Source organism: Sus scrofa, chromosome 13, assembly GCF_054392235.1.
Source record: "Sus scrofa isolate SSC_HxYL_T2T_F1_AM1 chromosome 13, Sscrofa_HxYL_maternal_Yorkshire_Landrace_v2.0, whole genome shotgun sequence".
NCBI classification, from domain to species: domain Eukaryota; kingdom Metazoa; phylum Chordata; class Mammalia; order Artiodactyla; family Suidae; genus Sus; species Sus scrofa.
The window spans coordinates 48,868,337-49,003,468 of record NC_139395.1 but is presented as its reverse complement, the minus strand read 5'-3'; the positions used below and the strand labels follow the sequence as shown (position 1 = coordinate 49,003,468).

General features: G+C 50.2%; 13 protein-coding genes, 2 long non-coding RNA genes, 1 other non-coding gene and 1 pseudogene across 80 annotated transcripts; 7 read left to right on the top strand and 10 right to left on the bottom strand.

Moving 5' to 3' along the window:
- Window positions 1-9,190: 9,190 nt before the first annotated feature.
- Window positions 9,191-34,660, bottom strand: LOC146397330 (uncharacterized). 5 transcript variants are annotated; one of them, XR_014823206.1, is made up of 5 exons: window positions 34,603-34,660; window positions 30,670-30,781; window positions 17,609-17,732; window positions 15,122-15,203; window positions 9,191-9,349 (listed from the first exon to the last, which is right to left on the bottom strand). It is a non-coding gene; the product is annotated as an uncharacterized LOC146397330 (long non-coding RNA). The 5 variants fall into 5 exon arrangements; XR_014823205.1 differs by lacking the exon at window positions 30,670-30,781 and having other exon boundaries at window positions 15,122-15,206; window positions 34,584-34,660; XR_014823204.1 differs by lacking the exon at window positions 30,670-30,781 and having other exon boundaries at window positions 34,584-34,660.
- Window positions 29,259-29,365, top strand: LOC146397331 (U6 spliceosomal RNA). Its single transcript, XR_014825379.1, has one exon. It is a non-coding gene; the product is annotated as a U6 spliceosomal RNA (small nuclear RNA).
- Window positions 34,661-34,740: 80 nt separating the features above from the next.
- RPL29 (ribosomal protein L29) lies at window positions 34,741-37,028 on the top strand. Of its 2 annotated transcripts, none has more exons than XM_005669562.4 (4): window positions 34,741-34,798; window positions 35,209-35,253; window positions 35,530-35,594; window positions 36,535-37,028. In XM_005669562.4, the coding sequence occupies exons 2-4, from the start codon at window positions 35,217-35,219 to the stop codon at window positions 36,913-36,915; spliced, it is 483 nt and encodes a 160-aa protein (XP_005669619.1). In that variant the 5' UTR covers window positions 34,741-34,798; window positions 35,209-35,216; the 3' UTR covers window positions 36,916-37,028. The 2 variants fall into 2 exon arrangements, with proteins under 2 accessions (XP_005669619.1, NP_999115.1); NM_213950.1 differs by having other exon boundaries at window positions 34,744-34,780; window positions 36,535-37,019.
- Window positions 37,029-37,679: 651 nt separating this feature from the next.
- ACY1 (aminoacylase 1) lies at window positions 37,680-42,385 on the bottom strand. The gene is given in 15 exon segments (NM_213896.1): window positions 37,680-37,914; window positions 37,997-38,057; window positions 38,149-38,228; window positions 38,857-38,925; window positions 39,028-39,169; window positions 39,278-39,327; window positions 39,404-39,477; window positions 39,786-39,842; window positions 39,931-40,020; window positions 40,111-40,187; window positions 40,457-40,551; window positions 40,882-40,986; window positions 41,077-41,141; window positions 41,816-41,918; window positions 42,338-42,385. Coding segments are annotated over 14 exon segments (1,224 nt in total). The 5' UTR covers window positions 41,910-41,918; window positions 42,338-42,385; the 3' UTR covers window positions 37,680-37,749.
- A 2,236-nt stretch (window positions 42,386-44,621) lies between these two features.
- ABHD14A (abhydrolase domain containing 14A) lies at window positions 44,622-52,204 on the bottom strand. Of its 35 annotated transcripts, none has more exons than XM_021068481.2 (7): window positions 52,053-52,204; window positions 51,272-51,415; window positions 49,718-49,971; window positions 48,115-48,326; window positions 47,823-47,938; window positions 46,037-46,272; window positions 44,622-45,826 (listed from the first exon to the last, which is right to left on the bottom strand). In XM_021068481.2, exons 4-7 carry the CDS (start codon window positions 48,306-48,308, stop codon window positions 45,644-45,646), a joined length of 729 nt encoding a protein of 242 aa, XP_020924140.1. In that variant the 5' UTR covers window positions 48,309-48,326; window positions 49,718-49,971; window positions 51,272-51,415; window positions 52,053-52,204; the 3' UTR covers window positions 44,622-45,643.
- On the top strand, window positions 51,871-55,583 carry ABHD14B (abhydrolase domain containing 14B). 4 transcript variants are annotated; one of them, XM_084988473.1, is made up of 4 exons: window positions 51,871-51,938; window positions 52,662-52,880; window positions 53,950-54,188; window positions 54,542-55,583. In XM_084988473.1, exons 2-4 carry the CDS (start codon window positions 52,670-52,672, stop codon window positions 54,719-54,721), a joined length of 630 nt encoding a protein of 209 aa, XP_084844599.1. In that variant the 5' UTR covers window positions 51,871-51,938; window positions 52,662-52,669; the 3' UTR covers window positions 54,722-55,583. The 4 variants fall into 4 exon arrangements, with proteins under 4 accessions (XP_084844599.1, XP_005669680.1, XP_003358507.1 ...); XM_005669623.4 differs by having other exon boundaries at window positions 52,650-52,880; XM_003358459.5 differs by having other exon boundaries at window positions 52,587-52,880.
- On the bottom strand, window positions 52,205-56,534 carry LOC146397329 (uncharacterized). The gene is made up of 4 exons (XR_014823201.1): window positions 55,778-56,534; window positions 54,756-54,894; window positions 52,601-52,873; window positions 52,205-52,336 (listed from the first exon to the last, which is right to left on the bottom strand). It is a non-coding gene; the product is annotated as an uncharacterized LOC146397329 (long non-coding RNA).
- On the top strand, window positions 54,642-66,564 carry PCBP4 (poly(rC) binding protein 4). Of its 5 annotated transcripts, XM_003358457.5 has the most exons (14): window positions 54,642-54,827; window positions 56,703-56,805; window positions 62,723-62,864; window positions 63,048-63,071; window positions 63,180-63,212; window positions 63,439-63,555; window positions 63,782-63,913; window positions 64,073-64,201; window positions 64,404-64,478; window positions 64,645-64,689; window positions 64,765-64,828; window positions 64,953-65,005; window positions 65,094-65,263; window positions 65,678-66,564. In XM_003358457.5, the coding sequence occupies exons 3-14, from the start codon at window positions 62,784-62,786 to the stop codon at window positions 65,964-65,966; spliced, it is 1,212 nt and encodes a 403-aa protein (XP_003358505.1). In that variant the 5' UTR covers window positions 54,642-54,827; window positions 56,703-56,805; window positions 62,723-62,783; the 3' UTR covers window positions 65,967-66,564. The 5 variants fall into 5 exon arrangements, with proteins under 5 accessions (XP_003358505.1, XP_020924533.1, XP_005669675.1 ...); XM_021068874.2 differs by lacking the exon at window positions 54,642-54,827 and having other exon boundaries at window positions 56,683-56,805; window positions 63,444-63,555; XM_005669618.4 differs by lacking the exon at window positions 54,642-54,827 and having other exon boundaries at window positions 56,683-56,805; window positions 64,950-65,005.
- On the bottom strand, window positions 63,433-68,619 carry GPR62 (G protein-coupled receptor 62). 3 transcript variants are annotated; one of them, XM_084988472.1, is made up of 3 exons: window positions 68,482-68,619; window positions 67,275-68,406; window positions 63,433-63,627 (listed from the first exon to the last, which is right to left on the bottom strand). In XM_084988472.1, the coding sequence occupies exon 2, from the start codon at window positions 68,379-68,381 to the stop codon at window positions 67,290-67,292; it is 1,092 nt and encodes a 363-aa protein (XP_084844598.1). In that variant the 5' UTR covers window positions 68,382-68,406; window positions 68,482-68,619; the 3' UTR covers window positions 63,433-63,627; window positions 67,275-67,289. The 3 variants fall into 3 exon arrangements, with proteins under 3 accessions (XP_084844598.1, XP_005669676.2, XP_005669677.2); XM_005669619.4 differs by lacking the exon at window positions 63,433-63,627 and having other exon boundaries at window positions 67,145-68,406; XM_005669620.4 differs by lacking the exon at window positions 63,433-63,627 and having other exon boundaries at window positions 67,145-68,401.
- A 3,575-nt stretch (window positions 68,620-72,194) lies between these two features.
- Window positions 72,195-80,562, bottom strand: PARP3 (poly(ADP-ribose) polymerase family member 3). 14 transcript variants are annotated; one of them, XR_014823189.1, is made up of 12 exons: window positions 80,428-80,562; window positions 79,587-79,771; window positions 79,116-79,241; window positions 78,709-78,897; window positions 78,357-78,489; window positions 78,051-78,277; window positions 77,650-77,799; window positions 77,430-77,516; window positions 77,011-77,188; window positions 75,379-75,534; window positions 72,713-74,678; window positions 72,195-72,666 (listed from the first exon to the last, which is right to left on the bottom strand). XR_014823189.1 is itself a non-coding variant. In XM_013981754.3 (11 exons), the coding sequence occupies exons 2-11, from the start codon at window positions 79,767-79,769 to the stop codon at window positions 74,509-74,511; spliced, it is 1,599 nt and encodes a 532-aa protein (XP_013837208.1). In that variant the 5' UTR covers window positions 79,770-79,771; window positions 80,428-80,562; the 3' UTR covers window positions 72,195-74,508. The 14 variants fall into 14 exon arrangements, 4 of the variants coding, with proteins under 4 accessions (XP_013837208.1, XP_013837210.1, XP_013837209.1 ...); XR_014823190.1 differs by having other exon boundaries at window positions 72,195-72,723; window positions 73,382-74,678; XR_014823191.1 differs by having other exon boundaries at window positions 72,195-72,712; window positions 73,675-74,678.
- A 612-nt stretch (window positions 80,563-81,174) lies between these two features.
- RRP9 (ribosomal RNA processing 9, U3 small nucleolar RNA binding protein) lies at window positions 81,175-89,065 on the top strand. 3 transcript variants are annotated; one of them, XM_084988471.1, is made up of 16 exons: window positions 81,175-81,324; window positions 81,551-81,633; window positions 82,277-82,363; window positions 84,751-84,860; window positions 85,250-85,317; window positions 85,400-85,441; window positions 85,698-85,824; window positions 86,432-86,556; window positions 86,639-86,731; window positions 87,127-87,227; window positions 87,309-87,443; window positions 87,527-87,589; window positions 87,740-87,885; window positions 87,971-88,050; window positions 88,715-88,788; window positions 88,897-89,065. In XM_084988471.1, exons 8-16 carry the CDS (start codon window positions 86,527-86,529, stop codon window positions 88,988-88,990), a joined length of 816 nt encoding a protein of 271 aa, XP_084844597.1. In that variant the 5' UTR covers window positions 81,175-81,324; window positions 81,551-81,633; window positions 82,277-82,363; window positions 84,751-84,860; window positions 85,250-85,317; window positions 85,400-85,441; window positions 85,698-85,824; window positions 86,432-86,526; the 3' UTR covers window positions 88,991-89,065. The 3 variants fall into 3 exon arrangements, 2 of the variants coding, with proteins under 2 accessions (XP_084844597.1, XP_003358503.1); XR_014823199.1 differs by lacking the exon at window positions 82,277-82,363 and having other exon boundaries at window positions 87,684-87,885; XM_003358455.5 differs by lacking the exon at window positions 82,277-82,363.
- Window positions 89,066-97,132: 8,067 nt separating this feature from the next.
- On the top strand, window positions 97,133-98,895 carry IQCF1 (IQ motif containing F1). Its single transcript, XM_003358454.4, has 4 exons — window positions 97,133-97,236; window positions 97,424-97,534; window positions 97,670-97,732; window positions 98,434-98,895. The coding sequence occupies exons 1-4, from the start codon at window positions 97,234-97,236 to the stop codon at window positions 98,878-98,880; spliced, it is 624 nt and encodes a 207-aa protein (XP_003358502.1). The 5' UTR covers window positions 97,133-97,233; the 3' UTR covers window positions 98,881-98,895.
- Window positions 98,896-108,786: 9,891 nt separating this feature from the next.
- On the top strand, window positions 108,787-109,605 carry LOC100620512 (IQ domain-containing protein F5). Its single transcript, XM_084989960.1, is given in 2 exon segments — window positions 108,787-108,823; window positions 109,148-109,605. Coding segments are annotated over 2 exon segments (483 nt in total). The 3' UTR covers window positions 109,594-109,605.
- Window positions 109,606-117,537: 7,932 nt separating this feature from the next.
- On the bottom strand, window positions 117,538-121,117 carry IQCF2 (IQ motif containing F2). Of its 2 annotated transcripts, none has more exons than XM_084988467.1 (3): window positions 120,714-120,769; window positions 120,439-120,534; window positions 117,538-119,391 (listed from the first exon to the last, which is right to left on the bottom strand). In XM_084988467.1, the coding sequence occupies exons 1-3, from the start codon at window positions 120,729-120,731 to the stop codon at window positions 119,008-119,010; spliced, it is 498 nt and encodes a 165-aa protein (XP_084844593.1). In that variant the 5' UTR covers window positions 120,732-120,769; the 3' UTR covers window positions 117,538-119,007. The 2 variants fall into 2 exon arrangements, 1 of the variants encoding a protein (XP_084844593.1); XR_014823188.1 differs by lacking the exon at window positions 120,714-120,769 and adding an exon at window positions 120,981-121,117 and having other exon boundaries at window positions 119,362-119,391.
- A 937-nt stretch (window positions 121,118-122,054) lies between these two features.
- On the bottom strand, window positions 122,055-122,872 carry LOC110255261 (small ribosomal subunit protein eS7 pseudogene; annotated as a pseudogene).
- Window positions 122,873-125,334: 2,462 nt separating this feature from the next.
- LOC100738971 (IQ domain-containing protein F5-like) lies at window positions 125,335-129,819 on the bottom strand. Its single transcript, XM_021071134.2, has 3 exons — window positions 129,682-129,819; window positions 127,064-127,122; window positions 125,335-125,950 (listed from the first exon to the last, which is right to left on the bottom strand). The coding sequence occupies exons 2-3, from the start codon at window positions 127,082-127,084 to the stop codon at window positions 125,480-125,482; spliced, it is 492 nt and encodes a 163-aa protein (XP_020926793.1). The 5' UTR covers window positions 127,085-127,122; window positions 129,682-129,819; the 3' UTR covers window positions 125,335-125,479.
- Window positions 129,820-132,364: 2,545 nt separating this feature from the next.
- IQCF3 (IQ motif containing F3) lies at window positions 132,365-134,000 on the bottom strand. Its single transcript, XM_021068869.2, has 3 exons — window positions 133,739-134,000; window positions 133,534-133,578; window positions 132,365-132,817 (listed from the first exon to the last, which is right to left on the bottom strand). Exons 1-3 carry the CDS (start codon window positions 133,853-133,855, stop codon window positions 132,419-132,421), a joined length of 561 nt encoding a protein of 186 aa, XP_020924528.2. The 5' UTR covers window positions 133,856-134,000; the 3' UTR covers window positions 132,365-132,418.
- Between the last annotated feature and the right edge of the window lie 1,132 nt (window positions 134,001-135,132).

The window sequence follows — 135,132 nt, the reverse complement described above, 5'->3', positions numbered from 1 at the left end:
GGATCCCAGGGCTGTCCTCTGCCCAGAGGGTTTGTTCTGGCCTCTGCCGGGTACCCAAGACCCCTCTGGGCAGAAAATGCTCTGGACACGTTTCTGAGAGCCCTGCCTTCAAACCCTACTTGAGCCATTTCCTGGCGGTTCGGCCTTGGGCTGGTGCCCTCACCTCTCTAGGCATTGCCTTTCTCTGGAAAAAGAGGACAAGGCAATGCCTGGTCCCCATGGGACAGGGGACAGGACAGAGGCCATGCAGGCAGCACCTGGGACATAGCAAGTGCTGCGTGACACAGCACCAGGTGGATTTCCCCTCCTACCCTGTATAGGAAGGAGGCTGAGGGCACGGTCAGGACCTGGGCTGGCTCCCTCTGACAAGGGAAGCCCAAAGCCCACTCCCCCGGGACTCTGTTTTCCCATCTGTGAATAGGCAAGGCAGAATCACAGGGGGCTGTCCATGACACAGAAATGTACTCCACGCCCCACTAAAGCTCAGCTCCTTGTCCCCAGAGGACATCTGGTTTTTCCATGAGGTAAGACAGCTAGATGTCCTGGCCAGCAGGCATGGGGTGGCTGGGGTTGGGGGAGGCATGGGCCCTTCCATGTCCTCTGATTGACCCTAGGTTATCTCCTCCAGACAGCTACTTCCGCCAACTCTGCCCTCTGGCTACTGCTTATCTCCCTGATAAATGGCCCCACTGTCCTGACAGCGGAAGACCTGTCTTTGTCCTTCAGAGCCCTCCCTGCTCTGGCCAGGGCACCGCTGAATGAGGACTTGGGCCTCAGCACGTCAGCATGGCAGCCAATGATCCCAGGCCACTGACCCAGGAGTCTTAGGTGGGACTCAGGTGGGATGGGGATTCTGGTCCCAGGGAGGCTGGCTGTCTCACTGCCAGTTGTCTTTCTAGTTAAGGCTCTTGGGACTCTTGTCTAAAATGGGAGAAAGGCTGTGCCTTGGGGAGTTTGAGAGGATGACAAGGCCCTGTTCTCATAGGATGCTCACCATTTTCTCCCAGAGCCCCCCAGCTCCTGCATATTCCCCACCTGACTTGAACAAACACAGCAAAACATCCTAACCACCACCTGGTAGCAGAGAGGGGCTGCTTTGAGCCATGACCTGAACTTGACCATAAAGTGATCCTTGGCGGAAGCTGGGTGGGGGCTGGATCCCATGTACAGGCCATGGAGTGGGTCCAGTGGAAGGGATGGGAGAGAGCAGGGAAGGCAGTAAGCCTATCTCTGTGGGGTCCTTTGGTCCATTCCAGCTCTAACAGCTGATTGAACACTGGCCCCAGGGAGCAGGGGTGATTGGCCCAGGCCACCAGCAGAATGACTAGAGTCTAAAGGGCTCTACGGATTTGGTCGGTCTGTGGCTCCATGCAGACAGAGCTGGGCTCAGAGATCTCACATCTCTTAGAAGGAAAAAAAAAAAATCTTCCCTTCCCTTTGGTCCAGGGCTGAGGGTCAGGTCCATTGATCCTGCTTTTCCTCCTGGCTTCAGCCTGATGCCAGTATGGGCAAAGGCAGACCGTCTGTCCACTGCCAGATCCTCAGTGCTCAGCCAAGCCCTGGCATGTAGTTGCCGCTGAAGAAATGTCTGTTGATGAATGAATCTTGGCTCCACATGAATCTTTGATATCCTAGGTTCTTGCATCCAAATATAATGTTTCATTGAAAAAAAAATTCTGTACTCATTTGGTGCTGAGGTGGCTCCTAACACATGGCCAGTGATATTGCTGTTACTGTTAACTTCAGGGCTGCCCCAAACCAGCCACTGCCTGGAGACTTTTGGGTGGGCTCAGGTGGTTGCATTTTAGGGGCCAATGTAACCATTTTTGCAACATCCTCAGCATGTGAGTATGAGCATGCATTTAAATCTTACTAGCTAATGTTTGTGCCTGAACTTAAATGTCTATTAATGGAAACACTGTGGTTTTTACATTATTGGTACAATCACTATGGTAAATAGTATGGAGGTAACTCAGAAAACTAAACATATAACTACCATATGACCCAGCAATCCTACTCTTGGGATCCAGACAAAACTTTCCTTGAAGAACACACATGCACCTTTATGTTCATTGCAGCACTATTCACAACAGCAAAGGCATGGAAACAACTGGAAACCACGTAAATGTCCATTGACAGATGAATGGATTAAGAAGATGTGGTATAGATACACAACGGAAGGCTACTCAGCCATAAAAAAAAAGAACAAAATGGTGCCATTTGCAGCAACACGGATGGAACTAGAGACTCTCATACTAAGTAAAGTAAGTCAGAAAGACAAATACCATATGATATCACTTATATCTGGAATCTAATATACAGCACACACACACACACACACACACACACACACACACACACAAAACCTTTTCACAGAAAAGAAACGCATGGACTTGGAAAACAGACTTGTGGTTGCCAAGGCGGAGGGAGTGGGGTGGACTGCGAATCTGAAGTTAATAGATGCAAACTATTGCCTTTGGAACGGATGAGCAATGAGATGCTGGTATACAGCATTGGGAACTATATCTAGTCACTTATAATGGAGCATGATGGAGGATAATGTGAGAAAAAGAATGTATGTATGTATGTGTGACTGGGTCACTTTGCTGTAGAGTAGAAAATTGACAGAACACTGTAAACCAGCTATAATGGAAAAAATAAAAATAATTTTAAAAAAGAAACACTGTATTTTTTACATTAATTCACTCATCATTCAACATATATTGACTAAGCACATGCTCTCGGCTCATCTGAGATAAGATGATGGGATCCAGTAGTGGCCAAGACAAACTTGGCCTGCTGTGTGTATTGGGGACAGACATCAGTGGAATAGCACACGATGAAAGACTAGATTAAGGTTCTGTGAGTGCTGAGGAGCAGTGTAGGGGTCTATGGGAACAGGTACCAGGGGCCTGTCATGATCTAGAGGCTGGGAAAGCTGCCCAGGGAGCAGGCCAGGAAGCCGACTCTCAAGAGTAAGTAGGCGTTAGCAAGTAAAAAGGAAGAGGACATTTTCCAGACAGGGAGAACAACCTGGGCAAAAGCCAGTTGGCCAAAAAGACCATTAAACCCTGATTATCTATTGCGGTTGAGTGGAGAAGGGAGCTGAGTTCCAGGGAGGAGCTGGACCAGAGTATACATGGCCTCTAGGGGACCAGGAATGTGGAGCCATGGCAGGTTAAGCAGAAGGAGCAGGGAGCCAGAGGTGACTTTGAGATGTCCCTCTCTAGCTGCTGAGTAGAAATAGGTTACATAGGATTTCACTCCCCAAAGTCTGGAGTTGATCTTGATGAGATGGCCAGGGATGCAGATTTTTTATTGTTCTCTGTCATCTCCTCCATGCCTGTCCAGATCATAGGCTCTCAGAGGCAGGGCCAGGTCTGTGTCTAACTCATTTCTGAGGGCCCAGCAGCCATCACAGGGCCAGACATACAGCAAGGGTTCAACAGAAGCCTGCCAAGCAAGGGCACACACTGACCTGGGCTCCACCCATCGCTGCCCAGGGAACTGTCCACCAGGCCCTACTTCTACCCACTGACTCGTGTCCTCAGCGGAGCAGGGCTGGGCCCTGCAGGACGTGCTGGACAACAGGCCGGGCATCCAGGAAGCAGACTCTGTGCCTTTCCACATGCTCCCACGCTGGCTGCCAGCCGGGGAAGCTACAGCCCGGAAGCCCTCCCAGCCATCAGGCTCAGAATTGCAGGCACCACCTAGAGGGGCCAGATCAGATCCAGTGCCAAGCAGCCTGCAGAAGCCAGGGTTCCTCCCTCGGAGTCCACCCTGGCCCCAGACTCACCTCAGGCAGCTAAGGTAAAGGCAAGAGGTCCAGGGTGGGCTAGAGATTAGGATGCAGAGAACCTTGGGCATAGGGGGAGGAGCACCTCCTACTCAGGGAGAACTGCCCACCAGCTACAACTGGGCCAATTCACCACAGGCAGCCAGCCAGGAAGCAGTGAGCTGTCTGTCTCAGGAGGTGTGCAAGCAAGACAGAAGCTGGAGAATTAAAAAACAAAACAAAACAAAAAAAAAAAAACAGAAGCCAGAGAACTCCAAGGCTCTCTCCACCACCCTGCTGTAAGAATCCCCCACCAAGAATTCTCTCCGCACCAAGCCCCCAAAGCCACCACTTTCTGCTTGTGGGGGACAATCACTGCGGCTGTGTGGCCTCATTGTCCCTCCCTCCCCACCTTACTTGCCTCTTCTGTGACACAAGAGTGGGCGAACTTGGGAGGTGCTTTTCTTTCATTCTCTGCTGTCGGCACCACAAAATAATTGCATTTATTCTCAACATCCATAATAATTTTCTCTTAAAACAAAAACATGAGAAGTCCCAAACCCATTGGCAAAAACATGGGAAGGCACCTTAATTTCAGCACAGAGGACTACCATCAGGCTGTCACATTTTCCTGAGGTAAACTGGATGTTTCTCCAAAGGTCTAAGGCTGTCTGGAAGGGCTCTGAGGGAGGCCAATGAGGGAGGCCCCTGCCTCTGCCTCCACACCCTTTTATACCTACCAGGAACCCTCAGAGTGGGGCCATGGGTCCTGCTCTGCTTCTGTTTCTGTGCACGTGCACTCACACACATACACAAACACACACAATCCTCCTCCACTCCCCAGATCACAGGCCTCCTCTTCACTTGTATACACTCCTGATGAAATCCAGTCCCCCAGCATGGCTGACAAGGTCCCTGGATCTGAACAACCAGGGCCTCCACCCACTTCTTGATGCCCCTCTCTCACTCCGAGTTCCCAGCCTTTGCACTTGATGTTCTTTCCTCCCTGAACTCTTTGCCCCTCTCTTCCCCTGGCTAAGGGAAAAGGCATCCTCTGGGACTCAGCTTATACACCCCTTCCTCCAGGAAGCTCTCCCTGAGCTCATCAGGGGTTCCCATGGCCACTTGTACACCCCCTGCCACATGCTTGCTTATTCTGACATGCACCTTCCTGGTTACATGTCTTTCACTTCCATCACTACCCAGTATCTCAGGGCCCAGTACAATGCCTGGCACAGAAAACATGCCCAGCAAGAGTGTGATGGAAGAATGAAGGACCCCCAAAATGCCCTCAGAACTCTTAGCTGGCCTTGACTAGATGTTCTGGTTCCAAGCTCATCATCAAACCCCAGGAGGGCACAGCCTTGCCCTGAGCCTGGTCACAGTTCCAGGATCTGGTGATCCCTGCACCCTAGGGTGGGAGGGTGTGTGTGCCCAGAATTCTTCCCTAACATGGTCCTGTTATTTAGGGGTGGACTCGCCGAGAACTCTCCACGAGCAGGAAGCAGGAAGGAGAGCTGGGTCTCTGTTCTCCCACCCAGTCCCCAAATTGGAGGCCATGCAGCCTGTAATTTGGAAGGCTAATTTGGTCTGGGGTTGGAAGGGAGCTCTGTGTGTGCTGAATGATGCCATACTCTTCCAGGGGAGGAAGTGCCCTCTCCCTTTGCTCTCAGGCACAGGCCCTGCTGCTCCAGTGCACCCCCTGAGACCTGGGCTGAGACCCCTAGAGCATTCGGTGGCCAGCCCTCACCCAGAGGAGAGGGAGAGAGGGGGAAAACCCTGGGGTCTGGTCTCCTTGGCCCCTGACCTCCCAGACAGTGGTTACCTTGGGCCAGACATGACAAAGACCCAGTGAAGGGTCCCCAAGGACCAGGGTCCCAAGAGCCCCAGCTAAGTGTTCAGGAGAAACACTGTAGAAATGAGCACTGTGAGGGCCTGGCCCAGAAACCCAGCAACTCCCCAGCAACCCCTCACTCCTGCTTCTCCCTGAACCCAGCCACGGAGTTACTTACCGTCCCTCCAATGTGATGGTCCATCATGCTATTTCCAGCCTTTGAACCCCTTTCACCTCCTCCCTCATGAAGCTCTCTGTGACTACCAGGGTGGATCAAGAGCCACTTCCAGGTTCCCGCAGCACTGTACTTCCCACTTCATGGCACTGGGTGGTCTGCCCCATAGGTGCCTAGTTGCCTCCCCACCAGAATATGAGCCTGAAGCTCACGCCATGGTGCAGTGGGTTAAGGATCTGACTGCAGTGTCTTGGGTTGTTGGCGGAAGTGTGGGTTTAATCCCCTCCGGCCTGGTGCAGAGAGTTAAAGGATCTGGATTTGCTGCAGCTGAAGTATAGGTTACAGCTGTGGCTCGGATTCATTCTCTGGCCCAGGAATTTCTATGTGCTGCAGGTGTGGCCATAAAATTAAAAAAAAAAAAAAAAAAGAATATGGGTTCAGTTAAGAGTGGGGCCTGGTGATGGTGACCTTGGTGGCCCGGAGCTCTGCCCAGGATCGGCTCAGCAGAGTTGGTACAACAGGACAGGCTGAGACGCTGTTCCACTCACAGCTGTGTGGCCTTAGGCCGGGAGTGCCACCTCTCTAGGCATCTGTTTGCTTGTCTATGGACTGGGCACACAGCAAAATTTCAGTATTTGATGAACACATGAATGAATAAGAAGCTGGTCTAGAGGGTGTGCAATCCCTGTGACTCAAACCCTCTAAAGTTTCTCTCCTCATTCAAGCCACAAGGCTCTCTGCCCAGGTATGTGCCAGCAGAGATGGCCACTGGCCTTGGGATGAGGTGGACAGAAGCTCTGGGAATGGTCAGGGCAGGCAGGAGCTACAGCGGAGCTGAGAAGCTGGGACCTTGATGGGGTGATGGGTGACAGAGCCTTGGAGGGAAGGCATAAAGACTTCAGGATGACAGGTGGAGTGTCCATCCCTGAACATTCCTGGTGTGCGAGAACCCCAGCCTGCCTGGGGGCAGCACGCCGTCCCCAACTTCCCCACACCCCAGCAGCTTCTCCTGAAACCTGCTCGGCTCTAACCGTCTGTCACCGGGGCTGGTGATTCACACGCTCCGTTCCTCTTTCCTCTTCCTGACTAATTATAGCTCCTGCGTGTTTTTCCCCCTGGAAAAAATGTCTTCTTAAAAAAATATATCCCCAAGCCAGCAGTGGTTAACTTGGTGAGCAGTGTGCAATTCAGATGTACTCTGAGGACGGGAGGGTTCCTGGTGTGGGGAGATGTCTTCTGTCCAAAAGAGGAAGGGACAGGCGTGGGACTCGGGGTGGCTATGGGACACTTCAAGTAGCAGAAGCTCTGCCCACCCCCCACTCCACCTGTTATGACTCTGGGGACCCTGAGGAATTGCAGTCACAGTAACAGTAATGGGGACTCTATGGAGCACTGTGTGCTGGGCACAGTGCCAACTGTTCACTACGTGCATTGACATCTCTCCTCTGACACCTGCTGAAGTAGGCCCTGCTGGCCCCACTCTGGACAAGAGGATATGAGCTCAGAACCCTCCTGGGGTCACACAACCATCTGTGGTGGGGTCAAATGTGAAGCCTGGGGCACCAGGAGTTGTGGCAGGTAGGGACCAGGGCCAGTGGCCTGAGAAGAGGGAGGCCCAGGGCCATTAGCCCCTCCAGGCACATGGCCCTCTGGCCTGTTTCTCCCTCCCCCGGCTTCTGGGAATCCAGCAGTTCCTCTGGAACTGGGCCAGAGTTGAGACCACAAGTGTTGTCTGAGCTCTTCGTGGGGCCCAGTGAATACACGTTAGAGCAGATGTCTGAGCAGGCGCCCTGGCCAGGTGGGGAGGGGAGACACTGCTGGGACCTGGTTCTAGAGCAACAGAGACAGAGAGGCCGAGATATGGGAGACCAGGTCAGGGAGCCAGACAGAGATAGAGAGAGGGGCAGAGATGGAAACAAACAGAGAGACAGGGTCAGGTCTGAGTCAGAACCCAAAGGACCAAGATAACCCCAGAGAGAAGAGACAGAGACACAGGGCAGGGGACTGAGGCCCAGACTGAGCAGCAGGGACAGCTGCAAAGGGAGAGGACCCCAGACCTGGCATGGCCAAGGGGCTAGATCAGCCAGAGAACCAGAGGCCTGGGGACTAGGAAAGAGTTGGGAGGGAGGGATTGTTGAAAAAATGGTGAGGAAAGAGATGGAGGCCCAAGACCGCATGAGGTCAGGCTCTGCTGGCAGGGAAGGGTGGCTGTGGACACTCCAGGCCTGGTGTAGGAGTTGGGAGCATGAGGCCTCCTCATTTCTATCAATCCAGGAAGACTGCCTGGGGAGGTGGCTCCAGAGGGGGTGAGCACATGGGCATTAGGAGAGCTGAGGTGCATGGATCAAATGAGCAGGGTGGAGGCAGGAGGGGGGCATCCCAAGAGGGCTCCCCTGGAACCACCTCTCTGAAGCTAGCCTGTGCCCCCCTCTCCACCAATGCCAAGGCCAAGACCCACTCCAAGGGCTGAGGAAAATCCAGGCAGAGCTAGGCCTCTACTTTTCTCCTGGGGAGGAGTTTGTGCGGTCAGCCTGAGGCCAGAGGCCTCCTGCCTTGTCCAGCAGAGCCACCAGCCTCCCAGCAGGGAACAGGAGGGAGGCAGGTTCAGTGGGCAGCCTTCCCTGGTGTCAGGCTGGGACAACCCCCCACACCCCATTCCCCACCAGCCATTAGGAAAGACACCCCCTCTACAGCCCCCAAGGCTAGGGGTCTGTCCCACTCAGACTTCTCAGGCAGAGCCAGGAATCTCTCAACTTAGGACAGGACTGTGCTTCCTTCCCCTGACCTTCAAGGCAGGGCCTGTGCTCCCCTCAGACCCTCCAGGCTAAGGGAGGACCCCTTCCCCAGGCCCCTCATCCCACTTTGCCTTGGCAGCCCAAGAGGTGTCGACAGCCCTGCTAACCACAGGCAGGCTGGCCCTGGCTCCAGCCATCACCTCCCCCCAAGTCCTCTGGACACCTGACACGGCTGCTGCCTGCCCTGGATCAGGGCCCAGTACCCAGGGCCTGTAAGCCAGGCAGCTGTCGCGATTTCCGGCTCAGGGGGCCTCCAGGGCTAACACCTCTTAGCCACTTTCTCATTTTGACTCTCCCGGCCAAGTCTGGGCTTTTCTGGGGTCGGTGTCTGGATCCTGGAGCATCTGTCATGGGAGGGGAGGGAGTCACAGCAGGGAGCAGGTGGCCTTGAGTGGCCTTGAGCCCAGAAGACCAGCACAGGCTCCCAGGATATGCCCTTGAGCCTTAGGGATGAGGGAGGAAGTGGCTGCCGACCCCTGGGAGGGGGGGTTCACCAAGGCAGGAGGAAGGTGTCCCTGTAGGCCCCTCATTATTGGTCCAGCCACCCAAGAGGGCTGGGGACACTATGGCGATCAGGGCATTTTGATGGAGACACCTGGTTTACGGATCCCTGAGATAAACCAAGAAACCTCCTTTTATAATGACATAACAGGGTAGGGTTTGGAGTCTGACAAACCAGGTCTCTTCAGCTCAGGCTCTGGAGACATGACCAAGCCTCAGTTTCTTCGTCCATAAAATGGTGCTTCCAGTAACTCCTTTCTCAAAGAATGCTGTGAACAATTGAGATTTCACACATGAAACTGAAACATGAACGGCTCTGCTTTAGCAGCTCAGGTCCCACCAGAGGCTCCAAATTCCTCCCCAGAATCCCCTCAGGGCCCCTCCCCATAGGAGAAGATAGGCAGCCCTCAGACCCTTGGTGCAGCCTGGGGCAGACTAAGCTGAGGTCTGAGGGGAAAGACAAGGCCTGGGTGGGGATAAGGAGCTAGGAGAGCCGGGTGGTGGTCCCCTCCTGGGTGGGACTGCTGGCCAGCCCACAGTCCCTTACCTCGGGCCTCTGAGCCACAGGGATTGGACTGGCTGAGCACCTCAGTCACCCTCTGCACCCCCACCCTGGCTCCAGCCTCCTTCCAGGCCAGCTTGGCCTTTGGCCCCAGCTCCTCTGACAAGAAGAGAGGGAGGACACTGGGCCACCCTCATCTCAGACCATTTTTAGCCCCCAAGGAACTCGGCGTCCTCCCAGCAAGGGTGCGTGGGTCGTAGCTGGGTATTAATAGCTCAGTTGACTGGGACTTTCGCAGCCAAACCCTGGAGGCCTTGCATCCTGGGCGGGCTGGGCAGCCCTCTCCTCGTCCACACATCCTCCACTGGCTCTCGTGCATTCCTGTCCCCCAGGTCTTCTCTCACCTCCCTGCAGCCCTCACCCTCTTACACATGCTGGTTCCCCTCTTGGCTGAATCTCCCTGTGCTCCCCTTGGGGAGGAGGAGACCTCCTGGGTCAGGGCCCCAGCAGTGGGTGAATGGCTGAGACTGGTCCATGACCAGGCCCCGTGGGAGATGAGAACAGAGAGGCCTGTGATAAGGCTTCCTCCTTGGCACCCTTCTCTGCCTGCTGGCCTCTCATTCCTGCTTGCCTCCTCCACCCCAACTCCCCCACCAGCTGCTGTGTGGGCTCATCCCCAAATCTCTGGTCATGCTGGGCCCAGAACAGAGAAGAGGCAGGAAAACTCAGCTGGCAGAATGGAGGCCTGGAAAATGTGCCCAGGACGATGCTGCCTGCACATGGCTCAGGTGGGACAGCAGATGCCTGAAGAGCCTGAAGGACCGCCTCTCGGGGCAGTCTGGGAAGTGAGAGGACCCTGGGCAGTGACTGGGGACCTAGGGCCTCGCCACAGTTCTTCTTCTGAGACCCCCTCCAGAAAGATCAGCACACAGCTGATGTTAACCTCTGACCTCTGACCCTACCTCAGCCTGAGTCCTGACCTTGACCCCAGAGAGCCTGGCTCATCAGGTTCTGAGTCATGGCCCCTGCCCTCTGAACCCTGACTCTAAGCCAAGACTGGACTTCTGACCATTGGACAAGACTGAAGCTCAACCCTCTGATCTCTGACCTCAGCTCCAGTTTAAGTCTAAGCCCTTAAGCTCAAGTTGAATGTGGGCCACCATCCTCTGGTTCCCACTCCAGACTGAGTATTCAAGCCAGTTCCAGGTTTAGCAAGGACTGGTCCCTTCTTGCCTTTCTGAGCCTCAGTCCTGAGCTTATCCAGTCTCCTAGCTCTCTACTCAGCCTGGAGGAGGCCCTGAGTGCTCCTCACAATCCCTCAGCCACCCCCACCCCAAGTTTTGAAGCAAGCTGACACAAGGAGCACATCACACTAGGCGATTTATGACTTGGACGAGCAGAGGCCTGAAACATATGCTATTTCTGGGCTGGATCTTGTTGTTTGGACCAGGGGGAAACACAGCCCACAGCAGAGGGAAGGGAAACACAGATGGGCAGATGGGCCCTCGTGTTCCCAGACACCACATGGTGGGGCACAGGGGCCCCAGGTGACCTGGGGCTGGGGCCATGCTCTTCTGGGGCAGATAAGCAGATGTGCCCATTCTGACCTGGAGGAAACAAATCATGAAAAATGGGACACTCTCCCCAACTCCTGCACATCGTTTTCTTTCTAGCTGCAGATCCCATACTCCCAGCAGCTCAGAGTGGAAACTGGGTCCAAGTCCCATCTCTCCTCTCCACAGACTGTGAGCCCTGGGGCAGGTCGCTTAGCCCTGGCCTCCAACAACGTCAGCAGCCTCATCTGTAAAATGGGGATGTGACGCTACTTCCTCGTGGGGTTCTATGAGGACAACCAGAATCTCGGCGGCAAAGGCCCTGTGCATGCCTGGCACATGTCAAGAGCTCACTATAGAGGCGCTCCTAAGATTTTATCAAAGATCAAAGCCCAGCTGTTCCATTTGGAGGGTCAGTAGCCTCCCCCTTCCATTCCCACTGCAGGATTCCTGGGGGACACAGTTTGGAAACCCTTGACCTAGATTCTGGGCTGGCAGTAGGACCAAAAGTAGCATTAGCTGATGATTACAGGAGCCGGAACAGCATGGAATTTGTCAGCGTGGAATTAGGTCACAGAATTCTTAAAACAGAGGAGCCACAGAAGCCAAAAAAACTCAACATCTGAAGGCATAGTGATCTCCTGGGCCAAGAGTGGTGCGGGCCAACCAAGAAAGGATGGATTCCTGGCCTTGGATAGCAGACTAGGGCACCATCACATGCCCATGGGCGTTTCCTACATGTCCTGGAGCATCCAGAGAGGTGGAGAGCCTCCAGTTGCACCACCATCTCCAAAGCCCCACATTTCCTGGAGATTTCCTGCTTTCCCACTGTCACTCTGCTCAGGTGACTGGAAGGCCAGCTGCTCCTGGGCCTCCCTTCCCAGCCAGATTACCTCTCTGACCCCTCCCAGGGGCCCTTGGGGGCAAATCCCAGGGGCCATCCCTGCTGCCACCAGAGGCCCTGCAGAGGCTTCGGACACACTGGTGACCTTAGGCCTAACCTTTTCTCAAGAGCAAAGCGAAGGAGCTGGCCCTGTGGGAAGAAGGTGAGCACCGCACACTGGGGACCCACTGCACCAGGCGTTTCATGTCCATCACCTCTGATTCAGGAAACAGAGCTGGACGGGGGAGTGACATGCCCAAGGCCATGCAGCTGGGAAATGGCAGGGGGAGGATTTGCCCTAAAGCTGCTGCCCTGAGAGGAGAGGCAAGAAGTGAAGTCCCAGGAGTGGACAGGCTATCCTCTGTGCACAGCAGCAGAGACCTACAGCCAGTACAGTCTGCTCCCTGATCTCTGGGGGCTCCCAGCCTCCACCATGACCAGCTGAGCCCCCACCCCTGGTGCCATTCCCACTCGACCTTTCCAGGTGGCTAATGAGGGCCCCAGCACCACTCAGTAATTGGCTTCATTAGGCGGCTGGGGCTGCCCAGGGGATGGGGTGGCGGATGCTGGGCCCCATGGGGACAGGCCAGACAGCCTCCCGTTAATTACCTGAAAAATCAGACAATTAGGCCTCCTGCCACCCGCCTGCCCACGTCCTGCTGGCCCCTAATTACTGACGGCTGCTAAGCAGACCGGGAGTGACCTGGATTTGGACTGAGGACCAGCCACTGCCATCTCTCCCATCCCCCACTCTGCATCTATCACAGGCTACAGACACAGAGAGCTGGGAGGAGAGTTCTCTCAGGGATCTTCCTCTGGTCCCCCTTCCCCACCCATTATGTCTCCTGCTGAGGGCAGCTCTGGAAGAGAAGAGATGGATGCCGGGAGCCCCAGTGGTACTCAGGGAAAACGGGTGGGCTGCTAGGGAAAGAGTTGACCCAGAAAGGGGGGTCCAAGAGGTGTGGGGGCTGATGAAGTGGCTGACCTCCCCCTGGGCCTGGCTCCTCCAGGGGAAAAAAATGCTGAATTGTGTTCAGGAGTAGGTTGGAGCAGAGACGATGAAGCTGAGAGCTTTCCTGTGAGCCTGGCCCTGTGAGGCTGCAGGGAGACCTGGGCCTGCCCTTGGGGAGACCCCCTCACTCAGAAAGAGATGGACCTAGATGAAGTATGACCAGGGTACAGCTTGTGTTGTTGGGAGAGGTGTGAGGGAGGGGCTTGGCCTGGCTGAGGTGGTCCTGGAAGACCTCCCAGAGGTGATGACTTTTAGGCTGAGCTGCATGAGGGGTGCACTACTCCTGGCAGAGAGAACAGCACATTTGAGGGCTTAGAGGTGTGTCCTTTTCTATTGGAAGCAGTGATAGACAAAGAGGCAGGGTACCTCCTCAGCAAGTATCTACCATGCACCAGGCCACTGGTGAAGGCGGCTAGACTGGCCCTGCCCCAGGAGGGCTGAGCAAGGGAGCTGGGACGGAGAGGTGGGGATGCAGGCACAAGGAAGACAGATATGACCCCAGGACTCACACAACTTACAGTCTTGCAAGGCATGTTTTGTTCCTGTTCTTTTTGCTATTGTTTTGCTTTTTAGGGCCACACCCAAGGCATATAGAAGTTCCCAGGCTAGGAGTTCAATCGGAGCTACAGCTGCCAGCCTACACCACAGCCACAGCAATGCCAGATCCGAGCCGCATCTGTGACCTATATACCACAGCTCATGACAATGCTGGGTCCTTAACCCACTGAGTGAGGCCAAGGATCAAACTCATGTCCTTGTGATCCTAGTCGAGTTCATTACTGCTGAGCCATGATGGGAGATCCTTGCTCCTGTTCTTATGTCATGTGGTAGGTTACCAGTGTCCATTACATGATATGTGGCTGGCTGGCTGGATGGAGGGAAGGATGGACAGACAGAGGGACGGATGGCAGACTGAGTCCCTCAGGTGAAGATGAAGAGCCTGAGACAAAGCAGACCTGTTACTTCCCATCTTCTGCACCTTCCTCTTCTATTAATGTAGCAAAAGAGCCCTGGGCCAGAAAGAGGAGGGATCTTTCCAAGCACTCTGCACTTCTCTCCATTGCATTTTATCTCCCCAGCTGGCTCTGGCTCTCCTAGACGTAGGGTACCCTGTCCCATCTACCAACCTGCCACTCCAAGCTAATTTGACCTTTGCCTGCTGATAAATGAGAGAATAACCTTGTGACATTCAGCTTGGGGAGACTGAGGGAGGACAGTGGGACATTCAGCTGGAGAGATTGAGGGAGGACAGTGGCCCAGGGGTTGGGATTCCTTCTGGATGAATGTGATGGAGTATCAATGAGAGGAGGCAGGGAGGGGAGCTCAGCCTCCAGAGCTCACCCACTTGGGTGGTCAAGTAATGGTGTTTATTCCTCATTTATCTCTTTAAATATAATGTAAAGGAATATCTGTGACAGTGCAGAGTAATATAATGGACACTGGTAACCTACTGTACAACACAAGAAAGGACGGAAGTGTGCCTCACGAGACTGTAAGTACCATGAGGCCTGGGGTTCACACCTGTCTAGTGCCTGCATCCCTGCCCCCCAGCGCTACGAATAGCGCCTGGCACCCCACGGCAATAGTCATTCATCCATAGAATCTCCTTGTGCGTGCCATTCCTATCCGACTCCTGCCTCCCCCAGTGTCAAGAATCTCATTGTGGAGCAGCAGAAATGAATCCAACTAGGAACCATGAGGTGTTGGGTTTGATCCCTGGCCTTGCTCAGTGGGTTAAGGATCCGACCTTGCCATGAGCTGTGATATAGGTCACGACGTAGCTAGGATCTAGCATGACTGTGGCTGTGGTAGGCCAGCTGCTACAGCTCCGATTCGACCCCTAGCCTGGAAACCTCCGTAACTTGTGGGTGCAGCCCTTAAAAAGACCAAAAAATAAATTAATTAATTAATTAAAAGAATCTCGGTTTATCACTTTTGGCTTTTTGCAAATAATTCTATCATCTACATGCAAACACCTAAAACAATACTGCTTAGTTTTACTTTCAGGGGGGCTTTAGAAAAATGGCTTTGAACTGAATGTAGTTCCCCGCAATCTGTGTTCTTCACTCATCGTTATGGTTTAGGACTCACCCATGTTGCCGTGGGAGTTGATTTCTTGATTCTCCTGTTACTGGATATATGTGTTGCTCTTAGCTTCTCCTTAGGAAGAGTGCTGCTAAAAACAACCCCAGGGTGGGGGAGATTCTGTTATCTTTATTGTTATCACCTGTCTGGTTCCCATGCCAACAGAGTTCACGCTCCTTCTTCTCCCCTACCTGCCTGCATACACAGGCACTTCCCTGGCACACTGGTGCCTCAGAACAAGGCTCCCTGTGACCTGAGCCAACCCTGGAAGGGCAGGGATGGGTAGGTCTGGGTGGGGGCTGCTGCAGCAACTCCATAAGTCTTATATCTGGATCTATACCCATGCATCCCACCTTGAGGCAACCTCATAAGTGCATGTGACTCTATGTTTAGAACAGGATGAAAAAGAAAAACAGACTCTGTAGTCAGACAGTCCTGGGTTCAAAGGTCCAGTTCATTACGCACAAGCTCAATGGCTTCTTCCTTCTGAGCCTCCATGTTTCCTCATGTGTAAAGTGGGAGTAACCTTAAGACTGCCCTCACAAAACATTATAGAGAGCCTGTGAGTGCTCAGCAGCAGGCAGGGGTAGCTGACATTGTCGCCACTGCTGTTTTCCCTACTCCTGTTTCAGCTTCTTTTACTTTTAATCTAAGGGCCTTTCAAGGGCATCTAACCACAACCCCTAAGGATGAGGAAGCTGAGGCACAGAGAAGGAAGGGCTCCTACCCAGGGCCCTGTTGTTCCCAGCCCATTCCCTGCTGCAGAGCTGATTGTTCCCCCACCAATCAGTGTGTGCAAGGGGCAGCTTTGCCGTCCCCTCTCACCAGGGTACCCTGGACCTCCCCTTGAGCCTCTTGTGTTCCCTCTCCCACTCTGTCCTGGCTCTGGGGTATGAAGGTGGGGATGGCAGAGAGAGCAGCACCAGGAGGCCACCAGGGCCAGCAGCTTACTTGCCTGGGTCCCACAGTTATCTCCCTTGTCCCATGGACACCCAGAGCCCCCACCCTCCCTTCCTTTGTGCAGAGAAACAGAGATCCTGCCTGGCTTAAGTCCTCCTAGGCCCTGACACAGCCTCCATCCTGCTCTCAGGGGTAATCACCACGTGGTCTCTCAGCCCTGTAAAAAGGGGGTGACAGGGACCCTTATCCTGCCTCTCCAGATAGAGAGAGCAGGTGGGGTTGGGAGAGGAGCCCTTGGTGTGCCCAGGAGTCAAATGCTTAATTTTGCCATTGCACCCAGTTTTCTGATGAGGAGCTGGGGCCGCTGTGTCACACTGCAGGGAAGGAGAGCCGGGACAAGGAGCCCAGATCTGCGCCCCCTGCTGTCACTGCTTGCACTTAACACCACTGAGCTGTGCGTGGGGGTCTCCTTCAAACACAAACACAGACTTCCTGCTGGAAGGAGCCCATGATTACCACCCAGCCAGGCTGGTCTCTGCCACCGTGAAAGGCCAGGGATCAGGACGAGCCGTCACCCCCAGCTCTGCTCCAGAAGCACTGACCTCTGGGAGAAGGCCTGGAGAGAAATGGGTGAGAAAGGGCCGGTTCCCTTTAACATCCCACACCCCCTCCCACCTTGCCAACACCCGCTTTCCTCCATCTCCTCTCAGGGAACCCCCTGTGGCTGCCGCTGCAACATTCCCTACAGGCTCCGCCCCCGCAGCCCCCAGGCCCCGCCTCCGCGCCAGTAATTCGAGCTATTTTTAGCCAAGCCGCATCCTCCAAGAGATTCAAGTCAAGGGGAAGCCACCCCCGCGCCTCCAGGAGCTGCTTGCAGAAAAAAGATCGATTAAAACCAGTGCTTCCAGGGTTCTTGCCAGAAAGGCAGCCAGCGCTGAAACAGGCGGAGCCAGGACCCTGGGCCTCTCACTCCCGGTGTCAGGGACGGGATGTTAGGAGTGGCCAGGGTCCCCCACATGCCCCTCACTGCCCCCACTTAGCAGCTGTTCTGAGTGCGCCTTCTCAGGGCACAGTCCCCGTCATCGCTGCCGGCAGTGAGGAGGCCTTCCCTGGAGCCATCTGCACTCTCCCATCCCCCACTCTGGGCACCGGGCCTTACCGGTGGACAGCTCTGGTGTTTCCAGAGGAGATACGGTGGCAGGGACGGAGGGACCCAGGTTTCACGTGCCTGGCCTTCCGGCTGGTTCAGTCCTTGTCCAGGGGGCTATCAGATGGGACAGAGACTGTGGGCCAGGTCCAGTAAGCACTTGGCATGGAAGGGTCCCTGGAGCCACACCACAACCTCTAGCGTAGTAGATGGTACCCTCATCCCCATCTCACAGGCCAGGTCACAGAGCCACAGGAGGACAGTCTGCTCAAGGTCACACAGCTGCTGAGTGTTAAGGTAGCATCTGGGTCACACCCTACAGCCTTCACCAGTGGACAATGACTGCCTGAGAATGTGACGACCAACTACTGAACAAGTGTTGGGGGGGACACAGGAAAGAAAGACTGACAGTGTTGTATTGGGGGGGTTGCTGTATTTGGACCCACCTGCTGTGGGTGCCACAGCACTCTCTCCCAGAGGCTTGCTCCTCAGGTGGCCCTCTTTTTCCCAAGGTGTCATCAGTGTGAGTCTCAGGCAGCATCCAAGTCCAGAAGAACTTCCAGGAGTGGCCTGGAAAGAGTGGGTGGAGAAAGACCTGGGTGATCCTGGCCTAGTCACTTTACCTTCCTGAGCCTCAATTTCCTCATCTGCAACATGGGATTAACAAAAGAAGCCACTCTACAATGGTAGTGAGGACCAGTGACAGCTGACTCAGAGCTCCTAGCTCTGGGCTCTAGCAGGATGCTCCCTCCCCCCCACACACACCCCCACCCCCTTGCCCTGGATTTAGGACCGCCCTCACTGCTGGGAGGTGAGGATGCTCACTGTGAGCCAGGCATCTGAGGCTTTGGGGCACAGTGACAGCCTGGGGAGGCCCTGATCAGCCTCCAGAACCTGAGAGCCATAGGGAGCAAATGCCAGCTTGTGCCCATTCGGCCCACTGTATCCTCCCACCTCTGCCTGACTTCCCATGGCCTGCCGTCAATCCCCAGCAGCATCCCTCCTCTCCCAGGAAGGCTTCATAGTTCCTCCTCCAAACTCCAGAGGCTCCTGCCTAGATGGACACCTCTCTCTTCTGCCTCTTGGGATGCTGTACCTGCAGCTTCCTCCTGCCCCAGGCCCTCAGGCTCTGCACATAGTAGATGCTCAGTAGCCCTCACCCAGCAGACAGAAGGGATCCAAGCTTAGGGCCTCATAGGGCCCATCCTCCAATGTCCAGTGTGTGCCAGGGGTCACTCTGTTTGTTCCATCACAGAGACTCTCCCCCAGCCTATGTGGCTGATCCCATTTTATATGGGACAAGGGTGACAGGAGGGCAAAGGGCAGCCCATGAGGAGTTGAGTGATTTGCCCAGGGACCCATGTGGAAAGTGTGACACTTGGGCCAAAGCCTGTTGTCTAGGGCCACAAGCCCATCATGCTCACTCAGTAAGACCTTTAGGTCCCTAGCTCTCCTGACTGTGCCCTTCTTCAGATCCCCAGCTCCTTTCTGCTCTTTCTGGTGTCCCTTGTTCTATGAGGGCAAGGGCAGGCCCAGAGCCTTACCCAAACCCCACCTGCATGGGGTGCAGCTCTGCTGTGCCTCATTGCCCAGTTGTTAGGATGCCCCCAACTCCCTGGCTCTGACCACTCTGGCTCCCTGCCCGACTTTGCCACATACTCTTTGTGTGTCCTTGACAAGTCCCTTTTCCTCTCCAGACCTCAGTTTCCCCACCCACAGGCTTGGAGAGGGGAACCAGGTGATCTTCAAGACCCCTGCCCCAGTGCTGTTTTTCTCAGTTCTGCCAGGGGCTCTTGGGTCGCTGCCTGTGTCTTCTGGGAGAGGGTAGGGACTCAGAGTTGGGAGCTTGAAATCTTAGGGAGGTGACAGTCCCCTTGTTCATTCAGAAGAATTCTTACAAAGGCGACTTCACCCTGCTTTCTCCTCGCTTCAAGAATCCTGAGGCGAGGGTAGTCCTGGGATCCAGCCCCTGGGGCCATAATCGGGCCAAGAAAGGAGACCTCCCCTACCCCAGCATCTCTTTAGCCCAGGCTAGGAAGGCAGATAGGTGAGAGGGGAACCCAGGCAAGATGGGGCTAAAGGAGAAAGGGGAGCTGAAGGGGCCACAGCTGCCATGGCAATGACATTGCTGGCTCTACTGGAGGCTGCTTAAGGGGAGGAAAGGGGTCCCTCCCATTCCTCTGCTTCATTCTTCCTTTTCAGATGCTCTTTTTTTTTTCACCTCAGAGACAGAGGTGAGAGTTGGAGGAGCCCTTTAGAGGTGTGGTCCTGCCCTGTCTAGCCCCCTCGCACACCCACCTACACCATCCCTCCCTTCCTGGTGGGTCAGTCATCGGTGCTGCCCAGCGTCTCCTCCTTCACACCCCGCCAGTCCTTGCTGCCTGAGGCCCAGGCCCGCAGACCCCTGCTCCACCCCCAGCTGGCAGAAGTCTGCCCTCCCCCCAGGGACACTGCCACCACCACCACACCCATTTCTAGGAGGGGCCAGTGGGTCTGAATGGAGGCAGGGCTAGCACAGAGGATGCCCCCACTCTGGGCATCTGTTAGCCATAGAAGCCAGGAGCTTCTCCCAGGTCACAGGACTCCTTCCATGACCTCCTTGGGCACACACCATCACATGCTCCTCTGGTCCTGGGGGGGCATCTGGACCACAGTAGCTCTTCATTTGGCTGTGGGACTTTGAGCAGGTCATGCCCAGGGACTCCCTCTCCCCAACTGCAAAACAGGGTGATGAGAACCCCAGCACCTCCCAAAGCTGCTGTGCAGTCTCAGGATGCCCAGCAAGGCCCAGGAGGCTTCCTGCCTGCTCAGCACTCCCTCCACTGCCTGTCCCTCCACTGTCCCAAGTGAGGAGACCGAGGCTCAGGAGGCGAAGTCACTCTACTGGGTGAGCAGCAGTTAGAACTTAAATCGAAGCCTGTCTAATGTCAAAACCTGTTCCTTTAACCTCAACAGACATAGTCTCCAGTAACTCTGACGCGAACCAGCAGGGGCTGTGCCCAGGGACACCTGCAGGTTCCACTTTCTCTGCCCTGATCCTCCTCTAGGGGAAGATACCCTACAGCACCATTACAAGGAGCCTGAAGCCAGGGGAGACTCAGCCCACCCAGAGAACCTGCCAAGGATGGGCAGACAGGGGCTTGGTCCATAGGTAGGGGGAGGGGTGGAGTGGGGGCCAGAAGCAGGGCTGTGAGAGGTCTGGGAGTCTCAAAAGGCTTCTTCCCAAAGGAGAGGAGCTCCAGCCAGACTGCGGCAGCACCACCCCATCCATAGTCCCATGCTGCCCCCATGTGGATGATGGGCTCATATTCCTGGTGGGGACACTGCATCACTTCTGGGCCAGAAGCCCCCAGAGGGAAAATCAGTGGCCTGGGCCTGTGAAAGCGTCCCTAAGGGTGAGAGCAATGCACTGCACCTCCAAGCCTCTGTAGGACCTGTCCTCCCTTCCCGAGAGATCCTGGGCCCCAACCTGGCATTGCACACTGGCTATCGCCTTTCTTTCTCCCAGGAGTTTCTAATCCTAGACTCTCAGAGAGAAGAGAACTTTGGAGTTGTATTTTCCAGCTCTCCATCCCATATTTCAACTTCTACCTCCAGTAATTCCTCACATCTGAGAGCTTGCTACCTCTGGGTGCAGTCCATAGTTTGGAGGATATTTTGATTGCACAAATGACCCTCATCCGTGGAGCTGGTTTTTGCCTCCCTCAGTCATAGCTCTGTCTTCTGGGGCCACAAGACCCAGATGGCTTCTCACTTGCGGATTTCTAAGCAGAGCCTGCTCAGGTGCCTCTTCTTTGTCCCTCCCCCTCCCCATCTTCTCTCCCACAGATAAAATAACCTATTATTGTGTTTTGTTTTGTTTTTGTTTTTGCTTTATGGGCTGCACATGTGGCATATGGAAGTTCCCAGGCTAGGGGTCAAATCAGAGCTATAGCTGCCGGCCTACACCATAGCCACAGCAATGAAGGATCCGAGCTTCATCTGCAACCTACACCACAGCTCACAGCAACACCGGATCCTTAACCCAGTGAGGCCAGGGCTCAAACCTGCAACCTCATGGATACTAGCTGGGTTTGTTACTGCTAAGCCAAGTCAGGAATTCTTCACAGCCCCTTTTATCTGGGCACACTGGTAGTCCCTGTCCCTCTGAAATTTCAGGACAGAGGGGACCCAGCACCCCTGAGACTGTCACTTCCCTCCATCCTGGACCTTCCTTGGAGCCTATCCTCATTTTCAGCATTCACTTGACACTAACCTTCTTTCTCTAAGCCATGTCTGCCTCCCCAGAGGTCTTGTGGGGAGAAAAGAATGACTGGGATGAACAATGAATTTGCACCTAATGTATACTCAGCACAGTGTAATTATCCAGTTTAACTGATGAAGGAAATTAAAGGTGATTCAAAGAAATGGAAAACTAGCCCATGCTCTTAGGAAGAATTAATGTGGTTAAAATGGCCATATCACCCAAAGCAACCTGCAGATTTAATGTGATCCCTATCAAATTAGCCATGACATTTTTCACAGAACCAGAAAAAATAATTCTAAAATTTATATGAAACCATAAAAGATCCAGAATTGCCAAAGCAATTCTGAAGAAAAAGAATAATGCGTGAGCATAACCCTCCCAGGTTTCAGATAATACCACAAAACTACAGTAATCAACACAGCATGGTGTTGGCACAAAAACAGACATATGAATCAATGGAACAGAATAGGAAGCCCAGAAATAAACCCACACACCTGTGGCCAATTAATCTTCAACAAAGGAGGTAAGAATATACAATGGAGAAAACAGTCTCTTCAGCAAGTGGTCTGGGAAAGCTGGACAGCCTCATGTAAATCAATGAAGTTAGAACACTCCTTCACAGCATACACAAAAACAAACTCAAAATGGCTTAAAGACTTAAATATAAGACAAGATACCATAAAATCCCTAGGAGAGATCATAGGCAGAACATTTTTTGACATAAATCGTAGCAATGTTTTCTTAGGTCAGTTTCCCAAGACAATAGAAATAAAATTAAAAATAAACAAATGGGACCTAATCAAACTTCTGAGCTTTTGCACAGCAAAAAAAAACCTGAGAGAAAGTAAGAGACAAGCTATGGGTTGGGAGAAAATGTGTGCAAATGATGCAACTGACAAGGGCACGGTTTCCAAAATACACAAACAGCTCATACAACTCAGTAACAACACCAAAAACAAAACAACCCAATCAAAAAATGGACAGAAAGGGAGTTCCTTTTGTGGCTCAGAGGGTTATGAACCAGACTAGTATCCATGAGGATGCGGGTTTGATCCCTGGCCTTGCTCTGTGGGTTAAAGTATCCAGTGTTGCCAAAAGCTGTGGTATAGATTGCAGATGCAGCTGAGATCTGGTGTTGCTGTGGCTGTAGCTGAGGCCAGTAGCTGCAGCTCTGAATTAACCCCTGGGCTGGGAACTTCCATATGCCACAGGTGTGGCCCTAAAAAGAAAAGAAAAATTATCAAAAAGTTCTCACTGAAGCTCAGCGGGTTAAGAATCTGACCAGTATCCATGAGGATGAGAGTTTGATCCCTGGCCCCACTCAGTGAGTTAAGGATCCAGCATTGCTGTAAGCTGTGGTGTAGGTCACAGACATGGCTCGGATCCAGTGTTGCTGTGGCTGTGGTGTAGGCCAGAAGCTGCAGCTCCAACTCAACCCCTAGCCTGGGAACTTCCATATGCTGTGGGTGGGGCCCCAAAAACAAAAACAAAAAATCCAGTTTAAGCCCATTAGAAAATTACTGTTTTTATCTTCAGATTATACTTAGCACTGAGGCTTAGACAGCAGAGGTCTGGACCAAGCAGAAGAGTTGACTTTTATCTCTGTGACAACACCTGATCCTTAACCCACTGCACCACAAGGGAATTCCCTTTATTTTTTTAATGTTAGAAACTTCTTTGACATCTGGTGGTATTTACTGACCTCTTCTCAGAATAAGAATTTTAAATGAATAAAATAAAATAGAATTACAAAGAATTTTTTTCCTTTTTATGGCCACATCTGCAGCATATATAAGTTCCTTGGCCAGGGATTGAACACACGCCTCCACAGCAACCCAAGCTGCTACAGTTGGATCCTTAACGCACTGCACCACAGTGGAAACTCCTTTATGAAAGGGAAAGATATCTACGAATTATGACTGAATGAATAAAATCAGGTTACAGAAGACCCTGTAAAAGCTCTTTATACGTTTTTGAAAAAAAAGAGAGAGAGAGGTGGGAGAAGAAAGGAAGGAAGGGAGGAGGGAAGAAGAGGGACAGAGAGAAAGACAGAGGGAAGGAGGAGGGAAGGAAAGAGAAGAAAGAGAAAGAAAGGTGGTGGGAAAACTATCTCTCTTTATGCAGAGGCCTGGCCCTACCATATTTCTCACTTTGAAAAGCATGGCAGGCCAAGGGCTGCAGACCATGGTCCCCTTTAGCCCCCCGAATGGTCCCCTCAAATAATGACCAAAGTTCCTCATTCTTGTTAGTGCCTCCTCCCTTGCTTGACAGCCAGGATTGCACCCTGGGCCTGTCCCCACAGCAGCTGCAATGGTACCGCACGGCCACATCCATCTCTGAATCTGCCTCCCTGTCAGACTATGGCTGTCTGCTCACTGCTTACTCTGTCACTGTTAAATCAACCTGACAACATCAAGTCCTCAGCAGGTGTCACTGCTCACTTTTTAGGAGCTGTGAGAGCTACTGCCTAGTTGGAAGGCCATACAATGGGGCAGCCTAGTTCTTGAAAGCTGGGGCAGCTGTTATGTTTTGCTGGGGTCCCCTACTCTGCTTGCTTCCCTTTCTCTAGGTGCATCAGTCAAACCTTCTCCTCCTTGTCCCAACTTCTGACTCCACTCCCTGGAGCCTCATGCCACTCCCACCTCCTACAGTCCTCCCCCTGTTCCCAGCACCCCTCAGACACTTTGCTCCTGCAGAGACAAGTTTCTTTTTGCCCTCAATTACTTCTTTGTTGACACTAGGTCACCCTGGGAGCATCTGAGCCTGCTTTTCATTCTCAGCACTCACACCTGCCTAATTTCTCTCCTTCATCTCAGCCATGTTTAATTAAGGAGCCACCTGTGTGTCCTGCCTCCGCATCCTCCTTTTCCCTTCACTCCCCAACTCTGCAAAATGCTTCTGGCCCTCCAAGAACTTGCTGCCAAGGAATGTCCATTCAGTAAATATTTATTAAGCTACTGTTTTACATCAAATGCAGCGTCCAGGCAATGGGAAAATGAAGGTAACCAAACCAGTCCTGAACTCATGGTGCTTGAGCCAATGAACACATACACAAGTAAATTTAAAAAACCCAAAAAACAGGAGTTCCCATTGTGGCTCAGGGGAAACGAATCTGACTAGCATCCATGAGGATGCAGGTTCGGTCTCTGGCCTTGCTCAGTGGGTTAAGGATCCAGCGTTGCTATAGGCTGCAGTACAGGTCACAGACACAGCTCGAATATGGCGTTGCTATGGCTGTGGTATAGGCAGGCAGCTACAGCTCCGATTCAACCCCTAGCCTGGGAACCACCATATTCCGAAGGTGTGCCCCTAAAAAAGAGGAAAAACAAACAAACAAAAACCCATGAGTAGGATCAAAATGGCAGAGTAAGATGGAGCATTCACCCCCTCCTACAAACACATTGAAAAAAAATCTACATGTAGAATGATTGACACAGAATATCTACTGAATGCTGGCAGAAGACCTTAAACCTCCAAAAATGGCAAGAAACCCTCTACATAACTGGGTAGAACAAAGAAACAGAGAGAGAGAGAGAGAGAGAAGGAATCAGACAGGACTAGCACTCCTGAGAGGGAGCTATCAAAGAGGAAAGGAACCCACACCCCTGGGAAGCCACCTAACTGACAGGGAGATCAGATAAGACAGAGGGACCTGAAGGCCTCAGAGAAAAGTGCAGCAGTTGGACTGAGGAGGGCAAAGCAGAGAAAGGGCCACACAGACCTTCAGTACCAGCTCCTAAGACACCACAGCCTGAGATGTTCAGAAGGGGGCTGGGCACTGAGACTCAGGCTCTGGAGGTCAGCTCCGGGAAGAGAACTAGGGTTGGCTGTGTGGAGTCAGCTTGAGGGGTTAGGAAGCGGTGCACCAAGGGCTGAGGGTAGAGCGCCACAGCCAAAGAAACCCATGAGGAGGTCTGGGCCCGCAGGAGAAGCAAGCTGCCATTGTTTGGGAGGATAAGAGGAAGAGGGGTGGACTGTCATAGGAATATCTTTTTCTGTGAATGCATGGACTCTCGGAGGGCAGAGCTATAGGCAGCAAGGTGCCTCTTGCACCAGCTGCAGGGGCAGTACCTCCTGCATTGTCTAAGCATGGCAGGGTGCCTCTTGTGTGGTTTACAGGCGGTCAGAGCAAACTCAGACTCCAGAGGTGGACATGGCCTGTCACCACTAGGGTTCCATGAACAACCACCACCTATGGCCCCAATCACCTCAGAGGTTGGCACAGAGGAGGGCACTGCAACCAAGCACCACCTGTTGATGCTCTCACTTCTATGGGAACACACATTCCCTGCCACTGCCACTACCAAATGCTCTGGGTGCTGCCAACACCTGCCTGAGGATCACTGCAACTTCCCAGGGCCCTGCAACTAGAAGCAGCCTGTGCCATCTTTCCATGGGTCCTTGCCACTGTCAAGGGTCCAGCAACCAGGTACTGGCTACTATCCCTGCCCACTGCCCCCATCTCCCTAGAAGCATGTGCATCACCCTATCAAGGGGATGACAGCCTGCACACAAGAGGAATGAGACAGCAAGCATTCAAAAAAGGAGCCCTGGAGTTGCTGTCATGGTTCAGTGGTAATGAACCCAACTAGTATTCATGAGGAGGCAGGTTCTCTCCCTGGCCTCGCTCAGTGGGTTAAGGATTTGGCATTGCCGTGAGCTGTGGTGTAAGTCACAGATGAGGCTTGGATCTGCACTGCTGTGGCTGTGGCTGGCAGCTGTAACTCTGATTTGATCTCTAGCCTTGGAACTTCCATATGCCATGGGTGTAGCCCTAAAAAGATAAAAAATAAATAAATAAAAATAAGCACAGCCCTCATGCCCAAAATAAATAGTAAGCCCTCACAAAATACCCAGGGGCGTGCTTGCATATAAACAGCCCCCCAAGACTACAGTAGTAGTTTTCCCTAAACTTACAAAATAAGAAAAATATAAGCAAAATGAAGAAGCTCAGGAACCATTCCCAGTTAAAAAATAGGAGAATTCACCTGAAGGAACAAACAATGAAACAGGCATCTTCAGTCTAACAGACACTGCTTTCAAAATGGAGATAGTGAAATATTAAAGGAATTGAGTGAATATGAAAGAATTAAGAGCGGATATGAACAGTAATGAAGATTCCTTTAGAAAGGAACCAAAAAATATGAGGAGTCAAGAAAAATTAGAAAATTCATTTGCAGAGATGCAAGCTGAGTTAAAGGCACTGAAGAGCAGAATGAATAATGCAGAGGAATGAATTAGTGACTTAGAAGACAGAATAATGGAAATCACTCAATCAGGACAGCAGACAGAAAACCAAATGAAAAATCATGAAAGCAATATAAGACATTTATGGGATAATATGAAGTGGGCCTAGCTATACACAATAGGGATTCATGAAGGAGAAGAAAAAGAAAAGGAGATTGAAAGTATATTTGAAGAAATTATAGCTGAAAACGTTCCAAATCTAAAGGAAACAGGTATCAAGACCCAGGAGGCACAGAGGGCCCCAAACAAGTTGAACCCAAAAAGGCCCACACCAAGACACATTATAATAAAAATGGCAAAACGTAAGATAAAGAGAGGATTCTAAAGGCAGCAAGAGAAAAACAAAATGTTAATTATAAAGGAACTCCCATAAGGCTATCAGCTGATTTCTCTACAGAAACTATAGGCCAGAAGAGAGTGGCAAGATATATTCAAAGCTCTAAAAGGGAAAAATGTGCAGCCTAGAATACTCTACCCAGCAAGAATATCATTTAAAATACAAGGAGAAATAAAGATTTCCTCCAACAAACAAATACTGAAAGAGTACAGCAATACTAAACCCATTCTAAAAGAAATACTGAAAGGGCTCCTCTATTTTTTTCTTTTTCTTTTTTTGCTTTTTAGGGCTGCACTCTAGGCATGTGGAAGTTCCCAGGCTAGGGGTTGAATCAGAGCTACAGATGCGGGCCTACGCCACAGCCACAGCAAGGCAGGATCCAAGCCACACCTGTGACCTACACCATAGCTCACGGCAATGCTGGATCCCCAACCCACTAAGCAAGGCCAAGGATCAAACCTGCATCCTCATGGATACTAGTTGGATTAATTTCCACTGAATCACAATGGGGACTCCCAGAAAGGGCTCCTCTAAGTAAAAAAGAAGTAAGAAGAAATAGGATGGCAGAAATCACAATTGGAAAGTAATCACTTAAATAAGCCAGAATATAGATCTAAAAGAGAAAAAAAAGAGCTACTGTAAAAGCAACAATAAACAGAAGTAACAGCAAAAGGATAAACATGAAGATGTTTAAAAAAGGACATTAAAATCATGAAATGTGGGGACAGAAAATAAGAAAATCTAGACTTTTTTTTTTTTTTTAGAATGGGTTTGAGCCTATACGACTATCAGGATAAAGCAAGCAGATATAGGAAGGGGTTAACATACTTGAAAAACAGGGCAACCACAAATCAAAACCAGATAATACATTCTCAAAAACTAAAAAGAAGAGGACACAAGCATAAAATAAAAGGAAAACATCCGACAACAAAAAAAGAAAGGAATAAAGGAAAAACACAGAATCAACTGGAAAACAAAGTTTAAAATGGCATAAATACATATTTATCAATAATTACTTTAAACGTCAATGGATTGAATGCTCCAATCAAAAGACAGAGGAGAGAGTTCCCATTGTGGCGCAGCAGAAACCAATCCCACTAGGAACCATGAGGTTGCGGGTTCAATCCCTGGCCTTGCTCAGTGGGTTAAGGATCCGGTGTTGCCATGAGCTGTGGTGTAGGTCACAGATGCGGCTCAGATCTGGCACTGCTGTGGCTCCGATTAGACTTCGCCTGGGAACCTCCATGTGCCACAGGTGTGTCTCTAAAAAGCAAAAAAAAAAAAAAAAGAAAAGAAAAAAGAAAGACAGAGTAGCAGACTGGATAAAAAAAACAAGAGCCTACAATATGCTGCCTGTAAGAGACGCACCTTAGGGCAAAAGACACATACAAATTGAAAGTGAGTGGGTGGAAAAAGATATTTCATGCGAATGGAAAAGACAGGAAAGCAGGAGTTGCAATACTCACATTAGAAAAAATAGACTTTAAAATGAAGGCCATAAAAAAAGACAAAGAAGGACACTATTTAGTGATAAAAGGATCAATTCAAAGAACAGATGTTACACTCATCAATATAGGAGCACCCTATACATACAACAAATACCAACAAACATAAAAGGAGAAATTGATGGGAATACAATAATAGTAAGAGACTTCAACACCCACTCACATTAGTAGACAGATCCTGTGGACAGAAAGGCGGAGTTCCTGTCATGGCTCAGTGATAATGAGCACCTAGTATCCATGAGGATGAAGGTTCAATCCCTGACCTCTCTCAGGGGTTAAGGATCTGGCATTGCCATAAGCTGTGGTATAGGTCACAGATGTGGCTCAGATCCCGTGTTGCTGTGGCTGTGGCTGTGGCTGGCAGCTGCAGCTCCAATTCAACCCCTAGCCTAGGAACTTCCATATGCTGTGGGTGCGGCTCTAAAAAGACAAACAAACAAACAAAGAAAAGAAAATCAATAGGCAACATAGATCCCAAATGACACAATAGAAAAGTTAGACCTAAATAATATTTTCAAGACATTATATCCAAAAAGATCAGAATACACATTCTTTTCAAGTGCAAATGGAACATTCCCAAGGATTAACACACATAATGGGGCACAAAACTAACCTGAAGAAATTTAAGAGCATAGAATTTATTTCAAGTATCTTCTCTGTCCACAACAGCATGAAACGAGAAATCAACCACAGGAAAAGATATGATTAAAAAAAAGTCTATCTGGAGACTAAACAACATGCTAATAAAAAACCAAAATGGGGTGCTCACTTTGGCAGCATATATACTAAAACTGGAATGATACAGAGAAGATTAGCATGGCCCCTGCACAAGGATGACATGCAAATTTGTGAAATGTTCCATATTTTTAAACAGTATGGACATACCTCAGAAAACTAAATATAGAACTACCTTATGACCCAGCAATCCCACTCCCGAGCATATATCCAGACAAAACTTTCAGCCAAAAAGATACATATACCTGTATGTTCATCACAGCACTATTCACAATAGCCAATACATAGAAACAAACTAAATGCCCACTGAGAGATGAATGGATTAGGAAGATGTGGTACATATACAATGGAATACTACTCAGCCATTAAAAAGGACAAAATAATGCCATTTGCAGCAACATGGATGGAACTAGTGACTCTCATACTGAGTGAAGTAAGTCAGAAAGAGAAAGACAGACCCCATATGATATCACTTATATGTGGAGCTTAAAATATGGCACAAATGATCTATCTACAAAACAAAAATGATCATGGACATGTAGGACAGGCTCATGCTTGCCAGGGAGGAGGGGGAGAGAGTGGGATGGATTGGGAGTCTGGTGTTAGTAGATGAAAACTGTTGCATTTGGAGTGGACTGGCAATGAGATCCTATTGCAAAGCAAAGGGAACTATATATCTAATCACATGATGGAACATGATGGCAGATAATGTGAGAAAAAGAATGTATATATATTTATATTTGGGTCACTTTGCTGTACAGTGACAGAAGACTAAATCAATCATAATAAAAAAATTTTTTTATTTATTATTTTGTCTTTTGAGGGCTGCACCCGTGGCATATGGAGGTCCCCAGACTAGGGATCTAATCAGAGCTGTAGCCGCTGGCCTATGCCAGAGCCACAGCAACACCACATCCGAGCTGCGTCTAAGACCTACACCACAGCTCACAGCAATGACGGACCCTTTAACCCACTGGGTGAGGCCAGGGATTGAACCTGCAACCTCATGGTTCCTAGTTGGATTCGTTAACCACTGAGCCACGACAGGAATTCCCCCTAAAAAATTTTTTAAATAAAAAAAAAAAAACAATGGGTCAACGAGGAAATCAAAAGGGAAATTCAAAAATACCTTGAGACAAATGATAATGAAAACACAACCATTCAAAATCTATGGGATGCTAGCCAAGACATGGAAACAACCTAAATGTCCATCAACATGGAGGAGTGGATAGAGAAGATGTGGTACACACACACAACGGAATGTTACTCAGCCATTAAAAGGGAAGAAATAACAGCATTTGCAGCAACATGGATGGACCTAGAAATTATCATGCTAAGTGAAGTCAGTCAGACAATGAGACACCAATGTCAAATGCTATCACTTACATGTGGAATTTAGGAAAAGGACACAATGAACTTTGCATAACAGATACTTACTCACAGACTGAAAAACGTATGGTTTCCAAATGACACGTTGTGGGGTAGGGGGATGCACTGAGGGTTTGCTATGGAAATGCTGTAAAATTTGGTTGTGATCATTGTTGTATACCTATAAATGTAATAAAATTCATTAAGTAATTTAAAAAAAACCGAAATCTATGGCATGCTGCAAAAGCAGTTCTTAGAGGGAAGTTCACAGAGATACAGGCCTTCCTCAAAAAAGAAGAAAAATCTCAAATCAACAATTTAAACTACCACCTAAAGGAGTTCCCGTAGTGGCTCAGTGGGTAATGAATCCGACTAGGAACCATGAAGTTCGATCCTCAAGCTCAGTGGGTTAAGGATCCAGCATTGCCGTGAGCTGTAGTGTAAGTCACAGACGCAGCTCAGATCCTGCCTTGCTGTGGCTGTGGCGTAGGCCAGTGGCTACAGCTCCAATTAGACCCCTAGCCTGGGAACCTCCATATGCCGCAGGTGCGGCCCTAGAAAAGACAAAAAGACTAAATAAATAAATAAATAAACTACCACCTAAAAAAATTAGAAAAAGAACAAACAAACCTAAAGTCAGCAGAAGGAAGGAAATCATAAAGATCAGAGAGGAAATCAATAAAATAGAGATTCAAAAAATAATAGAAAAAAATCAGGAGTTCCCATCAGTAGCGCAGCAGAAACATATCCAACTGGGAACCATGAGGTTGCAGGTTCGATCCCTGGCCTCACTCAGTCTGGCATTGCTGTGACCTGTGGTGTAGGTCGCAGAGGCAGCTTGGATCTGGTGTTGCTGTGGCTGTGGAGTAGGCTGGCAGGTGTAGCTCCAATTTGACCCCTAGCCTGGGAACTTCCATATGTCACAGGTGTAGCTCTAAAAAGAAAAAAATAATTACCCAGAAGTTCCCATTGAGGTTCAGCAGGTTAAGAATCTGACCAGTATCCATGAGGATGAGGGTTTGATCCCTGGCCTCACTCAGTGGGTTAAAGATCCAGCGTTGCTGTGAGTTGTGGCATAGGTCACAAATGTGCCTCAGATCTGATGTTGCTGTGGCTGTGGTATAGGCCAGCAGCTGTACCCCTGATTTGACCCCTAGCCTGGGAACCTGCACATGCCACTGGTGTGGCCCTAAAAAGACAAAATAAAAAATAAAAAACAAAAACAAAAGACAACCTACAAATGGGAGAAAATAGTTTCCAAAGATGCAACCAACAAGGACCTAATCTCCAAAATATACAAACAACTCATACAACTCAGCAGCAGAAAAACAACCCAACTGAATAACGGGCAGCAGACCTAAACAGACATTTCTCCAAAGAAGACATACAGATAGCCAACAGGCACATGCAAATATATGCAACATTGCTAATTATTAGAGAAATGCAAATCAAAACTACAATGAGGTACCACTTCACACAGGTTAGAATGGCCATCATTAGTAAGTCTACAAATAACAAATGCTGGAAAGGGTGTGGAGAAAAGGGAATCCTCCTACACAGTGTGGGAATATAAATTGGTACAACCACTATGCAAAACAGTATGGAGGTATCTCAATAAACTAAACAGAAAACTACCACATGACCCAGCAATCCCATTCCTGGGCATATATCCGGCCAAAGCCTTCATTAAAAGAGATACATGCACCATTATGTTCATTGCAGCACTATTCACAATAGCCAAGACATGGCAACAACCTAAATGTCCATCGAGGAATCCCCTTCCTGGCTCAGCGAACCCGACTAGGATCCATGAGAATGTGGGTTTGATCCCTGGCCTCACTCAGTGGGTTAAGGATCCAGTGTTGCTGTGGTGTAGGTCGCAGACTCAGCTCGGATCCAGTGTTCCTGCGGCTGTGGTACAGGCCAGTAACTGCAGCTCCAATTCGACCCCTAGCCTGGGAACTTCCATGTGCCCTGGGTGCAGCTCTAAAACGCAAAAATAAATAAATACATAAATGTCCATTAACAGATGAATGGATTAAGAAGATATGGTACATACACACAATGGAATACTACTAAGCCACAAAAAAGAATAAAATAATGCCACTTGTAGCAACATGGATGGAACTAGAGACTCACACTAAATGAAGTAAGTCAGAAAGAGAAAGACAAATTCCATATGATATCATTTATATCTGGAATCTAATAAATCACACAAATGAACTGTCTACAGAAAAGAAACAAACTTATGGACATGGAGAACAGACTTGTGGTTGTCAAGTGTGGGGGGAGTGGGATGGACTGGGAGTTTGGGGTTAGTAGATGCAAACCATTGCCTTTGGAATGGATAAGCAATGAGATCCTCCTGTATAGCACAAGAAACTATATCTAATCACTTGTGATGGAATGTGATGCTGAAAAAGAATGTATATATATACATATATATATGTATAACTTTGCTGTACAGTAGAAATTGACAGAACATTGTAAATCAACTCTAATTTAAAAAATTCAAATAAAACCACAAACATAACTAGAGTCTAGGAAAGTTCTATGAAGGAAGCAAACAGAATGAGAGGACAAAGAGTAACTGGAGAGATGCAGCAGAGGGTCTCTATTTTTTAATTTTTATTTTTGTCTTTTTTGCCATTTCTTGGGCTTCTCCCGTGGCATATGGAGGTTCCCAGGTTAGAGGTCTAATCGGAGCTGTAGCCACCGGCCTACGCCAGAGCCACAGCGGAATCCGAACTGCATCTGTGACCTACACCACAGTTCACTGCAACGCCAGATCCTTAACCCACTGAGTAAGGCAAGGGATCGAACCCGAAACCTCATGGTTCCCAGTTGGATTTGTTAACCACTGAGCCATGATGGGAACTCTGAGGGTCTCTACTTTAGATAGGGCAGCCTAGAGAGGCCTCTCCAAGCAAGCACACCATCCAAAGAGCAAGGAGAAGGTGGTTCTGGAGGAACAGAAAGCAAGTACAAAGGCCCTGAAGTAGGAACAGGTATTTGTGCTAGGCAGCAAAGAAAGAGGTCCATGGGTTTGTAGAGAAGTGAATGATAAGGAGAACACTGCCAAGGTTAGAGGCGGTAAAGAATTTATTTCCAGTGCAAAGGGAAGCCTTTGCAGACTTTAAGTGACCAGATCTGATTTGTATCTTAAAAAGTACCCTCAGGGCCCCACTGCTCTGTGGAAAATGTATGGGTAAGAGGTGAAGAGGGCAATAGAGTTATTAGGAGGCAACGTTTACTCATCTTGGATGTCAACAGGCATATCACATTTAATGCATCTTAAAAGAAACATCTAGGAGGGGGTGGGAATGAAAAAATTAAAAAGAAAATAAACAGAAATATCTCCATCATTGGCGCCCTCAAAACAAAGCAACAAGACACCTGTCCCTCCCCCAGTCTCCCCTATTTCTGTAAACAGCACTATCATTCATCTACTTATTCCAGCCCAAAACTTAAGAGCTACACTGGCCTTCTTCCTCTTCCTCATCTTTTGCATCCCAAGCCCAGTCTAATCTCTTTCCTTATCCACTGCTAAATCCCCACTGCCTCCGCACCCGCGACTCCAGGGGCCATTACTGCCCTGTGATGTGTTGCACCAGACTCCCCACAACTCTCCCTCCTCTCCTCTGCTCCCTATAGTCCATTCTCCACGCAGTACCCTGAGTTGCTTCTTTTTTTTTTTTTTTTTTTTTTTTTTGGCTGCACCCACGGCATGCGGAAGTTCCCAGGCCAGGGCTCGAACCCACGCCACAGCAGGGACCTGGACCACAGCAGTGACAACGCCGGACCTTTACACCCTGAGCCACCAGAGAACTCCGCCAGAGGTGCTTTCTAAGAATACAAATCTCCTAGCACTCCCCTCCTAACATGTATTCCTCAGCGACTTTCTTTGCGTTCAGGACATTTAATGAGACCTGGGACCCAAGTCCAGAAAGAAAAGAAGGAAAAAGGAGAGGGGCGGGTAAAACCTGAAGGAGCGAGGCCAACCTCGAAGCACCGCCTTCGCATCAGACTTGTACCCTGCCGAGTTTAGGAACCTATTTTCACGGCGCCGGAGGAAGCTTTTTCAGTAGTACCTTCCTGCCGCGACGACCCTATTTCCCGTGCTGCACCGCGGCCTTCCTTTCTCTTCCGGCCCCAGGCGCTTCGGGATCGGCCGAACCGGGTGAGCGCTAGGCGCACGGTATCCAAAGCCATCCTTGATTCCCGGTTGGCGGCGGGGCGCGAGGCCTAGGGGAGGGCAGGGAGACTCTGCATGGCTGTGGGGAGCGGAGGCCGCGGGGCAGGGGTGGTGCTCGTGGATTCTTAAGGGGAGAATGAGAGGGAGAGAACTCGGATTTGGGAAAGCGCCACCTTTGGCGGCGCGGGAAGCGGGGGGCAGCGTTGGTTTCAGACACCATTACCTGAGTTGGGGGTCGGGGTGGCTCCTGGCGTTGCGTCGTGGAGAATGGATCGAGGCGGGTGGAGGCCGCAAATGCAAGCCATCTGTGCTGCAGCCGGATTCTAGCTTCTGGCCCCACGTTCTAGATCAGGGCGGCAGAGGTAGGCCCGGCCTAGCGACCCCCTGCTCTGATCTCGGCTCTCGTCCTTTAGGTGCAGACATGGCGAAGTCCAAGAACCACACCACGCATAATCAGTGTAAGTTCTCCTGGCCCAGCCTTCATCCAATGCTCCATATCCTGGCAAGGATTAGGGAGATCGGGCAGAGAAAGTGGGTACATTTCTACTGTGCGCTTGGGGTTGTAGGTTTGAAAGCTACTTGAGATGACTACAGTGCTTTGCATTCATTCATAAGGGTTTTTTTAAATAGATCTAAAGTAATAGGGAGTGAGAGTCTCCCAGGCTTGCCAGCTGGGGTAGTGGTCTTATTGGGGGAAATCTATTTTGTTGACCTAATGCTTTACTTCTCCACAGCCCGAAAATGGCACAGAAACGGCATCAAGAAACCCCGATCACAACGATATGAATCTCTTAAGGGGGTGAGTTTGTGCTCGGAATCACACAGAAGTGTGTCTCTTTGGCTCCATTTGCACAGTCAGGATCTTTCATGTAGCCTTTGCTGGCTTCAGCCCCTGCCTGAGTGCTATTATTATTAAGTGTCCTTCATCTTACTTGGCCTACCAAAGCCCACAATTTTTCTCTGCCTAGCCAGCTTTTGCCTGGACTTCATGCTCTGCCAGGCCCATAGTAAAGCTTTGCCTGACCTTTACTGGGCCAGGGTATAACCCCCTAGGCAAGTGTAACCTGCCTTCTGAGGGCAGGTTGTCTTATCTCCCTGGCTTAAGAGCTTTTCAAGGGAAGGGATGCCCTTGGCTGTGTGTACCCAGTACCTTGTAAGTTTTACGTTGCTCATTGACCAGCCATATGACCTTGATCTGATCCAGTGCTAGGTCAGTACAGTGCTTTGCAGTGTCCCTTCCCATGCTAGGGATTTCTCAGGATTAGCATAGAAGACTGAGGCTGTAGGGTGGGAGCAGAAAGATTGAGCCCTGGTCCTGGTTTGTTGTCTCCCCTGTACCCCTGGTCTCTGGTTCTGCCTTGTTTGCTGTGAATCTCTTCTATTAACTTTGGTGCTTAATACTTTTTGGGGGGGTGGGGGTTGGTCCTGAGGGGGTTTCCAAAAAAACTCAGCAAAAATCCTGCTGTAGAAATTTGTTTTTTGCTTCTGTATGTGCATTTGAGCTCTGCTGGGCTCTGGGCATGTAGCTCTGAAAAATGTGCTCTTTGTATGGCTTTTGGGTTGGTGGTACATGTTTCTCTGCAGGTAGTTTCTAAGGCACAGTATTGCTGCATTTAAGGTTAACTTGATGCTGTCTAAGCTCCCAGTAGACTTTGGCAGTAGGCCTCAGTTGGAGCCTGAATGATTTGGAGGCCCCTACATGCTGCACTTAACCCACCTGTACCTTTCCCATCTTCCAGGTGGACCCCAAGTTCCTGCGGAATATGCGCTTTGCCAAGAAGCACAACAAGAAGGGCCTAAAGAAGATGCAGGCCAACAACGCCAAGGCCATGAGTGCACGTGCTGAAGCTATCAAGGCTCTTGTAAAACCCAAGGAGGTCAAGCCTAACATCCCAAAGGGTGGCAGCCGCAAGCTCAGTCGACTTGCGTACATTGCTCACCCCAAACTTGGGAAACGTGCTCGTGCTCGCATCGCCAAGGGCCTCAGGTTCTGCCGGCCAAAGTCCCAGGCCAAGGCTCAGTCCAAGGCCAAGGCCACAGCTGGAGGTACAGCTGCAGCTCCAGTTCCTCCAGCCTCGGCTCCCAAAGGTGCCCAGGCCCCCACAAAAGCTCCACAATAGAGGTGTTTATCTGCCAATGTGAGGACAGAAGGACTGGTGTGATCCCTGGGCTGCTGTCTATACGGGGCTGGTGTCCTGTGTTTGTACAAATAAACCTGCCTCAGGATCTGTCAGTCAGCCTCTGCCTGTGATCTCAGGGCTGGAACTTGGGTTCAGGTGGGGTTGGTCCCTTCGTTTCGTGTGGGAATAGATTTTAGCCTTCCCTGGATGATGGTGTGTGGGAAATAGGGCCCTGGAGTGCAAGGGGACCTAGTAGATGAGGAGTGCACGGAGGCAAAGCTTGCCAGACAGGGCAGGCTGATGAGTACAGGGAGGAATCCCAGACATCCTTGTCAGGACCCAGAAGTCTGCATTCTGGCCTGAGTTCAGGTTCCAGGTGTGCCTGGCCAGCATCACTGCTCTAGATTGTATAGTCCCCCAATTATAGAGGGCCTGGGGAGATGCAGTGGTGGCACTGCTTTACTTGCATGACTGCTTGATTCTTCTGTGCTCCACAGATGAGCTGCTTCACCTTCACTGTCTTAATCTTCAGAGCAGCAAGTGAAGTACTGTTGCTCATCACACTAAATCCTCAGAACCAGTCTTGAGCATGGTATAATCCACCCTTGGGTCCTGGGGAGGCTCAAAAAGTTGCTCTTAACTATGCTGGGGCAGCAGGTACAACCATGGTGTATGTATGGTCCTCATCTCTGAAGTATGACTCTGAAGTCTACCTTTGAACTCCTATTCCATAAACATCTTGCTGTTAGTACTTCAGAAGTGGGCCCTGTCCACACAGACTTTATTGTTGGGCAGGAGGGAAGAGGGGTCCTTAGCACTGGAAAGCGCTGGAGCTCAGCTTTCACTGGGCAGTGCGGGCACGCTGGCCAAGGCAGACAGCAGCTGAGTGTATATGTCAACCCCACGGAGAAACACGGCCTCATGCAGCCGCTCATCATGGTCATGGAGCAGCACCGGTGTGTGGTTCATGGGTGAGAAGCCCAGAGCCGGAACCCCCGCCTGCAGGGGGCAAGGGGGAGCTGTTGGGGGAAGGCCAGCACCCAGGACCACCCCAGCGCCCACCCTAGTGCAAATAGCTCACCGCACGAATATAGCGGGCGTCAGTGGAAGCAGGGCAGATCTCTAGCTCTAGGGCAAGCTTCCTGCAGAGGGAAAACAGACCTTGGTGCATGTGGAGGGGAGAGGCAAAGGAAAGGTGGAAGGGGGGAGAGGAGGGCTGGCCAGTATGCTCACATATCCTTGAAGACCCCACTAAATGCTGCCCACCAGGGGTCTGAGTCATCAGTAGATGTCACTTGCGTCTCCATCCACTTCTGCAGGGAGAAGGATGACAGGGTCAGGACAGGGCCTGGGTGTCTTGCCCTAGTCTTCATAGGTGGTCTCTTACTAACACCATGCACAAGTGCATGTGTGCACAAACACACACGCACACACATACCTACCCAGACCTCCAGCTGCCCAGCCCAGTGACAGACCCTCAAAAGCCACACATCTGGGACCTTCTGCCCTCCATTAACTTCCCATCCCTTCCTTAGAGCCTAGCCCAAGTGGCCCTTCCTCAGGATGGTGCTCCCAGATCTCTCAAAAGTGGTCAAATACCCAAATTACAAGCTCTCACAGTAGAAGGTCAACCCTTTCCTGGACCACATGCATTCATATTACATAAAAGTAATATATACCCTTGATTCATGTCTATTCTTTCCTTCATGCTATAAGGACTATGAGGGCAAGAACTCATCTAATTTCACTCCCAATATCCCCCAGCACCAACAGTAGCCTCTACAACTAATGCTTGTCGGTGAATAAAACATGTCTCCCACAGCCAAAGAAATGCCTGGATGCACGTAGGCACAGCAAGCGTACACTCCTACAGTGCCACACTCAGCAAGCCCAGGCTCCCCAGCTTTCACAGCCTTCCCAACATAAATCCCCAGTCCATACCTGAACAAACTCAAAGGTGACCCCCTCGCCAGCTGCCTGGCACCAACTCTGCAGCTGCTCCTCGAAAGCCTGCAAGAAGGGAGATGAGCTCACCCTTCAGGCTCTCCCTGAGCCTCTAGGACAGAGCTGGGGACCCAGGCCCCCTCCTCCAAACCCAGGTGGAGTTGGCACCTTCAGGTCCACATCCGGTGCTACGCGGAAGTCAAAGCAGGCACTCATGGTGGCAGGAACGACGTTATAGGCCACGCCACCCTCTAGCATAGTCAGGTTCACGGAGGTCACAGCCCCCGGCTTCAGCTGGTTTGACTGCAGCCTGGGGGCAGCAGCATCAAGGGGAAAGAGCAAAAAGGAAGGTGGCTGAGCCTCCCTCCTCTTTTACATTGCCTCCCAGAGCCCCACACCCTTTCCCAGGCTGCCTCACCTCTGCTTCTCCTTCTCCCGAAAAGCCAGGATAGAGTTGATGACCTTGTGCTAGGAGTGTGACACTGCATGTGAGAATGGCCCCAGGACAGAGAACTCCCCAACTTCCTCCCCATGAACCACATACCAGCTTCTCTGCTGCTGTGTCCTCAATGAAGCGCGAGCCATGCCCTGGCTTCCCAGTGCTCGTGACCCTTAGCCCTGGGAAATGCAGAGGGAAGGGGGAGTCTTCAGCATTTGGAGGATTGGAAAAGCGACCAGTCCTTGGGTGAACCTAGGTCTTCCTCTGGCAAGCTCTGCCCACCACCCCCAGAACACATGATGTACAGCTGGTTTCTGCCCATGGTTAGGGCCTCCCTTAGAAGCTCAGGAAAGAGCTTCTGGGAGGCAGAGGCCCTGGGTTCAAGGCCTACTCAGCCCCTATCTGCTGGAACCCTTGGCAGGCCCTCTCTCCCTTCTGGCCTAGTTTCTCATCTGCACAATGACCACTCCACCAAGGGCATACTCACACCAGGGGCTCCGCTCACTGTAAAAGACAGTGAAGGCGTCAGTGGGGCTGGCTAGGCCTGAGGAGGGAAAACGGGTTCAGAGGGTGAAGCGGCCCAGCCACTACTAGCCACCTGCTGCCACTCAGTGGCCTGCCAATCTGCTCACCTTCATCCAGGGCAAAGCCAGCCCTCAGGGCCTGGAACTCGGGCCGCTTCACAAAGAGCTCCATGCCTTGGTGACCTCCAACCTCCTCATCTATAAAAGCAGCAGGGATGTGAGATGAGGCGGGTACCCCTAACACACTCTCCCCATCTGTGAAGGTGCCCCTCCTCAAGCTACTCCTACCTGGCACAAAGGTCATGTGGATGGTTCTGGGGAAATGGTGGCCCTCAACCTTCAGCCTCCTCACAGCCTCCAGGTACCTGAGGGGCAGTGAGAGGGTATAGGCTAGGTGCTGGGGGAGCCATCAGTGCTTGAGCAAGCAGGCTGGAGCCTTGGGCCCTGCTCTGCCACAGCCTAGCAGGTGACTCCAGAAAGTCTCTGTCCTTGTGTCCTGGCAATGGTCATACTAAGAATTCCCACTCAAGGTAAGAGGTCAAGATGTTCCTCGGCCTTGAGGTTCTCCAATCGTACCTGGGTCCTGGGTCAATCCAACAGGCCAGTGGGGAAACTGGGAATGAAGGAAACTCACTGGATGCTGACGCACTTCATGTCCTGGGCGCCCCTGCCATAGATGTAGCCATCTGCATCCTTGAAGCCCTCAAAGGGGTCATGACTCCAATGCTCCTGGGGGCAGGAAGAGGGACCCAAGCCCCAAATGTAGTCATTAATCCACTCTGCTCAACTGTGGCCCTGCTTGGGAGCAGGTGCCTTAGGAGCCCACCACAGGCTGAAGAGGACAATCGATAGCCACCCCTCTCTCTGCCTTCCAACCTCCACCACCCCCTCTCCCCCATGCCACCCCTGGCATGGAATGGCTAATGGACAGAGACTACTTGAGTGGAGTAAAATCCTATGAGGTTGAAAGTCCAGCACCATGGGCTCCCTGGAGTCAAATGAGAGGGGTCTGCATCACCTTTGTCCCCAAGGGCTGTTCCATCCCCGCCACACACACACCTTGAAGACAGGCACCACATCTGTGTGGGAGTTGAGCAAGATGGAGGAGAGTGTGGGGTTGGTGCCCGGCCAGGTCAGCACGGTCACCACATGGCCAGGTACCACCTGGAGAGGGCCAGGAGGAGAGGTGGTCAGTGCAGGGTGAGGAGCTGCCCAGGGCCCGACTCCGCTCTCCACGCAGGGCCGCAGGCTCACCTCCACTTTCTGACAGCCCAGGCCCAGCTGGCGGGCTCTCTCCTCAAGGAAGGCCACAGCAGCCCCTGGGGACACAGAGAGCCTCACTGCTTCTTCTGTCTCCCCACACCTCCCAGGCATAACTGGTGGCACATCCAGAGAGAGGAGCAGACCCCTGGCTTAACACAATTCCACATCCCTCAGAGACATTTGCATTCTGTCCCCAAGGAAGAAGACCCTTTGTGGAAGGCCAGATGGGAAGTCCAGGGTGAAAAGCAGGTGTCATCGTCACCTTCCTTAAAGATGGGGAAATTAGCTCAGAGACATGAGGCTCACACTGCCTCCCAGCTGGTAAATCACAGACCAGGGGATATGGATTGGGCCCAGGTACACAGTTCCCAGCCATCAAGCTTGATTCCTTAAGGGCCATGGCCTCTGTTCAGCCCCAGTAGGCTTCATGGAGCCTCTTCTTCCCTTGCTGCCCCAGCCTCCCCTCCTCCACTCCAAGTCCTGGGGATTGAGGTGAAGCTGTTCCTTATTTAACCATCAGGAGTAACTTTTGGAGCAGCTCAGCCTCCAGGGAAACTCCCTCCACAGCCAGGAGGGGCTGCTGAGCAGTCTGTTGACCTAGGGAATAGCTAGAGAGGTGGGGAGACGCCATTCGAGGCTGCAGATCTAGCTCAGGTGGGTGATAGAGGTTGACTCCCGGTTTAGAGCACAGCCCCCGCCCCTGAGGCCCCACCACAGGCCGCGTTCTCACCGTAGTCGGGCTCAGGCTGGACGGTGCGGATGCGCAGGTACTGACGGAAGAGCGTCACGGATGGGTGCTCGCCCTCGCGACCCTTGCTGGCCATGGCGCTGCCCTGCCGTGGTGAGGTGGGGGCAAAGCAAGCGGCTATCTACCCTGCTCCGCCGCTGAGGCCAATGGACTCCATCTGCACGCAGCCCCTCCTCAGAGCGGTACCCCGATCGTCCCACAGGGAGAGGACACCCTGTCTCGAAGCCCCACCCGCCGTCATAGCGCTCCCATTCTTTTTCTGGAGCTGTGCTGGCCACTTTCAAAACACATTTCCTTATTTAATCCCCTAAAGAGCTCCATGAAGTTCGTGTCTCTGCCCACGATACAGGGGTAAAAGCTAAGAGGTTCAGAGACAGCTAGAGAGTAGCTGAGCCAGGTTTGGACCCAGATATTGACTCCCACCCGCCCCCCTCAAAAAAAATTATCCGGGTAGCCTGGATTTCAATCTAGGGAACCCCTCTACCGCTGTCCAGGGCGCCGCACCTCGCTCTCTTCCGATCTCGAACTCGCGCTTGCCTCTCAGCACCCGCCTGGGGACTCTCGGTGGAATTCGGGGTCTTTTGAGGTCTTAGGCTCAGAATTGCCCAGGTCCGCCCACCACGTGGCCGGACTCTAATAGCGGGGCGGGACCGAAGACTGCGAATCAGGGCCGCTCTAGTCGCTAAGGCCCATTCAGCGCGGGCGTCTCTGCCCGCCCCAGTTTCCAGCCTGGGCCAGTTACCCGAGGATCAGACTCAGGAGCCCGCCCCTGTGGCAGTTGCCACCCCCGCCAGCTCCGCCTCGCCCTCCCCCCGCAGGCTCACTCCTGCCCAACAGGCCCCGCCTTTGGCCCTAGGCAGCTGGTTTCGTCCCCTGCTACTTCCCGATAGTGCCCGAAGGGAGGAGGGCCGGCACTGACCCGAAACCTTGCAGCTGCCCTCTTGCTCTCGGGGTGCAGCCCTGCAAAGTCGTGCTGGGGCTGGCCAAAAACTCCTTTCCGCGAGTTTCTACCTCGCCCCTCTTCACGCCTCAGCAACTCAGGGGCCGCCTCCCTGACTGCCTCTGCCTCCTGTGTGGAGAGGCGGTGGATTATTGGTTAATATCTGTGAGCTTTAGGGGGCTGGCCCGTGTACCCGCAGGACTCTGTCCCTGGCAGGGCACAGAGCAGGCAGCAAGCCAGGAATGAAGGATAAATGGGCATGTATATGATTGTGCTACTGTGTGGGCAAATCTAAGTGTGTATCAGTGGGGGACTGTGTATGACAATGTGAGATGGTGGTTGGGTGTGACAGAGGATGGCACTGTGAGAGGATGTAATCGTGACACTGTGTGACAGAATGGGAGGTGGGAAACTGCACAAAAGCAAACATGTGGCACATTCTTGGTTGACCCTGGGCCAGGCTCTCTGGCACTTCTGCAGCCACCAGAGAGGGAAGATAAGAGGCACAGGCGTCCCACTGGCCACCCACATGTTGCACACAGTTATAATGTGTCCAGCTGCCCTTTGTACATTTCCAGAGGCTGAATCAGCTTGGGGAGGGGTGCGTTGAAGACTTCAACCTCTGGGCACAGAGGAGGCAGGCTGGGAGGGGAGGGTAAGGGCTCATCCAGCCCTCCTGGGGTTTAAGTCTAGGCTGCTGACCTATACATTTCTAGGCGCAAGCAAGCTTGGTGGTTCCAAAACAATCTATTTTGGGGGCCCAGGGCAGGCTACCCCAAAATGTGTCTCAATGGCATTTTTTAATGGCTGCACCCACAGCATATGGAAGTTAGTTCCTGGGCCAGGGACTGAACCTGTGCCGCCACAGAAACAACAGCAGATCCTTAACCCACTGTGCCACAGTGTGAACTCCCTCAAGAGCACGTTATTTTGAATTAAAGTTACTTAGGAAATGTCCAATGCAAGAGGCACATTCTGACCCTCCTTTCTGTCTTCCTGAAAGCAGGGAATAAATCCCTCATGCAAAAGTTATACTTCTTTCATGTGGAGTGTACCTTATTAATCCAGAAATAGGGAATTCAGGCTAAGCCTGTTTGCACAAATCTTTTTTATTCATCCCTTTTTCGGCTGCACCTGTGGTAGGCCAAGGATCTAAGCCTAGGCCAGGGATTGAATCTGAGCTGGAGCTGTGACCTACGCCACAGCTGCAGCAACGGTGGTTCTTTAACCCACTGCACAGGGCAGGGGATAAAACCAGCGCCTCCCCGGAGGCAAGGTGGATCATTAACCCACTGCACCACACTGCAAACTCCAAACCCCTTGTTGCTTTACCACCTTCAAGCCCAAACTGTTTATATTCTTTACTAATCAAGCATCCAAAATACAAGTTTTCAGGAGTTCCTGCTGTGGCACAGTGGGTTAAGAATATGCAGTGGCTTGGGTTGCTGTGGAGGTGTGGGTTCGATCCCAGGCTCAGGGCAGTGGGTCAAAGGATCCAGAGTTGTTGCAGCTGGGGGTAGGTCACAGCTTTGGCTTGGAGTCAATGGCTAGTCCTAGGAACTTCCACTTGCTACAAGTGCAACCAAACCAAACCAAACCAGGAGTTCCTGTTGTGGCACAGTGGAAACAAATCTGACTAGGAACCATGAGGTTGTGGGTTTGATCCCTGGCCTCGTTGAGGGGGTTAAAAATGTGGTGTTGCTGTGAGCTGTGGTGTAGGTTGCCAATACAGCTCGGATCCTGCGTTGCTGTGGCTGTGGTGTAGGCCGGCAGCTGTAGCTCTGATTGAACCCCCAGCCTGGGATCCTCCATATGCTGCGGGTGCGGCCCTAAAAAGCAAAACAAAAGTTTCTTTGTTCTGTCAAGCCCTCACAAATTTATTGTTTCTTTGTCTAACAAGTATAAAAGCTGGCTGCTCTGTCCACTTCGTAGGTCTCATCTCTATAAGACCTTGCACTAAGTTAAAATTTGCTTCTCTTCCTCCTGTTAATCTGTTTTGTGTAATTTTTTCTTCTTTTTTGGCCACCATATGGAGTTCCTGGGCCAGGGGCCAGGGATCAGATCCAAGCCACAGTTGTGACCTATACCACAGGTGTAGCACTGCTTGATCCCTTAACCCATTGTGCCGGGCTGGGGATTGAACCCGCCTTCTGGTGCTGCAGAGGTGCCACTGATCCCCTTGTACCATGGCAGGAACTCCTGTTTTGTGTTAATTTTATTGCTAGTCTAGCTGAAAGAATTCAGGAGGGGTACAGAAAGAAACACCCCCCCACCCCCACACTATGCTACTTTTTAAACCACATTCCCTGTCCCCACCTTTACACATCATGCTCACTGGCCATAGGTTCTGCATTCCTGGCTCACTCAGCTCAGCTGCCAAACCCTGGATTTCCCACCAGTCCCAGTGGTCAGTCACCACTCCTGTGTGATCAAGTGCTCTGCTTACCCAGACATTTCATTCAATCCTAAAACCACTTTCCTGAGCTAGGTGTTACCATCATGCCCATTTTACAGATGAGGAAACTCAGTTACAGAGTGGTAACGCTGGCCGTCTATGAGCAGCCCATGTCCTTAGCCTTCCCAAGCTACTGAAAAGCACTCCCTCCAGCTCTCAGCCCCAAAGCAGTCCCAGACCTGCCCTTAGCTCCCACCCCACCTGCAGCAACATCAGGAAATAGGACCTATCATTCCCAAGGCATAACAAAAATTTTTGTTTTCTTTTTTATTGTGCCTCTGAGATGAAATGAGAGGTCCTAACTGGGCCTGGTCCTCTGGTTGCTGCCCTCCAATTCTAGGGACTGCTTCCCTGGTGAGGACTGGTTCAGACCCTCCAAGCTTAGGCCAAGCCTGGGCCTGGGCAGTGGGTAAGCTCAAGGCAGATGGTCAAGAAAGGCAAGGAGGACGAGGTGGAAGTCTTGTGGCTTGTGGAGGTAGCAGGCATGGCCTGCGTCGCGCAGCTTCACCACAGAGTGGTTAGGCAGGTGGCGGAGCTGCTGCAGTGACTCCTGAGCCAGGATGCGGTCCAGCTCCCCATACAAGATGAGAGTCGGGGTCTGCAGGGCAAGGCAAGAGGCTGTGATCCTGGGGCCTGATGCAGACTGACCCTCAAGCCCCTCCTTAGGACATCTTCCCTAAGCTCCCCATCTCTTCCATCTACATCAAGGATGGGACCATGCATCCTCCAGGTAAAACCCGAGTCCCTTTCCCTCTATGCCTCAACCAGGGACAGGAAGCCAGGATGTTGGAGACCCTCCTCCCAGTACCTTCACAGCCCAGAACTGTTCCTGGGTGTAATTCTGGGTGGAAGCAGGTGCAATGGGCACGAATCCATGCAGCTGGTGGTGGCCTCGCATCAGGAAGGGCAGAGCATAGCGGCCACTCAGGGAAGGGCTCACCAGCACGGCATTCTGCACCTCCAGGTTCCGTAACACTCGCTCCAGCAGCTCTGCCCGCCCCGCCTCTGTGCTTGCCTCCTTTGAAGGTGCCGAATTCCCAAAACCTGGGAACAGCAGAAAGCACCCACTGAAGGAGGCTGGGAAAGAGGTCATTATTTCCTGCCCACCACAGTGGGGGAAAAGAGATGGGGAACAGTGGCATATAGCATCTGCTACCCCAAACTTCCCAGTTATTTTTTTTTGTAATGTTTTGTGATAGAGCTGCTAGAAGAACATCTTTCATTCATTATGTTGTCAAAACTAAAAAGACTGATAATACAAAGAAAGAAAAAAGAAAAGAAAAAATAAAAAGACTGATAATGCACAATGTTAGGGAATATGTGGAGAAACAGACACTTTCATACAGGACTGATTGGAGGATAAGTCCATACAACATTTTTGAAGGGTAACATAATATTTGTTGCAAAATTTGAGGCGTTCCCACTGTGATGCAACAGGATCAATGGTGTCTCTGCAGTGCCAGGACGCAGGTTTGATCCCCGGTCCAGCAAAGTGGGCTAAAGGATACAGCACTGCTACAGTTGTGGCACAGGTCGCAACCACAGCTTGGCTGGGGAATTCCATATGCTGAGGGGCAGCCAAAAAAGACAAAAAAATTTTTTTCTGATAAGTGTCCAATTGTCCTTGATGTCTACCCTACAGAAATTATTGCCTACAAGGTCAAAGATGCTTCAATTTCCTAACTTGAGGATTTCAGCTGATACCGAAAACTCTAAATCAGCCTACACAGCCCCAGTAAAGGAATGACCAGATAAAACCTGTCCATCCTTCTGATGGCACACACTATGGCGAGGGAGGGTCCTAGTGCCTGTCGTGATCCATGAGATATGGTAGAGGAGAAGAAAACTGGGTTGTAAATAGATGTGCTGAGAAGGCAGGACACCAGTTATGTTTATAACCTCCACCACACCAACCCCGTATATAATGTTTGTCTAGGTGTGTAAACACCCAAGGAGGGACTGGCACCCCAAAACAGCTTAGACTCATGAGAAAAAGAGAAACACAGCTTGGGTCTCTGAGGGCTGCGCTCTTGGGTTTTTGTTTATTTTTCTTTTTGAGCTCCCCCAAGGCATATGGAGTTCCCGGGCCAGGGATCAGAACCAAGCCACGGTTGTGACTTACACTACAACCACAGCAACGCCAGATCCACTGTGCCAGGCTGGGGATAGACCTTGAGTCCTGGTGCTACAGAGACACCGCTGATCTGCTGCACCACAGTGGGAACTCCTGTTTGATTTTTTTCTTAATGACAAGAATAATAGCATAAATCATTTCTAAGGTTGAAAAAAACAAAAACTACTTAGTTTGACATCAAAGGTACAGTGAGACCTCCTCATGCAATTGCTTGTAAAGCAGGTCACACTTCTAACTGCTCTGGGACATGCAACAATCCACACTGTAGTTTTTGAGGTAGAAAATAAAAACAGACCTTTTTTGTGTTGTGACTTTCCACTGCCTGTCCACACATTGGGGTCTGGATATTCCCCAGCCACACCTTAGGGCCTTCCGACCCCTCCAGCTCCCCTCTTTGGGATGCTGCCCCCTTGTCCCTGCTACATATTACCTTCCTAGACCCAGAGGTGGTGGCTCTCACCTGGGAGGTCAAGGGCCACGGCCCGGTAGCCCCTCTGCGCCAGCAGTTGCAGCGTGCCCAGCTGCTCCCACGTGTGGGAGTTAAAGGCCTTTCCATGGAGCAGCACCACATCCACCCTGTAGGCACACAGGGGAGTGTGTGTCCTGAGGGTCTGGGAGTGGCCCACCATTCTTTCTTCCTAGGCTTCTCTCACTGCCCTCCCAGAGAGCACCCTGAGATAAGCTGGCGGGGTCCCACACAGGGGCTCTCCTTGGGCCTAGTCTTTTTACTACACCCTGGGGTCAGCACCCACCTGCGGGCCTGGTGGAGGGGGAGCACCTCGCGGTAAAAAAGGGGGGAGTCGCCAGGGGTGAGACCAGCCAGGATCGTGATATTGGGATCTCCCCAGAGCCAGGAGGTCTGCTCAGATGGTCCTGGAAGCCCCACATACAGTAGCAGCATAAGCAGCAGGCCCAGGCCCAGCAGGGCTACCTGGGACCGGCTCATTGAGGACTGTACCACAGTCTGGAGGAGGAGAGGAAAAGGAGAAGAGGGTAGGACTGAGTCCCCAGAAGGCCACCTGGATCTCTTCCTCAAATCCCACCCCGGAGCTCCCAGCAGAGGAAAAACTCAGCCCTTGTCCTTTCCCCCGCTCTGGGCAAGGGTCTGAGGGTTCACACTCAACCATTCCAGGGCAAGGGCTCAGATACTCCACAGTGTGAGGAGCATCTGAGATGTCCTCCCAGCATCACTGACCACCATCATCCTCGTGCCAGCTAAAACCACTTCCATCCACCAGGTGCTTCTGACAGCCAGGCTCTGTGCTTGGCCTGTCACATGTAATGACTCTTGAATCCATAAAGGAATGCTAGAGAGCAGATATGATTATAGGTCTCTTAGAGATAAGGAAACTGAAGCTCAGAGAGGTAAATTCTCTTGCCCAAAGTGTAGAGTAGCAGGTAGGGGAATTGGGACTTGAGCCCAGAGCAGGGATCCTAACCACCAGGCCACACTCAGTTTGCTAAGGAGGAAACCAGGGCTGAGAGGTGACAAATGAACTGGTGGACAGAGTGGTGAGGGTCCTCAAAGGTGAAAGATGTCAAAGGGTAAAGTGATGTCTCACTGACAGCCTGTTTGGAAAAATGGTTCTTTTCATCACATTGTACATACTAATGCTAAAATCAGAACCTGTTTTACCATTGATAGCAATATTTAATGCTCTACCCCAGCTGATATCAAGTGGGAGGAGAACTCATGGAGAATATCCTTGAGGAAATGCCTAGGCATGAGGGAGGATGGGGCTAGGGAAGGGCATGGCACACCTAGAAATGAAAAGGGCGGCATGGAGGCTGGAGAGACAACTGCCCCCTACTCCCAGCTTCACACCAAATGGCCTCTTTCATGGACTCTTCAAGTCTAGTTCCTTTGCCAGCCCAGGAGACAGCCCTCAGGAACCAGAACCCAGACAGAGCAGTTAGCCCTGCCTTTGAGACTCTCCTCTGCCAACTCCTCTATTTTTTTTGGGGTGGGGGGGTAAACCTGTGGCACATGGAAGTTCCCAGGCTAGGGGTTGAATCGGAGATGCAAGCCTATGCCACACCACAGCAACACGGGATTCGAGCCATATCTGTGGCCTATACAGCAACTTGCAGCAACGCCAGATCCTTAACCCACTGAGCAAGGCCAGGGATCGAACCCCCATCCTCATGGATACTAGTTGGGTTCTTAACCGGCTGGGCCACAATGGGAACTCTCTGCTCTGCCAATCCCTGGCTGTATGCCTGCCTTGTCTATAAAATGGGAGAGATAACTTCAAGGGTACCCTCACAAACTTCCTGTAAGATTTCAAAAATAGAGTGGACTTCACCAGGAGCTGTCCTGTCATCATTTCTTGAATCTAGAATGAATAGGCTTGCCTTGTTTCCAGAAGCTTTGGGGATGTCTCCCACGCCGATCCCCCTTCCAGGGTCAGGTGGTGACTGGGCAGTGGCAGCCCCTCTGGGGCTGATGGAGAACCAGAGCTGAATGGAGGAAGAGCTGGGTCCTCTTTTCCTTCTGACCCACAACCAGCCTCCGTTGCACACCTCCAACGCAGCACCCTAGGTTCCTATCAGGCAAAGTATTCTTGTTGCACCTCTCCTTTGATGGGCCTGGGACACAGGGCACCTTGCTGGGTAAGAACAAATGGGTAGGACTTTGGCCATTGTTATGGCAAACCAGGCAGCTGTGCTTCAAACAACTGTACATTACAGAAATGAGGGAGAGGAGAGAGGAGCTGTACTCGAGCTAGGTCCTTGGCATACAGGTCAACGACACACAGGTGTACACAGGTGCACACAGAGTCTCGCCCCCAAAGTCTTTTCCTGTGTACAAGCTATTCTCTGCACACACACACAGCCTCCTTGCATACGCATGGGCCTGTGCACAACTGATACCTTGAAATACACACCTTTAAAACCATGCACACAGGCAGATATCAGAAACGCTGACAGACACACTGATGTTTTCAAAATCACATGCAGACTCTCATATTTCAAGCACACAGCCACACACACAACCCTAAAACTACACACACACGCACACACGAAGCACACATGCACAAGCAGACGGACACCTAAACACAGCCCTCAGAAATACACAGAAATATATACACCCTTAAAATCACACACACACATAAATACACACAGTAGACATACACAGACAGAAGCAGGCAAACAGACCGACACTCCCTTCCGCCTCTCAACCAACACAGGCACACAGGAACAATGACACACACCACACCGACACACAGGTACACTCAGACCCTCAAGTACCGATGATGACAAACAAGCATACTCTTCGCCTCAGCACGGCCCCTCCCGCAGGACTCTGCCCCGGCGCCCTGGGGCGGAGCAAGGATGGCCGGCTCTCGGACAACCTGCTGACCTCACGCACAACCCCTCCTTCGGCGGGAGGACACTCACCGGGCCGACCGGGTTGACCCGGCCAGCCACCGCGGGGCGGGCTCCGCCCAGGAGCAACCAGCAGCCAAAGAGAGCCGCGACCAACGCGCTGCCTCCGCCGCTCTGCGGGCTGCTTCGGGCTCTAGGAGGCGGAGAGCCTCGGCGCGCTTGCGCAGTCCGCAGTCTCAGGTCCCGCGCCTGCTAACTGCGCTGGAGAGGACGCCGGGAGCGGCGTTCCAAAGCACGCAGGCCCGCTCTCCCTCCCCCGCCCAGATTTCCCGTATTGTTTCAGGCCTGAGAGAGAGCCTGGGGAGAACCCCCCGCCCCCGACTTCTTCCCACCAGCGTATCTCTACCCTTGCTCAGTTTTTGGTTTGGGTTGTCTTAAGGACTTTAACGGCAGGTCAAGCCTTAGAACAGTGTGTCTGGGGCGAAGGCCTCACTGTTTAACTGCAAGATATTAGTATTGTAATGCAGCAGCCCCAGGTCTCGGCCCAACCTCACTTCCCTGACCCCTACAAATACTCACCCTTGGTCGGTGGCCTCTTGGCTCCTTCACGAATCTATATGTCACCTCTCTTGGTTGGTGACGTGTGACCAACATTTGACCTGTCCCTTGCCTGTGCGGGAACAGGGAAGCTGCAACAAGCAGGATTCACTTCTTATTAGCACTCTGTGAGGTAGGAAACATTACAGCCATTCTACAGGCAAGGAAACAGGCTTGAAGGCGTTGGGCAAACAATCAGGGCTGGACATTGGCAAAGGTTTGCATTCAAACCTGCTGGGCCTCAACTGTGTGCCAGACAGATAACTCGGCCTGGGCGGCCAAGGCTGGGGATGAGGGGTCGGGGAAGAAGGGGTGTGGGAGCAGCAGGCATGAGACCTCAGAGTAATCCTCCTTCCCAAGTCACATCGTATGAATGTGGGGCAGGTCGCTGCTTGGGGTACATGGGGCCCAGGGGCTTGGGGAAACTGAGAGCCCCTTGAGAAGACAGATGAGTCTAGCAGCACCCACCAGCCCTGCGACGTCTCGCAACCACCAGCGGGCGCCCGGGAGCACCGCCCGGCCTCCGCCCTCGGGCGAGCCACATCCCCGCCGCCTTACTCCAGCCCCTTTGCCGCTCCCCCGCCCTGGGCCTCAGTCGCCGCCTGCACTCGCCGGCCTCCTATCTGCGCGAGCCCACGCATTTCCCCAGGTACCTGACCTACACCCCGACCCTCTCCTCCTCCCTCCTTAGAGCCCATCCCCACCTACCCGAAGTTCCTCCCCTCTCCATGTCTGCCCCCACCCCTTATTGCCTGCGCCCTACCAGATCCTGCGAGCCAGAATCGAGGTCCTCGGAGGGGACAGAGCAAACCTTGGTGGCGCCGGTGACCGCGCCCCTGGCCGCGGCGTCAGTGCGTTGGACCCAGCAGGCCGCGCTCTGAGCACCCCGCGTCCCTCGCTCGCGGGCCGGAACTCCAAAGTCTTTCCCAGCTCAGCGCCCCGGTTTCCGCCCCCGGAAAATAGCTTTTTTTTTTTTTTTTTTTTTTTTTTAACTCCAATCCCGATCCTATTCAGCCTTCGGGGCTTACTCAAGACCTCTAACAGTGCCTGGAAGAGGAAGAGAGTGATATGCAAAATAGTCAGCTACTTACTGCTGATACACTTACTATGCTTACCGTGTGCTAAACAGGCGCTGGAGGAGTGTTTTACATGCCTGACCTCATTTAATTAAATGGTAGTGGCAGAGGCAGAAATAACACCTATGTCTTCCTTACCCCAAAGCATGTTCTAGAGTTCTGGGAGCCTCCTGGAGGCCTCCTTGCTGCTACAGAAGGGACCCCTGCCTTCTCTGTGGCAGCCTCCTTACTTCACCTGGGTAGAGTGTTCTGTGGCTTCTCATCAGCCTGGCCTTGAACCACAGGCACTTCACCAGCTGCAGGTATGGCGGGCGTGGAGCAGCACGAGGGCACCATCCAGGTGCAGGGCCAGAGCCTTTTCTTCCGAGAGGCTCGGCCTGGCAGTGGGCAGGCCGCCCGCTTCTCTGTGCTGCTGTTGCATGGCATACGCTTCTCCTCCGAGACCTGGCAGAACCTGGGCACGCTGCACAGGCTGGCCGAGGCTGGCTACCGGGCTGTGGCCATTGACCTGCCAGGTACCTCCAGTCAGGGACAGGCTTGTGGAAAGGGGTTGTGGGGGGCCTCACTGGGGACTGAGGGCTGGGGGCTGGGGGACTGGGAGGACCTAGCCAGGCTGACCTCTTAGCTTGACAGGGCACAGTGCACACTACAAGGGCCTTTGAGCTTCTCTAGTCTTCATCTGGATATGGTATGGACCCTGCCCAGCTGCTTTTAACAGTTGCCTAGGGCAGCATCTCAGTGTCTCTGAGCCTCTGTTTCCTCATCTGTAAAGGGAGATAGTCACAGGCATTCTGGGGATTGGCTCTAGTGAGAATGAAATGAGATTATCCATGTGAGTATGTGGCCAGTACCTGACACATAATCATTGGTGCTCAGCCAATTGAAAGTAAAATATTTTGAGAGTCATAATCTTAGGCTCTGTGTGAAAGGGGCAGCATGGCCAACCTGCTCTCCTCACTGGCCATGGCTGGTATGGTGTCAGTGCCCAAGGGCCGACCTGCAGGCCGGGACAGGATTGGTTCTGACAGTGGGTTGGGCTGAACTTCAAGGCCTTGGCAGAAGGCAGGGACTGACTAATTGGAGGGGAGGTTTGTGTGCAGAGCCAGCCCCTCATGCACTGCCCTGGAGGCATCTACCCTGCCAGCCCTGGGACAGGTGCCTCTAAAGCAGTTAACTCACTTAACTTTCCTAACAATCTTAAATGGCAGATATTTTTGTTATCTCCTTTTAACAGATGGGGAAACTGAACAGTGGAGAAAGGGCTGAGGGGACTTTCTCAAGGTCACATAGATATTAAGTGGAGAATTGGGATGGGGATCAAGCCATGTTGGGCTTTAGAGCCTGACTCTTTGAGGACACTGCACTGCTGGGGGAAATGGGCACAAACACGGAGGTAAGTACCTTATGCCTGCCACAGATATGACACATCGAAGCTGCTGCAGGAATAACTGCAGCATGCAAAACTTTATGTTGCAGGCACCTGGCACAGAGATTGACCTAGGAGGACTTCCTGGAGGAAGGGACCCTCTCTCCCTTGTTCTCCTACTCATCACCTCTGTCTCTCCCACACTTCAATCCCTGCAGGTCTGGGGCGCTCCAAGGAAGCAACCCCTGCCCCTATTGGGGAGCTGGTCCCCAGCAGTTTCCTGGCAGCTGTGGTGGATGCCTTGGACCTGGGCCCCCCAGTTGTGGTCAGCCCATCGTTGAGTGGCATGTACTCCCTGCTCTTCCTCACTGCCCCAGACTCCCAGCTCCGAGGCTATGTGCCAGTGGCCCCCATCTGCACTGACAAAATCAATGCTGCCGACTATGCCAGAGTGAAGGTACCTCTGTGAGGGAGTCTGAGATGCTCCTGCCAGGAGCAAAGAAGGGTCCCTTCCAGAGCCCTGGGGACTGGGTAGCCAAGGGATAGCTTCTGGGAGGAGCTGAACCACCAGTCTTTGCCCTTTGGGTGTACTTGGCAGCAGATTACTGGGCCAAGCCCTGTGCTAGGCTGTGTGCTGGGCTAGATGCAAATTCATGCCTCCCCACCACCTCTGGGTCAACCTGTCTCTCTCCCTCACTTGTGGTGACCCCAGGGAGAGACAAATGATGGGGAGGGCTGGAGCAGATCTCTAGGAAGCTGGGCTGGTGTGGCAGGTCCCCTATTGATTCTGCCTCCCTTTCCTTTCTCTAGACCTCGGTTCTTATTGTATATGGAGACCAGGACCCCATGGGTCAGACCAGCTTTGAGCACCTGAAGCAGCTGCCCAATCACCGGGTGTTGGTCATGGAGGGGGCAGGGCACCCCTGTTACCTTGACAAACCTGAGCAGTGGCACACAGGGCTGCTGGATTTTCTGAAAGGGCTGGCATGAGGCTCAGCCCTGCGGATGGGGGTGGGCCACTTGCCTGCCTTGGGCTCTCTCTTGCTCATTCTCTCCTTCCCTCCGTGGGCTCCTGCTCTTCATGCACATACAACAGGTGTGTCTATCTGGGTTCTTGTCTTCTAGGGTCTGTCTTTTCCTCTTCTTTCTCTTTCAGTAACAGACTGAAAAAGTGAAGTCAAGCAAAAAAAAAAGTCAGTAATCAAGGGACATAATCTGGTGGAGGGTAATTAATTCATTAGATGACCTTCTCCTATAGGCTTCTCCCAGCCTCCCCCCACCTCCCACCTCCTCCTTTGGCTTCCCTGCTGGGCACACACACACCCCTACCTCCACCCCTTAGACCATAGATACATACATGCCCACATTCATGCTTACACATTAGAACCGTCTATGTTCCCAAATATGATCCATCACTTGAGGCAACCACACAGGTACATGCAGCTCTGAGCTGACACTAACACACACACAGTCACTTTGCACTGCATACACAAACACACACATGCTCTGCCCCCGCACAAGGACTTGCACAGGCACATGCTGCTCTCCCCAACCATGCAGCACCCCATGTCTAGGAAGATGGGGACCCCATGGTCCAGCCCTTTCAGGAGACTCTCTGCCAGGTTTAGGGTGCCACCAGCTCTGAACTTCATTCACCCACAGGTTGCAGGAATGACCCCAAAAGGGAAGGACCACCCCTTCAACCCTCAGATTTCCAGCCTCCTTCTGGGTATTCCACAGCTTCCCAGGTTATTAGGCCTGGGTTTTTCTCAGCCAAGCTAGATTCCTGCTCTGAGGTTTGGGGGATGGGGAGACAGAGTGGAGGTCTGCGAAATAAAGTGATGCAATTAGACCCCGCAGGCTCCCGCTGTCTCCAGAGCGCCGCCCCTCCCCCGCCCCTTGGGACCGCCACTGCGTGCCCCTCCCCCATCCTGGCGGGACCAGATGGTCCCCCTGCCCTTTGTCCACCGGGCCAGATGGAGGGGAAGGGAGATTGGATTCCCCTCCCCACCCACACACACACACCCACTTGCCAGGAGACTCAACTGTAGGGGGAGGTGGAGGTCAGTGGGACTTGGCTGAGCCGATTACGGAGAAGAGGGGGAGGTAGATTTGCACCCCTGGGAACGCGGTGGCCTAGGGTGCGTTGCGGGAAGGAGAGAGCCTGGGAACCGCCCAGCTCCTCCCCCTACTCTTACCGCTTCCCTAGTCGAGTAGTCAACCGGGCCGTGTCCCTTGCGACCCTAGCCCCAAAAGATATTCTGAGGGTAGCTTTGGGGAAACCACGGGACGGGTGCACAGGGTCACACCGTTCTCAGGGCCCTCCTCCAGCTGGTTCGGTAACCTGTCCTGAACGGACGAGGGCCGGGCCTCGCGGAAGCTGTGGGGTGCGGGGCTTCGTGGGCGAGAAACCCGCGCGGGGATGGATGGTGTAGAAGCAAGGAGCGCCAGGAACCGGGCCCCGCGGAGGGTCGAAACCCGAGCTCCGAGGGACCCGAGCCGGAGAGGGGCAGCGCGGGGGTTGGCTGCAGGGCCGAGGCCGAGATGGGGGTGCCGGGGGTTCGGCCCAGGCGCCGGGCGGGCAGCCCAGGCCGGAAGGAGAGTCCGGCGGAGAGCAGAGGGACTGGGAACTGGGCGCAGCGCGCAGGAGCAGGGAGGATCGCGGCTGGAACCGCGCTTCAGGCCAGATCCCCCCCCCTCGCCCCCCACTCCTCGAGGCTGGAGGAGCCGCCGGGGGAGGGTCGTCTCAGCCCTCCCGGAAGCGGCCGCCGCTCCGAGCGCACCGCGGCGCGCGGGGCGGGGCGGGCGGCTGCGGCACTGGGGCGGCTGGGGCGGGCCCGCCGCGCTGTAATCGGATCCGGGGAGGGGGCGGGGAGGGGCCGGGCCGGGCGGGCCGGGGGTGGGGGGGGGCGCGGAGCCGGGCTCCGGGCCGGCCGGGCTCCGCGCCTGTCAAACCCCTCATTGTTCGCAGCTGATGTCACTCGCAGTTGTGAGCGGCCGCCTCTCCCGGGGACAATGTGGGACTGAGCGGCCCAGCCGCCGCGCCGCCGCCGCCGCAGGACAGCCCCAGCGAGGTAGGGCGCGGGCCGGGCGGGGCACTGAGGTCCGCGAAGTTTGGGGGTTCGGCCGGGGGCGGGGAGCCCGCGCCCAAGTCCACAGGCCGGGGTCCTGGGTTTGGGAGGCTGGGAGACTGAGAGGAACACGTTCCCTGTCCCACATGCGTCCAGGCTTGCACAGGTGGGGGGCGCTGGTCTGCCAGAGGAGCCCCCAGTACCAGGGAGGGGCTTCCTGGACTTGAGACCCCAGATTTGAGGCCCTCATCCCACCTGCTGTTTCTGTCCTTTGGACCTGCTCTTCTCTCGACCAACTGCCGTGGGTTCTGGTTCTTCTCCATCTCTGTCCCCATCTGCCATTCCCCTGCAGTTGCTGGCTCTGCACACACCCCTTCCCATTCTCTGCAGTCCTTGGGGAAGCCAGATACAGACCTCCAAGCCAGGGGTGTGTGGAGATGACAGCTGGGGGCTCAGAGTGTTCCCTCGTGTCCCATGGCTCTTCAGCCCCTCAGCTCTGACCTAGCTTCTTAGCTGGAGTCTTGGGAGCTGTGGGGGGGGGGGGGCCTCTGGCTACTCACTTCAGCCTGGCCCTGGAGCCTGCCTGGCCAGGAGAGGGAGGTGCCCGCCTCCTCACTCCCCTATCCCAGGCCCGCCATCTTGGGACCTGTGGCACCCAGTGCCCCGCCCGGCTCCAGCACCCTGGGGAGTGGTCTTCAAGGGGATGTGCCCAGGGCCAGGTGCATTCTCTCCTCCTAGAAGGTGGGCTTAGTCCCGACCAAGCCCAGGATGATGGCCTTCATGCTGGACCAACAAAGCATGTATCCTCAGGGGCCCTTCTTCCCCTACAAAGAGCTTTTAGATCCCAGGGGCTCCCAAGGACCTTAAAACCAGCCTTCACTCTTTGCTGGGACTACCCTCACTGCTTCAGAGCCAGTACCTGGGACCCTATCCTTTTCCCATCTGAAGGTCCCCTGGCCCCTCCGGGCCCTAGAACCCCCTCAACCTCCAAGGCGCCCCCATCCCTGCCCCCACCCCCCAGCCTTCATCAGCATGCAGGCTCAGGCTGCCCAAACACAAGGGGATTGTTCTTCTTGCATGCTCAGGGTGGGGGGCTGGGAGCAGGCGGCCCACACACCCTGGCAGGCCCAGGCCACAGGGAGGCTGGCTCTGCCCCACCCTGTGTCCCCAGACAGGCTCTGTCCACCCTTCCTACTCCCATCACTACCCTCTTCTAGTCTCTCATCACCATTGCCTAGTGGCGCTGACCTCTTGAGGAAAGAGCTGAGCCCACACAGGTGGACTCCAGGGTTCCTGCCTCTCCTGTAGCCTTACAAACAAGTCCCTTCCTTTCTGGGCCTCAGGTTCCCCTCTGGTGAGGCCCTTCCAGCTGAAACAGCCTGAGCCTGACTATGCCACACCGCAGCTCTTCCTCCAGCCTGCCCCTCTTCCCCATGGGGTAACCCACTCTGGGCTCCAAGAAGTCTCAAAGCACAAAGCAAATGCCCCACCTCAGTGATATGCCCTGGGAGCCCTGAGACCCAGAGAAGCAGCAGGAACAGGAGCTGGGGGTATCGAAGAATAAGAACCGGGAATTTTGTCCACGCAGATCCTGACTCTTCCATGTGGCTGATTCCCCGTGCTCTGGGTCTTCTGACCCCACTCTCACTGCTTCTCTAGGATCGTTAGCCCCATCTCTGGTCTCTAATGCCTCTAGGCCCTGTGAGCCCCTTCTTCTCCCTGCACACTGAGCCTGGTTGGGGCTTCTGCCCTCCTTGAATTCTGTGAGGTGGAAAGACAGGCTCAGAAATGCCAAGTTGGGGCTCCTCTGAGTTGTAGGCATCTTCCTGGGGCAGAGAGACCTGAGTGATTACATCTGATTTGGAAGGTTGGGGAGGGCTTCACAGAGAAGGTGGATTTGGATAGAGTGAGGAGGATGGGCATTTCAGCCTGGGCAAAGGCCCAGAGGCCTGGAGGTGCTAGGCGTGTTTTGCAGTCTGGTGTGTATGTGGTGGTGGGGGGGGATGGAGTGGAGATGAGACAAGAGAAGTTGGTAACAGTCAGATCACAAAAGGTCTTGAGTGCCTGTCTATGGAGGTGAGGCTTTATTCCTTGGCCACTAAGGAGCCAAGGATGGCTGTTGAGTGGCAGAGTGACCCAGTATCCAGCAGAGAATGGAAATTAGAGACCTTTCTCAATTTGGGTGAGACACTGAGGAGATGGGTACCAGTAGGTGGGGGCTGTACCATGAAGTTGTACCTTTCTCCTGGAGTCCAGTCTGGGCCTGGGCCTGCCTTGGTTTCCCTTGGCTGTGAGCACTCATGGGGGGTTGCCTAATGATGCTCTAAGGAGATAGTAGCATTTCTGGTACCAGCCAGCTTGTCAAAGCTTCCCTTCTCTGCCTTGCACTGAGTCTACAGGACAGTTCTAGGTCAAGAAACCAGGAGCTGGAGCTCGAGGACCCCAGGCTGCTCCCCTGCAGGCCCCTCCTCCTCCAACTCTCCCATGAAGTAGATATCAATGGCCATCCCAGGAGGCTGTAAGGCTGAGAGGCTGGGCGCATGGATCTGAAGATGCTGGGGCAGTTCTTATGGAGGCCTTGCTAATTAGGAAGGGTGAGCATGCCCAAGAAGAGGATGGGCAAGGGAGTCAGGATCCCTCAGTGCTGATCTCCAGGCCCAGTTGTCCACCCCCACCCCTGCCACACCCTGCTTCGCCTCGCCTGATGCCCCAAGTCATTCCCCAGCATCACTGGGTGTGGCCAGCATGGCTGCTTTTGGAGTAAGAGAAGGAGACTGTTAGGTTAGGGGCTAGAGAGGAATGTTGGGGGATATGAGGTGGGGGATGAACTTGGAGACTGGAACCTCCTCTCTCTTCCCAGCCCAGGTTGGTCTACAAGCCCTAGTTGGTCTAGACACTCTGGCTAGCAGAGCAGAGGGAATCCCCCGAGGGGCGGGTCAGTCCACTGAGTTGCCTGGCCCTAGGAGCCCTCCCCTCCCCCGGATTGTTCTTGCTCCAGAACAAAGCCAGGGTGGACACTTGATCCCTGCATGTGGGGGGGAGCTGGCTAAGCCCCCGGCCCTTTGATTGGGCAGCTGTCATGAGAGAGAGACAGCTGAGGGGGAGGGGCAGGAAGGGGCAGCCGCCATCGCTTACACAGCTGTCACCCCCACCTCCGCCCCCTCCAGCCGGAGTGGCAGGAAGCCAGGGACAGAAGGAGTGGGCGCTGAATGTGGTAGGGGGTCTAGAGAGCAGGAGGGAACGCCTGAGGTCAGAGGCTTGGTCTAAGCTTGGTATGTTCTGCCAGGGAGCCCTGCTGACCAGAGGGGGCTGGGCACCCCCAGAGGTGAGCTGGAGGTCAGTGAGGCTTGACGCGTGGCTGCCATGTGGGTGGCCCAGCAGGGACCCAGGCAGCACCCACCCCCCAGGCTGGAGCAGCAAATAACTCCCTAGAGGCCCCATGAAGGCAGAAGGGGGGCCAGTATGCCTCATAGGGCTGCTTGTTTTTAGGAGTCCTAGGAGAATAATTAGGGAGACCTGTATTGTTCTCCCCTGAAAGCAGGAAAGAACTTGAGGGTCCCTCAGAACAAGGACACAGAGAGACCAGTCACTCTTCGACCCCTCACCCTCCCGCAAACACACACATATAGCACAGCTGGGCAAACTGAGGTCCAGGTCAGGTGCAGGCCTGGCCAAGGTCACCCACTGAATTCGGGGCAGTGGGGTTCTGCTGTAGACCCGTGTATCTTTTTCAGGGCAGGAGCCCTAGTTCTGGCCACATCCCAACCATTCTGACCTATTTTCCTAGGAGCCTTTGCCAGAAGAGGTCATGTGGAAATGATATGGGGACAAAGTTAGGTCTCCCACTGGTTATCACCCCAAAGGGGTCCCAGAGTCCCAGAAAATTTTAGAGCTTAAGACGTGGCTCAGGACAAAGTTGTCAGTCCTCTCCAAACACAACCCGTGTCTACTGTCTACTGGTCTACTGGCCAGATGCGGGTCTCAGAGACTACTAAAGCCTGTTCCCCATCTGTGAAGAGCCTCCCCACTGCCTGGGAAGAGACAGACAGACCCAGACAGGACAGCAGAAAGGGAAGGTAGACAGGGCTTTGCACTAGCAGGAAGGACCCTGCTCATCCCACCAGGCCCCACCTTTCTGGATAGTTACAGACCTTCTCTAGGCACAGGCTCCCCTTCAGTTTGGTAAATTCAACTGTTCATATAACCAATGTGTCCCCAGCACCTTCTCCAGCCTGGCTCTGGCCTGAGCTCTGGGAACACAAGGAGAAGGCGGCAGCCTTGGCTCCTGCTCTAAGGGGCTCCCAGGCTGGCCAGGGCAACAGAAACCAAGCACGTCATCACAAATGTTTTGTTGGGGGAAGTGGTGGCAGCCAGGGGAATGTTAGCAAGGGCAGCCAGCATGAGGCTGGCCAGGATGCCCACAGAGCACCGTCCCTGCATCCACTGCTGACCTCTGACCTCTGGAGAGCCTATGCGCAGAACTGGAGCCGGAGGGAGGAGCAGGTGTGGGGGAGGCAACAGTTACTGCATATTTGGGGGGTCAGGGATGTCGCCTCCGTAGTACAGATGAAGAAATAGAGGTCTCAGGCCATACAGTGGCTTGCTCAGGCTTCCTGAGAAAGCCAGGCTAGGAGCCCCACCCCTCCTACTTACTCTTTACCCAAGCTCAGCTAGCAAGGGGTGGGGGTGGGGGGCTTCAGCGGAGGGCATTGGACAGAGCTCCATATCCTGACCCTTGGGCGTGCTCTTGGCTCATATTTGGCACCAGTTGGTTCTCTCCCTGTTTTCCTGCTCGGGTTCTGTCCCCCAGTGAGCTCCCCATCAAGGCTGAGCTTTGGCAGAAGACAGCCTCTGGGGGAGGGGGATTTCCAAGCAGGATTAAGGTTCAGGATTAAGTCGGGGCATGAAAAGGGGTCGGGTGGGGAGGGCTGGCGGCTGGGCTAATCCCAGAAGCTAATCTCTGGCTCCTCCTGCCTCCACTGGTTAAGGGCCTCGACATTCCCCAGCCCCCCAATCCATTTCTTACCCATCGCCCAGTCCCAAGGAGAAGCAGTCCCTCCATCTTCTGGGTGAGGACCTTGAGACCCAGAGTCCAAGTGACTTGTTTCTGGTACAGTAGAAAGTGCTCCAGGCTGGGAACTCGCTCAGCCTGGACACCTCCAACCTCCTCAGCACACAGGAGAGGGCTCGGAAAACCGCTCGCTGAGCAGGCTTCTGGTCCCCCGACACCCCACCCCCAGTGCTGAATGAACCTGCTCACAGCTGTCTGCAGCAACCTCTGCTTTAGTGACCTCTAGTGGACAGGCACAGCCCACCCTCCTGGAGCCTCACTGCCTTCATTCCACCCACCTTTCAAGACCTCCCTTGGCTCCTATGGCTGCTCCGGCTCCCTCTCCAGTTGCTCCTCCAGGCTCTAGCCAGCGGGGACTCTGGCTCCTGGACTCGAGTGTCTCTTGTTTGAAGTAACCTTTCAACCTTAACCCAACTTCCAGGCCCAATTCACAAGGGTCCCTTCTTTCCAAGAGGTAGGGAGGAGGTGCCTTCTCTCTGGACTCCCATAGGTCTGGTTAATTCTTTCTTCTGACACCCAAGGGGAAGGGAAGGCTACTCACAGAGACTGGGTGCCTATCACATACGTGCCCATCTTACTTTCATTCTCATAACTATGGGGGTGGGAGTTGGTATCCCCTTCTTACACATGGGGAAGCTGAGGCGCAGATGGGTTAAATATGCTGGCAAGACTTACACAGCTAGTGAGTGGCACACAGCACACTGTCAGCATGACACTTGAGACTTGGGGCCCATGCTGTCTCCCTGCCCTGGGAGTTTGGCTAGTTTGGCTCCGGGGCCCCCATGTAAGGACAGGGCACCCGAAAGAGAGCTAGGCTCTTCTGTAACTCCTCTTCCTCCTCCCCTGCAGAGCCGGCCAGGCTACAGCGTGGACACATTCCCAGGCCTCGGCCCCAGCCCCGCCTGACAGAATGAGTGGCTCAGATGCGGGGCTGGAGGAGGAGCCAGAGCTCAGCATCACCCTGACGCTGCGGATGCTGATGCATGGGAAGGTGAGGGGGGGCTTCGCGGTGGCTCAGGAGGGGGCGGAGGACGGGTGAGGCAGCAGCTCGCCAGGCCAGAGGGAGTTTGACCTTGCATGTCCTGTCCCCTGTGGAGCCCCTTCCCTGAGTCACGGAAAGGGCAGGGCCTGGGGCGCTGACACCCTGCTGACTCCGCTCTTGTTTTGTTTGCAGGAGGTGGGCAGCATAATTGGGAAGGTAGGTGCCTTGTTCTGTTCTGTGTGACCCCTTCAATCTGAGACCTCAGCCCAGGAAAGAAGGCATCGACAGCCTGGCCTAAGCCATTCTCTATTTTGTCCCGTGCAGAAAGGAGAGACTGTAAAGCGAATCCGAGAACAGGTGAGCATGGGGCTTGGAAGAGGAGCCCAGGGCACCTGGTTTGGAGGGGAGGGGAGATCCCTGCCCCACCTTGTCCCTGAATCCACCATCTGGGATGACCAGTGAGTGCCCCTAGAAGGTAGCCATTTCTAGCCTTGCCTGGGGCCTGGTGAAGGGTGGGGATAGGCAGGTTTCTGGCTAGGAAGAGAAGGAGGCCCTCTGCCCAGCACTCATCCTGTACCTGCAGAGCAGTGCCCGGATCACCATCTCTGAGGGCTCCTGTCCGGAGCGCATCACCACCATCACCGGGTCTACAGCAGCAGTCTTCCATGCAGTCTCCATGATCGCCTTCAAGCTGGATGAGGTCTGTGGTTGGCTGGGGTGGGAGACCAGGGTGGTTCCCCCAGAGGAACAGGACTCCAACTTCACAAAGTGGCTATGGTGGGAGGGAAGGCCAAGCTCAGGACAGGATTCACTCATTGGAGTGGGACAGGAGAGGGCTTCCCTGCTTCATCCCCCAGCAGGAAGGTGCTCCAGGGCTTGGGAAACAGCGGAGGTGGGCACGGCCAACCCACAGTCTTCCTGTGCAGGACCTCTGTGCTGCTCCTGCAAACGGGGGCAATGTCTCCAGGCCTCCAGTGACCCTGCGCCTTGTCATCCCTGCAAGCCAGTGTGGCTCACTGATTGGGAAGGCTGGCACTAAGATCAAGGAGATCCGAGAGGTGAGGGAGAGGGGACACCACTCCCAGGGTGTCTTACCCTCTGTATCAACGGGGGACCTGGGCTTATGGCTTCCTATCCCCCCTGGGGACCTCTGAGCCTGGGCACTCTACTCGGGGTTATGGGAGAAGACAGAAGTGGCCCCCATTCTCTGCTTGCAGACAACGGGTGCCCAGGTGCAGGTGGCAGGAGACCTGCTCCCCAACTCCACAGAGCGTGCAGTCACTGTGTCTGGGGTGCCTGATGCCATCATCCTATGTGTGCGCCAGATCTGTGCTGTTATCCTGGAGGTGCTGCCCTCGGGCAGGGAGGGAGGGAAGAGGAGGGGCCCTGGGTATGTGACACCAGGTGGGTGTAGGGCGGGGCTGCAGGGTTGGATGAGGAGCTCCAGGATGTCAGGCTACTGGGATGGCCTCGAGGACGTAGGGCCCTTAGGGAGGTCAGGGGGGCCCGAGAGGGTCCTGACAGAGTCTCCTCATTTGTGCTTTACAGTCCCCACCCAAAGGAGCCACTATCCCATATCATCCAAGCCTCTCCTTAGGTACTGTCCTTCTCTCCACCAACCAGGTGAGGGGGAGCAGCAGGAGGAGTGAGACCTGTTATTCAAGAAGGGGAGGGGGTTGAAAGAAGGAATTGGGGGGGTCCAGGGTTAGGTGGGTGGAGAGGATTGACTCCCCCCAAAACTGCCCTGACCTGTCACAATAAGCCCCCTTTACCCACTTTGTCTCCACAGGGCTTCTCCGTCCAGGGTCAGTATGGGGCTGTGACCCCAGCCGAGGTGAGTGACTGAAGCCCAAGGCACCTCTCCCCACACTGAGCCTGCTTTGACTCCTAACCCCTCTTCTTGGCACAGGTTACCAAGCTCCAGCAGCTCTCGGGCCACGCAGTCCCCTTCGCCTCACCCAGCATGGTGCCAGGTGAGCAGCCTTTTCTGAAGGAAGCAGGGATAGATCCCAATCGGCCAGGCAGCCCCTCTGGGAAGTTCATGGGGAGGCAGGAAAGGCCTGGACTCATAGCCAATTCCTCTTCTCCTCCCAGCAGGACTGGATCCTGGTACACAGACCAGCTCACAGGAGTTCTTGGTTCCCAATGACGTGAGAAGAGGATGGGGTGGTTTCATGGTGGGTAGGAGGGCCCAGGGGTCTGGACTTCACCTAAGGTTGAATTATGCCCTCTCCCCAGCTGATTGGCTGCGTGATCGGACGCCAGGGCAGCAAGATCAGTGAGATCCGGCAGATGTCAGGGGCACACATCAAGATCGGGAACCAAGCAGAGGGCGCTGGTGAGCGGCACGTGACCATCACTGGTTCGCCAGTCTCCATCGCCCTGGCCCAGTACCTCATCACTGCCTGGTGAGTGGGGTGGGGGTATCACAGGTCACGGGGCTTATGTGCCTGAGAAAGGCACTGGTTGGGTGGGGAGAGCTGACCTGCCTTCTCCTGGGCCTGTCCTCTGCCTTCCCTGACCCTGCCACACTCCCTTCCCCTTATATCTGTCCCTCTTGTCCTCTTTCTCCATCCCTGTCTCTTTTCCCTGGCTCTTCGGCCTCCCCATTTCTCCCCTCACTCTGTGCTATTTCTGCCTGTCCTTTCTTCCCATCCCCATACTTCCAACCTTTCCCATCTTCTCCCCAAACACATCCACACCATGTCATTGTTCTCAATTCCTATTTTCCATCTAATCTCACCTCTGAAATTTGTCCTCATTGTCCCCTTTCTCACACCCCCCCCTTCTCCTTCATCTCCCCCCTCTATCCCTCTTTCCAGTCTAGAAACGGCCAAGTCTACCTCTGGGGGGACACCCAGCTCGGCCCCCACAGACCTGCCTGCCCCCTTCTCGCCACCCCTGACGGCCCTGCCCACAGCTCCCCCAGGCCTGCTGGGCACGCCCTATGCCATCTCCCTCTCCAACTTCATCGGCCTCAAGCCTGTACCCTTCTTGGCTCTACCACCTGCCTCCCCAGGGCCGCCGCCGGGCTTGGCAGCCTACACTGCCAAGATGGCAGCGGCTAATGGGAGCAAGAAAGCTGAGCGGCAGAAATTCTCCCCCTACTGAGGCCAACTGAGGCAAAGGCATGGGGGCAGGCAGGACCGCCAGCAGGGGGCTGCCTCTGCGCCCTACCTGCCCAAGGAGACTCCACCCCAGGGGTCCCAAATGCCGCTAATGCCCAGACGCATGGATACACCCCCCACCCTGCCCCGGTCTGTGGGAGTTCCTACTCTCAGAACGGGGATGGTTTCTGGCCCAGGGTTCTGGCAGCTGCGGCAGCCCCAGGGTAGGGGGCTCCACCCCCTCTAGCTGTGCTTGGATGCAGGGAGCATCCTTAGTGCCCCCACTTTGGGGGGGGGTCACTCATGTACTCCCCATCCCTTAGGGCTTCCCTGCCTGCTGCCCCCCTGTGGGGATCAGCGAGGAGGCCAGGGGTGGCGGGGGCTGTGCTTCTCTCCCCAGCTCCCTGCAGATTCCTGCTGCTTCCACTGATACCCTTTTGACTGGAATGGACTGGCTGGGCTTGGCAGAGGGTGACCCAAAGAGGGCACTGCCGGGCAGCTGGGGGTGTGGCATGGGGGCAGGGGCTGAGTTTTCAGCAGCAGACACTCTGTACAGTTTTTTCAATCCCTGTTTTTGAATAAATATTCTCAGAGACCAGAAAGCTGTGAAACACTGTGGGTGTTGGCAAAACCTCCAGAAAATGGGCGCAGCCAAGGCCCCAGAGGAACCCCGTCTGTGACTCCGTCAGTCCCAGCTGGGCCTCAGCCCCTTCCAGATGCCAGTTCTAGGGCTTCGGAGCCCTTTGGAGGTCACATTGTCCAGTCTTCTGCCTCTGCCACCAAACTGATCCAGTTGTTTTCTGGGCATTTTAGAAGCTGAGAGAGGAGTTCCAGTAGTTTTGTCCAGACGCTCCTCAGTGCAGATGTCAGGGAGGTCTTTCTGAAGCTCTCTCCACTGGTTCCTCATGCTGTGGCTATAACCTAGACCCTGCCCTGCTTGGCCCATCCCTTTGGCTGTGAGCCCTTGGAACCCTCTTCTCTGTGATCCTGCCACCTCCGCTCCTTCCTTGGCCCCAGGGACCCTTCTTGAGTGTCCAGATCGCCCAAGCTGGGGGAGTCCTTAGAGATGGTTCAGGGTACAGATGGGAAAACTGAGGCCTGGGAAAGGGTAGGTCTGTGCACAAGACCATGCAGAGTTGGGCCTAGAACTCAGGATTCCTAGCTCCCAGTAGCCTCTGGGCCTCACTAGGCTGCAGGGTCCCTTTCTCTCATTGCAGAGCCAGAAGTCCAGACAGGGCACCTGCCACAAGCTGTGCAGGAGATGGGATCGGCCCATTCTGGTACCACCCTGCTTTCTCTAGTCCCCACTCACCTTGGGAGACATTTCTCAGGTGGCCTCTGGCATGCTCAGGCTCTCTTCTCCTGCCAAATCCCGGGCTTGTTCCCGCGCCTCAGAAGGGCCCAGGGCAGGGCCCTCGGGAGGTCCCTGGAGATGCTGCAGGAGGGCCCGCGGGTGCCAGGCCCGCGACGTGCAAGCCCGCGGGGGCTGAGGCAGCGCCCGACGGGCGAGGCGGCCCAGCGTCCGGCGCACAGGGCGCTGCAGCAGGCCGTACAGGAAGGGGTGAGCCGCGAAGGCCGAGTAGGCAACCCAGGTGACGGCCGCCTCAGCTGCTGCGGCTCGTGCAGCGGGCGCCAGGCACGCACAGCCGTAAGGCAGCCAGCAGGCTGCGAACTGGCCCACAGCCAGCGTCGGGGCCAGGGCTGCTTTGCCCCAGGGCAGGCGAGGCCGGAGGGGCGGCAAGATGGAGAGGCGGCTGTCCAGAGAGTCGGAGCGCGGCCGGGACCCGCGCGCGGGCCTCGGGGGCCGTAGGGCAGCGCGGCGCGCCACGAGGAAGATGCCGCCATAGGCGCCGAGCAACAGGAGGGCGGGTAGTGCGAAGGCCAGCACCGCCCAGAGCGGCCGGAAAGGCCCGAGGCCCCCGGCCAGGACCGAGCAGCGAGCTGGGGCAGGGGGCGGTGCGGGCGGCGGCCCCAGCAGGGAAAGCGCGCCCAGAAGTCCCGCAGCCGCCCATACAGCGGTGAGCACGAGGGTGGGCGGAGGCCGTGCGCCAGGCCGCAGCGGGTGCACTATGAGGCGGTAGCGCGCCAGGCCGAGCGCGGCCACGCCGAGCGTGCAGGCGGGTAGTAGCGCCGCCGAGAGAAAGCGCGCGGCGCGGCAGGGCGCGGGGCCCAGGCGTACGCGGCCCAGCCCCGGCGGTGGAGCGGCCAGCAGGCCCAGCGGCATGATGGAGGCGGCAGCCAGCAGGTCCACGATGCACAGGTGCACCAGGTAGAGTGCGTCGCGCAGTCCCGGTGTGCGCAGCACCACGACCAGCAACGCTCCGTTGCCCAGCAGCGTTGCTGCCTCCACAACACTCGCCAGGATCAACGCTATCGTGGCTGCGACTTCTGGGGCGTTCAGCCCTGTGGCGTTGGCCATTCGTGCACTCTGGCTTCACCCTGTGCTGGGATGCAGAGAGCAAATGGAGCTTTCCCCCCCTCATTCCCATCACCCATCCCTTGCTCCTCTGGCCTCTCACCTCACAGGCTGCCCAGGGGCTGGCTCGGACGCCCAGGCTGCCATCCTCTTTGGGGCTTGGCAGGCCCCATTAAGGGTGCAGGGGTGGGACAGCGGCTCTCTCCTCTGCCCCAGCAACTCAGCCCCTGCTGGAGATGGTACTGGCTGTCACTCTGATGTTGCCCTTTGGAGACACACAGAGCTGGCAAGGAAGGGGCAGGGCCTGGCACCGGCCCCCTGGGTCCTAGCAGCTGCCAGCTGGAGGCTGGAGGCTGTGCTGTGGAAGTGCTGGGAGTGCCTCTGGAGTGGGTCCAGAGCAGGCACAAGCTGGGGTCTAAACTGAGGACGTCGGAGTGTGGGCTTTGGCGTCAGCCAGACCGTGTTCTGCCCATCCCAGATGTGGGAAGTAGCCTCCCCTGTGCTCTCTTCTGCCATCCCCATTAGTGGAGGTAATCAGATCATTCAGCCTTTATACGGAATGGAAACTGAGGTACCAGTGAGGCAAGCACTGGAGCAGGGAGACTCCTACGTACACACTGGTTCCCAGGAAGGCTAGTTCTCTCAGAAAGAGGAGGCTAGATCAAGTGAGGAGACAAGCACAGGACCTGGCACATAGTAGGTGCTCAGCTGGTATTAATTAGCACAGAACAGGTGCTTCATGACCGTGCGTGAAATTAATGAGAGAAGGCCTTAAGGGGCAATTGCTCTTTGGTTTTGTTTTTGCTGTTAACAAGTCCCCTTCTGCTAAGAACACCTAGAGTTCTCATTAGGAAGAAGAGAAACTCTCGGGATGTGTGGTTTGGGTGAGCAAGACCCCCACCTTCCATATTCCTGACTAGGCATAAAACCCAGTCCTAGCCAGGCAGTGTATGGCCTCCTCCCTCAAGGTACTGACTCAGGGAAAGCCATGGGACTCCAGTGGGGCATATGCTCCCCAGGTGGTCACTCAGTCCCATGCCATAACCCCAACTTCCATTTGTGAAGTTCTCCCTTTCCCCTCAACTCCAGACTTGGGTATTCAGGTCACCTCTTCAGCATCTCCCCCATACTTTAACTACTGGGCATCTCAAAAGTCCTATGCCCAACAAGAACCTGACTCTTGACCCCTCCCCAATCTGCCCCTCTCAGAGTCTTCCCCATCATAGTAAATGTCATCTCAGAAATTTTCATTAACACCTCCATTTCCCCCATGTCCCACATCCAGTCCATCAACATACCTGAATCTGGCCATTTCTCACCACCACTACTGTGCTCCTAGCCATCACCATCTCTTACCTGGACCACTTCTGAGTCCTCCTAACTGGTCTCCTGGCCTCCACTCCTGCACCTCATGCCAATCATTTGTTCATTTGCCCTTAGGTCCATTCCTCAGTCTTCCCCAGCATTGCTCTGCCTTCTATGAAAATGTATTTCCCAGGCTCCTCTGACAGTTGATTTGTGGGTATATTCAGCCAATGGAAGTTACCAGTAGAAAAGTGGAGGGTGGCAGGAGGGAAGAAGCTATTTTCCCTCTCATGTTCAGCCTGGATCTGCCTCTATGGAAGACATCCTCTCTCTCCACAGCCCTGGCTCCCTTCAGGCAGCCCCCTCTGAGGTTCTGGTGCCTGCAGGGTGACCCTGACCTCTGGGCACTGGGATTCCACTTCCTTCTGTGATCCTTCCAGCCTAGGGGTGGTAGAAGCTTCCTGCTGTTGCTAATCCTGAGATTGCCTTCGGTAGTTCAATTCTTTTCCTGTATCAAATGCCCCCTGTCTGAAAAATCCTAAAGTGGTTTCTGTTTTGCTGATTGGATGTTGACTGACACCATAGATCCACTCTACACGTGGCTCAAGTGGATCCCTCTAAACACAAATCAGATCAGGTCACACCCCTGCACTCATCCCTTCAAAAGCTTCTCATCATCAGAATGGAATCTCACCTCTTCCGGGCTGAGGTGGCATTCCCCCCACTTTTTTGACCTTGCCCGCCTCCTCCTTGCCTCTCATACTTCCAGCCATACAGTCATCTTGCTGGTCCTCCCCCATGTCAAACTGGTTTCCACCTCAGTTTCCTCGCATGTGCTGCTTCTTCTGTCAGAATACCCTTCCCTCAGATCTCTCCATTGCTTGCTCCCTAACCTAACTCAGGTCTCTGCCTGAGAGAGGCCTTCAGTGATCATCTTTTCTAAAATTGTCCTACCTCCCATCACTAATCCTTCTCCCCTGCTTTATTTTTCTTCCTGGCACTTTTCTTACCTGATATTACATTTCATATCTAGGCACATGCTTGTTTAGAGCCTGGTTTACTAGAATATAAGCCCCTTGTCTGTCTTGCTTGTGCCTGTGCCCCCAGAACCCATCACAGGCACACAGTCCAGCATCAGCACGGATTTAGGTGGCAGATGACAGGGCACGGAGCTCCAGGTTTGCTGCTGAAATTCAAAGGACCCCAGTCCAATTCTTTTTTATTCAGATGAGCAGAGTGGTGCTCAGAGAGGGAAGGAACGAACATGTTCTAGATCACACAGCCGAGTTGTATCTGCTTCCTCTGTCTGTCCACACAGGCCCTACTTCTTGTACTTGACCACAACTTGAATGTGGGCATTTGCCTCCAGGTGAAGTTGAACTCTTGAGGTCCTGGCTTGGTCTTGGTTCAGAGGAAAGAGAGAGATGGCCTTAGCTTTCTCACTGCTCAGTTAGGCCTGCGGGCCTCTGACAGCCCCCAAGCCACCAGGGCCTAGGGGGTAGGCTCAGATGGGCCAGTGGGACTAGCAAATGAAAACAGGGACTGGGGAAGCAACAGGGAGGGATGGGGACTATGGTGGGTTGGGAGTGCATGCTCCCCAGCAAATCTAACAATTGGAATGATTAAAGTAACAAACACTTACTGTTAAATTAACAATTAAAACACTTTAAAAAAGATAAAAAACTTTATATATATTTTTTTTTAATTTGCAAAAATAAATGCAGGAGGGATAAACCAGAAATGGTCATGGAGGGAGAGGGCTAGGAGAAAGACACTCTTCTGAGCACACATTTTTGCAAAGACTGGACTTTCTGGAACCAAGTTAATGTTCTACGTTTTGAAAAAAAATCAACAAAGATTGAGGGGAAAAAACCCCTAAAAGTGAATATAAACAGAAACAAATAAACCTACCTGCATTCCCAATGAATAACAACCACACCAAAGGGAAATAAATAAGTAATCACAGTAACATTTGAACCTGTGTTCCAATTGTTACTTTGACCATTGACCCTCAATTTGAAGGCAAAAAAATACTCGGCGCTCCAGTTGTGGCCCAGCAGTAATGAAACTGGCTAGTATCCATAGGACTTGGGTTCAAGCCCTGGCCTCGCTCAGTGAGTTAAGGATCTGGCATTGCCGTGAGCTGTGGTGTAGGTTGCAGATGTGGCTCAGATCCTGCGTTGCTGTGGGTGTGGTGCAGGCTAGCAGCTGCAGCTCTGATTTGACCCCTAGCCTGGAACCTCCATATGCCACCAGTGCAGCCCTAAAAAGACAAAAAAAAAAAAAAAAGATACTCTTGAATTAGATTCAATAAATCTTGAGCTCTGCTTTGTTTTTCACAAGGGTATGGGTGTAGCTATTCTGAAACTTTTTGTGTGAGATTGAGCAAATAAGTAAAAACACTGGTGCTGATGGGAACCAAGGTTCTGACTGTTAGAGAAGGGAGTACAAATATGGATTTGGGAAAGAATGGAAGGACCTTGGGTGTTGGACTGAAATTGGAGAAACAGATAAAAATAGATGTGTTTATTTACATACACAGATTTCCTAGCCCTCTTTGCTAGCAGGACTTAAAAGCCATGACAACTCCAGTACCAAAGAGCATACCTACTGCTCAGATCTTGGATTCTAAATACCATTTCCTGTTGTAGGGAACCAGGGCTCCTCGGAGAAATAGTTGATTCTAGGTTTGTGCAAGATGAGCTTGGTACATCATGGGATGCTAGAAGATAAGTGCTTACAAAATGATGTAGACACAGGAGTCAGCCTGAAGGATCTTCTACTGGCCAAGGCTGTGACAATTAGAGGATCAAAATAATAACAGTACTGGATTATAACCCACTGCATTAAATAAGAACCCACAAATCCATACTGCTAATAAGGAAAGAAAGGGGACTATTAATTTGTTTGTTTTTTAAAGGACCACTCTGCAGTATATGGAAGTTCTCAGGCTAGGGTTCAAATAAGAACTATAGCTACTGGTCTACACCACAGCCACAGCAACGCAGGATCCAAGCCGCTTCTGCAACCTACACCACAGCTCACAGCAATGCCAGATCCTTAACCCACTGAGCGAGGCCAGGGATCGAATCTGAATCCTCATGGATCCTAGTGGGGTTCATTACCTCTGAGCCACACCAGGAACTCTGGGACTATTAATAAATCTAGAAGAAATGATGGAATTTGATTACCATCATTTGCAACCATCTTAGCAAAAATTGATTTGAGTACTTGATTTGCTAAAAATCATCGTTGGATGTTAAAGCTAGTGGGTGAAAGTTGATGAGGAAGGGGACATTTACTACTCAAAATAGTCCCACACAGATGACGGATTAATGGGAGAAATGGTAACTTTCCAGAGGAAAAACCCGGGGGGAGGGGACACACCACCTTAAAACATCAAAGTTAACATCACCAAGAATGGGACATGTTCCTCCTGCCACAGTGCGCTGAGGACACAGCCTTCATGTAATGTTCCTGCCCAAACTGTGATGCCTGAATCTAATAATGGCAAAACATCAGACAAACCCGAATTGAGAGCTCTTCTATAAAACAACTGGCCTGGGAGTTCCCGTTGTGGCTCGATGGAATGAACCTGACTAGTATCCATGAAGATGTGGGTTTGATCCCCGGCCTCACTCAGTGGGTTAAGGATCCGGCGTTGCCGTGAGCTGTGGTGTATAGGAAACAGAGGCAGCTCCATTTTGACCCCTAGCCTGGAAATGTCCTTATGCTGCAGATGCAGCCCTAAAAAGCACACACACACACACAAAACAAATAAACAAAATAAAACAACTGGCTGTACCCTTCAGGAGTGTCAAAGTTGTACAGGGGGTGGGCAAAGGCTGAGGAATGCCTTCAGCTTAAAGGAGACAAAAGAGACTTGACAACAAAATGGAGGGTGTGACCCTGCACTGGATCCTGATCCGCTTTCTAGCATCTGCATCCCTCATGAGTGGACAGGGTTACTTGGAGTGATAACGATCGTTACTTTCACCACAGCAGAGCTGCACTCCTCACATATATTCTCAGCTCATTTATAATATTCAGCCATAAGACATATATGGTATTTGGAGCCCAGACATGAGGAATGCTTGATTTGCTTTGTCAAGTCTGGGCTTAAGAAAAGAATCACCAAGTGGGTCCCCACATGACTAAAAGTCCTGAGTTGATGGGGAGGGTCCGCTTTGAAATTCAATGTTGCAGTAATGGATGTAGATTGACCTGGGGGGGGTGCATATATGACCCATGTCAACCCGTTGTGAGTGGCTGCCCCCTGTAATGGGGCTGTGGTGGGTTGCTGTGGAGAGCTAGGAGACCCAGACCTGATGTAGCTGTGGCACAGACAATCAGAGTCCGGGGGGGGGGGTGTGTGTGTGTGAATACAATGTTTAATGAACTTGCCTGTGCATGCTTGAAGGTTGGCCCACCTCAGTGATCATACCTCTTTAGGATGGACAGTCTGGGCCAGGGTGGTCAGCCCAGGTGAATGTGGGACATGCCCACTCTCAGCCTGTACCCCTCTAACTACACAGCCTTGAACAGTAAATAACATTAGTTCACACCATTTACTAGTGTCCCAGTAAATAACATTAGTTCACACCAGTCCCCCTAGGAGGTGAGACGGAGACCCCAGCCATGCTAGGACTAACAAGGATAAGAGGGGAGGAGTCACTATCTAGAATATAGGAGGGAGATTTGGGGGCAAGAAGGGGTGATGTGGGGGCACCAGGGATGGGAGGAAGATTGAGGATGGTGGTCTAGTTCCCAGCAGGGCCCTGGCCTGGCCTGGCCTGGCAGGGAGTGGGGATGGGGATGGGACACCTCAGAGGCGAATCTCCAGCAGGTAGCGTAGGCGGCACTGGCTCTCCTGGTAGATGAGGTACTCGCTCTGGAAGAAGTTGGAGCTGCTGAACTCCGGGCAGGTCATGGGCCGGCCCTGGGGCACCACGACTCGCTGGCCATCCAGCTCCAGCTCAGTGTCCTGGGATGGATCTGCAGAGCACGGCAAGTGCCACGGATGACCCAAGGGTCACTGGTCCTTGGCTTTACCAGCTAGTTCTATCCTCTATGTTCTCCACTTCTGCCACAGGGAGTGCCTGCTCATTCCCACCTTGCCAGCCTCCAAACCACTGCATCAGCTGGGCCTTCTTTTTTTTTTTTGCTTTTTAGGGCCATACCAATGGCACATGGAAATTCCCAGGCTAGGGACTGAATTGGAGCTGCAGCTCCCAGCCTATGCCACAGCCTTAGCAAAGCAGGATCCAAGCTGCATCTGTGACCTACACCACAGCTCATGGCAATGCCAGATCCTTAGCCCCCTGAGTGAGGCCAGGGATTTAACCCGTGTCCTCATGGATACTAGTCAGATCCATAACTGCCGAGCCACAGTGAGAACTCCCCGGCTGGGACTTCTGCCTGGAATCTCCTCCCTCAATTCTCTGCCTGGGAAATTCCCACTCATCTTCCAGTGCTCAGTCAATGATACCTCTTCTTTGAAGCTCTCCCGGATGCCCAGGAATGATTTGTTGAATCAGCAAATGTTTGATTGACAAAGGGACAACTGCAGTGAGGAAGCCTGCTACTTTTTGTCCCTCTTCACAACCCCTTCCCTGCTCACCTCCTTCCTGAAAGCATCCTGCTCCATCTCAGCTCCACCTCTATTCTTAGGCCTGTCCAGATTCTTGGGACTCACCAGGCTCTGTGCGGCCTCGGGCAATGACACTGTCAAAGCCAGGGGGTGGATGCTTCAATCCTGGCTCGTCAATGGTGATGTGGTGCTCTTTGCCCAGTGCCACCTCACTCAGGAACATGTAGCCAATGTGATGGTTCCCGCAGGACATGCCAGTAACTGGGGGACACAGGGAGGCTCAGGGTAGGCAGATCCCCCCCCCCCCGCCTGACTCCCTGGGGCCTCTCTGCAGCATTGTTATTTCCTGTGGATTTGATGCCCCATCCCAGACAAGTGTCCATTCTTCCATCTGTCCTCCAACCATTTTCCTAGGCTCTTGTCCTGGCAGTGCTCCCTCCCACCTCTCTCCTCCACTCCTTGGCTCCCTGAGGCCAGTCCTCTGCTACCCTCACCAAGGTCAGTAATGACCTCCCAGTGACCACATCTGGGGTAAGGGTTTTTCTTCCTGGCCTGCTCTGCTGATTTTGCCTTTTGAAGGGCATCCTTCACCCCCTACCCTGGGACTCCCTTGCAATGGCTCTCCTGAGACCACCCACCCCGCCTTCTTAGGCTCCTCTGTCCTCCTAGTGGACCCCTTCATCTTGCGTAACCTTTAGCCCCAACTGTTTTTTTTTTCTCCCCACAACTGCAGCATATGGAAGTTCCTGGGCCAGGAATTGAACCCATGCTGCAGTTGCAGCAATGCTGGATCCTTAACCTGCTGTGCCGCAAGGGAGTCCAGCCCCATCTGCTCTTAGATGAATCCTCCAACCTTGCTTTCCTGGGTGGATGATGGTGGTGGCCTCCAATAATGGGGTCAACCTGGGCTGAGGATCCAGTATGGGGAAGTCATCCCTGGACAGAAACTTGGGGTCATTAGAGACACCCTCAACTCTTTCTTTTTCTTTTCTTCTTTTTTTTTGTCACCCGCAGCGTATGGAATTCTGGGTCAGAGATCAGATCTGAGCCACAGTTGCAACCTAAGCTGCATTTTCGGCAACTCCAGATCCTTAACCCACTGCGCTAAGCCAGGGATCAAATCTGTGTCCTAGTGTTCCCAAGAGCCATCGATCATGTTGTGCCACAGAGGGAACTCCTCAACCCTTTCTCACAAGCTGCTCATCCCACTTCCCACAGTCCTTCTCAAGGGCGCCTGCATGAGAACACACACTTCTGCAGCCTCTGGCCTCTGCTCCCTCATCTTCCAAAGCTGCAGCCAGAGATCCTACTATACACATGTTCAACTATGCTTCCCATCATCCCTGAATAAGGCTCCCTGGATCTTCTGAGACCCCCAGCCTCCGCCCACACCAGGCATTTGCTCTAAGCTTTATTATCAGGAGGTGCTGTCCTGCTGCAGCCTTCTAGTCTTCGTACCAGCCCCCAGCTGCTTTACCTCAAAGGCTCCTCTTTTACCCCCTCCCGGGTCAGGCTGGCACACTTATCCTATCTGTGTCACCTTCTCCAGGAGCTGTCCTCGACCACTAGGGCCTCTTCCGAGTGCCCCCAATCCCCAGCATGACCTGGTAAGCACTCTCATCAGTGACCCTTCAGAGGTTCCTCTCCTGGATCCACAGCAAGTTGGACATGCACCGGGCCCCATCCTCCTTAGTGCTCCTGTATCCACTCAGGGCGAGGCCCCAAGGGATGCCTCACCATAGCCAGCTGACTTGCTGTTCTCTGAGGCGAAGTAGATGCCCTTGCCAACACGGCCACCAGAATGTGGCATGATGCGGAGCCCGCTGGTGAGGATGGCGGCCACCACAGCCACGTTGGTGCCATGCCACAGTAGCTTCCGATTACTCAGCTTGGAGTGGGCCTGGAACCGATCTTCCTGGAGGGAAGGAGGTGGGAACTGGGAGAGTCATGCCCTGTAAGCTCAGGTGCTTCTGTCTGCCATTAGAGGGTACAACCAAGGCCAAGGGCCCTCTGGCCACTGACACTCATGCATACATGCACAAGACATAGGCCTGGTGGAAACTGGTCAGAGTTGTTCAGCCAACTCACTAAGGAGCTGATAAGCCTGTGGGACAAGGTCATGATGGGGCAGGGGGAGGGGGGGGACTCTCCCTCACCTCCCCTCCTCGGTTCACTTTCCAAACATGTTGGAGAGCAGGGCACCTGTAGTTGTTGCCAGTCTGTTCTAAGTAGGTGTATATCACCTGCAGGGAGAGCAGAAGGTGGGTGCCAAGGGCAAGAGCCCTGTGGAAGAACTCCCACTGGTTCCCCCTCACCCCTGAGTCCCAGAGCACTCCTCAGGCCCTGGAAATAAAGGGACAGAAGGCCCAAGCCCACCTTGTACTCAGGCGCCTCTGGATCCAACAGTTGGAGCTGACACTTGAGAAGCTGATAATCTCGGTCCAGTGGGTGTGGCACCTCCTCCACTTTCTTTGTCTCCTCGGGGGCTGCCTGCAGGGTCTGGGCCAGCTCTATGTCCGCCAGCACCTAAGGTGACAGGCACTGGCAGTTGTCTGTCCCCCTGACCTGGTGCCTTCCCCACTCCCTCCCATGTTACTAGAACCATGGCCACCCCACCTGTCTTGTCCATCTGCTCAGCCCCACCCCATCTATCTGTTTAGCCTTCTCCTCCCCTGTCCTTCAGCCTGCCCAATGCAGTCCATCTATCTGTTCCCCATCTCCCTTGCTCAGTCTGTCTATCTGGTACCCCCACTGCCTGCCCACCTGCCCACCCTCACCAGCAGCATGTCCTTCTTGGCCTGCAGAAGCTCAGGGGAATTGATGGGCGGAGGCCGGTTGCGGCCAAAGTTGTGGGGAATGACGGTGTAGAAGTGGGAGGACAGCTCCTCCAGGCTGAGGCCACTGTGTGCAGGGGCTTTCAGGGCCACCTCCAGCGCCTCCAAGGCCTCAAAGCCCCGGGCAATCTGCTGCTTGCTCAACTTTCCCAAGGGCATCTTCTTCACATCTAGGGGGATGTAGAGATTCAAAACACAGCCCTGCCACCCCTGGGCCCCTGCTACCCTGCCTGGCCCCTCCCCCCTCACCGAGGTTCATGAGGGCCATGGCATTCTTGAACATGTCCTTGCTGAAGATGTTGGTGATGAGCTTCTGTGTGGCTGCATCCAGGGAGCAGGGCTGCACCTGCTGAACCACAGTCCTCACTGGGCCTCCGTCTACCTAGGGGTAGAGGGCACGTGTGGGCAGGAGCGGCTGGGCAGGGCACCCGCACCTGAAGCGTGGCCTGGCATTCGACAGAGACTAGCCAGACTGAGGCCAGAGCTGGGAGGCTTGTGCCTGAGGCTGCATGGCTGGGCAGTGGCAGAGCCCAATCAGCTGGGTCTTGCTGTTTAGCCCCACCCTTGGCCCAGGCCCTCCCTCTCTCCCTGGCCACTTTACCTTCACCACGGCTTCTTGGACCTTGTCCTCTCTCTGTACATCAATAAGTGTGTACTTGCCGGGGTGGGCCACAAAGTATTCCCTCTCTGCCCAGCTGTTCTTAGTCTTGTCCCGAAATTTCTTCTCAAAGTCTTTCTTTGCATCCTCCAGTGACACGAAGTGGCTGAGCTTCGACTGGCCCACCTCTCCCTGCAAGTAACAGCTTTCAGGGGTGTGCCCACCCCAGTGCCCACCGTCAGTATTTGCTGGCCTCTGTTGTGCAAGCCCTGTGGACAACAGAGGTAGGGAGGGGGCAGCTGTGGCCTTTGGGCCTGAGTAAGCTGTAGAGACCCCAGGGGGCAAGGGGTGTGCACTGAGCATGGAGAGGTATGGAGGAGGCAGGCACAGGTTGGGCGGGTGGCACTCACCACACGGCCCCAGCGGTTCCAGCAGATGAAGCGGTCACCCTCTTCCAGCAGCTGGATGATGTAGAACTTGTTGTTGTTACTCCCGATGTTGGTCTGGTTCAGGGTGCAGTCGTAGTCTTCATGCACCTGTGGCCCAAGAGAGTGTTGTGTGTGGGGGTGTCAGGCTGGCTTAGGCCACCCTCGAGTGGGATGGGGTACCTGGCTGCATGCTGACAGAGGTCAGACTACACTGGGGTGTCAGAAGATGTCTTATCTAAGAACATTGCCTTAAGTGTGGTAGCGGGAGGCTTGAGAAGCTCAAGGGCCTGCCCTGGGGTCTGAAGAGTAGACATGACCCATCTAGATCTGATGGGATATAGCCTTTCAGAGCCTTGAGTTACATGGCCAGAACCAAGCAGGAGGGGAGAGGTCTGAATATATTTGTACACAGGAGAGAGGAGGTGCCGGGACTGGCCAGGAACTACAGCTTACCTTGGTCCCGGGGTTGTGGCTGAGTGGGCACAGGGGGTCCACTCGGATGATGCGCTTCTCTGTGGGTGCAGCTCTGAGGGCCTCAGCAGTGGAGCGGAAACTGTCCTCCTCTTCTGCCCCCTGCCTCCCCTTCTTCTTCTCAGGGCCCTCACGTTGCACCCCAGGCTTGCGCTTTGGAGCCATGGCTATTCCGGGACACAGAGAGGGCCCTCAGTCCTCTGTGGCCTTTGCACCCCACCTAGCTGGAATAGCACCAGCTTGCCCCACCCTGAGTTTGCCCTTTGGTGATCTCCCACTGCTTGCCCCCGCCCCCTGTGCCTCAATTTCCCCACTCCCACATCCAACCAAAACTAGCTCTCTGCACCCTAGAAACGCCCCTTTTTCCAGTCACAGAGACCAGGCCAGTCCCGTGACCGGGCTGCCCAGTCTGGTCAAGGAAGAGGAGCTCTCCACCCTCTCTAGCTCTCCCGTGTGTCCTGAGGTGAAAGGAAAGTGAAACAAGAATCTCCCCACTCCAACCTTTGGGCTCCTCCCCCCCCCCAGCACTCTGTTCCTCCCCCCTCTCAGCTAACTTGGGCCTGGCAGGGTTGCTGGGCTGAGTCATCCAGCTATGGAGGAGAGTGGGCAGTGGCTCCTGGGGGCAGCACTCCTGAGGCCAGATCTGTCCCTCCAGAGCTTGGAACGTAGTGGTGCAGAAACCCTCCCAGCAGGCTCAAGAGTTCTGAGGTACCAGTCAGTGCTGGACCACGGCTTCGAACTGCCAGAGAGCAAGAGCCAGTCACATTCAACCTGCCCTGCCCTGCCCTGGGGAAGGCTGTGGGCACGGCCATAGGGCACTCACCTAAGAGAAGCAGGGACCTGGGAAAGGTGGCTGCCACTGGGTGGGTACCTCCCAGACAGTGCTGGTCCCAGCAACCCTCTGTAAGCTTTAGTGAAGCAGAGAAAGAACTTGGGATGAGTAGGATTCCAGCTATTTGGCCCCCGGTCGGGTGAGTCAGAGGCTGGGCAGGACGAGGGCAGCCTGTCCCATGGATGGGTGGACACTTGATCAGACACAGCCAAGGCCCAGGGGTCTGGTGCGCCCTTAGCGCTGCTCATCTGGCCTGAGGCATGCAATATGTCTCCACCGGTTGTCTACGGGCCTTGGGCCCAGGTGCAGTCACTGCTTCGCTCACCCCGGAGCTACCTGTATCCCTCCCCCCCGGTTATTTAGTGCCAGACTGGTTCACTCTGGCACCCGCCCCTGACAGGGAGGAGTCACACTCCAGGAAAAAGAACCCCGTATCTCTGGCGCCCCCTACTGTCCAAGAGGTGCAAACACTGAGAAGGCGTCTGGGTCCGACCACTCCTTAGACGTCAGCCAGCAGCAGGGCGCACGCGCCGTAGCCTTGGGCCGGAAACGCCCAGGAGAGGCTTGCTTCCTACAGGAGCCTGGCGTGGGAGCCTATGGGAGCCCTAGGAGGCTTGGCTATAGGAGTTCATCCAATGGGAGCTTGGAGGCGTGACAGAACCAATCGAAGGACCCAGCGGAGCCGTGGGAGGCGGGGCCCACCGAGCAGTGGTAGCCTATCCGCGTGTGGAGTCTTGCGGACGCCCGGGTTTAGCCGCCACGTGAGTTCCTCGGTGTTAGCTGCAAGGCATAGTGGGCGACATGTCGGCGACCGTGGCGGCTCGAAAGCGGGGAAAGTCAGCCTCAGGAGCCGGGGCTGGTGCGGGGGCCGGCAAGCGGCGGCGAAAGGTGGGCGTGGCGCTTTGGCGGGCGGAGGTCAATCCCGCTACAGGGACCACCATCATCCCATCCTGGGGACCCGGTGGGACTCCACCTGGAGTCAGCTTCGTTCCTCATTCCATGCGCCAGATACTGAAAAGCCTTTCCCAGTGGCTCTCGAGGGACCGTAAGGGCCCTTGGTCAGTGCCAGGGTGGTCGGGACCCCTGACCAAAGAAAGTATTAAATAATTCCTAGGGCGACTCTTCTGGGGACAAGGGCAAGTCCAAGGGTGGCGGCAAGATGAATGAGGAAATATCCAGTGACTCGGAAAATGAAAGGTGAGTTTTTTCCCACCTAGTGGAAAGAAACACTGGCGCCCATGGTGTATGGAAGGAGTACTCAGAAAGTAATGGCAGAGCTGAGTCTAGAACCCAAGACTCTGGCTCTTGTTTCTCTGATCTTGGCTCTTTGTTCCAGTTTCTGACCCTGAGAACTCTCATCTTCCCTGCAGGGTCTCTGTGTGGGGAGGATTTTCAGTCCCAATGAGAGACCAATGAGAGATTCCTGGCTTATGGCAGGGAGCTGAATTCCAGGCAAAGAAAGAGTGATGCAAGAAATGCTTGCTAACTCTTCATTCTGTTCTCCCACAACTTCACAATTACTGAGAGTTTCCCCCTAACTCTCAACATATGCCATGTGCTGGCTTCACTGTTGAGGGAACAGAGATGAGAAGGCAGGTGAAGACAGAATCTGTTGTGAGGGATGTGTATCTTAGAGCTGTGTGTTCTGGGAACAGAGGAGGGGATGTTTAAGATCTGGAGAGATGAGGAGTCGTCCCTCATGGAGAGGTAGGGAAGGCATTCAGGGATCAGAGAAAAGTCTGGGGTTAAGCGGGCCACGTGGGAGCTGAAGAAGATAGAAGGGCAGGTGGTGGCTGAACCCAGAGTGTGGAGAGCTTTGAGTCGCTCCTTTATTCTGCAGGTGACTGGAATGGAGCATGTTGTAGAGTTCAAAGGGAGCTTGCAAAGTGTCAGGCCTGACTCTGTGGAATGGAAACTGTCATACCAGGTAATCTTGGTGCCTTCCTTAAGAGTCAGCTTTAGAAATTCTCCTTCTAAAATTGGGTACATGGGAGTTCCTGTCATGGCTCAGCAGGTTAAGAGCCCAACATAGTCTCCGTGAGGATGCAAGTTTGATCCCTGGCCTCAATCAGTGGGTTAAACATCTGGTATTGCCACAGGCTGTGGCGTAGGTCCCAGATTCAGCTTGGTTTAGTGGCTATGGAGTAGGCCAGCAGCTGCAGCTACAATTTGACCCCTAGCCCAGGAACTTCCATATGCTGCAGCCAGGTGTGGCCCTAAAAAGAAAAAAAAATTGGGTACATGTTGGTCTTAACTTACTTACAGAAGAATTTAGTATACTTTTTGTAGTCCTAATGTTACTGGGATGAGTGTGTGCCCAGCCCTGTGCTAAGCACTTTTAAATATTTTAAAAATGTGTTGTGAAATGTATTAGCTACAGAAGAGTTAATGAAATGTAATTGTACCATAGAGAGTAATGATGAAATGATGAACCTCTGTGCACCCACCAGAGCTATACCTTTTTTTTTTTGTCTTTTTGCCATTTTCTTGGGCCGCTCCCATGACATATGGAGGTTCCCAGGCTAGGGGTCTAATTGGAGCTGTAGCCGCCGGCCTACACCACAGCCACATCAACATGGGATCCGAGCCGTGTCTTTGACCTACACCACAGCTCATGGCAACGCTGGATCCTTAACCCACTGAGCAAGGCCAGGGATCGAACCCGCAACCTCATGGTTCCTAGTCGGATTCGTTAACCCCTGTGCCACAACAGGAACTCCCAGAGCTATACTTTTTGCAGAAACTTAGAAGCCCTAGCTGCCAATCCAGACTAGAATTAATCATCTCTTTGGTTTCCTTTCTTTTTCTTTTTTTTTTTTCATTTTCTCATTCAGGTATAATTTATATACAGTAATCTTCACCTTTTTTAGTGTACAGTTCTGTGAGTTGTGACAGACGCATATAGTCAAGTGACTGCCACCACTATAAAGAGTTTACCACCCTCCAAAAATTCTTCTCTGCTCCTGTGTAGTCAGTTTCTCCCCCTCCCCCAGCCCCTGGTAACTGCTCTCCTTAGAGTTTTGCCTTTTTTAGAATGTCATATAAGTGAAATCATAACAGTGTATATATTTCCCTTGGTTTTCTTTCTTTCTTTTTTTTTTTTTTTTTGTCTTTTTGCCATTTCTTTGGCCACTCCTGTGGCATATGGAGGTTCCCAGGCTAGGGGTCTAATCGGAGCTGTAGCCACTAACCTACGCCAGAACCACAGCAACGCGGGATCCGAGCCACGTCTCAACCTACACCACAGCTCACGGCAACGCCGGATCCTTAACCCACTGAGCAAGGCCAGAGATCGAACCTGCAACCTCATGGTTCCTAGTCGGATTCGTTAACCACTGAGCCACGACGGGAACTCCTCCCTTGGTTTTCTTTAGAGTTCTGCTTCCCATATGTGAACCCCTAAACAATGATTGATTAATTTGGGTAAACTGAGTAGAAGTTCTGACCTTGGCGTATAAGGGAAAGGCAGCACCACTTCTGTTGGCTGATGACTTGCTAGGTGCTAGGTGCTAAATCTGTCTCAATGGCATGGTCAGGACCTGGCTTCCTTGAGAGTTTCCAAGGTTCCTTCTGGGGAAGTTGTGGCAAGGTCATGAATAAGTCTGGGGAACAGCACAAAGTCAAGCCAAGACCACTTAAGCTTCACCAGGCATCCCGTCCTCAGGGCAGAGGGGAGCCATGGCAGTGATGATAGTCCAAACATGTCTTCCTCCTGGTTCCTTGCATTGGCTCTGGGCTGGCTACTCCCCTGTGTATTGGGGTGGTTGTTCTGAGATGTATTTTTTGTGCTTTCCATGTTGGATCTTCTCTTTCCTATCTCCTATGCCTTCCTTATTCTTAGTGTACTTTGTTATTTAGGGATCAGATCTGCCATCCTTAAAAGGAGGAGAAAGGACCAATTCTATGGCACTTTGTACATCTGAAAATATCACCACTCATCATAGATGGTTTAACTGGCATGCCCTTCCAAAATTTAGCATTTTGGGATGAATTTTACGTATGTGGCTCTTCTGTTTCCTGCTGTCTGAAGTCATTTTGATTCCTGGCCCTTTGTACATGACCTGATTTTTCTTGCAAGCCCATAGAACTTCTTTTCCCCTCCAGAGTTGAGAGATTTCATAGTGACCTCTTTGGGCTTGGGGTCTGTTTTCACCATTATCTTGGGTCTTGGGTGGGCCCTTTCAGTTTGGTAAATCACATCTTTCAATTTTCTGCATGGGCAACCATTGGCCGGAGGCTGTCAGGGATGGGGACAGGTGAGTGGCCAGAGGAGCTGGCTGAGCCTCTTCAAACCCAGCCCCCTCCTGCCCACAGCATAGCTCCCAGGAAGACTGAGGAGGAGGAGGAGGAAGAGTTGGAAGAGACTGCACAGGAGAAGAAGTTGCGCTTGGCCAAGCTTTATCTTGAGCAGCTCAAGCAGCAAGGTGAGCTTGTGGCCCTGGGCAGGTGAGGAGTAGAGCCTGTGCCTGAGTCTGCCTGCTGTGGCCCTAGACACCTGGTGGGTGACTGATGCAGGTGCCCAGTGGGTTGCTGGGGCTGCTAGTGCTGGCTGCCCTGTGGGAATGTGGGCAAGAGCTCTGATGGGCCTCCTGGGATGGGCCAGGCTTTTAGGGGGTTTTAGACTGATCTGATAAGGGCAGGGGATGGGCAGAAGGAGACCAACCAGCCCTCCTTTCCCTTTGCCTGAGGGGGCTGAATCTTCATGGTACACAGCCCAAGTGTTGAGGGGCCAGGACTGAGGTAGTGGGTGGGGATGGGAAGGGAAAAGTGGGGTCTTGGTCTAGGTTTACTTGGCCTGATTTGTCATACACAGAGGAGGAGAAGGCTGAGGCCCGTGAATTTGAGGAGGACCAGGTGGCGGGAAAACTGAAGGAGGACGTGGTGAGTGTGGAGGTGGGTGGTGGGAGGAAAGGGATGGGGCGGGTTCTGCTCCTGGGATCTCATCCATCTCCTCTCCGTGCAGCTCGAGCAGAGGGGCAGGCTGCAGAAGTCGGTGGCAAAGGAGGTGAGTGGCAGGGCACTTTGGCTTCAGATTAGAGAATAACCTGGGTTGTTGGGCAGATGGCCTGACTGGGAGTCAGGCTGAGGGGTTTTTGCTGTGGAATGTGGCTGTACTTGGGCATACAGGGTTAAGTAAGGGTTTGGTTCTTGCAACCCTGGGTCCCCTTCTTCTTCTCTGGGTAAGGTGGTGGGAAAGGATGGCGTGTGTGGAGGGGGCCTTCCTGCCCCCAGTTGCAATGACCCCGCTCCTGCCTGCCTAGATCCAGGCCCCAGCCCCAGCCGACATCCGAATCTTACGGGGCCACCAGCTTTCCATCACATGTTTGGTTATCACCCCTGACGACCTGGCCATCTTTTCTGCCGCCAAAGACTGCACCATTATTAAGTGTGAGTGCCTGGGTGGGGTGCAGCCCCCAGGGGTCATTGTAGAGAGCTGGTCTGGAGAGGAGAGAATAATCAGGGCAGAGTTAGATCTGATAGGGGAAGTTTCTGGAGGCAGGCTTGCTCCCTAAGGGGTGTCTTCTGGGTGACAGTGAAAGCTGCCCAGGAATGGAGCTTCTGAGCTCCCTGTCACTGTCATCAGAGATGATGAAGCAGAAGCAATGTGATTTAATGGGAATTGATGTTGCAGGTGGCCACCTGGGCTGGAGGACACTTGAGGCTCTGCACAGTCCTCTTGGGTTCCCTGGCTTGGCCTGCTGAGCGCTGTCCTTAGCCACCCATAGTAGTAGAAGCCAGAACTCGCACCATCAGTCCCAAAGCCTTTTCGTGTTCCTTCTCTTCTGGTTTCATGGCTGCCCTTTGGAAGTATTGTCACCACTTAACAGATGAGGAAACTGAGATGACTTGTCATCTCAGGGGCTCAACAGTAACTGAGCCAGGTTCTGACCTGAGGCCAGGACTTTTTCCATAGCCCCATGCTGCCCTTGAGGGGGCTTGCCATTGCAGTCCTGCCCCCTAGTCCAGTAGTGTCTCTCCTCCCCCTTGGTGTCAGGGAGCGTGGAGAGTGGACGGAAGCTTCATGTCATCCCTCGAGCCAAGAAGGGTGCTGAGGGGCAGCCCCCTGGCCACAGCAGCCACATCCTTTGCATGGCCATCTCTTCTGATGGCAAGTACCTGGTAAGGCAGGGTTGGTCCCGAGGGTGGGTGAGAAGTCCGGGCACCCAGTGAGTGCCTGTGGCCATTGTCTTCATCCCCAAAGGCCTCAGGTGACCGCAGCAAGCTCATTCTCATCTGGGAGGCGCAGAGCTGCCGGCACCTGTACACCTTCACAGGACACCGGGACGCCGTGTCGGTGAGGAGCTGGGCCTCCTTCGTGGACATTTCTTGAGCACCTGAGTGGGCCAGGCTTGGTGCTGGGCTCTGGGGGCTGGGGTGAATGAGGCAGAGGGTCCCGGGCGTCAGGGAACCTGCCCTTTGGTATAAAGGACAGAAACAAGATGAAGTGATAGGGGAGAGCTGGCGGAGACCGAGTGGGCTGGCCTAGGGAGAGGGAGGCTTCTGAGAAGTCTGCAGCTGCTCGAGGGCAGGCAGGTGTGCCCTGGCTCTACGTAGAACCCCCACAGAGCACTGGCAAGGGGGGCTGGCGCCCTGTGCCATGTGACTTGTTTTTCAGGACATCCTCCCTGGGCCTGACCTGTCTCACCCGCGCGCCAGGTCTGCTCTTGTCCTCTTTCCATGCACCCTTAGGGGCTGGCGTTCCGTAGAGGCACCCACCAGCTCTACAGCACGTCCCATGACCGCTCCGTGAAGGTGTGGAATGTGGCAGAGAACTCCTACGTGGAGACACTGTGAGTGCGCGGGGAGAGGGCACGCAGTGTACCTGTGCTCATACACGGGTAAGTCCATTCTCCCTCTGTCTCCTGCTCCAGCTTCGGGCACCAGGATGCTGTGGCTGCACTGGATGCCCTGAGCAGGGAGTGCTGCGTGACAGCGGGGGGCCGGGATGGGACTGTGCGTGTGTGGAAGATCCCTGAGGAGTCTCAGCTTGTCTTCTACGGCCACCAGTAAGGCAGCCTGTTGCACCAGGTGGGGGCTGCCAGGGGTGAGGGTGAGGCTAGGTCGTGTCCCTCATGGCTCCTTTCTCTAGGGGCTCCATCGACAGCATCCAGCTCATCAACGAGGAGCACATGGTGTCAGGTGCTGATGATGGGTAAGAGCTGCCTTTGGGATGTCTCCCGCTGCTGCCTTGGGCCTGCCTCAGAGGAGCCCCTCTACTCAGAAGCTGTTGTAACTCCTCTCCATAGATGACACTGAGGCAGAGAGCTCAGGTGACCTTATCTGCCCTGCTTCCTGTCCACAGCTCTGTGGCCTTGTGGGGCCTCTCCAAGAAGCGGCCGCTTGCCCTGCAGCGTGAGGCCCATGGGCTGCGGGGGGAGCAGGGCTTGGAGCAGCCCTTCTGGGTGTCGTCAGTGGCGGCCCTGCTCAACACAGACCTCATAGCCACAGGTGGGTGCCCGGTGCGGCAGAGAGGAGGGGGATCACATGGGGGGGGAGCTGGTGAGGGGTTGCTCACTATTTCCCTGCATCCCAGGCTCCCACAACAACTCTGTGCGGCTCTGGCAGTGCGGGGAGGGCTTCCGGCAGCTTGACCTTCTCTGCGACATCCCCTTGGTGAGTGAGGTTTGGATACCCAGCCTGTCTTTACTACACTCCCCAAGGTCCCTTGCAGTCTTCCTGCCAGAAGGGCAACTCCTCAGAGCAGGGCCAACTATGACTTCTTTTTGTAGCCTCAGCTCCTAGCATAGGGCCTGTAGGACCCCTCCCTTCTTCCTCTTCCTTCTGCTCCTCCTCCACTCCCCTTCCTGCCCTAGGCCTTGCCCTGGGTACTGGGGTACAAGGTAGGAAACAATGTGGGCAAAGGCATGAAGGGCTGGCGCTGAGATCACTTCTACATGGCTGCTGCTAGATTGAATGCCAGGCTAGAGTGTGTGGCCTTGGGGCAACCTAGGGCAGAGTGGCAGGATCTGTCATTGACATTTAGTGACAGTGCAGGGCTTGAGTCAGCAGTGCTGGTCAGGGGGTCTCCAGGGCCAGGAGCCAGGCCACACTTGGCATACTGTCTCCTTAATCCCCACAGCCTCACCATGAGGCTCACACTCTACCTCCTCCAGCTCATAGATGTGGAGGCTGAGACCCTGATGGGTAGAGGGCTGGCCCAGGTGGCAGGAGGCAGGGCAGGGATTTAACCCAGGCTGGGCCTTTGTGTTCCTGGAGCTGTGGTTTTGGTGTGGGGTGTCTGTTCCCACATATTACTGCATTGTCCTTCTCTTCTCAGGTGGGCTTTATCAATAGTCTCAAGTTCTCCAGTGCTGGGGACTTCCTGGTGGCCGGGGTGGGGCAGGAGCACAGGTATGAGGCACCCCTGGAGGGTGGGCAGGTGACACTGGCTGGGTGGGAATGGAGGTGGATACAGGGTGGGGCTGGGCCTGAACTCAGCTGCTTCTCTCACCCCTGCAGGCTTGGCCGGTGGTGGCGGATCAAAGAGGCCCGGAATTCTGTCTGCATCATCCCTCTCCACAGGGCCCCCAGGCCCCCGGCTGCTGGCTCCTGACACTCTCATCCTCTTTATTTAACTTCTTCCCAGGCCATCCCCTGCCTTCTTTGTATTAAAAGCCTCCTCTTTTGGGCCCTGTCTCCTCCAACTTTTTGGGTGGGGAGGGCAGGGGATGGTTTGGTAAAGGCCTGGGGGCTTTATATCCTTTCCTGGGAACTTGAGCCTGGAGTCCTCAACCAGCTTCTGGCTCTTGGATCCTGAGCATCCTCTGTGACCACCCTCCCACTTGCTGCTCTGGGCTGGTGGGGGTCAGAAGTTGTGGCTGTCCAGTTGAGTGTGAGGGCTGACTGTGGGGTCTGAGAACTGAAATGAATTAGGCAGCTAGGCCTACAAGGCAGGCTGACCTGTTGTACCCAGGCCAGAGCAGGAAGCTTTAGGAGTCAGACTGCCTTGAGGTGGAGGCTGGGGTGGAGGTGGGATCCAACTTTGCTCACTGTTTGGCAACTAGGGTCAGAGTTGGGAATAGCTCTGCCCTTTGGTCCAGGTGGCAGCCAGGCTGCAGGACTCCTCCCAAGTAAACATGTCAAAGGAATGTTCATTCTCCTGATTTCACCACTTGGATGATTCGCTCCTGCCATGGGGTGAAGTAAAAAGGGCAGAAAGACGGACTGGAGGGCAGAAGTGCAGTGCAGTCTCCTCTCCTCAGTGGAAAGTGAGCAGAGGATGTTAAGGGCTCAGCTCTAACTTTTCCCTTCATGCCTTGCGTCCAACAGCTGAGCCTGTGGTTCTGAGGGGCAGTGAGCATGGTCCCCTCGGGGGAGGAAGCTACAGGTGTCCCCTGCTCTTTAGGCCTCTTCCTTAGACATGCTTGCTCCTGCCTTCATTCTCTTGGGCCAGAAAGGTCAGGTTCAGATTGAACCCCTGAAAATCCTATTATGGATCAGAGGGCGTTGCTAGAATTCACTCCTACATGTCCTGCCTTAAACTGAACTCAGTGACAGCATAAGCATACTTCCTGCATAGTGCTGCAAGTAACAAGGAAATGCCTCTTAACACACGAACCCCTTTTCTATGAGCACATTCCCAGGAAGAAATGAAAGTTTGAAAATAAATGTGCTTGGCATAAAAATATAGATAAGTGGAATAGGATAGAAAGCCCAAAATTAGTTGACCATAGGTGCGTGGGTTTAATCTATGAGAAAGGATGCAAGGATATATAATGGGGAAAAGATAGAGAGTCTCTTCAATAACTGGTGTGGGGAGTTCTCATTGTGGTGCAGCAGAAATGAATCTGACTAGTATCCATGAGGATGTGGGTTCAGAATCCCTGGCCTTGCTCAGTGGGTTAAGGATCTGGCATTGCTGTGACCTGTGGTATAGGTCACAGATGTGGCTCTTATCCTGCATTGCTGTGGCTGTGGTGTAGGCTGGCAGCTGTAGCTCTGATTCGACCCCTAGCTTGGGAACTTCCATATGCTATGGGTGTGGCCCTAAAAAGCAAACACACACACACACAAACCAAACTGCTCTTAGGAAAACTGGACAGCTACCTGTAAAATAATGAAATTAGAACACTAACACCATACACAAAAATAAACTCAAAATGGATTAAAGACCTAAACATAAGTCCAGATACTATAAAACTTTTAGAGGAAAACATAAGCAGAACACTTTGATATAAATTGCAGCAGTATCTTTTTTGGACCCACCTCCCAGAGTAATGAAAATTTAAAAAAAAAAAAAAAAAGGGACCTAATTAAAAGCTTTTGCACAGTAAAGGAAACCATTGAAAAAAAAAAATTTGAAAAGACAACCCATGGAATGGGAGAACATTTTTGCAGAGGAAGTGACCAATAAGAGATTAATCTCCAAAATATGCAAATATCTCATACAGCTTTATGTATATATAAAAGCTCAATCAAAAAATGGTCACAAGATCTAGGGAGTTCCTGCTGTGGTGCAGCAGGTTAAGGAACTGGCATTATCTCTGTGGTGGTGTGGGTTCAGTTCCTGGCCCAGTGCCCTAGGTGAAGGATCCGGTGCTGCAGCTGTGTTGTAGGTCACGGCTGTGGTTTGGATTTGATCCATGGCTGGGAAACTCCCACATGCTGCAGATGTGGCCAAAAAAGAAAGACAAAAAACGATCTAAATAGACATTTCTCCAAAGAAGACGGATGGCCAAAAATGCACATGAAAGGATGCTCAACATTATTTTTTGGCCGCACCCATGGTATGCAGAAGTTCCCAGGTCAGGGATTGAACCTGTGTCATAGCAGCCATGTGAGCCACTGCAGCAACAGTGCCACTTTCTTAACCCACTGAGCCACCGGGAATTCCTCAATATCACTAATTATTAGAGAGATGCAAATCAGAACTAGAATGAGGTGTCACTTTACACCAGTCAGAATCTGTTCCCCCAACTCTGATGTCTTCATCAGAGTTGATCACTGCTGATTTTTGTGGATATCTTCCTAATTTCAACCACCTTTTAAAATAATGCCTTTACAAGACAATGTATATAAATATATGCTTATATTGAGTTCACATTGATTTTATGAACTTGCTGATCTTGCTAAATGCTTTTTTTTTTTTTTCTTTTTGCCTTTTCTAGGGCATATGGAGATTCCCAGGCTAGGGGTCTAATCAGAGCTGTAGCCGCTGGCCTATGCCAGAACCACAGCAATGCGGGATCCGAGCCACGTCTGCAACCTACACCACAGCTCACAGCAACACCAGATCCTTAACCCACTGAGCAAGGCCAGGGATCGAACCTGCAACCTCATGGTTCCTAGTCGGATTCATTAATCACTGAGCCATGACAGAAACTCCCAGATCTTGCAAAATCTTGTATACTCTTCTACATCGGTACATAGAGAGCACACTAATTCCTTCTAATTGTATTTAGCTTACCATTATTTAAATGAATTGAAATCCATCACACTAAGTGAAGTAAGCCAGAAAGAGAAAAATAAATACTATATGATATCAATTATATTTGGAATCTAAAATATGACATATGTAAATGGATATTTCTCCAAGAAGACACACAGATGCCCCCCCCAACACATGAAAAAAGGCTAAGCATCACTAATTATTAGAGAAATGCAAATCAAAACCACAATGAGGTATCACCTCACAGCAGTCAGAATGGCCATCATCAAAAAGTCTACAAACAACAAATACTGGAGAAGGCATGGAAAAACAGGAATACTCCTACACTGTTGGTGGGAATGTAAATTGGTACAACCACTATAGGAAACAGACTACCATAAAAACTAAAAAACTATATACAGAACTACAATATGGTCCAGAAATCTCACTTCTGGGCATCTGTCCTTAGAAAATCATAATTCAAAAAGATACATGCACTGCAATGTTCATTGCAGCACTATATACAATAGCCAAGACATGGAAGCAACCTAAGTGTCTACTGACAGAGGAATAAATAAAGAAGACGTGGTACATATATATAATGGGATATTAGCCATAAAAAGAAATAATACCATTTGCAGGAACATGGATAGACCTAGAGATTATCATACTAAGTGAAGTAAGCCAGATGGAGAGAGACAAATACTAAATGAGATCACTAATAATGTGGACTCTAATTAAAAAAGATAGGAAGGAATTTATTCATAAAACAGAAATAGACTCAGATTTTGAAATCAAACTTACGGTTACCAAAGGGGAAATGTTGGGGGTAGGGATAAATTAGGTTGGGATTAACATATACACACTACTATATAAAAAAAATATATATAAAATAGTAACAAGGACCTACTCTAATAGCACACAGAAATCTACTCAATACTTTGTAATAATCTATATGAGACAAGAATCTGAAAAAGAATGGATATATGTGTATGTATAACTGATTCATTTTGCTGGAAACCTGAAACTAACACAACATTGTAAGTCAACCATATGCCAATAAATTTTTTTAAAAAAGAAAAAAGGAAAGAAATGCTCTTGGAATTGAGATTTAAAATAATTCCTCTTATGGTTTCTATTCTCAGTCTTGGTCAGTCGAGACCTGCTGTAGGTGGGTTCTTCCTTCCTTCCTCCCTCCTTCCCTTCCATGCAATCTGAAGCCATGAGAGTTGAAAGCAGAGAAGTAGTGTGATTTGGTTCAAAATATAAAGGAAAAACAACCCTCTGGCTGCGATGTGGATAGTTAATTAGGTGTAGAGGTTTGGGGGAAGAAGGGAGGCCAGTTAGAAAGCTATAGTAAGAGTGGGTAAGAGGTCATGGTAGTGTGAGAGGGGCAGCAGCAAGAAGTGGGGAGACAGCTGTGCTGGGGATGTGTTTGGAGGTGAAGCCAATGGATCTGGCTGATGGGTTGATTGTGGGATGAGATAAAGGTGGCAGCATAGTGGACAGTGGTGACATTTACCAAGATGAGGAAGACCAGGCAGAGAAGGAGCATGATGAGGAGGATCAGGAGTTTAGTTTGCAGTATCTAGTAGACATAGGGAAGGTAAGTAGCCAATGAGCTCACTGCTCTATGTTTTATAACATGAAGCCATGTGATTCTGGGGTGCAGAATTATACCTCCCACCCCGGGGTGGGTTTGGGACACTTACCCAGCCAATTGGAGTATCAAATAGCTGGTATGCAGAGAGACTGGCTGCTAGCTGTTCTCAGCTTGCTCCCCCACCCCTTCTCTTCTAATCCACCATTTCTCTGGCTCATTTTTCTCTGCCTCAGGCTTTCCCCTTTTCCTCCCCTTTCCTATATTTTCCTGGTTTGTTCATCTGGTCACAGTCCAGTTCTAAATGCTGAACCCCACCTTCCTCACAGCAGACCTTCCTCAATCCCACCCCAGTCACTTCCTGTCCATCTACCCCCTCTACTGGGGGCACTGGGCACAGGGAAAGAGCACTGATAGGACCTGTCATAGGAATGGAGGGAAGGGTCTCAGGACTTGAGGACTTTGTGGGGTCTCCTTAGAGAAGCAGTCTGGCCCTGTTTTGCTCTATCTCATTCATTCATTCAGTAAGTACTTATTTAGTATGTGCTATGTGCTGGCACTGTTTAGTATCTGGGGAAACAAATAAGGAAAATGCTGACCCTGTTCATTAGAGCTGGAGGAGGAAAGAGACAGGCTGGCCCAAAGGTGACTGCATAGGATCAGGTAAAAATCAAAATGGAGAGCTATGAGAGGGGCCATGGGCTTTTCCAGAGTATAGATCCACCAAGTCAATGCCTGGAGTCATGCTGGGAGGGCAGCTGTGCCAGAGTCTGCATGCAGGGCTCATGTTCCTGGGGGTGAGGGTGCAGCTTTTGTAGAAGAAATGGCCCAGGCAGGGACTGATAGGGAAGGGCTGTCTTCCCACAGGCCACTCCCAACAGACCTGCTTTTCTTCCCCTGCAGGCTGTGGGGCTGGGAACACATTTAGAGGGCTGACCCCATTGAGACCCTCACTGGCTCCTCCTTTCTTCTCTCCTTCCCACTCCTCCCTGAGAGCCTCCTCTCTACTGAGAGCCTCCTCTCTACTGAGAGCCTCCTCCTCTACTGAGAGCCTCTGCAGTGAAAGTCTAGTAGAGGTGGCAGAGAATAGTAGGAAAGGAAGGGAGAAGGAGGCTCACCCCCACTGTGCTTGCCCCAGGCCCCTTGCCCTCAAAGCCTTCCTTTGGTTGGTGTCACCTCTCTGCTCCTTGGCACCTGGGACAGCTCCTCCCTGCCCACCAGGTTGAATCTGAGCAGGTCCTGGTGGGGTCACCACATTCAGTGACATCCATATCCCTGGACTCTTTCCTGCCTGAGTCTCCCTGCACCATGGGTCCCAGCGCTTTGTTTACTTGGGCTCCATATGTGGGATCGTTCCTGTGCCCTTAGAATGCAGGTACCTTAATTTTTCCCATCACTCCTCAAATGCTCATGGATCCAAGTACGAGGAGCATGTGTTTAGTGGCCATTTGTATATCTTCTTTTATGAAGTATTGGTTTAAGCCTTTTGTCCACTTTTGGTGCATTGTTTGTCTTTATTACTGAGTTGTAGAAGTTCTGATATTCTGGATAAGTGTTCTTTGTCAGATATATGTACTGCAAATGTTATTTTCCCCAGCCTGTGACTTTTAAAAATGCACTCTTTTGATTAAGAGATGGTTTTAATTTGGATGAAGTCCAGTCGATCAATATTTTATATTTAGTGCTCTCTCTGTTCTAAGAAATCTTTGTCAACTCCAAGGTCACAAAATAATTCTCATGGGTTTTCTCCTAGAAGCTTTATAGGTTTAGCTTCAGTTTTTGTTTAGGTCTATGATCCCCCTTGGATTAATTTTATTTGGTCTGTGATATTATTTAGGGATCAAGATTCTTTTTTTTTCCATTGAAAAATATATTTCTTTTCTGCATTGAATTATCTTGGTACATTAAAAAAACTCAATAGACTGTGTAAATGTGTCTATTGCTGGCTTCTCTATTCTGTTTCATTGATTTGTTTGTCTCTTCTTACACTAACACCACCTGTCCTGGTTACTGTAACTTCATAGCTTTTGAGAGAGTAAGTCTTTTTTTTTTTTTTTTTTTTTTTTTGCTTTTCCTGGCTGCACCCATGGCATATGGAACTTCCTGGGCTAGGGGTCGAACTAGAGCTGCAGCTGCTGACCTGCACCACGGCCACGGTAACACCAGATCTGAGCTGCATCTGTGACCTACACCACAGCTCACGGCAACACCGGATCCTTAACCCACTGAGGGAGGCCAGGGATTGAACCCACGTCCTAATGTATACTATTTGGGTTCATTACTACTGATCTGCAATGGGAACTCCTGAGATAGTAAGTCCTGAAATCAGGTAATGTAAATCCTTCAATTTGCACTTTTATATCAAGAATTTCCCAACTGTTCATACAGTTGATTCTTGTATATTGACCTTGAATCTTTCAGTTTTAGGGGTGCTTTTAATTTTTATCTTTAAATAGCTTTTTTGGAATGTAACTCACATGCCATATAGTTCGCCCCCTTAAAGCACAAAATTCAATAGTTGTTAGGACATTCATAGATATATGCACACAATACCATGGGTATCTTGCGTGCTTGCTCAATTTTCTTATTGGTTCTACTAGTTTTGGTGTAGATTGGGGGTGCTTGTATGCAGTTGCAGGATCTGGAGGTGAGCAATCCTCAGTGGCTTGTAGCTGGGCTTCCCAGTGGAGTTGGCAAGGTGGTGAGTAGGCTCCGTATCCCTTTGATGTGTTTAGGGCCCTACTGACTTTTCCCCCAGCCCTTCCCCAACTCTTAGTCATGCTGCTAACCTCAGTGTTTTGGGAGGAGTGAGAAGTGCACACCTCAGTGACCCCTGAGGCTGTGCCTCAGGGGGTCAGATGACCCAGTAGGGCTTCAGAGGACAGGAACAAGCACAGGTGGGGAGGGCCTCACCTAGAGTCTTCTGCCTGATTCAGAGCTACGAATAGAGCTAAGAACTTCCATAGTGACTGCCCTTTCCTTACATGTCTAATTGTGCCCTTGAGCCCAGCAGAGGCAGAAGACAGGGGAGCATGTGAACCCATTGGAGCCTGAGATGGGGGCTCTAGCTGGTCCTGGGGGCCTCACAGAGTTCCCTAGGTATTATAGGGATGGGTCAGCAATTCAATTCTTCTTTCCTAAGGTAATCATTGGTAATAGTTTGGCATATACACCTTTCTCTGCCTTTATACATATAATTATATATATGTATATAAATATATATTTTTTGGCTGCATTTGCAGCATGGGGAAGTTCCTGGGCAAGGGACTGAACCTGTGCCACAGCAGCAACCCAAGCCATGGCAGTGACAACACCAGATCCTTAACCCACTGAATCATAAGAGAACTTCTTATAATTATGTACCTTGATGGTTTTATTTACATCAATGTGATCATAATGATATTCAACTTTTCTACCTACGTATGTCTTGGATACACTTTCTCATCAGTACATATACATCAAATTAATTATTTTCAACAGTTATGTTGTATTCTATAGTATGAATGGACTGTAAACCATAGAACACCCAATTTCACCACTGGGAATATTGCCCATGACTGAATATCTTTATATACCTTTGTACCACTGGAGCCACTATTTCTGGTGTCTTGTTTTGGAGCCAGGGCTTTGGCCATTTCCAGCAGAAAAGAATGGATAGCGCTTTTCCTTGGAGGGGGCTCAACTATTGGGAGCCATCCTGGTGCTTGAGTCATAACTGCCCTTATGACATCACAGGTCTCCCTCCTCTACTCTTTCTTCCCATGCCATGGCTAGAGGAAAACAGACCTGAGGGGATTTGCACCATCTACACCCAATCCATGTGGGACCAATGGTGAGTAAGAGAGAGACTGACATACTAAGATTTTTAGGGATGTCCCCATAGTTCTTTTGGGATGAGGGGATCTTCTGACACATCTGAATACTCTGGGAAGCCCTGGAAGCTGGGGATGTGTGGATACTGAATGGAGAGGGAGGGAGAGCAGCCTCATGCTTGCCTTTCCCCTAATTGCTGATTGCAGGAGGAGGGCCAGCCTACAACAATTAAAGAACACACTAAAAAAGAGCCTCAGCAGAATGAGGGGCTAACTGCTTTATCGTCGGCATCATCACCAACCGTAAAGAAGGAGGAGGTAGGAAGAACCCTGACTTGGATGTCTCTGGTCCTTTTGTCCTAATGCTTGTGGTTACTGACTTCTGTATGTTCCAGAGCTAAGAAGAAGACTAAACTCATTCTTGTCTGTCCTCTTTCCCTATTTCTTTTTTAGGCTAAACAAGAGAATATAGTTGCGACCAAGAGAGTAGATGATGCTCATAAGAAACCCAGACTGGTATGGTCCCCTACCCAGATGACACAGGGCTGGGGCTGGGAATACGGGAGCTGTGTCTGTGGGATGGATTGGCCAACATATCGGAAGCTGGGCTTAATGCTGTGTATTTGAGCATGTATACATTTGCTTGCTAATTAAGATTTAATGTTTGGAAGTCAAGAGAAGTGATGATGGGGAAGAGATAAGAGAGGAAGAACTTTATGGGGTGGGGAAACTTAATACCATGATATTATAGAGGAAGAGAGCAGGTTGTGGATTGGAGGTGGAGTCAAGGATGAAAGGGCAGGATTAGCAAAGGATTTTTCGGCGGGTTGGGGTCTGAAGGGAAGGGTCATGGTCTTGGTCAGGTGGGCAGACTCAGATGGAAAATGGTAACCCTTTGATTATGGTATTCTTGCCCTAGGCTGACCAAGTTGACCCATGTAAAAGTGGGTAGCCAGGACAGATACACTTCCATCTTACAGATGGGAACTCTTGAGATTCGAAGGTCAATGTGATGTATCCATTGTCCATTAACAAGAAGAGGGGCAGAGACAGGACACCTACCTGGTCTTATGGTTCCAGTCAGTGCTTGCCCAGTACTCTTGAGGTCCAGAAGAAGGGGTGATTGTTGATAGGGCATCAGGGTCCTTTCCTGGCCCACCCGGGGCTGCAGTGGGTAGGAAATATTCTCTAAATGTCTCCTCTTTTTTTCTTGCTAGATGCCAAGAATCCAAAATAGGTTTCCCATCACTAATCCAGAAGTGGTAAAGATCCAGGCCTGGTGGCGGGGCACCCTGGTGCGCAGGACACTGCTGCATGCAGCACTCAGAGTGTGGATCATTCAGGGCTGGTGGAGGGAGAAGCTGATGAAGCTGGAAGAGAACAGGCGGCGGGCTGTCCTGGAGACCTTCACACGGAAGGAATGGGCAGCAGTCAGGCTGCAGTCCTGGGTCCGCATGTGGCGCATCCGTCGGCGCTACTGTCGCTTGCTTAATGCAGCCCGCATCATCCAGGCCTACTGGAGGTGCCACTCCTGCGTTTCCCGGGGTTTCATTAAGGGCCACTACAGAGTCACGGCCAACCAGCTGCATCTCGAACTTGAGATCTTGCTGGGCTCAGGACCTTGCATTGTGACTGAGTGTATTCCCCTTCCAATAAAGCAGTGAAGTGGTCTTTCCCCAGCTTCTCTCTGCCATCAGCTCCAGGAGGTTGGGGCCAATGATAGCAAATACTTAGCATCGCATATGCTAACTCTGAGGAATTTGCAGGTGTTGTCTGAGCCCCTGAGGAGGAGAAGGATTCTGAGTCCTCATCCAGACTCTGATTGATCAGCAATATCTGACATAGGCACGAAAGCTGAGGGTACAGATCTGCCACGTCACTAACTCAGGGAGCATCGTTCACATCTGGTCTATAGAGATGGTGCTTCTCCCCAGGGTTGTGTACAATGGAAGTGAGGGCGCAGGTGAGGTTGTGGTGATGCGATGGCAGCACATTTGCCAGGAATTCACTTACCTGGGTCTAGCTGCTCAGGGCCTATTCTCCCACCTCCATAATTGAGAGGAGCCCATCCACTTCACACTCTTGATACTGGCTCCTGGTGGTTCATAAACTGACCCCTGAACACGGAGGGCAAGAAAAGACAGAAGAGGGCAGACTACAGTAGATTTAGTAAATAAGGGAACTTACAAGCCTTGTCTTGGGTGCCTCTGTCAAGTAGATCTCAGTACTTGATCTCCAGAATCTGGAAAGTTTATATAAGTGCCTTAATGGGGTTCAGCCACGTGTACCATCCAGATGATCTCAAAAACACATCCTTGAAAATGCCTCCCAGTGTGGGAATGGTAGGCAGACCGTACCTTCCAAGGACAGGGGAGGGGGTGAGGGGCCTCCAATTGCCTGGGTCCAGCTTGTGGGTCAACTGGTGGTCACGATCTTTCAGTGACCTTGTCCTCTAACAGCTCCCTGAATACCTGGAGGCTGTATCTTCATACTTGTCCTTCAAGCCAGAATCTGAGCCTCAAACTGAAAATGGTTAGAGTGCACAGGTCCTGTCCTTCTGCTTCAAACTCTGTCTCTCACTCTCTGGCCCCGAATGGAGACTAGGCTTATTCTCCCTCAGAGCTCGTGAGTGTGGGGATGGGGAAAGAAGGCATTGTGCTGCTAGCCGAACCCTTTAGTGAGCTTTAGGCCCTAGGTTATCACAGACCCAGAGCTGAGAAGGTATCAGCTGTGTCTCCTTCACCCTCTCCTCAGGCCCAGTCTCTGTAAGAACAGGTTCAGGTGGAGCTGAGGCCTCTGACAATCCCTTCCTATGAAGAGCTGCCATGTGGGTGAGATTGGGGCCTAGGTGATAGCAAAGGCCAATTAAGAGGTCAAGTTGGGCTGTTCTTCTGCCCATCTCAGCACTGCTGTTCCATGGTCTCCTGCAAAGAGAGGAGGCTGAGGTTCTGGGTTATTCCTTCTGCAAGCTTAGAAGCCCTATGCCCAGCCCAGCTCCATCTGCTCTGTCCTGGAAAGCTGGTTCTTCAGCTCTCACTGTCCAGAGGTCTCATGGTCCACCTCTCTGCCCTGCACTGTGGCTTGAGCTCAGTGGGGCTTGAGCTGTCTTTCCTGCTTTGTCCCTCTGTGTCCTGTCCATTCAGTCCCACTCAGGTCCTGGTCTCTCACTCTTTCTCTGAAGGATTTCTGTCTCTTCCTTGCCTCCCTTTCTCTCATGATCAGTGTCTCCCGTAAGGAGCAAGGACTTTGGGGCGAGACAAAGCTAGGTCACATCGACCCTGGCTCCCCCACTCACAGCTGTGTGGCCGAGGACACATCATTTTCCCTCTCTGAGCCTCAGTTTCCTGAGCTGTGAAGTGGGGCTGATGATCCTCACCTTTCAGTATAAATGTCAGGTATAAAAATTCAGCGTCAGCAACATAAGGAAAGAAGGGTCACACCCACTAACCTTAAAAACTGGCAGCTAGGGTAAAACAGCAAATTCTGAGGTGGAGTGGAGCAGCCCAGTACAACACTGAGGTGTGCTCACCATTATTGCGGTGCTGCTGGTCCCAGGCCCTCTCAGTGGACAGAGCTAGGAAATGTTTGTGCATATATACAAGCACACTGTATCTTTCTTTTCTTTCTTTCTCTCTTTATCTATCTATCTATCTTTCTTTCTTTCTTTCTTTCCTTTCTCTCTCTCTCTCTCTCTTTCTTTCTTTCTATCATCTATCTATCTTGCTAAGTCAGAGTCTATGATGTTGGGTCCATCATAAACTACCTCTACTCTCTACCTTCATGACCACTCAGGAACCATTGTGCAAGTACCAGAGTGGGTGACAGAGAATGGCTGGCATCAACAAGCCAAGTCTGGGCTAGAAGCAGGTAGATAGACATATGGGAGTTGTGCACAAAGAGTGAAATTCTTTGTATCACATGTTAACACCCATCACTAGGGAACACTCACTACAGAACAGGCACTAAACAGTGAAGTAGACAAAATGACTTGGCTAGTTGATGAAACAGCTTGAAATCTATACACAAAAGGATGAATCTCAATCTAATCCTCAAATTACTTTATACAAAAATTAATTCAAAATGGATCACAGATATAAATGTAAATTAAACAACTATAAAATTTTAGGAGATACCATAGGAGAAAATCTTTATTACCTGGTGTTGGGCACTTTTCCCAATAAAACTATAATTCATAGAAGAAAAAACTGATGAATTGGATTTCATCAAAAGTCATTAATCTTATTTAATATTTTTAGCTCCGTGGAAGATAATGCTAAGAGACTGAAAAAACATAATGGGAGAAAAGAGTTGCAAATCACATATCTGACAAAGACTTTGTATTCATAATATATAAAGAACTCTCAAAACTAATCAGTAATGAAATACGAAGACATGGGTTTCCCACTGTGGTCTAGTGGGTTAAGAACATAAATGCATGGCTTGGGTTGCTCTGGAGATGCAGGTTCAATCCTTGGCTCAGTGCAGTGGGGTAAAAGGATCTGGTGTTGCTGCAGCTGTGGCATAGAGCACAGCTGTGGCTCAGATACAATCCCTGGCCTCAGGAACTTTCATAGGTGCAGGTGTGGCTGTAAAATTAAAAAAAAAGACCAATTAAAAAATGACCAGACACTTGGACTGAAACCTAATTGAAGAGGATATACAGATGCTATAAAGCATATGAAAATACATTCGACATCATCATCCATGAGAGAAGTAAGGTTGGCAAACTCTTTCTCTAAAGGGCCAGATAGTAAATAGTTTAGGCTTTATGGGCTAAGAGGCAAAACTGATGATACTATATGTAGGTAGCTACATGACAAGAGAGAAAATTTTTCACAACGTTCGTATTAATGAAATTCAGAATACAATAATAATTGAATACATTTTTTGGTAATACAGATCTAATTACAAATAAGAATACAGATCTAAATACTAATAAGAATAATGTGACTTGGAGTTTCCTGGTGGCCTGGCAGTTAAGGATTCAGTGTTGTCACTGCTATGGCAAGGGTTCAGTCTCTGGCCTGGAAACTTCCACATGACAGTGTGGGCAAAAATAATGCTTCTTTTTTAGTGAGAGAGGAATAAAGTTTAGCCCAATCAAGAAGAAGAAAGTATTTTCTACCATCAAAATTAATTGCAAATGTTGATCTGTTAATGCTTGTCTGTAATGAAAATTTACATATCTTATCTCTGAAAATGTCTTTTCGTTCATACACGTACTGTGTGAAATACCTGATGCTGCCAAATACTGATATAAATTCCTGAACACAGGATTATAATTGAGACACTAGTCTCATCACTTGGAAGGTATTTGTAGACTTCTACAAGATTATTTTCTTGATATTTACCTTTGAGCATGTCATTACATTACAGATTAATTACCTCTAATTGAAATTCAGGTAGTTGCTCCTTAATTGCTTAAATAAAAACATTTAGAAATATGGAAACTCCTCTTGCATGAAAGTCTGAAAATTGCTCACTGCTGTAACTAGTTTGAACTCAGAGAGTATATCCACTGCAAATCTGTGTGAGAATGGTGATCTTGCTTCTTGTTTTAACTTTCGACAGCTGAGGAAGCACGTAAGGCAGCTTGACATTACTTTTGATTTATAATTACTTGTCAAAAGGACATTATTTCAGTATTAGTTTCCCATAAAAGCATTGTTTTGCTCTTAATTTCAGTTTTAATTAATTAAAAAAAATGAAACCTGTTGCAAAAGCTTATTTCCAATGCTATTCAGTGTTTGATAATAATATATATTCTTACTTTGTAGGGCCGCATCTGCAGCATATGGAAGTTCCCAGGCTAGGAGTTGAATCACAGCTATAGCTGCCGGCCTATGCCATAGTCACAGCAACGTGGGGTCTGAGCCACGTCTGTGACCTATACCACAGCTCATGGCAAAGCCGGATCCCCGGCCCACTGAGTGAGGCCAGGGATCGAACTCACATCCTCATGGACATGACTTGGATTCATTTCTGCTGCACTGCAATGGAAACTCCCTGATAATAATAGTTTTTAAGGCAGTTTTCCTCATTCAGAAAAATTTCAATCTTGACCTTGAGCTTAAAATTCCTCAATAAAGTTTTATCATTGCTAAGCTATGGAACTGCTCTGCAGTTGGTAAGTCAGAGTATTCGGCTTCTATTTCTGACCACACTTCATGGAACTGATGATGGTTAAGTCAATAATGGCAAGTGAAATTTATCATTAACATTACTGGTTCAGTAACAAGATAAACTCAGATATTTCCCACAAAGTACCTACTGATGAATAATACCGTGAGTAACCGAAGGCTTTAAGCACTTTTTATTTTCACAAACTTTGTAAATTTGTTCGACTAAACTCCTTTTGTCCCGTGCCACACATATTTTCACCACTATCATTTTTATCACATCTTAGTAGATTCCACTTCAGTTTGTACTGAATTAATTTTTTCTCAATTTCTTCAACAAATATTCTCAACTGTATTTGTTTCATGCAGACTTCATAGGACTTAATTCTTCAGTCACTTCAAATTCAGCATGCACCCTCTGGTGAACAAAGCTGAACGGTATTAGTAACATCTGCTAGCTCATTAAGAGCCAAGGAAAGCCACTTGAAAATGGATTTCAAATGGTTGCCCTGCCTTTAATTGACTTTTGATTCTTTTCCACATGTCTTCAACTCTTCGAGCAGCCCTTCTCATTGAAAGGCTAATAGTTAAGTTTATTTTCTCTGGACACTTTTTTTTTTCAGCAGCTGCAATTAAACATGATTTCATTAACTTATCATTGGTAAACATCTTTTCTTGTTTACCTAACACATAAGCAATTTGGGAAATTACTTTGCTTGCAGAATTATTTTCATTTTTTGGAAGAAATTCTGCTGTGATAGTCCATTTAAAATTTCTAAATTTTGTGATCATTACTTTCTTGTGAGTTAGGAATATTGTGCATTGCTTGTCTGATAATAAAGATGTATAATATCGTATTCTTTTAGCACAGCTATAGTGTCATAGCATAATGAACACAATGCTTTGCCAGTTTCTTAAAAGTATTATAAAGTCCACTTTCCTCCTTTTTAAAAATTGTTTTGACATGACGGATATGCACTGGTAATAAAAAATAAGTCACAGTACAGCAATATGTGTGGCACCCAAAACACCGTTTAGTTATAACTCTGCCACCATGATTTGTGGTGTGTTGTACAGCAGTGGGAAGTGATGAATGCCACATATGGTCTTTGTCACAACTACTCAGCTCTGTCATTGTAGTGCATTGCGGCTACAGCCAACATATCAACCAATAAATATAGCTGTGTTCCAATAAAACTATATTTATCAACATTGAAATGTGAATTTTATATAATTTTCATGCGTCATATTATTCTTTCAAGTTTTTGTGAACCACTGAAAAATGTAAAAAACATTCTTTGCAGGAAGTACAAAAACAAACAGTGGGCTGGATTTGGCCCACAGGCCATAGTTTGCCAACTCAAGTCCTAAATCGATGAGCATTACATGGTGCTGAGTCCCTAAGAGGTAGAAGGTATGTGTCTCAGAACCAATATGTGGAAATGGTAGTGCACCTGTGACTATTCCTTCTCCTTATGTGTTTGGATATTTGTGCTTTCTGACCCTGCAACTTCAGGCTCCATCTCACTGGAGGTTCTAGTTTCTAGAGAGGGAGGGCAGTCATCAGGGGTCATGGTAAAACTTAAAGCTACAGCTGTGACCTGGTCACTTCAGACTCCCTTTGCCAAGAGACAAGCAGTTGATAGAGTCACCACCTTGGCAGGGATAATTAATCCTGATCATGAGGAGAAGGTGCAGGGACTGCTGCTACACTATGAGGGCAGGGAAGACTATGAATGCTGCTTGGGTGATTCCCTGGAAGATCTCTTGGTGCTTTGCTGCCCAGGTGTAATGGTAAGTGAACACAATCATGACCTGAGAAGTACATGATAACCAGAGGACCAGATTCCTCAGGGATGAGGGTCTGAATCACTGTTCCACTTCAGGAAAACTTCCTTGGCCAGAATAGATGCTAGTCAAAAGTGAAGGGAGGAGTTCCCATCATGGCTCAGTGGAAATGAGTCTGACTAGAATCCATGAGGACGCAGGTTCAATCCCTGGCCTTGCTCAGTGGGTTAAGGAACCAGCATTGCTGTGAGCTATGGTGCAAATCGCAGATGTGGCTCAGATCTGGCATTGCTGTGGCTATGGTGTAGGCTGGCAGCTATAGCTCTGATTCGACCCCTAGCCTGGGAACCTCCTTATACCTTGGGTGCGGTCCTAAAAGACAAAACAAAACAAAACGAAAAAAACAGTGAAGGGAACCTAGAAAGAATGGTAGAGGAAGGGGAGAGGAGTGTGAGTAATGGCTTCAAAATGAATTATAACATGAGGGACTGAAGTTTGTCCCTCTGACCCTTCTAAGTTTTCCCAGGAGATAAGACCAACCGGAATCCCAGAGAAGTTTTTTTTTTTTTTAGGGCTGCATCTGAGGCATAAGCAAGTTCCCAGGCTAGGGGTTGAATCAGAGCTGCAGCTGCCAGCCTACCCCACAGCCACAGCAATGCCACATCCGAGCCACATATGCAAATTAGACCACGGCTCATGGCAGCGCCGGATCCTTAACCCACTGAGAGAGGTCAGGGACTGAACCTGCCTCCTCATGGATACTAGTCAGGTTTGTTTCTGCTGAGCCACGATGGGAATTCCTCAAAGAAGCTATTTTTAAATGGTAGAAACTTGCTATGGGAAGAAAGTATATGAATGACATGAAGGGGTGGGCTGTAGTGAATCTGTGAATGTAGAGAATCCTCCCTGTGAATGTAGAGAATCCTCCCTTCTTACCTGATGACTCATCCCCCAGTGTTGCCACAGCTATAGTGTAGGTTGAAGCTGAGCATCAGATTCAATCCCTGGCCCAAGAATTTCCATATGCCATGGGTTTGGCCCTAAAAAAAAAACAAAAAACAAAACAAAAAAACAACAAAACTCCAAAAGTAGAACTACCATATGATCTAGCAATCCTACTCCTGGGCATCTATCCAGAGAAAACTATAATTCAAAAAGATACATTCACTGTAATATTCATTGCAGCACTATTTACCATAGCCAAGACATGGAAGCAACCTAAATGTCCATCAATAGAGGAGATATATATATCAAATATACATACACACGATGGAATATTACTCAGCCATTAAAAGAATGAAATAATGCCATTTGCCAAAATATGGGTGGACCTAGAGATTATCATATTAAGTGAAGTAAATCAAACATTGTATGATATCACTCATATGTGGAATCTAAAAAAAAGGATACAAGTGACCTTATCTGCAGAACAGAAACAGAATCATAGACTTTGAAAATAAACCTATGGTTACAGGATGTGGGGGGGGTTTAGACTGGGGTTTGGGACTGGCATATGCACACTGAGGTATATGGAATGACTGGCCAATGGGGATCTGCTATATTGCACAGGGAATTCTACCCAGTATTCTGTGATAATATATATGGGAAAACAATTTGAAAAAGAAAGGATGTGTGGATGTGCATAACTGAATCACTTTGTTGTACAGCAGAAATTATCACAAGCTTCTAAATCAACTATACTTCAATAAAGCTTTAAAAAATGGGAAAAAATGGAGTTCCCGTCATGGTTCAGTGGAAACAAATCTGACTAGCATCCATGAGGATGTAGGTTTGATCCCTGGCCTCGCTCAGTGGGTTAAGGATCTGGCATTGCCATGAGCTGTGGTGTACCTTGAAGACTCGGCTCAGATCCCACGTTGCTGTGGCTGTGGTGTAGGCCAGAGGCTACAGCTCCAATTCAACCCCTATCCTGGGAACCTCTATATGTCTTGGATGCAGTCCTAAAAAGACAAAATACAAAAAAAAAATTAAAAATGGAAAAAAATAACACAAATGAACTTATTTATGAAACAGAAACAGACTCATAGACAGAGAGAACAGACTGGTGGTTGCCAAGAGGGGATAGGTAGATGGGGAAGAGATGGACTGGGAGTTTGGGATTGGCAGATGCCAACTATTATATATGGAATGAATAAACAACAAGGTCTTACTGTGTAGCACAGGGAACTATACTCTAAATCCTGTGATAAACCATAATGGAAAAAGAATATTAAGAATATTATATGTATAACTGAATCATTTTGCTATACAGAAATTAGCAAACATTGTAAATCAACTATACTTCAAAAAACTAAATTAAAAAAATTAGTTGAAATCCCTTTAATGAATACCAGCCAGGATATAATGAGTATCAGCATACACCTTTGTGTCAATGGATTAGTATTTGGGATATTCCTCTTTGTAGCCAGAATCCTGGCCATTTAGGAAGGAAAGAAAGGATAGGTCCTCTAGGTTTTCCTTAGAAGGGGCTCAGCTGTAGGGAGCTATCCTGGTGCCTGAGTCATAGGTGCCCTTATGACATCATGGCTCTCTCCCGACTCTTCTCTTCTTGACAGAGGAGGGGCTACAAGAGAACAGACCTGAGAGCGATGGAAACATCTAGCCCCTAACCATGGGTAATTTAGTAGAGTGTGTACTGAGGAGATGTGACTATCCACCCCAGGTCCTGGGCATTTAATATTTTGTAAGAGACAGATTTACCCAAGCTTTCTGGAAGGTAGTACTTTCCCACAGTTACTTCAGGATGGGATCCCTTCTCTGTGTTTCAGATCCTAGGAAAGTCCAGGAAGCCTAGTGTGTGGATGACTTGGTACTCAGTAGTGGGGAGAGTGCCCTTACTTTCATGTTTTTCTCTCTAAACTCTGATAAGGACAGAAAATCTTCCAAACTATCATCTAAGATAACCATGAAGTTGCATTGACAGAACAGAGCTTGAAGGAGCAAAGGAGAGAAGAGGGACTCCACCCCCAACACCCTGCCCACACCACTATCACTGCCCTCCTACCCTTCCATGGGTAGGAGGATCCAGGCTGCACTGTGTTGGGGTGAGCCTTGACTTGTGACATCTCTGACTTTTGTGGTCCAGTGGAGTGATGCAAAGGTCTGTGACTGTGTAATTTATTGTCCAAAGGGAGATGCTTCAGTGAGTGAAAAGGCCACTAATCAGCATTACACCAGGACAACAGGCGTAAACCCAGGGTATGCCAGGCAAACCGGGATGAATGGCCACCAAACACAGAGCAGAAAATGAACAGGGACTGACTCCTCTTTAGTTGTCCTTTCACTATTACCTTTTTAGGCTGAGAGAGGTGAATCTAGCTAAAGTGTGTGCATTGTGCCAAGGAGGAGGGCAAAGGGTGTGAACCCAGAAAACACAGAGTTGAGAGCTACAAAGTGGGGATTGTAATGCAATCCTCTTTGTGATGCAAAGCAAAGGTAGAGGAAGACTGGGTCATGTGTGTATGTGTGTGTGTGTACACATGCATGTATTGGTATATGTGTTAAATGGTGTTAAGGTCTTCATAAAGTGTGTGAAGTGAGGACTCAATATTTTGATGAGGCAGAGGGGAGATGGCAGGTAGGTTTAACTTGAAGTCAAAAGTGAGAGGGCAGGGGTAACAAAAGATATCATTTTTCTACCAGATGAGAGGGTTCTGAAGGGAAGAGACATGGATCTCAGGTAAGTGGTCAGGTCCGGGTGAAACATGTATCCCTTTTACCTCTAGACAGAGTGTCCTTGCTCTGATGGTCACCTAGGTCCATTAAAACCGGGTGAGCTTCCAAGTACAAGTGTACCTCCTTTCTACAGAAGGAGATTCTAAAGACCCAGAAGGCAAGACGATGTTCATCAGAGAGTGGCAGAAGCAGGACACTTACTTGGTCTTTGAGGTCCTGCTGCTGTCCACACTGCTCTCCTAAATGTCAGAGAAAGGGGCCACTTCCTGCCACACCTTAGGGCCGAGATGTATGCATTTCTTAAGTGTCTCCTGTTTTCTCTTGCAAGGCCCCAAAGCGAGAGTTGCGCTATCAGCAGAACAAAAGGCAGCTGTGTTCATCCAAGCTTGGTGGCGGGGCACCCTGGTGCGCCGGACGCTGCTGCATGCAGCTCTCAGAGCATGTATCATTCAGTGCTGGTGGAAACAGAAACTGGCAAAGCTGCTGGAGAAGAGGCGGCGGATGTCCCTAGAGTCCTACGCGCGACAAGAATGGGCTGTTGTTAAGCTACAATCCTGGGTCCGTATGTGGTGCATCCGCCTCCGTTACTGCCGTTTGCTCCATGCTGTCCGCATTATCCAGGTCTACTGGCGCTGGCATAGTTGCCATACCCGTGGCTTTATACAGGGCCATTACGACCTCAAAGAAAACCAACTGAATCTTCAACTTGAAATCTCTTTGGGCTCACAAGCTTGCAGAGTACAACAATGCATACCCCTTCCAATAAAGGAATGACCAGGTCTGCTATATCTGTGTCTCCTGATCTCTTTATCAGACATACTTCAAGGTCACTGAGCTAATGATGGTAAATACCTGGCATCTCATAAATCTGCCCTAAAGAAGTGGCAGGGGTTGCCTGGGGCACAGAGTGGAGGGTTCTGAGTCTAGTGCCGGATGAGCAAGGCCTCTGATCGAATAGCAATGTCTGCTATGGGCAGGAAAGTTGAAGTTGTAGGATTGCCAAGACTGCCAACTTCAGGGAGACTCCTTCACAGTGGAGTCTGTGTAAATTATGCCCCGGATAGTTGTGAAACATGGAGGCCTATGTCATCTTTTGCTTTTTCCCCGAGTCTTTAAAAAATACTATTAAAAACTGTGGTAAATATACATAACACAAAATGTACCCTTTTAACCATTTTTGAGTAAACAGCTCAGTAACAATGATATTCACATTGCTGTGCAACTATCACCACCATCCATCTCCAGAATTTTGTTTATCTTGGAAAACTGAAACTCTGTACTCATTGAACAATACTTCTTCATTCTCCCCTTCCCCAGCCTCTGGCAACCACTATTCTACTTTATGTCTCTCTGAATTCTATTACTCCAAATGCTTTTTATGAATTGAATCATACAATATTTGTCCTTTTGTGACTGGCTTATTTCACTTGGCATAAAGTCTTCAAGATTCAGTTGTTTTAGTGTCTCTCTCTCTCTTTTTTTTTTAAGGCTGCACCTGCAGCAAATCGGAGCTGCAGTTCCTGGCCTATACCACAGCCATAGCAACTTAGGATCTGAGCTGTGTCTGTGGCAGCTCATGGCATCGCCAGATCCTTAACCCACTGAAGTCAGGGATTGAATCTGCACACTCATGGAGACTAGTCGGGTTCATTTCTGCTGAGTCACAATGGGAACTCACAGAGTCTTTTTATACTAAGTCTTGTCTTTCACAGGTACAGCTTCTATTGATTTACTCTTTTCCTTTGAATGGGCCATATCTTCCCCTTTCTTTGTATGCCTTGTAATTTTGTTGTTGTTGAAAACAGGATATTTGAATCTCATAATGTGGTTATTTTAGAGAACAGGTTTTCACCCTTTCCCTAATTTTATTGTTTTTGTTGTTGGTGATGGTTTGTTGTAGAGTATCTTTGTGCTGGGGATCAGTATAAGACATAAACTTAAGGTCTTCTCTAGTCTTTTCTGAGCCTGTTCCCCAGGATGTACACATGACTTTTTTTTTTTTTTTTTGCTTTTTAGGGCTACATTTGCTGCACAGCCACACCCTACACCACAGCTACAGCAACATAGGATCCAAACTGCATCTGCGACCTATGCTACAGCTCACGCCAATACCAGACTCCTAACCCACTGAGTGAGGCCAGGATTGAACATGCTTCCTCATGGATCCTTGTCGGGTTCATTACTCCTGAGCCATGATGGGAACTCCCACGATGACTTTTTTAATTCCCCTATATATGTGGTTGCTTTGCAGCATGCAGAAATTCCTTGTGGAAGTGGCCAGGGATTGAATCCATGCCACAGCAGTGACCCGAGGCATAGCACAGATGATGCCAGATCCTTAATCTGCTGAGTCACTAGGGAACTCCTATAAGTGGTTGCTTTTAAGTGTCCTGGTCCTTAAGTGTCTGGCTCCCAAAAAGTGAAAAAGAGAAAAGGGAAGGAGGAAGAAAAGGTTTCATCTCTTTAAATCCCCTAGAAGTCACAGCTGGAGCAGAAAGGTATTGCAACAATTGTGGTTGGGAATGCAACAATGGCCCCTGCCTCTGTTTCTGCACCTCCATGATCACAAGCAGCCATCAGCAATCTAAGCACAGATCCCTGATATTTGAAGGACAAATTATTTATTGCTCACCTTGGATTCTGTAAGCTGTGCATAAATTTCTCCAGAATGCATTTATAGCTGCCTGCTATAGTGCTGGAGGCTAAGGTATCAGAGATGGATAGCCAGTACTGTGCTAAGAGCTGAAATTGACCAAAATTAACCACAATTTACTGCCTAAGCTCCTGGAAGTTATGCCTTCAAATAGATCCTAAATACTCCGCAAATAGTTTGAACTAATAAACCAATTCAGTAAATTTGCAGGATACCCAACACTAAAAAAAATCAGTTGCATTTCTATATACTAAAAATAACCTGGGAGTTCCCTTCATGACTCAGCAGTTAATGAACCTGACTAGTATTCATGAGGATGAGGGTTTGATCCCTGGCCTCGCTTGGTGGGTTAAGGATCTGGTGTTGCTGCAAGCTTCAGTGTAGGTCACAGACACAGCTCAAGTCCCGTGTTGCTGTGACTATGGCATAGGCCAGTAGCTGCAGCTCCGACTTGACTCCTAGCCTGGGGACTTCCATATGCAGCAGCTGTGGCCTTGAAAAAATAAACAATAAAATACTCAGGAATAAATTTAACCAAGGAGGTGAAAGATCTACACATTGAAAAGTAAAGAAATGGAAGAAAATACAAATAAATGAAAAGATATTCCATGTTCAGGATTCATAAGAGTTAATATTGTTAAAATATCCTTACCACCCAAAGCAATCTATAGATTCAGTGCAATCCTTATCATAATTCCAATGGCATTTTTCACGGAAATAGATTAAAAAATCCTAAAATTTATATCTAACCATAAAAGATCCTGAGTAGCTAAAGTATTCTTGAGGAAAAAGAACAAAGCTGGAGGCATCACATCTTATGATTTCAAATTATATTACAAAACTATAATAGTCATAACATTATGGTACTGGCATAAAAACACATAGACCATTGGGACAGAATGGAGAGCCCAGTAATAAACACATACATCTATGTATGGTGAAGTAACATTTGAAAAGGGAGCCAAGAACATTCAATTAGTAAAGGATGATCTTCAATAAATGGTGGGAAAACTGGATATCCACATGCAAAAGAATGAAACTGGATTCTTTTTTTTTTTTTTTTGTCTTTTTGCTATTTCTTGGGCCGCTCCCGCGGCATATGGAGGTTCCCAGGCTAAGGGTCGAATCGGAGCTGTAGCTGCCGGCCTACGCCAGAGCCACAGCAACGCAGGATCCGAGCCGCGTCTGCAACCTACACCACAGCTCACGGCAACACCGGATCGTTAACCCACTGAGCAAGGGCAGGGAACGAACCCGCAACCTCATGGTTCCTAGTCGGATTCACTAACCACTGCGCCACGACGGGAACTCCTGAAACTGGATTCTTTTCTTTTTTTCTTTTTATAGACAAGAAATAGATTTATTAAGATAGGATGCTTGTGAGAGATGCAAGCAGGAAGGCAAGGAGGCTCTGCTGGATTCTTTTCTTACACTGTATATAAAAATCAACTCAGAGTGGATCAAAGACTTAAGTGTAAGATGAAACCAAAAAACTCCTAGAAGAAACCAGGGAAAAGCTGCTTGACATTGGTCTTGGCAGTGATTTTTTTTTTTTTTTTTCTGTTCATGACATCAAAAGCACAGGCAATGAAGGCAAAAGGGGAAGAGAAGGGGAAAGTAAGTTGATACCATCTTGTGCCAGAATTGGAAGCTTCCATTCTTAGGTTTTTAACCAAGTAAAGGGCAAAACTTAGGTTCTCACAAAAAACTACATAAATATACATAACAAATTAATTTGTAACCACTCCAAACTAGAAACAACTCCAAGATGCTTCAATTGGTAAAAACTCCTGGTAATATCCATACAATGGAATATCACTCAGCAATGAAAACAAATGGATACCCACAACACCACAGAGAAGTCTCAGATACATTATGCTAAATGAAAGAATCCATCCAGACTTAAAAGGCTACCATTATTCCTTTTATATGGTGTTCTGGAAAAGGGAAAATAGGCATAGAGTACAGATCAGTGATTTCTGGGATCTGGTGGTAGAGTAGTGGGTGACCACAAAAGAGCATAGGGAAATTCTGCTTTAGGTATCTTGAAGCTCAGTTATTAGGCACATATATACTCTATAGTATTAAAGAATTATTGTCAATGTTTAAATATATAATATTGAGGTTATATTTTTACAAAGGTCCCATCTATTAAAGATGTAAAAGTATTTATAGATTAAGTGGTATGATTTTTGTTATTTGTCTTTAAAAATATGTATTTCTATAAGAAAGGAGTAGCTAATTATGTAACCTGATGTACAGAGGCTGCTTAAGGTAAGAACAGAGAAACAACCGTTGGATTTGGCCAGTTGGAATACTGATGATGTTGATCAGGGCAGTCTTAAGTGGAGTGAGAAGGATAGTGGGCTAATGGGAATGAGTTAAAGAAAAAATAATACAAACAGAAGTGGAAACAGTGACAGCATGTTTTACTATGAGGAGAAACAGAGCTGGAAAAGAAATTAAGATTGCGTTTTTTGGAGTTTTGGCTGTGGCACAATGGGATTGTCTCTGGAATGCGGGGACACAGATTCGATCTCTGGCCCAGCACAGTAGGTGAAGGGTCTGGTTGCATGATTAGAGTATGCTGCAAGTATGTTGCAACTGTGGATCGGATCTGATCCCTAGCCTGGGAACTCCATGTGCATTCTAAACAAGTTTATCCAACCAAATCCAACAACATATAAAAAAGATCATATAAGACAACCAAGTGAGATTCATTCCAAGTTCACAGGGATGGTTCAACATAAGCAAATCAATCAATGTAATGCACCACATTAACAAAAGAAAAGTTAAAAAAAAATCATCTCAATAGATGCAGAAAAAGCATTTGACAAATCCAACATCCATTCATGATAAAACTCTTACCAAGGTGGGTATGTATGGAACATATCTCAACATAATAAAAGCCACTTACAACAAACCCACAGGCAATATAGTACTCAACAAAGAAAAGCTGAAAGCGTTCCCACTAAAAAATCTGAAACAGGACAAGGCTGCCCACTCTCAACACTTTTATTCAACGTAGTATTGGAAGTCCTAGCCACAGCAATCAGACAAACAAAAGAATTATCCAAATTGGAAGAGAAGAGGTAAAATTGTTACTCTATGCATATGACATGATACTATATATAGAAAACCCTAAGGACTCCACACAAAAACTACTTGAACTGATCAACAAATTCAGCCAAGTAGCAGGATACAAGATTAACATTCAAAAATCACTTGCATTTCTGTATACTAGCAGGGAATTATTAGAAAGGGAATATAAAAATAATACCTTTTAAAGGATTTGGCATTGCTGTGAGCTGTGGTGTGGGTTGCAAATGCAGCTTGGATCCTGTTTTGCTGTGGCTATGGCGTAGGCCAGCAGCTGCAGCTCCAATTCGACCCCTAACCTGGGAACTTTCATATGATACAGGTATGGCCCTAAAAAGCAAATAAATAGTAAGAATAATATCTTTTAAAATCACACCCCCCAAAATTAAAAACCTAGGGACAAACCTGACCAAGGAGGTGAATGACTTACCTGCTGAGAACTATAAAACATTAATCAAGGAAATTAAAGAGGATTCAAAGAAATGGAAAGATATCCCATGCTCCTGGATTGGAAGAATTAATATTGTTAAAATGGTCATACAACCCAAAGCAATCTACAGATTTAATTCAATCAATCCCTATTAAATTACCTATTTTGACATTTTTCACAGAACTAGAACAAATAATACAAAAATTTATATGGAACCATAAAAGACCCAGACTTGCCAAGGAATTCTGAGGAAAAAAACAAAGCAGGAAGCATAACCCTCCCAGACTTTAGACAATATTACAAAGCTACAATAATCAAGACAGTGTGGTACAGTGTCAAAGCAGACATACAGACCAATGGAACAGAATAGAGTGCCCAGAAATAAACTGAGACACCATGGTTAATCAATCTTTGACAAAGGAGGCAAAAATACAAAATGGGAAAAAGAGTCTCTTCAGCAAGTGGTGCTGGAAAAACTGCACAGCTGCATGTAAAGCAATGAAATTAGAACATACCCCCATGCCATGCACAAAAATAAGCTCAAAATGGCTTAAAGACTTAAACATAATACATGACCATAAAACTCCTAGAAGAGAACATAGGCAAAACATTCTCTGACATCAACCACACAAATTTTTTTTTTTTAGATGGGTCTCTCAAAGCAATAGCAGTAAAAACAAAAATAAACTAATGGGACCTAATCAAACTTACAAGCTTTGCACAGTAAAGAAAACCATAAAAAAAATGAAAATAAAACCTATGGAATGGGAGAAAATAGTTTCAAATGATGCAACTGACAATGGCTTAATCTCCAAAATATACAAACTCATACAATTCAACAACAAAAAAGCCAAACAACCCAAGTGAAAGACGGGCGGAAGACCTAAATGAACGTATATGAAAATATAGGGATGTCCAGCAGGCACATGAAAAAATATTCAACATCACTAATTACTAGAGAAATGCAAAATCAAAACTACAATGAGGTACAATACAATGAGGTACTACTGCACATCAGTCACAATTGTTATGATTAGTAAGTCTACAAATAACAAATGCTGGAGAAGATGTGGACAAAAGTGAACCCTTCTACACTAGTGGTGCGAATGTAAATTGGTACAACCACTATGGAAAACAGTATGGAGGTATCTCAGAAAACTGAATATAGAACTACCGTATGATCTAGCAATCCCACTCCTGGGCACATATCTGGACAAAATTGCAATTTAAAAAGATACATGCGGAGTTCCTGTCATGGCTCAGTGGTTGACAAATCCGACTAGGAACCATGAGGTTGCGGGTTCGATCCCTGGCCTTGCTCAGTGGGTTAAGGACCCAATGTTGCCGTGAGCTGTGGTGTAGGTCGCAGACGCGGCTCAGATCCTGTGTTGCTGTGGCTCTGGCATAGGCTGGTGGCTACAGCTCCGGTTCGACCCCTAGCCTGGGAACCTCCATATGCCGCAGGAGCGGCCCTCAAAAGGCAAAATGACAAAAAAAAAAAAAAAAAAAAAAAAGATACATGCACTTGTATGCACTATTCACAATAGCCAAGACATGGAAACAATCGAAATGTCCATTGACAGATGACTAGATTAGGAAGGTGTGGTACATATATACAATGGAATACTACCCAGCCATAAAAAAATGCCATTTGCAGCAACATGGATGCAACTAGAGATTCTCATACTAAGTGAAGTGAGTCAGAAAGAGAAAGTCAAATACAATATGATATCATTTATATGTGGAATCTATAATATGGAATAAAGAACCTATCTACAGAACAGAAACAGACTCAGACATAGAGAACAGACTTGTGGTTGCCAAGGGGGAGTGGGGAGGGAATGGGAGGGACTGGGAGTTTGGGGTTAGTAGACGGAAACTATTACATTTAGAGTGGATGGGCAATGAGGTCCTACTGTACAGCAGAGGTAACTGTGTCCAGTCTCTTGGGACCAAACGTGATGTGGGATGATACGAAGAAAAAATGTCTATGTATGTATGACTGGGTCACTTTGATGTATAGAAATTGGTCCAACATTGTAAATCAACTATAATTTAAAAAACAAAAAAATTTTAAAAGCCTAAAAAAGTTACATTTACACTGAAAAAAAATGATAATTTGGATAGTGGGGTTAAAGATGCAGGATCAAATACCTTGAGATGGCAGCAGGATAGTGGAGGGGGCATTATCCTTTGATCAGATCAAAGACTTCATTAATTTCAGCTGGAGGGAAGGTAACCAGTGTGGTCCAGGTGGAGATGGGATGGAGAATAGGGTGGTAGGGAGACAGAGATCCAGTCGGCTCCCATTTCTTCAGTTAATGGTGATATACATCAACATTATTTAGGTCAAAAGAAGTGTTATTGGACATTGGGAGAAGGGATGGTATGAATTATTCAACTCAGGAAAAAGAAATGCAGGAGTTCCTGCTATGGTGCAACAGGATTGGCAGCATCTCTGCAGTACCAGGATGCAGGTTCAGTCGCTGGCCCGGGAACACCATATGCCACGGGGAACCAAAAAAGAAAAAAGAAATGCAAACACACTAGAGAAATTTATTGGGAAACTTGTCCAGTGGAGATCTGCAGTCATGAATAGGAACTGAGACCATGCATCGTGGTTGTTTTTCTCTAGCTATGCTCACTCTTCTGCAGGCACAGAGCAGCAGATGATAGAGTTCATCCCAAACACATTTGCAGAGAGAGAGCCAAAGGAAGTCCAGTTATGCAGGGGAGAGATTACAATAATTAAGTATAGAATCTGAACCAGGTAAGGAAAGATATAGGGGCTTGTCATGGATGACGGCTGTAAAAAGTTGGTAGGGTCAAAAGATTGGAAGACCTTATCACATTAAAGAAATATTCTATTAGGGATATTTGAAAGGTGAACTGGAAGGCGAGAGTAAAGTAAAAAGAGAATGGAACTCTAGAAAAAGCAAATCGGGCAATAGTACAATTACTGGTAATGGTGCGGTCTAGAGCCACACTATTCAATGGAATAGCCACTAGCCATATGTGGCTATTTAAACCTAAATTAATTTAAATTAAATAAATTTAAAAATTCAAAAAAAATTTAATAGCTGCACCTACAGCACATGAAAGTTTCCAGCCCAGGCGCTGAATCTGAGCCACAACAGGGATCTACAGCAGGAACTCCTAAAATTCAATTCTTTAGTTGCAGCAGGCGCATTTCAAGTGCTCTACAACCATGTGCGGCTAGTGGCTATCACACTGGATGGCACTGATGCAGAACATTTCCATCATCACAGAAATTTCCGTAAAGCAGCACTGCTTAGTACAACCATGGGTGTGAGAATGGAGACAAGAGTAGGGGTGGGGTAATGTTGGAGGGAGCCTGTTTGTTGCACAGCCCTCAGGGAGAGGAGTTCTAGTAAAAGACTTGTGAAGATGGAGTTGAAGTGCCATGTCCCCAGAGTCATCACCTGCTCACCAACATCTCAGTTACACTATCACTAAGGCCAGCCCCTGTCTTTCACCTGGGGCTGCACTGCACTGCTCCCAGGAGAGTCAGCCACATGTTGGCCTTTACATGAGGTAATTGCCAAAGATACCTTGTCTGAGGCATCTGAGGCCCCAGCCAATCCCTAGCCACAGGCAGACAGAGAAGTGCCTGAGCTCGTTCTCATGTGCAGAGGTACCCAGAGTCTTCAGGAAGATGCAGCTCACCTGTCTCTCAGATCCCCAGTGAGGAGAAAGGAATGGGGTTGGGGATGGGAACTGGGACTTCTGGCTCTGTTATATATCAGGGTAGACTAGGATCTCAATTTCTGTTTTGACAACTTAATAGCATGTGGCATTGTCAGTCCAGAACGGGGTACATAGACACAAGGGGAAAACCTCACTGAAGTTCTTTCCCAGGGAGAAGATGAAGCAGGATGACTTCAGTCCCAAAATTTCCATTCACTGAGGGGAGATCATGAGACATACCTGATCCGGTTAGACCTTTACTGGGGACAGGAAACATAGTGCCCCTCCATGCCATCCCTTAGGGGTTAATGATCTCAATGTGAAACTGCAGGTGAGTGGCTGTGACTACACAGTGGCCTCGGAGGAGGGCACAGGTCTGGCAGTTGTGGCATTGCCAGTGGCACTGGATGATGTAGATGGCGTTGAGCACCTGGCAGTATCGCCAGTGGACTCGCCACATACGGACCAATGACTGGAGCTTGACCAGTGCCCTCTCTGTGTGTGCGTAGGAGATCAGGGCTTCCCTCCGCTTCTTCTGCAGCAGCCTTTGGAGGGTCAGTCTCCACCAGCACTGAATGATCCAGGCCCTGAGGGCTGCATGCAACAAAGTCCGGCGTACCAGGGTGCCACGCCACCAGGCCTGGATCTTCTTGGCTGCTTTTATTCTTTTTTCTAAATTTTCCTAGGCAGAGATAAGAGAGACCACTCAGGAAACTTCCTGCCACCAACTTCTCAGATATTCCTGGAAATGGCCTGGATTCTCCTAACAGTCAGCCCTTTTTTGAAGAGTTTGGGGGAGTTAGGACACTGACTAAGAGGCAGAAGTCCTGGGTGGTGAGTCCGTCCCTGCCAACATGGACACATCACCTGGTACTCAGAGTCACAGCACCCTCCTCTTGACTATCTCATAGGTGCATGGATCAGGGGGAAAGCCACTAGTAATTAACAGGGTGTCTGAGGAATGAGAGGGACTTTGCTAGTCACACTCTACCTCTTCAGCACTTACTGTATTTGGGAGGTTTGGCTTCATAACTCTTTTGCTTGGTATTCTCTGCTAATTCAAGTCCCATTGGCTGATTTCTTCCTGCCCCAACAGGGTATTTCAATGTGGCCGTGGGTTTTTAACATCCTCATCACATATTCTACTCCCAAGCTTTCCATACTGGAATTAGATTCTATTTTCTTTTTCTTTTTTCTTTTTTTTTGTCTTTTTGCTATTTCTTGGGCCGCTCCGGCAGCATATGGAGGTTCCCAGGCTAGGGGTCTAATCGGAGCTGTAGCCACCGGCCTACGCCAGAGCCACAGCAACTCAGGATCCAAGCCGCGTCTGCAACCTACACCACAGCTCACGGCAACGCTGGATCGTCAACCCACTGAGAAAGGCCAGGGATAGAAACCGCAACCTCATGGTTCCTAGTCGGATTCGTTAACCACTGCGCCACAACGGGAACTCCTAGATTCTATTTTCTAACTCGAGTCCTCACATTCTCATCCCCCAGCTCATGTATTTCTTGAGGGTTTTCATTCTCTCTACTCACTCTTCATGTCACAGTCAATAAACCCAGACACAGGGGGCCCATGCTGAGAAGGTACTGGAGAAAAATGAGCCAATATTGAGTTGATTCCTGATCATTTAAACTCTGGATCCATAAGCGGCACCGTCCCACACCCTCACGACACAGACATAAGTGTTCTGGATATCTGTTAACTATATGGAGATTTAACCTACCTTTTTTTCCCGCTTCTGCTTCTCCTTCTTCTTCTTCTTCAAGGCAGTTATTTCTTCGGTGTCCTCAATTACAATTAAAATTACATTGCCTTCTGTCTGTCATCAGAATAAGACCGGAAATGAATGGATGAGCTAAGATTGCTGTTTCTCTCTATAGCTTTGCACAAAGAAACCCACTGCCTCAGCTGGCTTCCCCTCTTTTCCCCAAACCTGTGGAATCCAGGGTGATTCACCCCACCCTGAGCCTGCCTAGTAGAACTGGTCACATCTCTTACACAAAATCGAATCCCCATGGCTTGTCTCTAGATGGTTTTTTAGCCTTGATTTCTCTACTTCCCAAGGTCTGGCATGAGTAATATGAGGGGGGAACTATGAGTTAATAATTGCTTTATGACATGAGGATTAGGATATCTGCCACATAAGTTGAGTCTTCCTCAGAAACAAGCTTCATGGGAACGTGTACCACCTGCCTCCTCCCCTTCTCTCAGAGAGGTACCAGAGCTCAGAGTGGGAAGACAGAGCACTTGAGTGCCATTCCATACCAAGGCTCTCCTCCAGCGAGGCCCATCCCCATTCTTTCTCACTATCAGTCACACGGGAGGGTGGGAGGTGACCACGGCAGTGTATCTCTGTACAGCTCCCTATGGTCTCGGTGGACTAAACACTTCCTGTCTTCCTTTGACTCAGGTTTCAGAATCTCAGTGCCCTGCAGGAATCTAGAAAGCAGTAAAATAAAGATAAAAATTTAACATTAATTAAGTAGAAAACAAAAATGAGGGATGGAAGGTAAATTTAAAAGGCAATATTTTCCGAATTACCTTCAAATTATTGCCTCTGTGCTGGGTCTCAGAGCATGTGAGGTTTTTGTGAAACTTTGAAGAACAGTCTGTTTCCTATGGCCCTCCAGCTTTCCCCTTCCCCACATAAGCCCCACTGGCCTTCAAAGCCAGAAATTCTGGGGGCTCGCCATCCCAGTGCAGGATCCCCAGGCTGAGGAGCCCAATGTCGAGCTCAGACCCCTCACTCCTTGGGGAGAACCTCTCAATTCTTATCATCCTTTTGTCTGTGAGTCATCACCCTGGGGTGTGGGTCTTGACTGTGCTGTGTCTCCACTCCTCCCATCTATCTTATTGTGGTTCTTTCTTTAGGTTATCTTTTTTGCTAGTCTTTAGGTCATCCTCATAGATGGTTGCTTTGAAAATAGTTGTGATTTTAGTGTGACTGTTGGGAGGAGGTAAGCTCAGGGTCTTCCTGCTCTACCAGCTTGTCCACACCTTCAGATTAGCATTTCTTGATGTTTCTTGCCTGAGTTATTCATTACTATGATTGTTTCTAACCACTGAATTTCTAATACCATAATTTTTTCTACATGTATTAGTTGCTTTCTATTGTAAGGAAGACATTTCTCTTCTCATTAATTTTTCATTTACTAATTTATGTCAGTGTGAACTGATGGGTTCCTATTTAATTCAAAGGTTATAATCTGCTGTCATCAGAATAATTTTGGTGCTCAAATTGACCTCAATTTGGCCACTGGGAGACCTTCAGGCAGGCTTCTGTGTTCTTTGACATATCCCCTTCACCTTTGATTATTTCTTTCACCAAGATACTATTGACTTGTGAGAGAATAGGGAATATATATTGGTCTTTGCCCCCAGACCCTGGCACAGAACTCCTGAAACCCTTGTAATTGTTTTTTGGGGGGTGGGGTTGTGAATAATATTTAGTCATTTTTGTTTACAACTGAAACTCTGGGAATTCAAAATTAACATCCTTGCCTGTGAGCTTCTTATAGACTCCAGAAAATGTTTCAACCTTGTGTTCCACATTGTTCTGATGCTTTATCCACATGAACCTCTAGGAGACAGCTGCCATCTAGTTGCACACGAATTCTCTTGCTCAGTCTCACTTGGGGAAACCAAATTCTCTGGGATCACATCATGCATGGTGGTCAGAGTGTGGCTCCTGGGAGGCTTTTGCTTGTTACTATTATTTCTTTTGTATGACTTTTCCAAGTTGGCTTAGGCAGAATTCTCTTCTGAGTGATAAAGACAGCGTGCTTCCCACTGAACTTCTTCTCCAACTCACGCACTAGCCAGACCTTGATTTTCTAGAAAGATTTCAGTTGAGGAATGGGAACAAAGATTATAATAGCTTTCTGACTACCATCAACTTCAGTTTCCTTGGTGGCTGTATTGTTCAGCTCCTGTAGCTGGGCCTTGAGGTCTAAGTTCCTCTCCAGCTCCAGGAGGGCCTGGGAGATGCTGGACTCAAACGCAGGAGGGAAGATTCGAGCCATAGTAAAGCCACAAATACAACCTGGATAGAATTGTGTATTAATTCATTACCTAAATATTTATAGAAATAACAAAAAGACAACCACGATCCAATTGACATTTTTTTCAAAACTTGAATAGACTTTTCTCCAGAGAGATATACAAATGACCAAAAGGCACATAAAGTTGCCCAATACCCTTCATCATGAGAGAAATGCAAAACAAACCATGAGATACCACTTCACACCCACTATGATGGCTAGAATTTTCACAAATGGAATATAACAGTATTAGCAAGGACATAGAAATGTTTGAACTCTGTACATTGCTAGTGGAAATGTAAAAGCGTGTAGCTGCTACTCATATTGGCATTATTCTCAATTGCCAAAAGGTGCAAACAATTTAAATGTCTATCAGTTGATGAGCAGATAAATAAAGTGTGAATTATTTGGACAAAGGAAATACACTATAAAAAGTAATGAAGTACACATTGCATGCTACAATGTGGATGACACTTGAAAACATCATGTTAAGTGAAAGAAACCAGACACAAAATATTGCATGATTCCATTTACATAAAAACCCAAACTAGATAAATCTATTGAGACAATGCAGCCAGTGGCTGGAGAAGCAGATACTAGGAAGTGATTGCTTTATGGGTATGAAGTTTTTGTTTGGGACGATAAAAATATTTTATAACTCAATCTTGGAGTTTCCATCATGGCTCGTGACAATGCAGGTTCGATCCCTGGCCTTGCTCAGTGGGTTAAGGATACGGTTTTGCTGTGAGCTGTGGTGTAGGTCGCAGACACAGCTCAGATCTGGCATTGCTGTGGCTGTAGCATAGGCCAGTGGCTGTAGCTCTGATTCGACCCCTAGCCTGAAAACCTCCATATGCCACGGGTACAGACTTGAAAAAAACAAAAAACAAAACAAAAAAACTACATAATTGTGAGTGCACTAAATGACACTGAATTATTACTCTTATGTTAATAGTTAATATTACATGATTAGGAGATCTGTGGTGACTCAGTAGGTTAGGGATCTGGCTCAGGTTGCTGCTGTGGGGCAGGTTCGATCCCAGGACTGGGAACTTCTGCATGTTGTGGGCACAACTCCAAAATATTATGTGATTAATCTAAAATGGTTATGTGAATTTAACTTCTATTATAAGCCCTGTATATACATATTTTATGTCACTTTATGTGATGTCCAGGGACAGCCACAAGAGAATAGGAAAGGGCACAGTAAACAAGGTTTATCATACTTACAGATCCTAGAGAAGAGGTCGCGTCATTTCCCGCCCCCCCCCGCCCCACCCCCTGACCACCCCGTGGCACATGGAGCTCCCAGGCCAGGGATCAGATCCAAGCCATAGCTGCGAACTAAGCCACAGCTGTGGAATGCCAGATCCCTAACCTACTGTGCCAGTATGGGGATTGAACCAAAACTCCCAAGATGCTGGTGATACATACCATTGTGGCACAGTGTGATCTCCAGATCTCCTCAGGTCACACAGGGTCACAAGGGACGCATCAGATTTGGGCAAGTGGCAGAAGACAGGGGTGAGAAAAGAACTTTTGCCATGGTCTTTCTTGGAGTGGGAAAGGCAAGGCAGTTTAGCATTGGCTAGTTTGAGTAACTTGGGTGGGCTCTAAATTATAGGGCTGTCCCCCAGATGCCCAGCTGGGATGAGTGAGGCCCAGGAATACTGCCCTCTGGGGTGTACAGGCCTGAGAGAGCAGGTAAGGCTCTGGATTGGTTAGTTTGCACATCAAAGGCCGGCTCCAGGCTGAGTGCTTTGCCATCTCAAAGACTTGGCCAGCACTGGGAGGGGGAGTCCACCCGAGCCAGCAAGGGGTTTTTAAAAATGATGTCAAAATGTCACAACATACAGACAATAAAAATGTACAGACAAAAGCATACCGAGAGGGAGCGAGACCCCGCTGTTCTAGGTCCTGGGAACACAGCACTGAACCCAGAGTCCCTCCTCTCCTGAAGCTCACCTCTCCTGGGGGAACAGAAAACAGAAAAGGGGGTAAGATAACCACTGCGGGGATGAGGACTGAAGCTGGAAAGCAGAGCCAGGAGCCAGAGCACACAGAAGGGGGCGGCGGGAAAAGCTGTCTCATTTGGGTGGTCAAACCAAAGAAGGCCTCCTTGGAAGGAACAGAGAGCAGAGACAAACCTGAATGGAGCGAGAGCTCTACTTGCAAGAAGACAACCCAAGGAGAGGAGGCAGCAAGGGCAGAGAGCTGCGATGGGAGGCTGCTGGTCTATTTGATATTAGCAGAGCTGCCCGGGGGGACCCTGGCGACAGGGTGAGATGGCCAAGGCCAGACCGTGCAGGCTTATGTAGACCCCGGAGGGAGGGCTTGGGAATGGTTCTAAATTGAATGAGAAGCCACTGAACGACTAAGAGCATCAGATGGCACAGGGCTCCACGCTGTGCGGCTATAAGGGGCGGGGGGCACCATAAACACAGACCTCGCTACAAAGCAGTTTCCCTGGTGCTGGCTGACTCGGTGGCCCTGCAATGCCATCTCACCTCCCCATGGCAGACATTACTAATCAAGCACAGACTCTGCTGATCTAGCACCTGGCTCCTAAAATCCTCCTCCACATGGGACTGCAGACAACTCCTGCCGCTCCCACAGAGCTGACCTGTGAGGAGCCCAACATCTGCCACCATATACCTTGACCCTTTGCCGAGACAAGGACCTCGTGGAGCTTGTCTGACAGAGTGTTGGAGTGCCTGTCATGACTCAGTGTTGGAGTCGACCTGGCCAATTCTTTATTGGGAAGGGGATGCAGTCTGTAATCCGACAGACCTGTGACCCCAGAAAGATCTCAAGCTCAAGTCTGAGCTGGCTTGCTGTGATTTCATAGCTGCCCCTGAAAAAGCCACGGGTATGGCAATTATGCCAGCGCCAGTAGACCTGGATGATGCGGGCAGCATTAAGCAAACGGCAGTAACGAAGGTGGATACGCCACATGCGGACCCAAGACTGGAGTCTGACTGCTGCCCAGTTTTGCCGGGCATAATACTCCAGTGCAGCCCGCCGTCTCTTCTCCAGCAGCTCTGCCAGCTTCTGCTTCCACCAGTACTGAATGATACTCGCTCTTAGTGCAGCATGCAGCAGCGTCCTACGCACCAAGGTGCCCCGCCACCAGGCCTGGATCTTTACTGCTTTCAAGTGATTGTCAGGGGGTGGCTTTTTCACTGGGGGTGGGGGCTGCAAGGAAAAAGAAGGGTCACTCAGGAAACATTCGCAACCCTTCTCAGCCCTGGCGTGAGTCAGGAAAGGGGTCCTGACCCTTTGTCAACAATGGCCCCTTTCTCAGAACTTCCTCAGCACTGGGCAGGCCACAGGCTAGAGCAAAAAGACCAGACGAGGGGTCTCTACCACTCTTCATGAGCAGACACATCACGCTGACCTCCGAGTCTCAGGATCCTCAGCTGTAACACGAGGTGCACCTGCCCTAGCTGTCACCTGGTTACTTGGACCTGGGTGGCCAGTCTAGAACAAGAACATCACGATCTGTGGGTCAGAGGATTACTATGTTCCACTTGGGCCTGACCACCTACCTGGGACGCACAGCCCTCCCTGCAGACCTCGCCCGCAGGCTGAAGAAGGGTCAGGCTTTGCCCTCTTTTCATGCTTGACTCCAGCTCCAATGCGCCACCTGCTGGCTCCCTCCAGCACGTCATAGTATTAGAAGTGTGCCTTCTCTACACAGTTTGGAGTCTTTCTCTGGTATTCCTCACTCTCACCTGTTTGGCTTCTCACACCTTGAACTTCAGTTAACATCCACACACATGCACTCACGGAAACACACACACACACACACACACACACACACACACACACACACTTCGCACACAATTCCAGACTTGGGTTTCCCTGTACTTGACTATGCATCCCCAAAACAGCCCTCACCACCCACTCCTCAAACCAGTGGCATGCTTTGACTCCCGTTTGTCAGAGTTCCTTCTCCCTACAACCACGTCTCCATGTCTCACTCACACCCACCTTTTCAGACCATGAAGGAACTAGGACAACAGGACAACCAAAGATGAGTCCATTTCTATTCGTTCCAGCTGTGGATAGGACAACCACTCATCCTGGTTGGCCTGGGACATTCTTAGTTTATGATTGTTGTTCCTGAGCATTAATTTTCATAGCGCTACCTTTCACTCACAGATGTACCCCGCTTTGGATGACAAAAATCCCTGACCATCCCATGCCATGGGCCACAGAGAAGACAAGCCATCACTCCCAGGTGACTGTGATTGGACATGTTGCAGGTTAGGGTCCCCTCAACTCTTAGGGTCTCCATTGACCTACCTTTGGCCGAAGATGTAACATATCTTTCCATCTCTCTCTGGCAGTGCGTCAATAAACTTCTGTAATCAGAGTTTAGAGGGGAAAGTTGGGTAGGTTTATCTCTGTAAACTCTGTGCCAAGTCTAACACATGTTCTACCTCCTGCTGTGCCCAGAAAACCAAGATATAGGACTAGCGTCTTATTTATTTATTTATTTATTTATTTATTTATTTATTTTTGTCTTTTGTCCTTTTAGGGCTGCACCCGTGGCATATGGAGGTTCCCAGGCTAGGGGTCTAATCAGAGCTGTTGCTGCTGCCCTACGCCACAGCCACAGCAATGCCAGATCCGAGCCACATCTGTGACCTACACCACAGCTCACGGCAATGCCAGATCCTTAACCCACTGAGCAAGGCCAGGGATCGAACCTGCAACCTTATGGTTCCTAATCAGATTCATTTCCACTGCACCACAACAGGAACTCCACTAGCATCTTTAAATAACTATGGAAACCCACCTTCCCTACCTGCAACTTTGGGCCGACTGGTTCTTTCTTATACAACATCGAATGCCCATGACTTGGAAATAGCTTGTTCAAATCCCCTAAGGTCTGTGATCCCTTAAATTTCCCATACTTGGGAGGTAGTGGTTCCATCACTCTCAGGTCTGTACTCTTTCTTAAGATCTGTACGAGTTGTATACATCAGTAGTTCATTTCTTTTTATTGCTGAGCAGTATACCATGGTATGTATGTACTACAATTCACTTAGCCAATTCATTTAGCCATTCATCTATTTGGGTTGTTTCCAAATTTTTGGCTACTATCCAACTATGAAATTTTTTATAAAGTTTTTGTTTGAACGTATGTTCTCAATTCTCTTGGGTATATATCTAGAAGTACTCCTGTAGTTCTATAGTTAACTTTCTGAGACCACCAAATTCTTCCACAGTAGTTACCCCATTTTACATTTCTATGCAGTCTTCATACTCTGCTACATTGTAGATATTGCTGTGTTGCACAGATGAAGCCAAAGGCAACTTCCTGATGGACTGATGTGGGAGGGAAGGAATGGAGGTAAGTAAAAGGGAATATTCAGGGAGGAATTTGAATTAAATAGATTGGGTAAATGGTCAAGGGAAGTAATTTTGGTCATTTTTGCCAACAATCTCTCTCATTGAATCCCCTTGATGAGTATCATTTCTGCAGAGTTGGGGGTAAGGGAAGCTCAGCTGGAGTTGAGTTTAGGACAGAATGAGAGATCTGGAAGGGGAGACAGTGACAACGTATTTGCTATGAGGAGATTTGTAAAAACTGGAATAGGAGATAGTCAAGGATGAACTATTTAATTTTGGGGCACTTTGTATGTCAATGGGAATGATTTGATGAAAAGGTAGATACTGATTTAGAGAAAGAAATGAAATTACAGGATGATGCTATTGCAAAGGCAAGAAGTGAGAGTGAGTAAAAGAAAAAGCTCCAGAAGAGCAAAGTGGAGGGGGTGGCCTCAGATGGGGCAAAGACAATTCATTTCAACCAAGGAAGGCCAAAGGTATGCAAATGATGCTGAGATGAAGGCCAAGATGATAGGGAGATGGGGGTCCAGTCTGCTGCCATTTCCTCAGTTAACTGTGTGGTAACATCATCATTTGAAGGTAAGAGGAAATGAGAAGGAACTGCCCATTTGAAAAGAGAAGAAGGAATGTGAAATCTTCAGGTCAAGAAGCAAAATAACAGAGAAATATCTTGAGAAGTTTATCCACCTGTTGTCCTGAATATACACCTAAACCATGCAATATGGTGATTTGTTTTTCTTCAGGGAAGTTCAGCTCCTCTGGTGCAAGATGTAAAGTGTTGTGTTCATCCAAAGGTGGAGAGAGAGAGGGCAAATGGTGGTAAAACTGTAAGAGAATGCTCAACAGACAGTGGAATCTAAGCTGGGGACAAGGGGTGACAGCACGATGGGTAATAAGATACTGGTAAGATCAAGAAATTCCCACTGTGGCACAATGGGATTGGTGATGTTGGGGAGCATCGGGACATACGTTTGATCCCTGGCCTGACACAATGGGTTAAGGATCTGGCGTTCCTGCAGCTGTAGCTTAGGTTGCAGCTGCAGCTTAGGTAGCAACTGCAGCTCGGATCTGATCTCTGGCCTAGGAGCTCCATATGCTATAAGGTCGCCAAAAAAGAAAAAAAATATATATGGGTAAGGTCAATTTCCATGAAGTCCTTAGGACCGAAGCAATATTTTTTTAATAGTGATTTTTATTTTTTCCATTGTAGCTGATTTACAGTGTTCTGTCAATTTTCTGTTGCACAGCAGGTGACCCAATCACACATACATGTATACATTCTTTTTTCTCACATTATCATGCTCCATCACAAGTGACCAGACATAGTTCCCGGTGCTACACAGCAGGATCCCATTGCTTATCCATTCCAAAGGCAATAGTTTGCATCTACTAACCCCAAACTCCCAGTCCATCCCACTCCCTCCCCCTCCCCCTTGACAACCACAAGTCTGTTCTCCACATCCATAAGTTTGTTTCTTTTCTGTAGACAGGTTCATTTGTGTGATTTATTAGATTCCAGATATAAGTGATATCATATGGTATTTGTCTTTCTCTATCTGACTTACTTCACTTAGTATGAGAGTCTCTAGTTCCATCCATGTTGCTGCAAATGGCATTATTTTGTTCTTTTTTATGGCTGAATGGTATTCCATTGTGTATATATACTACATCTTCTTAATCCAATCATCTGTCGATGGACATTTAGGTTGTTTCCATGTCTTGGCTGTTGTGAATAATGTGAAGCAACATTTAGATTAATGCCTAAGAAGCAATGGCTCTAAGACAGGAGTTGACAAACTTTTTCCGTAAAGGGCCAGATAGTATCTTAGGTTTGATGTCTGTACAGTCTCTGTAACAACCACTAAACTGCAGGCCATAGTTTTTTGACCTCTGCTCTAAAGGATAGAAGGCAGAAGACAGAGATTGGGGTGATTGACATTAATATCATTGCTGTGATCAGTTTTGAGTGATGACAGATGTCAACGAATAGGACCTATGGGGCCTTCCTGGGACAGACCTCTCGTCTCCATGCCCTCTGCCTGCCTCTTGTAAAAAAAAAAAAAAAAAACTTTAGCTGGAGAATAAATTTAATCAGAAAATGCGGGGATAAAAAATGCAAAAACAAATGCAAACAAGACAAAATAACAATGGTTTAGCCATTAAACAAAGTCAGGGACATTTACTTCCTCCTCAAGGGCTATAGATAATATTCTGAGCCATATCCTTTGAGATGTTTTACTGAAACACCCACCAGGTGGAAGAAATTAACTGTATTCTGCCCATAAGCATATAGACCCCAGACTGGTAGGAACCAAAGTGTTGATGATGTTGACTCCCAGCTTCTCACCACCAACCAATCAAAAGACTGTAAATGATCACATACCCTATAACGTTCTTCTCAGCACATAGCCCCTTCCTCTTTTCCCTATTTTGTCTTCAAACAGAACCCAAAGAATGGGGTTTGGGTTTGGGGACATAAGACCACCTTCTCCCCAGGACTGCAAACTTCCTCAATAAAGCTATCTTTCCTTTTACCCAGCACCTGTCTCTCAGTATTGGATTCTCTCTCTCTTTTTTTTTTGGCTACGCGCCCCCCCCCCCCCAAAATGTCCTGAGCCACTGAAGTGAAAACACTGGCTCCTTAATCCCCTGTGCCACAAGGGAACTCCTCAGTATTGGATTTTTAAATGGTGAGCAGATGAACTTAAGTTTATTATTTTTTATTTTATTTTTATTTTTATTTTTTTGCTATTTCTTGGGCCGCTCCCGCGGCATATGGAGGTTCCCAGGCTAGGGGTTGAATCGGAGCTGCAGCCACTGGCCTACGCCAGAGCCACAGCAACGCGGGATCCGAGCCGCGTCTGCAACCTACACCACAGCTCACGGTAACGCCGGATCATTAACCCACTGAGCAAGGGCAGGGACCGAACCCACAACCTCATGGTTCCCAGTCGGATTCGTTAACCACTGCGCCATGACGGGAACTCCAGAACTTAAGTTTAATAACACAAGCGCTAGGGCAATGCCACCACATGTGGTGAGCATTTGTTACCACTAAGATAAGTACAGATATTTAGAGCAAGCATTTACAAATGTTTAAAGCAAATTGAAATAGTAATTTTATGTATGTTTTAATAATTAAAAACAAGCCTTATATTTTGTATGCTTTTTCCATTTATTTTGTTTTATAAAATAATTGGTCTGTGATGGATTGGACATTAAAAAAAAAATGGTCCCTCCCCACAGACAGCTTCAGAAGCAGTGGTCTACAGTGCAATCATGGGAGTGGATGACTAAGCTAGGATGGAAGTCAAAATCACTGGAGGTGAGAGACTAGCAGCTTGGGGCCATCATCCAGTCAATGTTGAAGTCATTAAGAATCACATCATACATAGGGTAGAGGATGTAACTGGGAGCCCTATTTGTGTTCACCACCCTGGAGAAGCTGGCCCTGAGGAGGGAGGATGGAAGCAGATCTGAAGTTCCTTAAGATCATGTTATCTGCTATTTCCCAAAGAAAATAGCATCCAAGTTAGCATGAAGCTTGCAAAACCTTGTATCCAGTCATCACTAAGGCCAGCCTTCTGTGCTTTCTCTGGGATGCTCTGCTCCCTGGAGAGCCAGCCAAGTGCCTGACTTCTGTTTGAGGCTTGCCAAATAGAAAGCCAATGGGCACAACTCCAGCTGGTTCCTGATGGCAGGCTGAGAGAGGTGTGGCATGGCCTCACTTTCCTAAGAGGAGGTACTCAGAGTCTTCAGGAATATAAAGCCCAGCACCTCCCAGTTACAAGTTTAGAAGACTGGTGCCAGGGCTGTAGAATGGGACAACTGGTTCTGCATATATGAGGACAGCCTCAGGCAGCAGCTTGTGGTTTGGATAGAGTCACTGGCATATGGCCTCTGTGGGTCCAGAACGGGAGCCATAGGCGCTGAGAGGTAGGAATGGGGGTAGGAGGGAGAGGTACCTATATGTACTTTTTTTTTTCTTTTTTGGCCACCCCATGGCATAAGGAGTTCCTGAGCCAGGGGTCAGATCTGAGCCGCAGTTGCAACCTAAGCCACAGCTGCGGAAATCTTTAAACCACATTGCCGGGCTGAGGATCAAACCTGTGTCCCAGCACTCCCGAGATGCTGCTGATTCCATTGTGCCACAGTGGAAAATCTAGAGATACCTATATTGAAATGTTTCCCCCAGTAGAAGAGAAGGGAGAGACCTGAATCGCGTGGAAGTCACTGAAACGCACAAAACCTGGTCAGACATTTATTGGGGTGGTGGAGCCAGTTCTCCACCCTATAGCACTCTTAGACTGATAGGATTTCAATATGGAACTCTGGCTGGTTGTAAGTGCCTTCATATTGGGCCGGTGAAACATCACTGGTCTGGAAGGTGAAGCAGCTCTTTGGAGCTTGAAGTATGCAGATAGCATTGCATACTTGGCAGTAATGTTGAAGGCACTGCCACATGCGAACCCACGACTGGAGCTTGACTGCTGCCTGCTCCTGGATTACATAGATCTTCAATGAGTTCTGCCGTCGCTTATCCAACTGCCTCCATGTGACTGTTCTCCACCAGTACTGAATCATCCAGGCCCTGAGGGCAGCTGCCAACAGGGTCCTACGCACCAAGGTGCCACGCCACCAGGCCTGGATCTTCCCAGCTGCCTTCATTCTTGCTCTTTGGCGTTGTTTTGCAAGAAGCAACTAACCAAGCAAAGCAGAGGACTCCCAGTGAATCTGTCACCATAAACCACAGCTCTGATGTCTGCCACAAAGGACCTCTGATCTTCTCTCTTAAAGGTCAGCCTTTCCCTTGGTGGTTCTGAGGACCTAGAAGACCTGTTTGGGGTTTTGGCTCTACTTCTGTCTTGCTGTGGCCATGAACACATCTGCTCACCCTGAGTCACAGTGTTTTTGTCTATAAAACGGGGATACTCTTGCCCTGTGGTCTTCACAGGTTCATGGAATCACTGGAAACACTTTCTGATCCACAAGACCTGACAGGGGTGTGAGTCACCAGAGGGTCCTCAGGATGAACCTCTGTGTATATAGCTTGCATCTCAGTCCAAATTCCAGTCTGTGATGCTGCCTCCGGATGCCTAGGACCATGTCACAGCCCCTGGGAGACTCCCCACCTCACTGCTTTTGACTTCTACACTACTACCCTTCTGGACCTTCTCTGGCTCCCCAGTTCCCACTGCGCTGGGTCCCACTTTCCACCTGGCCTGTCGGCATCCTGATTTCTCGATTATCTACTGTCGCTCTCCATCCTTATCACAGTTCACCCAGAACAGGGAGGGAATTTACAAGGACAGGAGGCAACATGAACTGACTCCTGTGAGACCAGAGATGGAGTCTTAACTTCCAGGGATTATGGGGTCGGAGGGCCAATGATGTGTTCCTCTCATGCTCCCACCTACCTTCTGCCTCTCTCTCTCTGGAGCATCATCATCTGGTTGAGACTTCTGCAGTAAGAATGCAGGGAGAAATCACGAGTGAGGACCAGCCTCTGTGCAAAGTCTCCATAACCCCTGGTCTTTCCCTGGGTCCCTTAAAGTCACCTGGTGCTTCCCTCTGCCATGAGGCAATTTCCCACCCCCAGGGGAGGGAGTGCATAAGTCTTACACAACATTTACTGCCCATGGTTTTGGGGACAGTGGTCAGGTGTTCACATCCCCCTCTGGTCGCTGCTCCATTGGCCATGGCAGAGGCAGGAAGGATGGTAGATGAGGAGATAGCCATGATGTCACAAGGGCAACTATGACCCAGGAATCATGTTGCCTTCTCCAGACTCAAAGTTGTTGGATAAAGTGGAAACATCTGCCCACTTCCCTCCTGCCAGGGATGGACCAGGGTCTTTGGTAGAACCATAGGCCCCGAGAGTCTGTCTTTTCCCAAAGATGATCTCTGATCTGGTTCTCCTACAAGACCCTCCTGTTCTCAGCCACTGTGTGCAGCAGCTCACAGGGTGCAGAGGGAGGTGTGTGGGCCCAGCTGTTCCCCATGCCCTTCTGCTTTTTCTGCCATAGGCCCTTCTTCAGTGGGTGAGAAAGTTTCCTTTAATAGAGATCAGTGGGTGAGGGTGAGCAGAAGGTGCCAAGGAAGGGTTGAGATGGATGTACCTCAGCCAACTTCTGCTCCCTCCTTCCAGCTGCTGAAACCCTGTCCTTCTGTAGCTGTTTGGTTGCACTTAGCAAGCCAATATATGCTCCTTATAACAAAATAAGCCCTTTCATCCTATGTATGAAAGAGTTGGCTGGAGGAATTTACCAAACATGAGTCAATATCTGGGAGATAGTGTCCTCTTTCCCCCCACTGTAGACTCCTCTGGTAGTGGCAATGGTCATCTAGTTCTCCAGGCTCACTTCAAAATCCAGCTGTCACCTGGCTGTCTCTACTGCTATTTTCCAGCGACGTTCATTTTCTCTTTATAGACTCTCCATGGAGCTCCCTCCAGATCTCAAGAATATGCTGACACTGACATGGCTTTTTGTTTTTTTGGTTACACCCACAGCATATGGAAGTTCTTGGGCCAGGGGTTGAATCCAAGCTGCAGCTGCGACCTACGCCACAACTGTGGCAATGCCAGCTTTTCAATTCACTGCACCACAGTGGGAACGCGGACGTGGCCTCCTCATTATCTATCAACTTCCCACCAAATATGAGGATATTTTCAATTTAGGTCTGATCATGAGGGTTTATGTTATGCTAACTACTACTGAAAGCCATGACATGTGAACACTTCGATTCCCTTCCTTTCCCCACACAGCTTCACAGAAGCTCTTATTATTAAACTATTTAAAAATACCTGTAATTTGGGAATTCCCTTGTGGTGCAGCAGGTTAAGTATCTAGCATTGTCACCACAGTGGCACAGGTTGGATCCCTGGCCTGGGAACTTCTGTAAGTTGCAGGAGCAGCTTCCTCCCCTTCAAAAAAAATCTCTAATTTGATAACGGTGACTCTGTATGTACTCATGACCCAGCACAATCTGTCTTTCTCCTCTGAATTCATTTCTAA

Excerpts from the sequence above, each read along its gene's own strand:
- RRP9 (XM_003358455.5), top strand. The coding sequence starts at position 81,238 with ATGTCGGCGACCGTGGCGGCTCGAAAGCGGGGAAAGTCAGCCTCAGGA. Across the intron at positions 84,861-85,249 it reads TGAGCAGCTCAAGCAGCAAG|AGGAGGAGAAGGCTGAGGCC; the intron begins GTGAGCTTGTGG and ends TGTCATACACAG. Across the intron at positions 85,442-85,697 it reads AGAAGTCGGTGGCAAAGGAG|ATCCAGGCCCCAGCCCCAGC; the intron begins GTGAGTGGCAGG and ends CTGCCTGCCTAG.
- ABHD14B (XM_084988473.1), top strand. The coding sequence starts at position 52,670 with ATGGCGGGCGTGGAGCAGCACGAGGGCACCATCCAGGTGCAGGGCCAG. Across the intron at positions 52,881-53,949 it reads TGTGGCCATTGACCTGCCAG|GTCTGGGGCGCTCCAAGGAA; the intron begins GTACCTCCAGTC and ends CAATCCCTGCAG. Across the intron at positions 54,189-54,541 it reads CCGACTATGCCAGAGTGAAG|ACCTCGGTTCTTATTGTATA; the intron begins GTACCTCTGTGA and ends TCCTTTCTCTAG.
- IQCF2 (XM_084988467.1), bottom strand. Across the intron at positions 119,392-120,438 it reads AGCAGAAGCGGGAAAAAAAG|GAAAATTTAGAAAAAAGAAT; the intron begins GTAGGTTAAATC and ends ATCTCTGCCTAG.
- PCBP4 (XM_005669618.4), top strand. The coding sequence starts at position 62,784 with ATGAGTGGCTCAGATGCGGGGCTGGAGGAGGAGCCAGAGCTCAGCATC. Across the intron at positions 63,072-63,179 it reads TGGGCAGCATAATTGGGAAG|AAAGGAGAGACTGTAAAGCG; the intron begins GTAGGTGCCTTG and ends TGTCCCGTGCAG. Across the intron at positions 64,829-64,949 it reads CTCACCCAGCATGGTGCCAG|CAGGACTGGATCCTGGTACA; the intron begins GTGAGCAGCCTT and ends TTCTCCTCCCAG.
- GPR62 (XM_084988472.1), bottom strand. The coding sequence starts at position 68,381 with ATGGCCAACGCCACAGGGCTGAACGCCCCAGAAGTCGCAGCCACGATA.
- ABHD14A (XM_084986897.1), bottom strand. The coding sequence starts at position 51,346 with ATGTTGGTCACACGTCACCAACCAAGAGAGGTGACATATAGATTCGTG. Across the intron at positions 48,327-51,271 it reads CAAGAGGCCACCGACCAAGG|ACTGTGGTACAGTCCTCAAT; the intron begins GTGAGTATTTGT and ends CTCCTCCTCCAG. Across the intron at positions 45,827-46,036 it reads AACAGTTCTGGGCTGTGAAG|ACCCCGACTCTCATCTTGTA; the intron begins GTACTGGGAGGA and ends CTTGCCCTGCAG.
- IQCF3 (XM_021068869.2), bottom strand. The coding sequence starts at position 133,855 with ATGGCTATCTCCTCATCTACCATCCTTCCTGCCTCTGCCATGGCCAAT. Across the intron at positions 133,579-133,738 it reads CCATGGGCAGTAAATGTTGT|AAGTCTCAACCAGATGATGA; the intron begins GTAAGACTTATG and ends TTCTTACTGCAG. Across the intron at positions 132,818-133,533 it reads CAGAGAGAGAGAGGCAGAAG|TTGCTTCTTGCAAAACAACG; the intron begins GTAGGTGGGAGC and ends TTGCTTGGTTAG.
- LOC100738971 (XM_021071134.2), bottom strand. The coding sequence starts at position 127,084 with ATGTTACATCTTCGGCCAAAG. Across the intron at positions 125,951-127,063 it reads TGTTACATCTTCGGCCAAAG|CCCCCACCCCCAGTGAAAAA; the intron begins GTAGGTCAATGG and ends TTTTCCTTGCAG.
- IQCF1 (XM_003358454.4), top strand. Across the intron at positions 97,535-97,669 it reads CAACCGTAAAGAAGGAGGAG|GCTAAACAAGAGAATATAGT; the intron begins GTAGGAAGAACC and ends TTTCTTTTTTAG. Across the intron at positions 97,733-98,433 it reads CTCATAAGAAACCCAGACTG|ATGCCAAGAATCCAAAATAG; the intron begins GTATGGTCCCCT and ends TTTTCTTGCTAG.
- PARP3 (XM_013981754.3), bottom strand. The coding sequence starts at position 79,769 with ATGGCTCCAAAGCGCAAGCCTGGGGTGCAACGTGAGGGCCCTGAGAAG. Across the intron at positions 79,242-79,586 it reads GCCACAACCCCGGGACCAAG|GTGCATGAAGACTACGACTG; the intron begins GTAAGCTGTAGT and ends CTTGGGCCACAG. Across the intron at positions 78,278-78,356 it reads CATGGCCCTCATGAACCTCG|ATGTGAAGAAGATGCCCTTG; the intron begins GTGAGGGGGGAG and ends ACATCCCCCTAG.
- RPL29 (XM_005669562.4), top strand. The coding sequence starts at position 35,217 with ATGGCGAAGTCCAAGAACCACACCACGCATAATCAGT. Across the intron at positions 35,254-35,529 it reads CCACACCACGCATAATCAGT|CCCGAAAATGGCACAGAAAC; the intron begins GTAAGTTCTCCT and ends ACTTCTCCACAG. Across the intron at positions 35,595-36,534 it reads GATATGAATCTCTTAAGGGG|GTGGACCCCAAGTTCCTGCG; the intron begins GTGAGTTTGTGC and ends CCCATCTTCCAG.